The sequence below is a fragment of the Prunus avium genome, chromosome 1 (genome assembly GCF_965620075.1).
Source record: "Prunus avium chromosome 1, drPruAviu1.hap1.1, whole genome shotgun sequence".
NCBI lineage: Eukaryota > Viridiplantae > Streptophyta > Magnoliopsida > Rosales > Rosaceae > Prunus > Prunus avium.
The window spans coordinates 36,968,333-37,105,286 of NC_142284.1; the positions used below are offsets into that span (position 1 = coordinate 36,968,333).

The 136,954-nt window shown below is 37.3% G+C and overlaps 18 protein-coding genes, 3 long non-coding RNA genes, 1 other non-coding gene and 2 pseudogenes across 28 annotated transcripts; 9 read left to right on the plus strand and 15 right to left on the minus strand.

Annotated features, from left to right (window-relative positions):
• Nucleotides 1-18,024: 18,024 nt before the first annotated feature.
• Nucleotides 18,025-20,052, minus strand: LOC110769397 (uncharacterized). Of its 2 annotated transcripts, XM_021973366.2 has the most exons (4): nt 19,901-20,052; nt 19,349-19,450; nt 19,127-19,237; nt 18,025-19,021 (listed from the first exon to the last, which is right to left on the minus strand). In XM_021973366.2, the coding sequence occupies exons 2-4, from the start codon at nt 19,394-19,396 to the stop codon at nt 18,089-18,091; spliced, it is 1,092 nt and encodes a 363-aa protein (XP_021829058.1). In that variant the 5' UTR covers nt 19,397-19,450; nt 19,901-20,052; the 3' UTR covers nt 18,025-18,088. The 2 variants fall into 2 exon arrangements, with proteins under 2 accessions (XP_021829058.1, XP_021829051.1); XM_021973359.2 differs by lacking the exon at nt 19,901-20,052 and having other exon boundaries at nt 19,349-19,630.
• Nucleotides 20,053-21,273: 1,221 nt separating this feature from the next.
• Nucleotides 21,274-24,318, minus strand: LOC110769470 (phosphoribosylformylglycinamidine synthase). The gene is made up of 5 exons (XM_021973454.2): nt 23,981-24,318; nt 23,798-23,901; nt 23,540-23,653; nt 21,793-21,876; nt 21,274-21,618 (listed from the first exon to the last, which is right to left on the minus strand). The coding sequence occupies exons 1-5, from the start codon at nt 24,234-24,236 to the stop codon at nt 21,562-21,564; spliced, it is 615 nt and encodes a 204-aa protein (XP_021829146.1). The 5' UTR covers nt 24,237-24,318; the 3' UTR covers nt 21,274-21,561.
• A 775-nt stretch (nt 24,319-25,093) lies between these two features.
• On the plus strand, nt 25,094-28,022 carry LOC110769263 (oxidoreductase, 2OG-Fe(II) oxygenase family protein). The gene is made up of 7 exons (XM_021973203.2): nt 25,094-25,386; nt 25,479-25,630; nt 25,789-26,135; nt 26,387-26,525; nt 26,656-26,722; nt 26,842-26,963; nt 27,384-28,022. Exons 1-7 carry the CDS (start codon nt 25,274-25,276, stop codon nt 27,521-27,523), a joined length of 1,080 nt encoding a protein of 359 aa, XP_021828895.1. The 5' UTR covers nt 25,094-25,273; the 3' UTR covers nt 27,524-28,022.
• Nucleotides 28,023-28,216: 194 nt separating this feature from the next.
• On the minus strand, nt 28,217-28,297 carry TRNAL-AAG (transfer RNA leucine (anticodon AAG)). The gene has a single exon. It is a non-coding gene; the product is annotated as a tRNA-Leu (tRNA).
• A 751-nt stretch (nt 28,298-29,048) lies between these two features.
• On the plus strand, nt 29,049-29,713 carry LOC110769348 (chaperone protein dnaJ-like protein). Its single transcript, XM_021973300.2, has one exon. The coding sequence runs from the start codon at nt 29,185-29,187 to the stop codon at nt 29,479-29,481; it is 297 nt and encodes a 98-aa protein (XP_021828992.1). The 5' UTR covers nt 29,049-29,184; the 3' UTR covers nt 29,482-29,713.
• Nucleotides 29,714-30,815: 1,102 nt separating this feature from the next.
• Nucleotides 30,816-32,537, minus strand: LHCA2 (photosystem I light harvesting complex protein). The gene is made up of 5 exons (XM_021973746.2): nt 32,376-32,537; nt 32,060-32,248; nt 31,776-31,813; nt 31,181-31,695; nt 30,816-31,084 (listed from the first exon to the last, which is right to left on the minus strand). Exons 1-5 carry the CDS (start codon nt 32,432-32,434, stop codon nt 31,067-31,069), a joined length of 819 nt encoding a protein of 272 aa, XP_021829438.1. The 5' UTR covers nt 32,435-32,537; the 3' UTR covers nt 30,816-31,066.
• Nucleotides 32,538-47,101: 14,564 nt separating this feature from the next.
• On the plus strand, nt 47,102-49,345 carry LOC110769885 (HCP-like superfamily protein with MYND-type zinc finger). The gene is made up of 3 exons (XM_021973939.2): nt 47,102-47,768; nt 47,973-48,135; nt 48,273-49,345. The coding sequence occupies exons 1-3, from the start codon at nt 47,491-47,493 to the stop codon at nt 49,038-49,040; spliced, it is 1,209 nt and encodes a 402-aa protein (XP_021829631.1). The 5' UTR covers nt 47,102-47,490; the 3' UTR covers nt 49,041-49,345.
• A 2,311-nt stretch (nt 49,346-51,656) lies between these two features.
• LOC110769897 (NADH-ubiquinone oxidoreductase) lies at nt 51,657-53,229 on the plus strand. Its single transcript, XM_021973958.2, has 3 exons — nt 51,657-51,813; nt 52,126-52,437; nt 53,026-53,229. Exon 2 carries the CDS (start codon nt 52,139-52,141, stop codon nt 52,424-52,426), a length of 288 nt encoding a protein of 95 aa, XP_021829650.2. The 5' UTR covers nt 51,657-51,813; nt 52,126-52,138; the 3' UTR covers nt 52,427-52,437; nt 53,026-53,229.
• Nucleotides 53,230-53,841: 612 nt separating this feature from the next.
• On the minus strand, nt 53,842-55,673 carry LOC110769453 (Rubber elongation factor protein (REF)). The gene is made up of 3 exons (XM_021973434.2): nt 55,514-55,673; nt 55,161-55,394; nt 53,842-54,499 (listed from the first exon to the last, which is right to left on the minus strand). The coding sequence occupies exons 1-3, from the start codon at nt 55,532-55,534 to the stop codon at nt 54,044-54,046; spliced, it is 711 nt and encodes a 236-aa protein (XP_021829126.1). The 5' UTR covers nt 55,535-55,673; the 3' UTR covers nt 53,842-54,043.
• A 2,441-nt stretch (nt 55,674-58,114) lies between these two features.
• ASY1 (DNA-binding HORMA family protein) lies at nt 58,115-63,925 on the minus strand. Its single transcript, XM_021973382.2, has 22 exons — nt 63,506-63,925; nt 63,335-63,391; nt 62,691-62,787; nt 62,533-62,601; nt 62,312-62,404; nt 61,985-62,111; nt 61,822-61,891; nt 61,681-61,722; nt 61,451-61,579; nt 61,245-61,358; nt 61,058-61,103; nt 60,894-60,956; nt 60,601-60,725; nt 60,412-60,424; nt 60,230-60,306; nt 60,033-60,134; nt 59,706-59,856; nt 59,524-59,600; nt 59,351-59,405; nt 59,078-59,244; nt 58,829-58,969; nt 58,115-58,691 (listed from the first exon to the last, which is right to left on the minus strand). Exons 1-22 carry the CDS (start codon nt 63,506-63,508, stop codon nt 58,638-58,640), a joined length of 1,872 nt encoding a protein of 623 aa, XP_021829074.1. The 5' UTR covers nt 63,509-63,925; the 3' UTR covers nt 58,115-58,637.
• Nucleotides 63,926-64,592: 667 nt separating this feature from the next.
• Nucleotides 64,593-65,063, minus strand: LOC110769461 (ferredoxin, root R-B2 pseudogene; annotated as a pseudogene).
• A 381-nt stretch (nt 65,064-65,444) lies between these two features.
• On the minus strand, nt 65,445-70,204 carry SSP5 (SCP1-like small phosphatase 5). Of its 4 annotated transcripts, none has more exons than XM_021973392.2 (8): nt 69,719-70,204; nt 68,918-69,080; nt 68,417-68,550; nt 68,123-68,219; nt 67,786-67,965; nt 67,409-67,684; nt 66,420-66,757; nt 65,445-65,971 (listed from the first exon to the last, which is right to left on the minus strand). In XM_021973392.2, the coding sequence occupies exons 1-8, from the start codon at nt 69,836-69,838 to the stop codon at nt 65,756-65,758; spliced, it is 1,524 nt and encodes a 507-aa protein (XP_021829084.2). In that variant the 5' UTR covers nt 69,839-70,204; the 3' UTR covers nt 65,445-65,755. The 4 variants fall into 4 exon arrangements, with proteins under 4 accessions (XP_021829084.2, XP_021829099.2, XP_021829091.2 ...); XM_021973407.2 differs by having other exon boundaries at nt 68,918-69,131; XM_021973399.2 differs by having other exon boundaries at nt 68,918-69,110; nt 69,719-70,203.
• Nucleotides 70,205-75,853: 5,649 nt separating this feature from the next.
• On the minus strand, nt 75,854-78,898 carry LOC110769283 (cytochrome P450 78A5-like). The gene is made up of 2 exons (XM_021973230.2): nt 77,857-78,898; nt 75,854-77,010 (listed from the first exon to the last, which is right to left on the minus strand). Exons 1-2 carry the CDS (start codon nt 78,832-78,834, stop codon nt 76,402-76,404), a joined length of 1,587 nt encoding a protein of 528 aa, XP_021828922.1. The 5' UTR covers nt 78,835-78,898; the 3' UTR covers nt 75,854-76,401.
• A 1,961-nt stretch (nt 78,899-80,859) lies between these two features.
• Nucleotides 80,860-81,484, plus strand: LOC148297756 (uncharacterized). The gene is made up of 3 exons (XR_015836688.1): nt 80,860-80,985; nt 81,088-81,150; nt 81,250-81,484. It is a non-coding gene; the product is annotated as an uncharacterized LOC148297756 (long non-coding RNA).
• A 147-nt stretch (nt 81,485-81,631) lies between these two features.
• On the minus strand, nt 81,632-83,309 carry LOC110772002 (uncharacterized). The gene is made up of 3 exons (XR_002528965.2): nt 83,152-83,309; nt 82,652-82,823; nt 81,632-82,047 (listed from the first exon to the last, which is right to left on the minus strand). It is a non-coding gene; the product is annotated as an uncharacterized LOC110772002 (long non-coding RNA).
• Nucleotides 83,310-90,263: 6,954 nt separating this feature from the next.
• On the minus strand, nt 90,264-93,248 carry LOC110769814 (mitochondrial import receptor subunit TOM20). The gene is made up of 6 exons (XM_021973858.2): nt 93,004-93,248; nt 92,804-92,882; nt 92,505-92,674; nt 92,366-92,413; nt 91,539-91,628; nt 90,264-90,584 (listed from the first exon to the last, which is right to left on the minus strand). Exons 1-6 carry the CDS (start codon nt 93,100-93,102, stop codon nt 90,459-90,461), a joined length of 612 nt encoding a protein of 203 aa, XP_021829550.1. The 5' UTR covers nt 93,103-93,248; the 3' UTR covers nt 90,264-90,458.
• A 5,458-nt stretch (nt 93,249-98,706) lies between these two features.
• On the plus strand, nt 98,707-100,034 carry LOC110769621 (uncharacterized). Its single transcript, XM_088246899.1, has one exon. The coding sequence runs from the start codon at nt 98,871-98,873 to the stop codon at nt 99,885-99,887; it is 1,017 nt and encodes a 338-aa protein (XP_088103025.1). The 5' UTR covers nt 98,707-98,870; the 3' UTR covers nt 99,888-100,034.
• A 1,225-nt stretch (nt 100,035-101,259) lies between these two features.
• Nucleotides 101,260-104,814, minus strand: MAP65-8 (microtubule-associated protein 65-8). The gene is made up of 11 exons (XM_021973886.2): nt 104,675-104,814; nt 104,352-104,555; nt 103,844-104,107; nt 103,521-103,733; nt 103,203-103,358; nt 102,970-103,129; nt 102,722-102,873; nt 102,533-102,620; nt 102,185-102,258; nt 102,001-102,075; nt 101,260-101,804 (listed from the first exon to the last, which is right to left on the minus strand). The coding sequence occupies exons 1-11, from the start codon at nt 104,756-104,758 to the stop codon at nt 101,481-101,483; spliced, it is 1,794 nt and encodes a 597-aa protein (XP_021829578.1). The 5' UTR covers nt 104,759-104,814; the 3' UTR covers nt 101,260-101,480.
• Nucleotides 104,815-106,021: 1,207 nt separating this feature from the next.
• On the minus strand, nt 106,022-108,767 carry LOC110769774 (ELMO/CED-12 family protein). The gene is made up of 9 exons (XM_021973812.2): nt 108,203-108,767; nt 107,944-108,017; nt 107,665-107,733; nt 107,399-107,514; nt 107,238-107,292; nt 107,020-107,140; nt 106,819-106,866; nt 106,612-106,706; nt 106,022-106,439 (listed from the first exon to the last, which is right to left on the minus strand). Exons 1-9 carry the CDS (start codon nt 108,237-108,239, stop codon nt 106,341-106,343), a joined length of 714 nt encoding a protein of 237 aa, XP_021829504.1. The 5' UTR covers nt 108,240-108,767; the 3' UTR covers nt 106,022-106,340.
• Nucleotides 108,768-110,215: 1,448 nt separating this feature from the next.
• Nucleotides 110,216-113,404, minus strand: LOC110769740 (flavonoid 3',5'-methyltransferase). 2 transcript variants are annotated; one of them, XM_088247213.1, is made up of 5 exons: nt 113,148-113,404; nt 111,403-111,488; nt 111,112-111,256; nt 110,883-111,014; nt 110,216-110,668 (listed from the first exon to the last, which is right to left on the minus strand). In XM_088247213.1, exons 1-5 carry the CDS (start codon nt 113,196-113,198, stop codon nt 110,375-110,377), a joined length of 708 nt encoding a protein of 235 aa, XP_088103339.1. In that variant the 5' UTR covers nt 113,199-113,404; the 3' UTR covers nt 110,216-110,374. The 2 variants fall into 2 exon arrangements, with proteins under 2 accessions (XP_088103339.1, XP_021829461.1); XM_021973769.2 differs by having other exon boundaries at nt 110,216-110,665; nt 113,148-113,382.
• Nucleotides 112,075-112,507, plus strand: LOC148297757 (uncharacterized). Its single transcript, XR_015832961.1, has 2 exons — nt 112,075-112,209; nt 112,400-112,507. It is a non-coding gene; the product is annotated as an uncharacterized LOC148297757 (long non-coding RNA).
• Nucleotides 113,405-116,296: 2,892 nt separating the features above from the next.
• LOC110769834 (sulfite oxidase-like) lies at nt 116,297-119,346 on the plus strand (annotated as a pseudogene). The gene is made up of 12 exons (XR_015832985.1): nt 116,297-116,462; nt 116,660-116,775; nt 117,098-117,160; nt 117,239-117,275; nt 117,435-117,516; nt 117,606-117,724; nt 117,801-117,896; nt 118,008-118,118; nt 118,219-118,320; nt 118,449-118,496; nt 118,711-118,925; nt 118,994-119,346. The product of XR_015832985.1 is annotated as a sulfite oxidase-like (transcript).
• Nucleotides 119,347-119,756: 410 nt separating this feature from the next.
• LOC110769824 (Exostosin family protein) lies at nt 119,757-122,752 on the minus strand. Its single transcript, XM_021973868.2, has 4 exons — nt 122,118-122,752; nt 121,117-121,413; nt 120,921-121,016; nt 119,757-120,332 (listed from the first exon to the last, which is right to left on the minus strand). The coding sequence occupies exons 1-4, from the start codon at nt 122,619-122,621 to the stop codon at nt 119,907-119,909; spliced, it is 1,323 nt and encodes a 440-aa protein (XP_021829560.1). The 5' UTR covers nt 122,622-122,752; the 3' UTR covers nt 119,757-119,906.
• Nucleotides 122,753-123,677: 925 nt separating this feature from the next.
• On the plus strand, nt 123,678-131,704 carry LOC110769749 (Zn-dependent exopeptidases superfamily protein). Its single transcript, XM_021973779.2, has 21 exons — nt 123,678-124,108; nt 124,311-124,396; nt 124,505-124,606; nt 124,896-125,002; nt 125,099-125,199; nt 125,348-125,435; nt 125,557-125,645; nt 126,013-126,152; nt 126,254-126,419; nt 126,540-126,675; nt 126,874-126,970; nt 127,449-127,578; nt 128,050-128,109; nt 128,246-128,364; nt 128,511-128,635; nt 128,907-129,131; nt 129,845-130,005; nt 130,741-130,904; nt 131,036-131,118; nt 131,223-131,308; nt 131,451-131,704. The coding sequence occupies exons 1-21, from the start codon at nt 123,896-123,898 to the stop codon at nt 131,592-131,594; spliced, it is 2,622 nt and encodes an 873-aa protein (XP_021829471.1). The 5' UTR covers nt 123,678-123,895; the 3' UTR covers nt 131,595-131,704.
• The last annotated feature ends 5,250 nt before the right edge of the window (nt 131,705-136,954 follow it).

Consider the following 136,954-nt stretch of genomic DNA (forward strand, 5'->3'; position numbering starts at 1 on the left):
AAATAAATAAATAAATAAACTGAAATAAACACGCAATTCAAACAAGAATTTAAAAGAAGAGTTGGGATTCTTGCACCAGGTGTCCAAGACGCATCTTTAATTTTGTCTCTTCTTCCAACTACATTATTAAGAAACTTGTCAAACAAGAAGAAAATAATTGAAAATAAAATAAAATAAAAACTGAAAAAGCAAAAACACAAACATCAGAAAACAGGGAGGCAAAAGTAAGTGAAAGTGTAGACATGCTCCCTTTTAAAAAAAACGTGATCGCAATTTGCGCCAGAAATGAAGGGATCCGAGAGAAAAGAGCACAGGATAGCACCCTCGAGATCCGAAGTGCTTTCGGCTCCCTCGTCTGTATAAGTCTATTTAAACTCATCTCGGTGAAGTAGAAGAGTACCCCGCATTTCTTCCTGCAAATTCAGAGAAAAACATCAAAAATTCCAAAAACAAAACAATGGCATCCTCATGCACTCACCTTGATGATCTCAACCTTGAATTGTCCCTTGCGCCACCGAATGCGCAGATAAGGGCTCCTCAAAACCATGTCTTCCCAAACTCCACATATCATCATGGTACGGCCTCAAACTTTGCTGAGGTAATACCGAACTTTTCTGAGGCAGTGCCGAACAGAGCAGCGCTGCTGGAAGGCATGATTGGCAGCAAGCTCACATCGACAGATCATCTGCATGTGGCAAAGAGGTCTGACAAGGCAGCAGTGGAGGAGTCCCACAATTTAACTGTGCTCCACGCGGTCTCGGCTACCAATTTGGGCATGCGTTTACTGGCGAGAACACGGGAGTGTGCCGCGATGAGCGAGGAAATAGTTTCCTTGAAGGCTATGGTGGCGGACTTGCAGAAGCGGCTCTACTGTGCCAATCAGCACGTGGAAGCACTGCAAAGAAAAAATGAGGACCATGTGGAGCTGCTGCAGATTCTGCAAGTAAGAGATAATAGAGGCATGCCATGAAGATGAAGATGAAGACGAAGAAGAAGAAGAAGAAGTTGTTTTTATTTTTAATTTATTTGAATGTTCTTTTTTTTTTGTTTTTTTTTTTGTTTTTTTGTTTTTGTTTTTTTTTTAATTTTAAATTTTTTACTTTTTTTTTCTTTCTTTGTTTGTAATGCAGTGTTTGAGTGAAATAAAAATAATATGTTTTTAACACTTAGAAATAAACTAACTAACCACACCACGTAAATAAATACATAAACTAACTTAACAAAACAAAAAAAAGAAAACAAAGAAGTTCCAAATTGAATTTTTTTTTAAATTTATTATTATTTACAACTAACTGACCACACAAAGAAAAATAAAAAAATAAAAAAAAAGAAGTTCCAAATTTCAATTTACAAGGATAAAAAAAATAAAAACTCAAATTTCAATTTTTTTAAATTTTTTTTTTTTTTTATTTAATTTTTTTATAAAACACACAAATATACAAGCAACTCATGGATGACCAGTTAAGGGCCTCAGAAAACACAGCCAGGGGATCCGGGAAGGTTGGAGGGGTCACAAAGGTCCCACTTAAAACCCAAACTTCTTAGACACCGAAGGTGTCGCCTAAAGAACTCCTAGACACTGTATTGACGGAGACGCTCACTGGAGTTACCACGAGTCAGCTAATATAAAAAATCTTTTTAATTTTTTTTTAATAAAAGAAATAGAAAATTAAAATTACTAAAATAATAACAAAACAACTAAAGAGAAAAGATTGGAATACTCCCCCTTGAAGCGATTAGGTCGAGCATGGATGCATTTGGAGGTCGCGACTTCTCCCATTGCTCCACACTTCCCATTCTTATGATTGAGGTTCCCATCTCTCTCTATTTTTATTAAGCTATCATAAATTTCTCAAACAAACACACAAACTTGAAATGGAATTAAAAGGATTAGGAAATAAAAACTAAAATGAAAAGGAAAATTAACACACATCCAATTCCATGCTTCAAAGCAACAAGCACCAATGGGTTGTGTAAGCTGGGACTTAAACCCAGTTCTCTTGCTTGTTGGGCAATTGTCCTTTTCTGTTGGACTACAAACACAACTTGTCCATTAACGTCATTAACTTTAAAACAATAAATTGTCTAGTTAAGAAAAAAAAATAAAGTAGGAAAGCCAAATAGAATCAAACAATGTTACCGATCCCCGGCAACGGCGCCAAAAACTTGTTGCGTAGATACAGCTGCACCAAAATGGATTCAGTTGCATCCTCAACTTGTGATACTCGCAAGTGCACGAACCGTTGGTAGTTTAGCGTATGTAAGTGCGAGGTCGATTCCACAGGGATTGGTGATTGAATGATCCAATTTAGTTTCCCTACACAAAACAGAAATGAAAAAGAAAGGAAATAAATAAAACAAGGAAGAAAGAAATAACTAACTCAAGCAGATTAGTTCCCAAGTTCAATTAGATTAATGGATTGATTCTAGCTAAAGTATGATTAAGCCATGGTGTTTGGTCATAACCTTGTGTTCCTAATTCCCTAATTTGATCATTTGTTGTCTAACCTAAAATTAAGCATTAGGAACCCATTAAGCATAGAAGAACAATTTAAACAACCAAGTATGTATCTAATCCCTGTTGTCGAATGTCCATACATACTCTTCCTATTCATAGTTCAATTCGAATTAAAGCATGGTGTCTACTCTTAATTCAAACCAAGATAGCTAACATGCAAGCCCAAGTGGTGATCAATCATTCAAACAAGCATATTAACTTATAAGCATAATGAATAAGAACAAAAACCATAATTGAAACTTGGAAACTAATCAAACTTGAAACTAAAGAAAAGAATTTACATAACAATGAAAATTAAAGTAGAACTTGGAAAGACTTAAGGAGAATTTCAGCACAAATATTTCATTATAACAATTGAAAACTAGAAAATGAAACTAAGCGAATTTGAGGGAGAGAAGGGAAGGGAGCTCTAGAGAAGTGTTTGAGAGCTCCCCCCCTTGGGGTGTGTTTACAAGCTTGGGAAACCTCACTATATATAGGCCTAAGGAAGCTGAAAATCTGAATTAAGTATGGCTAATGCATACAACACTTGTTTTATAAAATCTGAAATGGTTGATGCACTTCACTAATGCATACAACACTTCCATTATAAAATCTGAAATGGTTGATGCACTTCACTAATAAATCCCACCAGCAGCCCTAGCTCATCTTCATGTCACCATGACCAAGCTTCCAACCAGAAATAATAGCTCATCCTGAGGTCAGCATGACCAGCAACTTCAAGGGCTTACGAATTGGGCTTCCCTTAAGCAAATTAAGACTTTAAGCACTCAAACTTTAAGTTCAGAATGTCTTCTTTCCAGCCATATATCATTTGGGCCAATCCAAGGTCGGAGGAGGAAGTTAAGGCCAAAACAAATTGCTAACTCATTTTGCGCGCTGATAAAATCCATCCTGAGCATGGTTCTGTGTTTGCTAGGTAACAGACTCCATATTTATCCAATGGGGCTGAATTTTGGATATGTTATAGTATACACCCATTGGAACAACTTTCATGAAGAATGTGGCCTCATCCGAGCTATGTAGGTTGCTGAAACAAAGCTTGCAATATGACCTACGAAACTGGGCTGGCAGGGGACTGTAGCCAAAATTGAGTTTGTCTTTAAGCTCTTCATCCATTCATCCAAATTAGGCCCTAACATGCATGGATTCCATCATTTACTATCCAAAGCCCTCATTATTAACTAAAGCTCAATGAACTGAAAGATAAACACAAAAAGGATTAAAAGCACAAGTTTAACTCAAAAACATAACCAAATCATAAGCTAGAAGGGTACAAAATGATATACAATTATGAACCGATCAGCTACTGCTTGGCTATGTGGTGGTTGTGTTGGTGTTTTGGGCTTGAAGTGGTATAAGCATGATGAAGGGAGGCTTGGGCTTTGTATATTCATGACAATGTGTTTTCTGGATTATGTTCATGGCTTGGAGTGGTTTACAGAAGAAGAGAAGCATGATGAAGGAAGGCTTGGGCTTTGTATATTCATGGCAGTGGGTTTTCTGGATGATGTTCATGGCTTGGAGTGGTTTACAGAAGAATAGAAGCTCTGGCTACTGCTTGGCTGTGTGGTGGTTGTGTTGGTGTTTTGGGCTTGAAGTGGTATAAGCATGAGGCAGAGGTTAAGGCTTGGTTTTGGGTATTTCCAACAACTAGAGGATGAGCTTGCCTCTGGCTACTGCTTGGCAGTGTTTGGGTTTTGCAATGGCTAAGGCTTGTTGGTGTTTTGTAGAGGGTGAGTGTTGCATTCCTAAAAGGACACAAATTAATGTGCAAACAACCAATTAAAAATACCCGCAAGTGCACGAATCTAATGAAGTATAGATTATGTAAGTACGGGGTCGATCCCACGAAGAACTTGTCGGTTTCCTATAAGTTCTAATTTGAGTACGTAAAGAACACTAATTTTACACAACACACAAACACAATACAAATTGGAAACTAAAAATGAAGTAAGGAAGATAAAAGAAATGAAACAACACAAGAAAACAAAGAAAAACACAAACAGCACTTTCTATCACCCGTTTATCACCATTTGGACAGATTCGTTTCTCTGTTTTTCAGTTTCGACCTCTGTCCAGTTTTTGACCTATAACTTTCCAACCGTTTATCCAAAATTCACGTTCTTTATACGGTTGGAATCAGCACAGAAAATTCAAGAACACAACGCGGACCAAAAGTCCAAAACAATTACGGAAACAAACAAAATTCAGTGACAAAGACACAAAACGTGTCAAACACGCAACTCACACACACATTGGGGGGGTTTTTTGATTTGGTTCAAGTGACCTATTTCTATTGCATGAAAGTAAATGGACTTTGAATTTAAATGTGAATGGCAGAGATGAATTATCAAAATGTGAAATTAAAATGTAACAAACACTAGGGTTTCGGAATCCACCCTAAACAATTCTACCCATGTTCATGGATACTCAAGTGATGAACTCTAAATGTATTGATGAAGATGTTCGCAATCAAGACCATGGGTCGTGGCTCAAGACGCATTGATTCTCTCTAATATACGTAAAGTGCATGGTTCGTGCTACAATACTTGTGCCCTCCTCATAACCGAACCTAGGTATGGTTCGTACTTCGATTCGATTGCAAGGAAAACCCATTAAGTTCAAAGAGAATATGAACATCACAAGAACCCTAATAGCATGGTGTTTACATTAGGTATTCAAGAAACCAATTCACATGGATGGTTCTTACTCCATCCATCTATTGCTTAGGAAAACATGAAGATACACATAATCCCAACAACCTCAAGAAGCATGCTTTCAAAGGTAATCAATCAAGGAAAACACACATCAAGGATAGATTAATTTGGTGAATTGGAATTCATCAATTGTTGTCAAGAAACCAATTCACATGATGCTCACTTAAACAAGTTCAATCATTTGTTGCTAATTAGAAATTGTGTTCTTGGTTATCTTACACAACTTCTCAACTTTAGCTACATGCATACAACCTAAGGTGATTAAGCAAAGGAAGCAAACACATATCATAAAATTCAATTAGTGAATGGGGTTCATCAACAACATCTAGAAATTCATACACTCAAGCATCAAAACAATAAGGTAATCATGTTTAGGGCTTCAACCTAAGCCCTAGCTATGGAGTTTAGTTGCTCATACTTATTCCAAATACAAACTCGAAATATAACTAGAAGGAGTTTACAGATTTGGAAATGATGAAAGCTTGAAGTCTTCAATGGTGGAAGTCTTCTCCTTTCTTCCTTGGCTGCACCTCCTTCTCCTTCCTTGCTCTTAGCTCCCCAAAAGCTGCTCTCCAGTTGTGTAGAATGTGGAATAGCCTGATTTCCCACGATCAAAAGGCTCCCAATATCAGATTGCAATTTTGACTTCTCCTCCCTCTCTCCTCCTTTCCAGCTTTTACCTTTTAATATAAAACTACCACCTTTGATAAAGCCTTAGCCCATTGTCCCCTTGCCATGATGGAGCTTTGACTTCACAAAGATGCCAAAAGCTCAGAAAATATCTATTTTACAAATGTAATTCCTTGTTACCAAGAGTTATGGTAACAAGAAGTTAAGATGACACAAGGGAGGTAAAAGCTGGCCAAATCCGGATTTCCAGAACTGTGGTAACATGATGGATTGGTTGGATAGGCAATACTTGTCCAATGGAGCTCAAATTTGGATATGTTGTAGTTAACATCCATTGGAACAAGTCTCATGAAGATCATGACCTCATCCGAGCACCAGAGCATGTTGATCCCAGGCCAAGAAGTTGACCTACGAAAATGAACAAAAACAGAATTTATAACTAATAATGCACTTTTAGCTCATTTTCATCCCAACCAAGGCAAAATCTAAGAAAACACAAAAAGGAAGTAAAAAGCTATAAAATGTCAAGAACTAACTCAAAATAGTGGGTGAATAACATGAAAAATCATGTGTAAAAATGAACCGAACAAACTTCCCAAACTTATCTTTTGCTAGTCCTCGAGCAAAACAGAAACTAAAACAAGACTCGAAACAAAACTTTTCGAACACTTTCCAAAGAGAGAGTGACTTATGCAAATGACTCAAAAAATTTCACAAGAAAAACTTAGTTTAGACATTAGTCACAAGGCGGCAAAGTTCAGAACACAACATGCTCAAGTGTAGTAGTGTGATGGCCAAATGAAACTCATTCTCCAATTTCAGTTTTCACACAACTTCAAAAAATCATACCAAGCACAAATGTAACTTCAAATCTCACCAAAGTTGTCCTCTCACAAATGAATCACTCGGGAGAGGGTTACAATGCATCACTCAATAATAGACATGAGAATAGAGTTAAACCATAAGGGACTTAACTCAAAATTAGCAAGCTGAAAAACATGCATGAATATGATCTCAAGAAGGATGCTAAACACTCAAAAGCTGAAAAATGTGTGCAAATCAACCACATGACATTTAGGATCAATTTAGGTCTTTATTATAGGTTGTAATGGGGCTAAGGGTGCAAGGTGAGTAAGAAATGAAGGATATGGATACGACAAAGTCCAAGGAACTCACAATGTAAGAGCATATAATCGTTGACTAAAAGACTTTGAAACATCACGCTTAAGATTTTCAATTTTTTTTTTTTTTTTTTTTTTTTAGGGGTGATCAAATAGACCACAAAGCCTTGTACCTCCACTAATTATGATTCACACTCCTTCCTTCCATTCGAACAACCAAGAAACATGGAATTGGATTTGAAACCATTGCCACTTAACCACAACTTTTCTCTTTTCTTTCACCCTTTGAGTGAAGTACTCTTTTTTTTTTTTGTTTTTTTTTTTTTTGAAATGTAATAACCCTTCCCAAACTTAGCATGAAAAACATATCTAAATTAAAGCTCATGAGTTCCTTAGAAAGGTATATTCTTGTTTTTCAGGCTAAGGCTAGAAGTAAAAATTGGTTACTTGAAAGAAAAGGCTTACATACATATAGGCTCAAGGTGGTTAACAATGGAAAATCATGCTTAAGCATGCATACGGTTAGCTTGAAAGGCACAAACGGTCCAAAGAGGGCCTCAATATCATTTCTCAAATGTCATGTAATCAAATTGCACAAGAATGAGTGACTTTTAAGTGCTCAACCAAATCAATGAATAATGAGATCAAACAACAACTCGGATGACAAGAAAATAAGAATATGTGTATAACACTCATGAATTGAAGCAAAAGGCTCAAAGCTCACATTATATGGTTATACAAGTCTAATTCATGCTTGATACAATTCTTTGGATCATGCAAATCCCTCAACTGGAGAATTATGAAACAAATGGCAAGTGCATAGAGGGTTTCAAACATATCATGCTAGAACGATGCCATTTAGTGAATAACAAATTTTTTTTTTTTTTTTTTATAGCATTTTCAATCAAGTCATGTAAACATTCATCACAATCTCATCGTATATGTCCGGAAAGTGACTTGAAAACAAAAAGACTCAAAACAGAAAAGAAAACAAAATAAAAGAAAGCAAGAGTTTAAGTGAAACGAAAAAGACTTGCTATCCCTTCCCAAACTTAAAAATAAACATTGTCCTCAATGTTAAAGAACTTAGGCATCAACAATGTTATAACAAGAAATAAAGGGAATAAAGCAAGTAAAAACAAGAACAAACAAGAAATACAACTACAACACGGCTGCAAAACAAAACGAAACAAAACAAAACAAAACCAAACTGAACCAAACAAAACAAAACAAAACAAGCAGAACAGTAAGCCCTAACAACAGTCCTACGCACGCAGAAATCCAACCCAAAGAAACGCACAAACCAAAATGAAAGCCCAACCCAAAGGAAAGCCCAAAAGCGAAGGAAGTATATAAAACAAAGAAACTGAGTCAGAAACACAAAGAGCGAGGACTCAGAAAAATAAAAAAAAGTGGGCCCTGATGTCTCGGCTCCTGTGAGTCACGGGATACAAAGTGAGAGACGTGCCGACAAGCAGAGGTCTCTCTCACGGTCTCAAGCCAGAATTATTGCCTTCATAGGAAGGCGTGACGACTTTCGTTTCTTGAAAGCGCTGAAAGGCGAAAATGCAATTAAAGGGGTTGGGGGACAGGTGAGGCGATAGAGGGGGATAGGCCGCAAGGGCCGCGCCAAACCAGAAGCGCAGTGGCTAGGGTTACGTAGAAACTAACTCTATAAAAGAAGAAGAGAAAGAGTTGGGGCAAAACACACAAAACTCAGAAACACACAAAAGAGAAAAGCAAGAACAAAAGAAAAGAAAGTTCAAATGGCCTCTTCCTACCCATTCTCGCTGGATCTCAACCTAGCTCAACCAACTCAGACTCAGGGCCAAGCAGTGGCACCAGTGTGGATGCCCTACTTTGCCTCAGCACGGGGGCACGTGACAGTGAATGACTCGATACTGCTGGACAACGATGTTGCCCTTGGAGTTGCTAGAAATCTAGTGACTCCCAAGGATATACGGGTGCTAGGATCAAGGGATGACAACCGGGTCGTGAGCGATGCTCTGGCACTAAGCGTGCAAAGCACAGCAACAGTCGCAAGTGTGGGTCATCGCCTAATTGCGAAGTCCCATGAGGTGGAGGTGCTAAGAGGTCAGTTGGCGGCAGAGCGAAGTATGGTTGAAGAGTGCCAGAGTATTATTAAAAGTTTAAAAACAGAAAGGGCAAGGATACTAGAGGTGAATCGACACCAGCTGGAGGCGTTGCGGGAAGAGAACAAAAATCTCTCAAAGATGGTAAGTGTTTACGCCCATGACATGAGAAAGCAGCTGGAGGACATAGACCGACCGGGAAAACGCAAGAAAACAGACCGCGAGAGTGGTTACGCTCAAGCTAAGAATGCAATCTTTGGGAGCTCGAGTGATGAGCCCCAAGAGGCTGTGCGTGAAGCCCCGGAAGTGGATAGCCAAAGGGCTAAACTCAAGGGTCCTATGGTCGAGACACCGAGCACTGGAAAAAAATGATTCTAGTGTATTATTGGTGTGCCTGTTTGTCTTTGCCTTTCGGTGAAATTTTTTTTTTTTTTTTTTTTTTTTTTTTCAATTTCTCGTTTTCGGAAATAAAAGAAAAGAAAGTTGCAAAAGACAAAGAAGAAAAACAAAACGCACTTCCCAAACTTGAATAAAGGGAATGCGACAAACTAAAAAGAAACAAAGCACACTTCCCCAACGGAAATAAAACAAAGACGACAAACTAAAAAGAAATCAAAACACAATGCACCAGAAAACAGGGAGGGAAAGAAAGTAAAGTGAAAGCAGAAATGCTTCCCTGTTTAACTTGACTCATCCGCAAATTGCTCCGGAAATACAAAGTGGTGTCGGCTCCCCTATGAGAATAAGTCTATTTAAACCACTTCTCGGTTGAAAGAAGGAGCATCCTGCATTTCAACCTGCAAACTCAAGAAAAACCATCAAAAAGCCCAGACAGAAAAATCAATGGCATCCCCAGATATGCTTGTTGATGACCTTAACCTTGAGTTGTCGCTTGCACCACCAAATGCCCAGATACGGGCTCCTCCAAACCCTATCTTCCCAAACTCCTCATACCATCATGGCTCGGCCTCAAACTTCTCTGAGGTGGTGCCGCGAAGGGCAGTAATGCCGGAGGGCATGACTGTCAGCAGACTTACAGTTGCAGATCATCTGCATGTGGCGCAGAGGTCTGACCAGATGGCAGTGGACGAGTCCCACAATCTAACCGTGCTCAACGCGGTCTCGGCCACAAATTTGGGCATGCGCCTACTGGCGAGAACACGAGAGTGCGGGGCACTGAGTGAGGAGGTGGCGGCCCTGAAAGCTCTGGTGGCGGACCTGCAGAAGCGGCTCTACAGTGCCAGCCAGCATGTAGAGATGCTGCAAAAGAGGAATGAAGATCATGTAGAGCTGTTGCAGGTTCTACAAGCAAGAACAGACAGAGGCAATTAGCAGAAGCCTCAGGTGGTGCAAAATGCAACAATGAACATGTGATTGAGAAATTTATGTTTTTTTTTTTTTTTTTTTTTTTTTTTTTTCAAGTTTGTGTTTGGAATCACATGTATGGAATGAAATAAACATTTGAGCCAAAGTTCATTGTGTGCAATCATGAAGCAATTTACTTCCCAAACTTAACAACAAAATAGAAACACAAACAAGTAAAGGAAAGTAAAAGTAAGAAAAACAAAGAGAAACAACAAGAAAATCGAAATTACCTTGGTTGGAGATTGAAATCCTAACTCAAAAGGAAAATAAATAAATAAAGTAAAATAAAAGTAAGTTTGAGTCTAGAGAAACTCCACTTTGAAGCGATTAGGACGACAACAAACTTCTTCTATTCACCTTGGGTTGCCTCCCAAGAAGCGCTAAGTTTAAAGTCTTTTGCCGGACTTCCAACATACTTGGGTCACTTGGGGGGTTTTGGCTCAATCGCCTCCTTGTGCCGAACATGAAGTTTCTTCAAATCCCTTTGCCATCTAATCAACCCATTTCGTATTCTTTTCTTTTTATGCACATGAGTAGGTTTCAAAAGCAATTTTAAGCGCTCTTCAATACGTGGATTAGATGGAGGAGGCACATATTTAGGGTCGGGTGGCCTTCTCATTTGAGTAGAAGGAGTGACATTGAACATATGATTGGTGCTTGGAACATGGATGTTCAGCTTGTCTTCCTTTAGTACTTCAAAAACAGAATATGGCATTAGATTAATTGAAGCACCGAAATCAATTAAAGGTTCCTCAAACAATTTATCACCAACTACACAAGGAATTGTGAAACTTCCTGGATCTTGCAAATTGGGAGGAAGCTTCCTTTGCAAAACAGCAGAAACCTCATCCGTTAATGCAACAGTTTCGCATTCCTTGAGCTTGTTTGCATCCAAGGAAGGAATATTGACTTGCACTTGCTTGAAAGTTTCCAATATGTCCTTGGCATGTTGATTTTTCCTAGAACTCATCAACCTGTGAGGAAAAGGAGCATGTAAGATATCTTCATCAGTAGGTTCACGACCTACCTTCTCCTTTCTTGCCCTTCTTGCAAGTTCATGCTTTGGGATCCACTCAGGTGAAGATGCTGCTTGTTTATCTTCCCCCTTGTTGATTTCATCCTTTTCCTTAGGCCCAATCACTTGCTCAACCTGCATTTCATCACCATTGTGAATCAAATTTTTAGAACCATCAATTTCACCAATTACCTTACCAGTTCTCAAGGTAACTGCTTGAACATGCTCACGCCCATTTTGTATCACTGTTTGGCTAGACATTATCCTAGCTTCCCTTTGACTCAAAGATGTGACAATTTGCCCCACTTGATTTTCTAGATTGGCAATGGCCTTAACCATTTTCTGCATGTGGGTATCATTCCTCTGCATATGGGTGTCATTCCTCTGCATGATGAAACTATCTGTGTGTCTAACCATTGAAGCAACAATTTCTTCCAAAGTTGGTCCTTGAGGTGGTTGGTGAGATTGACTAAGTGGTGGTGGATTATAATATTGGGGTTGACCATAAGGTGGACAAGTATTATGTTGGCCTTGATATGGTTGATATGACCCTTGTTGAAAATTTGGATTGTCGGTCCACCAGAAGTTTGAATTATTTCTCCACTCCGAATTGTATGTTTGTCGGAAATATTCATTCATAGGCAATTCATTATGAAATGAGCCAAAAACATTTGCTTCTTCCATCACAAATTTATTGGAGTATTCTTACATAGTAAGTTCCACAATTTCAGTTGCGGCTGCCATTGGAGATGGTGGAGGTGACTCCTCGGATGTTCCTGTAAGAAAAAGAAACAAAAACAAATCAAGATAAAATGAAACAACAATCAATAAACAAAAATAAAACTAAGTACTCTAAACATACTCAAACAAAACAAATAAGCAACCGTGCCAGTTCCCCGGCAACGGCGCCAAAAATTGTTGCATTCCTAAAAGGACACAAATTAATGTGCAAACAACCAATTAAAAATACCCGCAAGTGCACGAATCTAATGAAGTATAGATTATGTAAGTACGGGGTCGATCCCACGAAGAACTTGTCGGTTTCCTATAAGTTCTAATTTGAGTACGTAAAGAACACTAATTTTACACAACACACAAACACAATACAAATTGGAAACTAAAAATGAAGTAAGGAAGATAAAAGAAATGAAACAACACAAGAAAACAAAGAAAAACACAAACAGCACTTTCTATCACCCGTTTATCACCATTTGGACAGATTCGTTTCTCTGTTTTTCAGTTTCGACCTCTGTCCAGTTTTTGACCTATAACTTTCCAACCGTTTATCCAAAATTCACGTTCTTTATACGGTTGGAATCAGCACAGAAAATTCAAGAACACAACGCGGACCAAAAGTCCAAAACAATTACGGAAACAAACAAAATTCAGTGACAAAGACACAAAACGTGTCAAACACGCAACTCACACACACATTGGGGGGGTTTTTTGATTTGGTTCAAGTGACCTATTTCTATTGCATGAAAGTAAATGGACTTTGAATTTAAATGTGAATGGCAGAGATGAATTATCAAAATGTGAAATTAAAATGTAACAAACACTAGGGTTTCGGAATCCACCCTAAACAATTCTACCCATGTTCATGGATACTCAAGTGATGAACTCTAAATGTATTGATGAAGATGTTCGCAATCAAGACCATGGGTCGTGGCTCAAGACGCATTGATTCTCTCTAATATACGTAAAGTGCATGGTTCGTGCTACAATACTTGTGCCCTCCTCATAACCGAACCTAGGTATGGTTCGTACTTCGATTCGATTGCAAGGAAAACCCATTAAGTTCAAAGAGAATATGAACATCACAAGAACCCTAATAGCATGGTGTTTACATTAGGTATTCAAGAAACCAATTCACATGGATGGTTCTTACTCCATCCATCTATTGCTTAGGAAAACATGAAGATACACATAATCCCAACAACCTCAAGAAGCATGCTTTCAAAGGTAATCAATCAAGGAAAACACACATCAAGGATAGATTAATTTGGTGAATTGGAATTCATCAATTGTTGTCAAGAAACCAATTCACATGATGCTCACTTAAACAAGTTCAATCATTTGTTGCTAATTAGAAATTGTGTTCTTGGTTATCTTACACAACTTCTCAACTTTAGCTACATGCATACAACCTAAGGTGATTAAGCAAAGGAAGCAAACACATATCATAAAATTCAATTAGTGAATGGGGTTCATCAACAACATCTAGAAATTCATACACTCAAGCATCAAAACAATAAGGTAATCATGTTTAGGGCTTCAACCTAAGCCCTAGCTATGGAGTTTAGTTGCTCATACTTATTCCAAATACAAACTCGAAATATAACTAGAAGGAGTTTACAGATTTGGAAATGATGAAAGCTTGAAGTCTTCAATGGTGGAAGTCTTCTCCTTTCTTCCTTGGCTGCACCTCCTTCTCCTTCCTTGCTCTTAGCTCCCCAAAAGCTGCTCTCCAGTTGTGTAGAATGTGGAATAGCCTGATTTCCCACGATCAAAAGGCTCCCAATATCAGATTGCAATTTTGACTTCTCCTCCCTCTCTCCTCCTTTCCAGCTTTTACCTTTTAATATAAAACTACCACCTTTGATAAAGCCTTAGCCCATTGTCCCCTTGCCATGATGGAGCTTTGACTTCACAAAGATGCCAAAAGCTCAGAAAATATCTATTTTACAAATGTAATTCCTTGTTACCAAGAGTTATGGTAACAAGAAGTTAAGATGACACAAGGGAGGTAAAAGCTGGCCAAATCCGGATTTCCAGAACTGTGGTAACATGATGGATTGGTTGGATAGGCAATACTTGTCCAATGGAGCTCAAATTTGGATATGTTGTAGTTAACATCCATTGGAACAAGTCTCATGAAGATCATGACCTCATCCGAGCACCAGAGCATGTTGATCCCAGGCCAAGAAGTTGACCTACGAAAATGAACAAAAACAGAATTTATAACTAATAATGCACTTTTAGCTCATTTTCATCCCAACCAAGGCAAAATCTAAGAAAACACAAAAAGGAAGTAAAAAGCTATAAAATGTCAAGAACTAACTCAAAATAGTGGGTGAATAACATGAAAAATCATGTGTAAAAATGAACCGAACAGTGAGCTTGCCTATTGGTTGTTTCTAGATGATGTGCAGGGTTTTGGAATGGCCAAGGCTTGGTGTTTTCTAGCAGAGGGTAAGCTTGCCTTTGCCTCTCTTTCCCCATCCTCCTGGCAACCGATGCCACCCTTTTATAGGCTCTGGGAGTTCCTGGCAGTTGCGGAAGATTGGGTTTTTAATGCAGGAAGATGAGGTGTTGGTGGCTATGGCTTTTAATTGAGTTTGACTGGTTTTGCCGCTAAAAAGGTTGGGTAGTAGGCGCAACAACCTAGTTTTAAAGCTGCTAGAAGGGTTTAGTGCTTGAAGAAATTGGGAGTCAGGTAATAAATGCTCTAGCTTGACCATTGGTTACGGTGTGGGTTTTATTGCTGGGAGGTTAAGCTAGTAACTTTTATTGCTGGGAAGAAGATGCGTGATCTCTCTCTACTTACCCGTGTATTGGGCTCAGGAAAGTGGGCCTGAGTTTTGGTGCTCTCAAGCAGCCCAAAACTTCCACTCTCTGATCCCTCAACATGCCTTATGTACCCTTGTAACCATCTATACCACAACCCGCTCAGCAAGCCCCAAGCATGTATGTGGTTTTGGCCCACTTAAGCTTGTTAGGTGGTTTTAGCATAGGAAAATGTATTATTGGCTTAGCATGGCATGTATATTATTTATATATTTATTTAATTAATTAATTCCCAAAATACAATTTGGGTTAGCATGTGGCAATTATTGTATGTTATATTGGGCTTTAAATATCTTTAGGCTTCTCATAAAATTTTGGGCCTCAACACCTGGAGCGTCTTCTTCCACTTGAGTCACCTTCCCTATCAAATAACCTCTTTTTCCTTGGCCTGACACATGAAGCAACATCATATTCAAGCAAGTGCTATAGTTCTTTCCATTCAACCGTATGGTGAATCGGCCAACGGAAGTATCATTGCGAACTGTAATAATTGGTTGTGCCATGTCAAGATTTTTGTAGGTTTCTGAAGCACTGGAAGCACTGGATTTTGCGGCAATAGTGGGGGTATCTGGGGTATCTTTGAAAATCATGGAGGAGAGAGAAGAAGTTTGGATGGGTTGGAGTTGTAGGAGTCTTTTGTTGCACTAGGTTTGTGATGACAAGGGCTTGGGCACTGTTTTGCTGCAGTTGGGTTTTATTTTATTTTATGTATTCGGTGCTAGAAGATGCCGATGAGTAAGGTTTGTATTTTTGTTTGAGAGACCAGAGTTAGTCGGCTCTGATACCAACTCAAACTAAATACATAATTGAATAATTGTGATTGATATTATATTTCTCCAAGAGGAGGATATGTCTATGCAAGTACAAGTTGACCTTTCCTATAGGGAAAAGTAATTGGCTTATTACAAGGAATCCTAACTAGGTAGCTATTCTAATTAGGCCATCATTTGGCCCGCGGGCTCATGGGCCGATGGGGGCCTGCCCGACCCATTTTAAAAAAGCTCGGCCCGGCTCGTTATGGGCTTTGAGATGGCCCGGCCCACCTTGGGCTGGGCTAGGCTAGGCTTGGGCTTGGGTGTCTGAAGCCTAGCCCAGCCCGATTAAGCCCAAAAAAGCCCGGCCTGTTAGGCCCACATACATATATAATTATGTATAAATAAGAGTTTAGGATTATGATTATATCACTTAAATCACATATATAATTTGTTTCATTTCATTTACTTTTCTTTACTCATTCCTAGTTTATAATTGGATGATTAGCACATTAATTTGTGTCAATTATTAATACAACAATTATATATATATATATATATATATATATATATATAAGATGAATAACATATCATATCACCAAATATAATCATATCACGAAACATAATCGTACCACCAAATATAATCATGCTTTTCTTGAACACATCACCAAACATTTGCATATTTATTCATACCATCCTTTAAAAAATATATTTTTTTATACTTATTATTTTTAAAAATTATTTCTTAAAACGTATTACGGTCTAATTATGTAATAACCTCAAAAATAATACTTGATTTTATTATTTTTGTGGAAAATCTTATTAAGTTGTGTGACTTTATTGGGTGTTTTATGAATTTGGTTTGATGTGAAAATATTGGACTTAAGTGAGTTTAATCTCAAATTTGGGCTAAAATGCCCTTATGATTAAGTTTATAATTTTTTTCAATTGAAGTAGGCCCGTTTCAGCCCGGCCCGTTGGGCTTAGCCTGACTCGGCCCGATGGGCTTTCTCAAGCCCGGCCCATGGGTCGAGCTTGGGCTTTGAATTTTCTAAAAAAACTCGGCCCGGCTCATTGACGAGCCCTATAATTAGGTAACGTGAATTACACTAGGAAATCAAGAATCACGGGATCCTTGAATCATTTCTCACACCAACAAGATGATTCTTGTACAAGTTCCCTTGATAGTAGCTTCTAACATTTTGGTTAACTTAAGAATTGTTTGTATGCATTCGCTCCTCCTTAAGAATTGTCTCGTAACACCATTGATTTCTATCAAATTCGTTTCGGAGAAATATGTGTAGTTCTAGAGTTCGATTCTCTTTTATTGTAAAAAATAAAAAAAATAAAAGGGTCTCTAACCAAGAGATTAAATCTATTTCTCCCTACACTCATACCGAAACTTCAAGGTTTTTTTTTAAAACACTTATTTTCTGTTTTATTCTTTTATTCAAAATTTATTGAAATCGAAGATGATAGTTTCTAGCTATTGGATGGAAACAAAGGAGGCAAAGTAATCACAGCTGGATGGAAACAAACAATAGAGGTGATTAAGCTTGACAAGCAATTTCTAGTCACAACTGGCAATTTAAAACATGCCCTTTGTCTCTGTCAAGACTGTTAGGTTCTCAAAAACAGTAGGGATTAAAAAAAACAACTATGCTATGTGGGAGCAAATAATTTGACTTTCAATCACTAGACACCACGTGGATAAAAAGAATATCTCTTAGGTCAATTAATTGAGTCCATTTAATTTGACAAATTAATTGATACTAAAAATAGGGATATTATCTTTATTTAAAAAGATAATATCACCAATTAAGATATTATCCTAATTTGGAGATATCATAATCAATTAGTGATTTGATCCCAATCAAATCTTTAATTGACTCAATTTCTACAATTTGGGGAAATAATATCTTCCTTCCAAATAAGAAGATATTCTTTGAAAAACCCTAGATGACTAAAGCCCTATAAATACATGGCTACATTCAACACACAAGGTAATTCGAAATCCAATTTCTACCCGAAAAATCCTACACACTCTCTCTCTCCGGCCACCACATACGGCTCCGACCACCAACACCCCTAGATGTGGTCTTTTACTTCAGTTTAATTTTACGAGGACGAACGATCTTCAAGCTGATATTCTCCGGTGAGAATATTTGCACAAACATGCTCCATTTAGAACAGGAACAAATACAATCCCATAACCAGGAGTCAAATAGAGTTCACAGAAATAATAAGAAGAAAAAAAAAGTTCCACATTTATTATCAGTAAAGTAGAAGCAATATGAGGAAGCCAAGCTAGGCTGCATGTGCCATAGTATCAAATGTTTTTCTCCTAACCAAGAGACAAGTGATGCTGGATGGCTGGGTGTGTGTATTGTTAAGGGTGCATAGAACAAAATCAGGGCGGTACAGAGCAAGCGTCAACCGATCCTCCCCCAAAACCAAACCTGTTGCATCAAGCAAAACATGCCATGAGTTTCTGTGTGCTTCTGAGATCCAATGCATGGAGTATTTAGTCCCATTCACAGTGGCTGGATAGGAAAACAGTCCCTTTGGACTGTGCTTGCACTTTCTTCTGAAGTGCTGGCTAAGTTGTGATCCTTTGATCCTCAAATCCAACCAAGTTTCTGGTGCTGATATGATCCTTGATTCTTTGTTGGAGGCAAATTCCCTTATGGCATCAGTCTCTTCACTGACAATGGTCATATAGTAATTTCCTCTGAAGAAAGGGTAACTCTCACCAATCATCACCATAGCATCTTTGTAATTGGCCATGAACAGGACTAAATAGTCCTCCTCTTGCAACCCACATTGCTTCAAGGCTCTGTTGCTAGCTTGGACCTCAGGAATGGAGACAAAATTGCCTTGGAATGAAGATTTCTTGGTCAGGATATCAAGCAGTCTTGAAGGCTCCATTTGGGTCCTGTCAAGATCAGAGTGAGTGGTGCTAAATGGGGAAAGCTCTTTTGGTGTCATACTCTTGGGTGACTTGAGCTTATTTTGGGGTGTTGTTGCTGAAGATTCTTCATTGATGGAAAGATTATCAATTTCTAGTTTTTCCACCTCTTCCACTAGACCATTGCAGTATTGTGGGTACTTTGCAAAGATGTATTGCTGAACATAAAGCATCTCACTTGGTGTTATTGGACCTGACCATCTTAGATCAAGGCCTCTGAGTGAGGATATGGCTTCTGCTATCAAGTGAGCAGGAAACATAGTATGTGCCTTCTGTAAATCAAACAAGTTTTAACAGAAAACTAAATCAATATGAAAATTTGGTGGAAACCCATCAAAGATATTGTACCAATTAGTCTTAGAACTGGAATAACTGACCTTGATCACCATGCTGCTTGGCCTTCCATCTTTCTTTGGACTTCCATCTTGAGTTGGTGATTTTGGTAAAGAACCAGAAGCCAGTTCTTGGATTTCACCATTTACTATATCCTAAACAGTAGCAAAGTGGAAATTTACAGATCAAAAATTTCAGCAGTAAATTTAAAGTAAGTTACAGAGGAAACTTTTTCTTTCTGGGATCACAAACAGAAGATCATGTACCTTAAGTTTGCCATTCATGATGTCCTTTTCTTGTATGTTTCTGCCCATGCTGCCTCTTGGCCTTCCTTTGAAACCAGAAGGACTAAACTAGGGCCCAATATACTGCAAACCACAACTAGCAAAGAAATCAGAAGCAAGAGAAAAAGCAAGAGGGCAGAGGAAATAGAAATTGAGAACCGCAAGGGTAGTTGTGAAGACAAGTCTTTGTTATATGCACATTATATGCTGCAGGTTTGGGATCAAATTGAATATTAAAGTAAACCATATATATTCAAGACAAAGAGAGAAATGCCACCAAGTGATGAAAGCAACACCCACACACAACAATGGTATAATTTATTGGATTATAATCACCATGGTTAGCTCAGCATACTGTAATTATTATGGTTAAATTACACACACATGTCTAGAACTCCATGAAGATTCAAAATTTACTCCTTTCAGGGAAACAAAAAGTCCAGTTTTTTCAGTCAAACTAGAATTAACAAAGCAGGCATCTAATTGATGGTTGGGGTTTTGGATTTTAAACTTGTCTGTCAGTGAAAAACTGACCTTTAAAGATTTGGATTCACCGAAATGCCTGCGTGACTGCGTCTATCAATCTGAGTTGCAGCAAATAAAGATGATAAAAAGTTGGAGACTGCGAAATGGCAACAACCAGCGTATATATTATTATTTTAAAAAAGAAAAAGATGCTGCCATGCCATGTCTTAGGTCATCAAGGGTTTATTATATATGGAGAAGATGGTGACTTATGGAGGACTTGCATGCATTCAGACATACATAATGCTATCGAGGTGAGGGAGTTGGAATCTTTTCAAACTGATAGGGACTGGTTTTGAACAAAAAATAAACAAATGTTAAGGTGGGATTTGTGAAATAAGATTATGTGAGGGCCTTTGAATATTTCACACGTAGAGGGCAAGTAGTCTTAGGGTTTGTTTTCTTTTATGGGGAGGAGGAGGGGCGGGAAATCATGTGACAGTTTTCCAAAGCAAGGATTAGTTTATATGTCTAATGATGTGGGTTTAAGTATGATTATCAGTATAATGCTTTAATTTATTCCAAACCACTGTTAAGAAAAATTAAAAATAAAATGTCCCCAACGTCCACATCCAAGAACCATTACAAGCATATGCTTCATTCTGTAAATTAGTTGATCGTTTTAAGAACGGTAACCGTGTTCGATTAGTTTGATAATCATAATTATTCAAGTAAAAGTTTATGTATAATCCATGCCATTTCTCCGTTCAGCCTACTTTTGAAGCAAAGGCTTCATATGTTTGCATTAACCTAATTGGAGTTTTGCTCAAATGGGATGTCGGCAGCATCTCTAACTAAAACATTATTGCCCCCATGAATATGATTTTCTTTTTTTGGACAGACGTGATGAGCATGACGAAATAATGGTCTGCCTTGCATTATTGAGATTTTCTCAAATGGCATCTCAGAAGCATTTATAAGTAAAACATTAGCACTTGATTAGTAACTAAACCAGATGCTTGTATCCAAGACTTGTCTTAGCTGCTTCTCTTAAAACATAAACCCCTTTCAAAGCAAGGTTAACCTAAGATTACGATCCTCGATCCATTTAAGTTGGAGCAAAGTCATAGTTATGTGGACATTAGGGAACATACAAGCGGCAAACCAGATTTCCTAAACAAATATCATAGAACAGAAAATTACGACTAAAATTGACTCACATCTGTAGACTTCTGAAACCAACATTTAAAGAAGAAATGCCCCCTAGAGTTTAAAGATTCTATAATTAGAAGACACCTAAAATGTTCTGCGAGGGTCCCTAATAGCCAGCAAAAGAAGGTTATTGTAATTTTTTTTTTTTGGCCATGAAACAATCAATCACTTTAATGCCTGCTTAGTTACTAGCCCATGCTAACAAACCCAAAAGCATTTGTAACTCGGCCTTCCATAAAAATCAGTAACATATTATAATAAAAGCATAAAATTGACATTAGAATAATACAGACTGATAAATGCCTGCCTACTTTCTGAATTATACCTAAAACATTCCGAGCAAGCAGATGGATAGACTTTGAACCAGCATTGCCACAGACTGCTCAGCCCATTAACATCATGAATTAGCCGAAATCCAAAAGAGCACAAACCAGACTAAATTGGATGGCAACAGTGGGACTCTGGCTCTAGAAAATTGGCACTCTGTACAAAAGTACAAACAAAATGGGAGTATCAAGCTACAAAAAGTATTTCATCCGATCATCTCTTCTCATGGCGTTGTACACAGCTTGGACCTGGAAGTCACAACAAAACTCCATGTTAACAAATATTTTCTTCCAGTGTCACTGGATTGAAAAACATATTGTAAATTTTACCATCAACTACACGGAGATTTTTTCCATCATAGTTATAGGGAAATAATATTAGCAAATTCATTGTGGGAGAGTGCGAGGAGGGGAGAGGATGACCTGTTCACTAGAAATGACTTGAACAGGTCCAATGTTTACAGATACATATTTGCCCCTTGATGATACCTTCTGCCTCACATGACCCTGTCATAAAGCACAATAACAAATAGCAAACTCCATCAAACTTTTGCATTATTATTTGTGAGTTAATTGAACTCATAGACTTGAAAGATTAGACGTCTTCAGCAAATATATCAACAATCACAATTTCAAAAATGATTATAATTCAAAAGGGGCAACAAGAAAGATGGAAGCACAAAGATTGCCGTTAGATGTTGCATCATCCTGCCACTTTCTACAGCAGCCTTTGGGAGTAAATGAAATCATCATATGGTAGGTCTAGATTTAAAACAAATATCAACTCTTGATTACTACTGGAATCATGATTCATGACCAAGCCCAGAAGCAAAGATTCCCAGTACTTAGTGTTCAATGTCAAAAAAGTTTCTTAGATCGAAAATTATGTTAACAGTGAAAATACCCGTATGATGGGGCATTACAGCAAAGACAATAATTTGGCATTAATTGAACTCAATTTGCCGCTTTCAAATTAGGCTCAACAGTCTAAACTTCAAAGTGCATTCCCATAGGTCAGCATTTTGCTGTAGCCTAGAGTAGCTATTCCTGTTTCTGAATCATATTCAACCAGTGGGAACACTGAACTATGGTCAAATTCAACTATTAGTCGTTTCCATATGGTTGGTTCCATGCAACCCTAATAAGTTCACATCATGAGCCAATTTCCGTTATTAGCACCAAGGACAAGACCTAAACCCCATTTTTCTGGCCAAAAGTGCTATCCACCTCACTTAATACTTAATAGAGCATTGGCAAGTATCTACCACACTCAATATAGAAGTTCACTAGGTCCTTTTATCGCATATGCAGCCTACCCAACTCCTTGCAGTGCCAATTCAAATTCAAACCTAGAATTGGTTGAAGATTTTTCTTACACATTTCATGCTCTTATGCACCTTCTCACTCCTCTTCAGGAGGTTTGAACTTGCAGGATACTTCTGAGTGGCAACTCCATAAACCATTAGTTTTCCTTCATAATTACTGGTCAAAGCTACTCCTAATTTCATAACTGCTTCACATGTTTAGGATACCCTATTCCTCAGCCTATCCATCTATATCTCAAATATTTTGTCCCCAGCCAACAGTGCTACCTACTTTGGTTGGAAACATAATGTGTTGTACAAGAACAAAGGGCAGGAGGGCCATGGTAGAAGACATCACTATGAAGATCTCCCCTTGCCCCCAATGAATAACAAATTATCTTAAACCTACTACTATGTAATTTCAAGGACTTACACAGAGGTTTAAGAAACAACTCAAACGCACCACAATTTTGCTTATAAGGTATGAATTTAACATTGTAATGATTTGTCCCTACATACTTGAGAATTCAACCCTGAAATTAAATGGCGGTTGCCAATTTCTGTTCACCTCCTATTAAACTACTCTGCGTTCGTGAGCATCATCAACACATTCAATGAAATTCTATCTACAAAAATTCGACCTAGAATGAAAACAAAGCCCACACAAGAGTACGGGATTTGATGGTATGCTTTTGGCAAGGCTCAGCCACTGATCAATATGAAGCAAAACAGATCACGTAAAACATAATGCTTGCAAAAAAAATGCACTGGACCAATTCATAAATATATTTATTTATGAAGAAATTGAAAATGATGGGCAGCCACAACAAGGGATGTACACACACATTGTATGTAAGTATGTATACCTCAGGAACAGGTTGTTGAATTACGGATTCGACAGCAACAACCATAGCTTGCACAAAATCATCCCCTCCAGTTCCAATCGCTGTAAACCCTCTAACAGTTGGGTACGAATTTACCTTTAAAATACAAAATTTACATCATTTATAAACACAAGCTCGTCAAAAATATTAAATAACTTAATCCTTAACGTTAAAAATATAAAATGGGCTGTTAAATCAAACCTAAGGAAAGCAAAACAAATAAATGGCTTTATATTATACCTTCTGATCCAAGGCGAGCCATTCATTCGTAGAATCATCTGTCACCGTACCTCCAATCACCACATTCGTGGTTTGCCCAACTCTCCCTTCCGTTTTAGACACCTCTATATCCAATACCAATAACGAGTGAAAAAATATTATAAAAAATAAAAAATTTAAACAAAAAAGTTTCAGAGACGAAACCTGAAATTGCTTTCAAAACGGCCTCTTGGGGCGGGCCTTGTTCGTCCTCAGACAAAGACGACGCGTTTTCGTTGTGGGAGCAGTTGAGGTGAGTCCGTTTGGCGAAGTGGAAACCCCGGGTCCTGAACTGCCCACTCAGCCTGGGAGAGGGGAACCCGCGGGTCCTGAATGAAGCGGAGGCGGAGCTCCGAGTGAGATGAACGGGTCGACACGCTTCTATTAACAGAGCGGAACGCAACGCAGTCCTGCACGCCATTTCTGGTCCCTCTTTCTTGATTCCGAGAAGAAGTTTATGTTTCTTTTTCTTCTGTCCTCGACTCTCCTTTCTCTAAATTCGTTTCTTTTCTTCCCAAAAGATAAATACAGGAGATTTTTTTAATTATAAGGACAAAAGTACCCTTTTTCAGTGCCATTAGTCAGGCGCGTCAGTAAGGACTTAATCGTCTTTTAGGTGGAAATTGGTATTTGGACTTTGGAGCGCTAATTTCACTTCCCACCATATTCGGTTTACCGTTTACGAGGGAGAAAACCTTTTATAGGGTTTTTAGGCAATTTGACTCCTTCAAACATAATTTCATTTTACTTGAGGGAGCAGTATTCCATCATATTTCAAGTAAAACATTTTCATCTGGTTATTAATTACAACTCTCTCCAAATATAAAATAAGAGAACTACACATGTAAAATAAAATATAACGAAATGAATATATAAGTAAGTGATTGGTCGAGTTCAATTTAGGTTGATTTTCAAATGCTCAAAATCATGGTCGAACCAAAATTATTACGATACGGTTTGATTTGAAATTGTTTGACCATTTTTATGGTCAAAATCAAATCAAACTGATCATTATTAGGATAAAGCAATTTTATTAATTTCGGTCGGATTGACACCCACTCTTACTTTTATAAGTCACAAAAAGATATTGCATAAAACTTTTCTTTTTTTTTTTAGGGGAACTTTTTCTTTTGTTTTTACAAAAGAATTGTGTAGTGTACCAAAAATAATAGACTTATGTTGGCATTGGGATTTTGTATAATTTGGCGGTAAGATATAGTTTTGTTACAAAAGTAAATTATTTGTAGACTAAATTACAGAGAAAATTATTGCCGCGAAAGGGCAAAAGAGGAAAAAGAAAACCATTGCGGCGACGCGAAACCCAGAAGTGCGAGCCCAGCCCCCACCTCAGCTGTGAAATGAAAACGCGCGATAAAACCCTAGTGAAACCCCTCCGATAATTACGTCACTGTCTTTCGGGACTCGGAGTTAACTGACCGGCCGAGGCGACTCGCTGAAATGTACGGATCCGAATCTGGTACAGCCCCGGAGGATTTGGAACGAACCGCTTTCAGAAGAGCGGAGAAGAAGTACAAGCTGTATTACGAAGACACCTACAAATCATCCAAAAAGTAAAAACTTGTTCTTCGTTTTCCCAACTATTCCACGATTTTCGCTTCCAATTTCTGCTGTTAACCAAACATGCAATTTGACCATCTCTCAGGAAACGGAAACCCAAACCCGTGGATTTATCAGAGGTATTGGATTTCAATTCCATTCTAGAATCGTACTATCAAAACGTTGAGCTTCCACAGGGCGTCGTTCCTCTTCGATGTGGTTTCGATAGGCCCGTGTTCTCCTTAGAAAATCGCCCAGGTATCAACCTATTCTCATTGTAATTCAAATATTTGAATTTGAAGATCCTAGGGTTTTGAATTGGAATATTAGTTACTGTTGTTATTGTTTGTTTTCTTTGTTGATTGCAGAATATGTTAGTTTATACAAATATTTCCTTTTTTTTTTACACAACACAGGTTTTTATTTCATTCCTGGAGCACTGAGTGTGAAGGAACAATGCCAGTGGATAAAGGAGAGTTTAACCAGCTTCCCGCAGCCTCCTAACAGAACAAATCACAACGCATTTTACGGGCCTATAAATGACTTGTTTATTGCGGCAAATGAGAGGAAAGTTTTGGTTGCGGATGGGGGTTCAAATTCTGAATGTGATCCTTCTGTCAGCAATGGAGATGTTCACGGTTGGAAGTTCTTTGAAGAACATGAAGTGTCTTCGAAAGGGAGCACGTGCAAATCAGTTTCAGCTTCAGTTCTATTGCGGAAATTGCGTTGGAGCACCCTTGGCCTGCAATTTGACTGGTCTAAGGTTGTGCTGAGCTGATTCATTTTTCCAATTTTGAAAGCATATTAAGCAGTTTCACTAAATAAAAATTGCGTTGTCACTTAGATATTAACTGATTTGGGTGGGGAAACAATTTAAGGTTGCTCCACTGACATTACATTGAATGTATTTTCTTGTGCATTTGAGTGTTTTCTTCAATAAACAGAAAATATCATTTCCATGCATTAAAGTTACGTCACAACATGTATCTAACTAATGTCATGTTCACGATGTAGCGAAACTATGATGTCTCTCTCCCGCATAAGAAGATCCCTGATACACTCTGCCAACTGGCTAAAAGACTGGCAACACCTGCAATGCCTCTGGGTGAAGAATTCCAGCCTGAAGGTGCAATAGTGAACTACTTTGGCCCAGGTATTACTAAGAAAAAATTGCTTATATTAGCAGATTTTTAACCATCGGTTTATTTGTATTTCCTTTTTTGGTTTGAAAGTGTATACAAGTTAGAATTTACATTTGTTCTGTGTTCTGTTCTTTTGTTTAGGTGATATGCTTGGGGGCCACCTTGATGACATGGAAGCTGATTGGAGTAAGCCTATTGTAAGCATGAGGTATCTTGCCATGCCATTTCATTTTTGTTTTTTGATTCTGGTTGTTTGTCAAGAAAGAAGAATAGAAATTTGAGATTATACATCTCCTTGGGAGCTGAAATATCTTTCACTTCCCTCAGTTTAGGCTGCAAAGCAATATTCCTTTTGGGAGGAAAGCATAGGGAAGATCCTCCAATAGCAATGTTCCTTCGAAGCGGTGATGTTGTACTTATGGCAGGGGAAGCAAGGGAATGCTTTCATGGTAAGTGCAAATCTTCAGCTATCTTTCTTTTACTTGGTTTTGAGTGCCTAAGATAATAAATCGGTACTTAATGGCTAATCTCTATGTTTTTCCAATCGCGTAAATCGTCAGTGAAATGGTAAGACCAATCTACAAGTGAGAAAAGTGATGCTGGCAATTTTAGTTTGGTTTCTAATTTTTGCTTTGGCATATCTGTTGCTTGGGCTGCCTTTATGTCAAACTAACAGTGTTACTTTGCGCCTCAACTTAAGTAACTCTACTCAGCCTTAATCCCATGTGCTTTCTTCTGATAAATAGAGTAGTTTGACTTTTCCATGTTGCCAGAAACATGTTGTAATTGCATGCTATATCATAATTAATTCCTAGAGTCTTGTTTGAACAGCCTCATAAATAGCTCAGCTTTGCTTTCCCGAATTGCAGGTGTGCCTCGGATATTCACAGATGGAGAAAATAATGAAATTGTGACTCTTGAGAGGCAGTTCTCACAGGAGGATGATTTTAGTGTTTTAGAATACATCCGAAGTTCAAGAATCAACATCAACATCAGACAAGTATACTGAGATTGATTTTCTTTTTCATCGAAATTTTGGATTCATTCGGAAGGATTTTTTGGCAATAAAGAGTTGTTAGAGAATTGCTGCACAAGGACATGTGGGAGAGCTATGTAGTAACTACAATGGTACGGCACCCATGAATGTGCGGCTTGTTACAAGTTGGATGCAGCAACAAAAATAAAAAAACCATAAGAAAAGAAATAAGAATGCAAGTAGCATTGATTGTCCTAGAAGAACAGGGCAATGCAATTATGCAAGTAGCATTGGTTAGATAGCCTGTGATTTTGTTGAGGAATTGAATCTATCACAGGCAATAGATTTTCTTGATAGTCTGATTTAACTGGGGATTATATTTTTGTAAAATTCATAGCTGAAGCCCCTGCGGTGCAACTTTGTAGTTTTCTCGGATATCAACTTTGTAGTCTATTTCCAGGCTAAAGGAAAAAATTGTAGTTTCGTTTTGGGATATGAGTAGTTAAATGGATGCTTTGGCGGCGGTTAATTATCTTTTAAATAGCAAATTGTATTTAAATTTACATCATTCTCCCTTTGCGTGAGAAGAGAAACTAGTTAAACTGAGACAGCCCCTAAACAGAGTTCCAGGACTTAAGTATCAATCGTAGAGAGGAGAGAGAACCATGGCAGGCAGAGGAAAATTCGACCCCCCAAAAAAAAAAAGCAGAGAAAAAAAATGCTTTGTGTTGAGAGTGGGATTTGAACCCACGCCCTTTCGGACCAGAACCTTAATCTGGCGCCTTAGACCAACTCGGCCATCTCAACTTGTTGTTAAGTTTCACAATTTGTTAATAAATAATTCTAATCGGTCGCACACTGGGCAAATGCACGGACCTGTGAGGCTATTATTAGTAGTTGGGCCCGAGACTGTTGTGGTTTCCAATAGAATACCAAACTAACAAGTGAGAGCACTTGGGCGGCGCTGCAAATTTGTCTTCGCTAGGAGATCAGTCGGTGGACTTGGTACTGAAAGATTAATATATAAAAATAGTTGACTTTGACCGCTTCAAAGAGAGTTTTCAATAACTTCAAAATTATATACCAATGAGGTTTACTCCAAATTAGAAAAATTGTATCTTGGCTTAACTTATAGTTGTATGATTTTCACTCCACTAAACTTGTGTCCTTCTTCAAACATCAAACTCAACCTCTTACTTACTTCTAAAACTAGGTATAAAACTTGAAAGACTTAGTTTATTTACATTAATATTAATCATTTATAAAAGTGAGATCTTGTGTCAAACATTCATTAATAAGACTTTTTTTAAATAAAAAATAAAAAATAAATAAAAAGAGAATATTCTTTGTGCGTTATCCACTTCAAAGATATCACCCACAAGCCACAAACATGCTACATGTGACAAGAAATCAAATAGTAACAAGCAAGCATAGTAGAAGTAGCGTAGAAGCAAGAAAAATCAAAATAAAAAACCAACACGTCCGCAAAATTCCAAAATCCCCAGCCCCCTTTAAAATTCCAACCCAACACACACACGCGTCTACGTGTTCAACTTCAAGCCCATAACCATTTATATTTCTCAGAAATTCACAATAAAACCCACCAACAAAAAATATTAAAAAATCCTCCTACTCTCTACCCCTTTCGCTTCTTTTCTTCCCTCTCTCTGCTCTCTCCTCGCTCCTTATCAACAATGGGTGGTCCGATTGTGTTGACCCAGCTGGCTACGGGTCTCGGCGTCTTGGCCGGGGCGGTCCTCGTCAAATCGTTCATGGACCAGAAGCCCATGGCCGGCCCGTTTCCCAGGTGCCCCAGTTGCAATGGCACGGGTCGGGTCTCCTGCTTCTGCTCGCGCTGGTCCGATGGCGATGTAGGGTGCCGGAGCTGTGCCGGGTCCGGTCGCACGTTCTGCAGAAGCTGTGGTGGTTCGGGTACAGGTCGACCCCTTCCGGTTCAAATATCCGTACGGCCTCCCACCCCTCCCTCGTAGTCGGTGTTTCCGGTTTTGCTTGTTATTAGAAAGTTATAGCATATCTCTCCTTCCTCTCAATTTTTTTTTCCAAAAAAATTGAAAATTGAAAAAATTACATCCTGTATTATAGTAAGCTGCTGATACTTTGAGAGAAGGAGAGAGAGGAGGTGAGAGAGAGTTCATCATTAGGCTGTAATGAGGTGACTTTCCTAATATCCTGATGAAATGGAATATATTTTTTATAACTAAATTTGTCTGCTTATTGACAAATTTCTTACTTTTAATTGTAATTTGTTTGTAAATTGTATTGGGTTCATAATATTTCTTAGTTTATTAAGTGTATGATTAGTAGTTGCTTTAATCTTTGCTTGTTGCCGCCAAGTAGTTTGTGTTTTTTTTTTAAATACCAGAAATTTGCTTGTTTGTTGCTCAATTTAACTCAAGCAGCAAACCTTTGTACAAAGCAAATACTTAGAAATTGAAATCACCAACCGGTATAGCGTGGTGGAAAAGGGTCTTGACTTGCAGACCGTCCGTTAAATCATACGTTTAATTAATCCATGAATCTGGTGTTGAAGTTTTAGGATTTTATGTTCAAACAGTTCATCTCTTTCATTTGGAATTCATGTAACTTAATAAAGATTAGTCTTTAAAATTGTAAATGGCAATGGATAAGTAGTTTACCCTTTTTCATTGTCTTGCAATCCAACTATTATCTACTTGGCTTCCATTAACTTAAGCTTCATAAAAGCTGATTGCTTTAACATGCAAATGATAAGGTAGTTTTTTTTTTTTTTTTTCCCTCTGTTTTGTCCTTTTGTTTTCAACTTGGAGAATGATAAATTATATTCTGAATGCTGTTTGAATATAACATGCAATATCATATGATAAAATATGTGAACGCCTTCATCACAACTTCCTAATTAAATTATTTTTTGGAGCTTAGTCAGCTGGAATCCAAGTGGATGATCAAGTGACCTTACAACTCTCATATAAAAGAGAAAAAGATTTGGTCAAAACATTAGAAAAATATGAAAGCTACTTTGATAAGAACACCAGTTTATAAAGTAAGATTGCTCTCTGTTTTTACGCAAGCGAGGATTTGGGCCTTTTGATGTTTATTCATGTTTGGGATTTTTCTCTGTTTTCCATGTTTTAAAATTTTGATTTTTGTGTGTCAATACAGAAAAACTTGTATGAAACGGGAATATCACTGTTTTGCCACATAGAATAGCAAAATAATGTTATTCCCGTTTCATGTTAGTGTTTCTCGTGTCAATGATCATGAAATTGTACATTGACATGCTCTGCAGCTCCATGTTAATCATTGGAGATTTTCTATGACAATAATATAATATGGATGCGTCACCAGCTGATTTGATACATATGGAATCAAAGTCCGAAGAGATTTTTGTACACACAGAAGATCATTCTGTGAAAAAGTAAAACACATCGAGACTGTGACATTACAAGTTTTAGTCCTACAAATTTTCCTTGGAAGAACACACATCTCTCTAAGACGGATTAATAAAAGAGTATGTGATCACCAATGTTGCCCCTTCTCCCACACTCAAATCCTAATTAGAAATCCCTCACTTTCCTCTCACTTGGGAGTAAAAGCCTGTTGCAAACACAACCAAAACAATCAAATGTTAGCCTCTAATTAAGCACCTGTAAATAGGTTTAACTCTAATTGAGTTGTACTAATTGCACTTACAGCAAAGATGGTGGCATGGCCAGGATCAGCAAGGTGAGCAAAGAGGTTGTCAATTGGGCCAGTGCCAGTGTAAATGTGTTGGAACCAAGCCCCCATCACAGCCAACATAGCCAGCCTCCCATTCTTAATCTCCTTTGTCCTCAGCTCCTTGATCTTTTCAGGTGAACCACTTCCCCATCCAAGTGGGTCAAACCAAAGCCCGCCTGGGTACCCAACATCCGTCCCGGTGAGCTTGTTGTTGGGGAAGATCGGGTCGGTGTTAACAGACCCGGGCTTGAGGATGTCGGCCCATCTCCTGCCCTCGGCCCACCCAATCAAAAGCAGCTCAACAACAAACAGAGTGGTGGTGTCTGTGAAGTACTCTTGTTCTCCAGCTGTGTACCATGAAGGGGTGTTTAGAATGCCAATTTTGGTCAAGAATTCTGGGATGAAGATGCCAGCTGCACCTAACATAGCCCATCTGCAGTGTACAAGTTCTGCTTGCTGGTTCCATCTCAAGCTGTCAGGGTCAGATGCTGTTACAATACAACAAAGATTAGTCACAATTGAAGATTATGTGTTCATAAGGTTTATTAATATTTGATGTTTGACTTACAAAGACCAAGGGGATCAAAACCAAAGTCTCCTGGGAGGCTGCATTATCATAGCATAAACACTTGATCAGAAACTAGCAAATCAAAGGATATAAACTACAGGGAGAAGAGTATATATGGAGTAACAGACATGTACTTATGTTGCGCGACTGTGAATATAGACCACATATTTAGACAAACGTCAACCTGATTGATGGTCTAGATTCACATACTCGCAACATAAATATGTTATGTTGATCGACAATTTAATCAGAGAACATGATATTACTAAATATTTCGAACTGACCTTCCATCGAGCCATGGAGGAGGGGTGCTGCCTGGGAACCACAAGGGTCTATCAGGGTCAGCTGCAGCAGCACGTACCGTGAAAGATGTTGATGATCCAGAGGATGCTGTCAAGTTCCTCACTCTGAGCTTCCTCCCACCAAAGAAAGAAGCCCTTGTTGCTGCCAAAGTAGACCCAGCCTTCTGGGAGCTGCAGTATGATTTATGTCTTTCTTGTATTAATTAATTAAACAATGCAAACTAAAACAGTCCAAATTCCACTAAACCCTAATATTATATTATTAAAGTTTGCATGTAGCACTGCTTTGAGAACTTGCCTGGGAGAGGATATGGCAACGGCTGCAATGGCAGAAGAAGAAGCCCAAGCGGAAGCCATTCGGAACTTGAGGCTTTGTAACCAAATTTGCTTTGTTTGTTTGATCAGTGAAATTGTATGTGGCAATGGCCTAGAGATGTGAATGTGTTGCTAATGTAAGAATTGAAGGGGCTTATCTTAAAGGATAGGAGAGAGGTATCCGATTGGCTTTTGGGCTGCCATGTGGCATGTAGAATCTGATACTGGGCCCCAGTGAACCCTCCTCCTCCAGTTGTTGAGCTTACCTGGAATAATCACAGACTGGTGGTTCACATTACAAGTCAGAATGACCCATATATCTAACAACTGATTGCAACCAATGAGGCCATGTTATAAGGGGACCCTATAGATTTCTGATATACTCATACAAGGTAAGGATTTTTTATCCAATGGAATATGTGTGAATACAATTCTTCTTCAAGTTTCATATTATTCTCATCCAAACCTAAAAGCCTAAATATGCTCTTAATCATACACTTTTCTACTGATTCTTTTAATCCAAGTTTCGTATAGATGTCACATTAGTGTCTCATTATTAACTTTTAGAACTCATTTGGTAACCGTATTGGACCGTACTAGACCGCGTAGTTGTCTTAAAACGAATTCGCTTGTATTGTAATGTACAAGAGTTTGTAATGCTTTTTAGTACATTAACATTTTCGGAGTTTAGAATTTGATATATGGAGTTCTAGGTTTGAATTTTAACTTCTTCTTTTTTTTTTCACATAGGACATGTCATGGTCAGTTACATTACATATAGGTTTCACTTACATATAGGTCTCAGCCGAAAAGAAGAAAAAGAACATGATATTGCTGTGTGGGCTTATTTAAGAAAACCCAAAAACAAACTTCTCAGATGGATTTCAGACCTTCCATCACAAGAAGCTCAGTTGAGATTCGTTGGGCCAGGACCAAGTGTTCAACCAAGCTTACAAAATCAAAGGAAGGGATGGTAGGACCTGAAGTTGAAGTAGCTTTAAAATGGACTTGAAGAATAATGCAAACAGCTGAGCCCAAGCAAAAAGGGTAAAAGCCGCTTTAAAATGAATCACTTTTATTCCCTGTCCTTTTGGCACTTTGGGGAAAGAGTGTTGGTTACTCAAGTAATCAACACAAACCAACTGTAAAAAATCATTAGGGAAGAAAGGGAAAGAACCCAAATGATCCAACTGCAGCTAGATCAAACCCAAAACATTCAATAATTTCAGTGGAGAAGTCAAATTATGTGGATTAAAGCACAAAAGTTTTGACTTTTGACAGCATATGGCAACTCACACCCAGATATGCAATGGAAGAGTAAATCTGTAAATGGCTTCTCTTCTCCACCCAAAATGATGAAAACTTTTCAATGATGCAAGGATAAAAAGTTTTTTTTTAAAATAAAAAAAAACCCATGTATCAATCAAGGTTTACTGAGACATAATTATCCAAAAATTCACCCCATCAGATAAAGCAACCGACCAGGAAATCTAGTTTGGTGGAAATAAGCCTTTTAAGGAAGCAAATGGTGGTTAGCAGATTTGGGTTAACGTAATTAGTGATTGTTTTGAGGTCTGCCAACAACATCAAAGCATGTTTGATATAAAAAAAGGATTTATCGTCCAATCCAGTTTAAGAGCTTAAGCCAAATCTTTATGTTCTCCTTCACTTTGGATTCCTTCTCTATGATTTTTCCATGCAACCATGTGCTGGCTATTACCAATGCAATTATGTCTCTCAAGAAATTATAGCATATAAAAACGGTGTCGTAATTATGTCCCGTAGAATAATTATATAACATTACAAAACCACAAATAATTATAAACTTTGATTGGCATACAATTCTACTTATATATATCTCTCTCTCTCATCCTTTTTTTCATATTGTTTTGTTAATTGCGGGGTCAACAAGCGAAGACGCAGTCCTATGAATCATTGTATTTGGTTGACGAGTGTGAATTAGAAAGTAAATAATTCAAAAAAAACCAAGTCTCAGAGAGAGTTATTGTTCTGAAAGTACTAAAATGATGCACCTGCGAAAAGCTAATTATATTATTGTGTCGGATTTTATATCTGAATTGGACCCAAATAATATCATGCTGCTTCACAATTTATGTTCACACCAGTCATCATGCAGTCACATGCATTTGCTATCGGTGATGAATTTAGTTTCAAGGATTGTGATTAATGGTGGGGGCAAATCCGACGCCAATAATGACCCTGTTTTTTAGCTGGATAGTGCATTGCAAGGTAGTATAATTCATGGTGGTAATTAAACTGGTAATCACCACATAATTGTGTTTTGGCAGATCAAAAACCTTTTCCCATAGCCAAAACACAAAATGGAAAATTTACAGGAGAAAATCTTGCGTGTAACTAGTTATATGTAACCAAGAAATCTATTCTTGTGAGAGGACTAAAAATGTATCGCTTACCGATTGTATAAATTTGATCAGAAGCAAACATCATAATTTTTGAAAATTATAACCCATATATTTATTTAGTACCCTTGGCGGCGCCATTGACACATTCTAATTATATAATTGATTGAAAATTATACTATACAATCGAAATTGACTTAGATTTGGTTTGAAAGTGCAACAGTTTGCTTACCACCTTCTCCTACGTGCAAGCAAACGATACAAAGAAGGGAGATGATATGATGTGGCACCATAACATTTATTACGTACCCAATTGTTTGTTTTCCAAGTAGTACCAGAGTTAGGGTTCATGTCAAGTAGGTAGTTCATTTTAACCCTACCATAGCAAAGTAGGTAGTTCATATTACCCAATTGTTTGTTTTCCAAGTAGTACCAGTTAGGGTTCATGTCAATTTTAACCCTAGCAACGTAGCCTCCCATAAGCCTAGAAACTACAAGGACGACTGAGAGAGAAGTGCGACTTGTAAATCGGGTCGATGAATCGAAAAGAAAATATGTGGAGGATGAAGGAAAGGAGTATTTGGTAAGGTCATAATGTTTGGTTATTGCAACATGGTGGTGAAGTTTAATTAGTTAAGTTAAGATTAGATGCCGACCAAACATCAGGGTTTTGTATGCTTTATCTGTAATGACGCAACCATTGCTTCTTGTACCACCTAATCTGCCCCTCTTTCTATCTCGATGTAGATGAGAACAACATACGACCCCTTGTCGGCTCTTTGGACGGCTGGTTACTTTCATCATGTTACATGTATGTTGTTCCCATTAGTCAAGAGTCAACCTTATATTATAACAAATTAAAAACCATCAGCGAGTAATAATACAGAGATTAATTATTGGCGATAGCGAATCGGCATGAGTTTTATCTGTAAGTCAATTATAGAAAAATTGAAGCCAACAAATAGGTTAGATAAAATGGAGCTCTCAAGCATGACGAACAACCTGAAATCCGTGAAGATGCATGCATATGTTAAGAGCCAAAGGGCCGCCATATATATATATATAGCAGCATTATCACAATTTTCTTCTGAATTTTTTTATATGGGATTTGTGTATTTTAGGTGCATGCCATATGTTTGGGCTTGGAAGTTGGAGGTTTAACTATTTTCTATTCTTGCTTTCGAGTTTGGATATGAAAGTCTGCGTTTTTAATTTATTTTTTTGGAAGGAATGTTACTTGCTAATTAATTCACTTCTAGAAGCTGTTACATCAAAATCAAAATCATATATATATATATATATATGAAACTCACAACTACCATAGCTAAATCCTCCAAGAAGTTAACATTTATTGGATCGGAGATTCCTCAGCTGCTATAGAATGGTAATTTAATGATGACCAACTTTTCGGTAGGATCGATTGAACAACAACAACAAAAGGTTTTGAGAAATTGCTGTGCATATGATAACTTCTTTCTAATTATGTTTTTTTCTTCTTCTTCAAGTTATTAAAGATTTCCTGGTTTGTAGAAGAAGCTAAGGGAATACATAGTACGTACGACAAGAGGGAAGACAAGAGTACTTGATGTATCTCCAACAAAATGTTGGAATTGAAAAATGAATTAAGATTACCCATATCATAACTACAAATGATAATGTTGGGAAAATTTTAGTAACGCTCCTGAATTTTGGACCATATTTCACTTAATTTGCACTATATATGAACCTTCAATTTAGTTTTGAGACCCCCCCGATAGTCAATTATGTCACAATTGTCAGCCATTTTCCATCATGTGTGGGGTTGTGTGAGAATGTAAAAGTGAAAATGTCCCACATTGGAAAGTTGAGAAACTTAGCAATGACTTATAAGGAGTTGGGCTATAATTGATTTTGTGGTGAAACCTCAACTTCCTTCTGTTTAGAGTTTAAAATGTAACACGGCCTATAATTTAGAGGGCATTGTGGCTCATTAAGGGGCAAGGACCTAAATATTTTTTATCATCGACATATAAATTGGTTGTAGCAATCTTTAAAAAGTTAGCTGTTGTAAACTCTGATTCAACGAAAGATTAGCCTCTTTGAATCCGATGACTTGAGTGGAGGTCAACTTCTTTAATTTTCATTCATATAAAGGGTGTCCAAGGAACGGCCAACAACAAGCAATGTTACCGCATCATCACCTTAACCCTTTGTTTTTCGCATTTCAAACTTTGAAATTTTAATTTCTAGTTCCTCATGTTACGCCGCAAGCAATCATGCCAAAAAAAAATGAGAAAAGTGGGGCATGTTCCTTAGTAAAACTCTTCACTAGTACCACATAATGTCACATCCGAAACTGCGTTGTTCCCTTTTCGTATTGAATCATAAATACGTCGCGGTCTGATGCATTTTTCCACAAAACAACATCAAGAAATAAGAAAAGAGAAGAGAAAAAGAAAGAAATAGGGTTAATGTACCAATAATTGTTGTCGCTCCCCATGTGAATGATTTGAAATAAGATTATTGAGTCGTTGTTATGTAGAAACTGAGGAAATTTTAGTGACCTAGTGTGATTAAAAATTTAAACTTGAAAGGGGCCGGTTTGAAAAGTTAATGGCGTTGTAAATTGTATAAACTTAAATTAGTGGGTGTTGTTGGCCAAAAAGCCCCCACAATCTAGTTTTGTCTGCTTCAGTTTGACCAAACTAGTGAGTGTTATTGATACTAATAAAGTAATTTAATCTTTTTTTAACTCCAAGAATAAGCCCTTAATTAATTAATTAAACAAAGGAACAGAGAATGTTACATGCCTTAATAAAGACTCAAAAAAACAAATAAATTAGGGCATGCAGCACGTGTGGTCTCTCAGTGAGATATTGCGCAGCAAACGAGGCACGAGGGAGGGAGGGTGGATGGAATCATGGAAGGAAAGGAATTAAGGGACCCCAAAATCAAAGCAGCAGCAGTTGCAGAGAGAGAGAGATGAAGGAGAAGAAGAGAGGTAGACGCCAAATGCGTCAAGTAACATCCTTAGTTTCCTCTCCCTAATCCCATTTATAGTTCGTTACGCTAAATTCTCACAAATCCCTATGTTTTAATTATCATTTTCTGTCACAATATTAATTAACTTAAGAATGAGAATGATGGAATTTTACGCTACCTTGAGCTGCCATCTTGTTTTTATTTATTTATGAAATCCCTTTTTTAATTCATAATCGTAAATTATAATTTATAATTTATAATTGCATGCATGGGGTTTTTGTCGTTGCTGTCACATGCACGCAGCTAACCCTCTCCACTTTAATCCTTTTTTTTTGGGTCTCCTTTTAATTTGGTTATAAGGGTTGTTAAAGCCTCTCGTCAAAAGGGTTATAATGGAAAACTTGAAATTCAATTTTTTTGTTTGGTTATTTTGGCAAGTTTCTTAGTTGGAAATGTACTTAGAGCTCAAGAGAGTAAAAACGTGAACACTCAGATAACACTTGTGAGGAGGGTGGAATGTCATCGTGGTCTTATTGACATAACGTTAATGTTTTCCCTTGTGGTGCTTCTGTTTGGGTTAGCAACCCTCCACACATGATATGTAAGCTGTAAAAGCAATGTAAAAAAGTAGTAAAACTTTAACCCTCAAGTCAAAGAGATGGCAAAATTAACGAAATGTGATGGAAGGACTCGCACAATTGAGAGAATTGAATGATCAAATTGATTCCAAAATAAAATCGACAACCAGGTATAAATTCTAGGACTATTAAAGTTAAAAGATGTAAAGAAATGGATAGATTTGTTGTTCCACCCACTCCACACATGCTCCTCAACCTTATCTGATCCACAATCAAACCAAATAGAAACAGTATAGAAAACTCTGGAAGTGCAAGGGTGAAAAAGCTTTGTAGCTAATTCCAATATCTCACCACCACGCGGGGTTCTCCGATTGGCTGATCTAAGAATCAAAAGGTCGCTTATAGATATAGCTAGGGTGAGGCCAGGAGACAGTAATATAATTACTATACTTAAGAAATAAGAATAGCCATAAAATGGATGTGTTGGGGAGCATTATGACTATAGTTTCCCATCTTTTTCTTTTCTTTTTTTTTCTTTTTTGTTGGGTTTTTGAAGTTCACTTACCATGCACGTAAAGGCGAAATTGTACTTGTCCCGGGACTAGGAAGCATAAAGCAACCCCCAGTACTCCTTGCTTGCACGGCGAAGCAGTGTATGAAACGGATGGATGGATATGGAAGCATGAAAATTTCAATTATACCCCTGGTCCCTCAACTGCAGAGATCAAATATCCATTCGAGGGATGTTTCTGTCTTTTCAGCCTCTTCCATTTTCTGTCACACAAAGTTCCCCAAAATGGAGACTGAGCCTAGTCGTGACTGGTGATGAATTGTCACACGAAGTGGCAGGAGGAGGAAGCAACGTCAAAAGACTTCCACCTCACCTCTCTCTCTCTCTCTCTCTCTCTCAGAGAGACAGAAGAGGCGTGAGTGAGGTGGCGTGTGAATTCATATAATTTTTTAAATTTCTAGCTCCACTTGTGGGAGAAGAAGAATAAAAAGCAAAAGACTATGCAAATCTACGTCCTCTACTCATCACATGGTCTAAAAGTCCCAGTCAAAACCTGTCAGTCTTGACTTTTGTGGAAAATATATGATATATCCATTGACGTGTGATCAACTGTAGCATCTGCATCTACGGCTCAGATTACACGTGCATGGCAAATCCAATAGCTATTATTAGGGTAGGTTTTTGTCGACATGCAAATTCAAGATCAAGACACATAAAAACGCTGAGTTAGTCGACACTAGTTAGGTCAATTGATCAGGATAGTAAATTCGTATTATCTATAAGATTAATAGGAGTGTTTTAGTATTTTTAGCAAGCAAGAGAGAGACTTTTTCCATTATGAGTAATGATAAGCTTGGGATATTCAAAGACTAAGGTGAATGAAACCCGACCAACCCACGATCAAGGACTTGATCACCACAATGTGACTCTGGTTCAAAACTAGTATATCTTATTAGTCTCTTCAATCATAGTCATCGCTCGTAGCTATAAAGATTTTTATTTTACTTTTTTTGTTAGGAAGTTTTTCAAGGCCAGCACCACGTACACATGTTAAGCAAACAAGCAAAGGAAAAATGAAAAGAAAAATATGGGTTGGCTTGGTACATACTCAACCGTGGCACAACAAGTCACGTGCGCATGCCTTGCAATTCATTTGATTTTCCACACCATTTACGATTACGAGGGTCCCTAAAGAACTGGCAAATGCGTTAAGCAACATCCTTCAAATTCCTCTATTTATATAAATAAATAAATCAATAAATAAAATAAGATGTGTCTTTCTTTTTTATTTTCCAATGTACGGAACTAAGAATAAGATTGACATCTCTCTACGTCAAACCCTCGTGTAAAATATCGCCAAGTAACCAAGTTCATATATAGTTCATTTTAGATTTCTTTCTACTTTGTCTCTAGCTATATATATACATACACATATATTCTTTTCTTAGTCCAGCCAATTTAGAATTTGTTGTCTCTTTTGTACACCAACATCCACAACCCACTTTCCCTCTACGTGTACAAAACTTTGCCACAACACTTGTTTTTGGTGGTACCAAAAGTGAGGCGCAATTGGCAAAAGATATGGACAATATATACTTGAAGGGGAGGAAAAATTAGAAGCAGAGGATCACACACAAATGGATAACATGGAAATGCTCCAATTTTATTTTGCAGCTGAAAGTTCATGCTTCTATCTCTACAATGGGTTTGTTTAAGCCACATATATTCTTACATAAAAGTGTGGTGTATTATGAGCCACCAAGTATACTTATTGGTTTCTCTCATATACTCGTGAAGTTAGTCTAAGGTGTCATGGGGGTTCACACACACACTTACCAAGATGTCATGGGGGTTCGAACTTGAGACAATTGATTTATAGATTAAAGCCATTTTTCACTGGACGACACTTGTTAACTAACCACGAGCTTTTTGTATGTGGTCCATACAAAAGAAAAAACATTGGCATAAAACAATGCATTCATTTTAATGAATGAATTAATCAGTATTTGTCTACAATACTTGAACCTCGCCGGTGGGGAATCAAAAAGTTGTTAAATATCATTGTCTCGAATTAATTAAGCTCCCTATCATTTCATCTCTAATTGAAAATACAAATATAAAAGCTAGATGCTTATAGTTTTGAAAAATCCAAATTTTATTTTTAAAAATTTGAGTTTTTGGGTATTAATAATGATCACAATCTGTTTTTGAGTGAAGAAGTGGAAAGTGAGAAACGTATCACCGGACCGGAACCAAGGTGGTGAGATACCCCAAGGGCCTGGGCGGCCTGCATGCCGTGCCTTGACAAAGATTCAACGTCACAGCCCAATACAAACGGCTGTTACATAACGTGCCGTTAAACGCGTTGACTTGTAGACTTTCATTTTGTAAGTTTTTCTTTATTTATTGTACTACTGTTGGGATCGAATTGCGACACTCATGCGGGTTTGAGCTTCAAATTTTGTCTTCCGTGGCAAGTGAACTAGGTGCCACCACTTTGCCACCGATACCCAAAAGCGCTGCCACGTGTCGATTGGAGAAAAGAGGCGTGCATCAGCTAGAGGGAACTACTCACCTGTCTCATAACCCCCAGCAAAAGTGGGTCCTGCCGTAACAGCTCCCCACCCCTGTAACAGATTCTGTCCAAATTTAACAGAAAGGTATGCTCTTCTCCTTGGCCTTTCTTGGACCCTACCTTATGAAACGGTAGCTTCCCCGTTCATCTTGCTACATATAATATTGGCTTATGTGGCATGCATGCACACTCGCCACCATCATCATCTTACCATCGATTTAATATAATATCGTATAATACAATTGGAAAATTAATCAAACTAGGATCCCAACGAAACTATCCGAACATACGACTCTTTATCACTAACACTGATATTGTCCTAAACATAACTACATGCATTAGTCCGATAGTTGGGAGGGAGGTTTTATACAAAAAAAACCTAAATGTTGTTAGCACTGGGACTTTACATGAGTGACGAAGGTGTACTTACTCTTAATTATAATATGATTTGGATTACCATGGCCGAGATATTTATAGCTAGGTGATCGATGATCGGCTTATTCAGTAAAATCAAGGATCACTGTGGTGCCACGTGGAGTTACACTTGAAATGCACTCCAAGATAAAGTAACATGAACACGTGAACGTGAATTAGGAGTGAAAACTAAATCACCGGATTGAGTGCTAATTTGTTGTGTGATTAAATTAATTTACACGGCAGCTAAGTGTGCTTTGCGTTGGTTTACTTACTTCATCATATACTGCGAGACAAAGCTATCACGTGACCCTTTGCTTTTGCCTTTTGCATGTCTTGTTGTAAATTTTATTTTACTGCTTCAAATCTTTTTATTTACTTGCTTCTCAAACCACCTCAATACATACCCCACAAAAGGGTTTAATTAACTAATAAAATATTTATAAAAATAAAAATAATTAAAAAAGAAAGTGGGTTAGCCTTTTTTTTTTAAATTTTCTGACACGAGAGGAAAAAAAAGAAAAAAAGAAAAAATAATATTCATTGGCTCTTTATCCCTATAGTGGAAAAGGTATCCGAAAGCATGGAGGAGCGAGGAGGCCAGCTCTCCACCTTTGCTTCCAAATCCAAATTACTTTGTGTTATCTTAGCTAAAAGCGAGAGGAATTTCTCACTGTGAGCCCACCACGTGTCGCTTGCCCAAAAACCCTAATCGAAATCCAGAGTCTAGGAATGAAAATATCTCAAATTAGGTGTCAGCGTCAAACAACTTGCATGCAACCAAGTATTTTGCAACTAATATATAAATATTAATATTACCCTGACGTGTCCTGTGGGAATATATTTTAAGGTAACTCCCAGCCGATCATGATACATCACTAAATCAGGCAGCGTCTGGATTAAGACAAGCGATGAATTTGTAAAGGATAATGTCGCAATACAATCCTAGTATTCAAATTGAACAACAATGACATACGCCCATATTCTTATCGCATATACGAATGTTTCTAAAATTTAACAATAATAAATTAAAACATGTATACGTACCTCTCGGATATACATCAATCCTTCAAATTCCAATACCAATATTTTGATTCATTTTGATTGGTGCCCTGCTTAACTCAACTCATTATAAGCTCATATAAGTTGCGTTCACTTTTCGATTCATTATAAGCTCATATAAGTTGCGTTAACTTTTCGATATGAGAACTTTTTACATCCTCAAATTTAGTTAGTCTTGCTTTCGCTCTTAATTAAAGAGTACCATGTGATTTTATTTAGTTAAACAATGACTAAAACCTCTCCTAATAAAAGGGTTATCAAATTGTAAAGGTAAAGGTGAAATGCCTTGTAAAATCGGACTCACTGTTTCTCAAAAATAAATAACTCTAGAAAACTCTGTTAGTCAAGCCGCTTCTTCATTTAAAATGATTGATTAGGAATCTAACACTTGCCAATTATGTATGAGAGAGAGAGAGAGGGAGAGGTGGCAAAGTAAGATACGAGATGGAAAATAATTGAGAAATCATCGAACAGGGTCCTGAGCTATCCCATCGAAGGGACAAAAAACAAGAACAAAATCCGCAGATGAATCTTGTTTAAGGACTCAAAGATAAAGACTCCACGAGAAAAATTGGAAACACAAGTGGCTGGTGTCTTTGACTCCTTCAAGTTGAAGACATTGAATATTTGTGGAGTAAAATAATTTAGCGTACTAGAACTCCCCTTCTTGTAAGTTAAGGAACCAACTAATCCCATTCCCAACATAAATTTGGAGATCATGCTTATCACCTACAGGGCTAAAAGCCTACAACTGTTCAGCTAGCTTGGTCAACCACTTAAATACCTTACTGCCTGCCCACATAACTCCTTAACTATACTCCAATAATTAACGTCAAATCATTTTGCTAAGTAATCCTATCAATCAAGCCGCCTAACTACAAACTCATTAATTTCCCTGGAATTAATATTTTATAAATATATACTATAAATATCTTCAAGATATTAAAAAAAACCATGCTGGTTTAGATAGAATTGTATAATTATCTTGGATTGGATGCCTTGGAATTTTGAAATCAAATAATCTAGTGGGAGAATAGTCGCTCATTGTTTGTTTGTTTTGGATGTTTTCTGTTGTTTTAAGTCGTCTATCCCTCTCCCGTACACATTTTTATAATACATGAACCCCCCTCAACCCAATCTCCTCCGGGGAAAAATATTGTTATTTACTTGCGTTGGGTGGTACTAGGTTTTTTGTTATTACGTTAAATAACACTGCTCGATTGATCCACTTTTATAATTTCTTGGTAACGACCTCGAGTTGAAATTTGGGAAAAATTATTTGGTAACCACGTCTAAGATTGCTCTCACCAATTTGGAGCACTCATGGAATCATAATACCAATGAAACCGAACCCTCCTTATGATCAAGTGAGTGCTCCAAATTAGTGTGTCATCTTTCATTATAACTTAGGAGAGGTAACTCTCAGTGAATTTGGGTTGCTTTCTTAAGTTATTAAACTCCTAAGGGCTTGCCGGAATGAGAAAATAAGAAATTATGGATCCGAATTCACGCAATAATTGGGGAAAGTGAAAGAGCAGAGAAGTAAAAGTGACTCAGTTTCTTTATTCCTTCCATTTCATGAATATTTTGAATTTCTACTTTTGATCGACATGTAGTTCTATAGTTGGATATAGATGGGAACTTACAAGTGGGGCATAGAGTGTAAGACTATAGATGGATAAATTGAACTCAATTGGTCTTTGAGTCTTGACCAATATTCCCAAGTTAACCTAACCACACGCATATATTTTTGGTCTTTTTGGGAACCAAATCGGCTTCGTTGATCGCGGGTGCCATTTTGACATGATGGATGATGGATGATGGCTTAGGAAGGAGGAGCAGAGGAGGTTGGCAACAACAACACGGCCCATTCTTTGTCCCTACGATGTACGGACCCCACCCCCTTCTACCGATGCTTCATAGATAGGGCCCCACGCCCCACCTAGCTAGGGCACGGAAGGAGAGACACGTGGGCCCCATAGCATGACATGAGTGGTCGACATCACTTCTTGAGATCCACGTCATTTCCCAACTTAATCCACCTTTTTAAAATTTTAATTAGTTGCATGACAACGTCCTCTTTGCTTAAACTGCCATTCTTCTTCCCGTTAATCTGTCATTACAAGTTTATTAATTAAGATTAGACACCCGCCCTCCTTTAGAAATCTAGAAAGAAAGGTTTATTTGGTGCCATCATAACGATGAGGCAACAGGATATTAGCTAATAATACATTATATTTATTAATCGAGAATAATAATATCCTCATTACAAGTAATTTTACACCATTACGCCACATACGAAGTCTTACAACTACAACAACAGATCCTATTTATTTTGTACTAGTTGCTACATACAAACTATTGCCTGTTTGAAGAGTCAACTTCAGGAAAATGTCACGCCTGCCAAGACTTTCTCGCATTTTCATTTTCAATTTTTTTTATTTTTAAAGTTGGTTCTTTTTCATATAGTACAATCAACCTAGTTAATTATAAAATTAAAAAAAATTTGATAAAATTCAATTAGGGCATGATTCATGTTCACCCATTATTTGATACGAATTAAAACTGGGGCAAAGCTGAGAAGACTACTTATCATCAACGTCACTAATCGAGATTAAGAGAAATAATTAATGCTTAATTATAGTGCGATGTAACAGCAATGGGGGACCTTGCCGAGGTTCTTACGTTTTATTTTTTGGTTTGTTTTATTTTTTCTGTTTTGATCTAGACGTTTCTACGTTCCTTATGCTGACCACAAATCTCCGTTTCTTCACAAGATTCTTTCCATAGTGTTTTTTTCAAAAGAGTTATGATTAAGTTCTGGGCGTTTTAATCAGTTTTTAAGGAGAGGGCGTCTAATGATTTGGTCAAAACCTAAACGTCCAAAAGAGAGCGCCAAATTTTTGACTTTGGAAACGATAACTACACCACACCACACTCTCTGTGTGCAGCCAGCCCCGCCTGCTGATAATTAACAAGTTGCCAAAGCTGGCTTTATTCTATCTAATTAAGCTACGTGTCACTGAGCAAATAATGAACCACTGAGCAAAATTACGACTCCAATTTTAAACCCCAAATAAATAAATAAACAGAGTGACATTGTTATAAAAACTAGGGTAAAAGTGAAAGCGTGAACAGAGGCATTGACTTGGTTTAATTTTGCTTCTCATTATGGCTATGGCTTCTGTTCACGGAGGAACGGGGATCGTGTCTCTAACTGTTGCCGTAAGGGTTTAGCTTTTTCACAGTTTTACGGCGCCGTTACTGTTACATAGCTTGCGATCTAAGATTTCCTTTCTATTCACCCCTTTACTGGTCTGGCTACAATTTTACAGGCTGACCTAAAATTGTTAAAAAATCATGTTGAAAATAAAAAGAAATAATAGATCCAATTCGTAGATCAATTACCTGTAATTTCTCATCTACAATTATATTTACCAGTCATTTCTCCAAAATTCACCATAATAAGCTGGTATAATTTAGCACCATGTCAGCAAGCTGGTATAATCCCAACAGAATGAGGAAAAAAAAAAGAAAAAAACACACGTCAACCAAAAAAAGAAAAAAGAAAAAAAAAAGACAAAGATATAAATCGTGAAAAAAAAGAAAAAGGGAAAAAGACAAGTAAAACAAAGAAGAGTAACTGAACCTGTGTAAGTGCTGATTCATACGTTTGACCTTCATTTGGCTGGGTCTTCTACGAGTGCGCAGATTTTGCTACCTGAAGTTTGTTAAAAAGACCGCGATTTCCCCACCCTCAAACAAAACGCGTATTTCCCACGCTCCAACAGACGAAGTGCGCGAGTGGATTGACACGCGAGTTCAAGTGTTTTTACCGTGTGTGAAATTTGAAAATAACAGGGGAGTAACCCCAAGTTTAGGTTTTTTACCGGTAACAAAATTAACTGCCTTTGACACGAATTAGAGATAAAATTATTGAGATATATTTTTAGGGGAAGAAAGAAGAGAAAAAGGAGTGACAAAAAAGACAGCCACCTGACCTGTACCAACAACAACAAACAATTAAAAAGGAACCAGAGCAGATAGAGGGGGAAAAAGCCTCTCCCTCTCTCCCTCTCTCTTCATCTTCATCTTCATCTTCATCTTCATCTTCTTCTTCTTCTTCTTCTTCTTCATCTTCAAAAGAAAAAAGAAAAAAGAAGAAAAGAAAAAGAGTGTGTGTATTTGTGTGTTTGTGTGGGGGTGGGTTTGGGTTCAAACTTCAAAAGCGTGCAGACAAGGGAGAAGGATTTTTATTTCTTTCTCTCTCCCTCTCTTTAAATTTATTTATTTATTTTCTTTAAGTACAGGGGAGAGTGAAAAGCCAAAACAAACCGACGAGAGACAGACGAACGGATCTGGGTCAACTCCGTTTGACCGTAAATACAAACAACTCCAGGGGCTGAAGTTGTGAATAGGGACGTTATGTTTATTAAATGTGTGTTTTAGTAGTCGCTTCAAATATATTTATATTTATTTGTTAAGAAAGGAAGAGGAGAGAGAGAGAGAGCATTCGGCTGTGTGTCGTTGCTGCTTTTGGTTTTGTTCTTGGCTTTTCGTATATAAGGCCCTCACTTGTCTTTCTCCATTTCGTAATCTCTCTCTAAGCCATAAACATGAGAACAAGGGGTGGGGTTTGCTATCCTAGAGTCGGAGGAGCAGGAGACGTGTGCTTTCAGAAGAAGAGGAAGAAGGACTTCACCGGAGAACGTTGTGTCTGCCGGAAACGGAATAAACTCTCGCCGGAGACAAGCTCCTCCTCCTCCTCCTCCTCTTCGTCGTCGGCGTCGGTCGATTTGTTCGACTCTTTACCCGACGACCTACTCATTCTAATTCTCTCCAAACTCAGCTCCACCGCCAATTCCCCTTCCGATTTCATCAGCGCCTCCATAACGTACGTTTTCAATCCTGGAATTTTCCTGATTTCCTTTTTGTTTTGTATTTTGAGGAAATTGTTTTTCAGTTGGGAGGTTCGGGTGGTTAGAGATACGTGGTGTGTGGTGTGGAGTGTGTCTTTTAATTTCTTCTTTTTCTTTTTCAAAAAATCTAACGGAAGTAACTGATAATTCGATTGGATTGTGTGAATTGTTGTTAACAGATGCAAGAGATTATACGGTTTAGCTCTCCATTCCCTGGTGGTCTCCAAAGCTTCACCCAAGACGTTCGTCCTCAAAGCCAAGAACTGGTCCGAGTCGGCTCACCGATTCTTAAAGCTCTGCGCCGATGCCGGCAACGTCGAGGCCTGCTACACTCTCGGCATGGTCAGTTCACTCTCAGAAAATCCCCCCAAAAAAAATCTCATTAATTTGATTGATTAATTTTAATTCAATCCAGTTTTATGAACATTCCTTCCCATTATTATTTGTTATTAATTTATTAATATTCCTCATCTCTGCAGATTCGCTTCTATTGTTTGCAAAACCGAGGGAGCGGAGCCTCGCTCATGGCCAAGGCGGCGATTGGCTCTCACGCGCCGGCACTTTACTCGCTTGCTGTCATTCAGTTCAACGGCAGCGGCGGCTCCAAAAACGACAAGGACCTCCGTGCTGGGGTAGCGCTGTGCGCGCGTGCAGCGTTTCTTGGCCACATCGACGCGCTGCGCGAGCTCGGCCACTGCCTGCAGGACGGTTACGGAGTCCGTCAGAACATAACGGAAGGGAGACGGTTTCTCGTCCAGGCCAACGCGCGTGAGCTGGCAGCGGTTTTGTCGTCTGCGGCAGCTTCGGGAGTACACATGCGGCAGCTGCTGACGTGGACCCCACTCCCGCACCCACATCCTCACCCACATCCTCAGCTGGGGCACCTGACCGGGTCGGGCTGTCCGCTGCTTAGCGACTTCGGGTGCAACGTGCCCGCACCGGAGGTGCACCCGGCGAACCGGTTTTTGGGAGAGTGGTTCGCCGCTCGGGACGGTTCGCCTGGACCGGGTTTGAGGCTCTGCTCACACGTGGGGTGTGGGAGGCCGGAGACTAGGAGACACGAATTTCGTCGGTGTTCGGTGTGTGGGGCCGTGAACTACTGCTCACGTGCCTGTCAGGCGCTGGATTGGAAGCTGCGCCACAAGGCTGAGTGCGCCGCCGTGGAGAGGTGGGTGGATGAGGAGGGTGATGGTGCCGACGGTGACGGACCTGTCAACGGGGGTGATGACGAAATGGTTGAGAGTTAAAAGAATGGACGACCGTAACCGTAACGGTAACGGCAGGAAAATGTGAATTAAGACCAAGCGGAAAAAAGGAAAAAGGGAACGAGGCCGTTTTTGTGGAAATATATATGTTAAGTTAATTATGGCCGTTGGAAATTTTGTTCACCCTTTGTTGTACAGAGGGGGATCTTTGAGGGGAAGCAAGGGGCTTTTTTCTTTTTCCTGTGGTTTTTTTTTCCTTTTTCTCTTTTTTTTTTTTTGGGGTACAATAGAGCAACTCTAGCCTTAATTTCGGTTAAACAAATATCCAAAATTCATGAAAATTCAAATGTTCTTTCTTCTCTTGTTCATTTGGGGTTACATTTGTTTTTACAAAAATTGCTCAACTGTAATTTTGGTAGTTGTGAGTTTGGTCACTGGGTCTTGGGAATGTGAAATTTCCAAACTTTCCCAGAAAATCCGATTTCCAAATATTTGATTTGGATGCATGACACACCAAAGCTTACCATAGCTGAACTTTCCCATTTAAAAAATGTTAATTTGTATTTGGATGCAAATGTAAGTCTGAGAAATTGGGGTTAACTTTAGGGTAAAGTTATGGTGCGTTATGTTGGATGCAAAAGAAGGGAAAATTAGATTCGAAATTCGGATTTACAGCTCATGGAGTAATTACTTTGCATGAGTGCATGAAAGAAAGAATGACGGAGAGAGAGAGAGAGAGAGAGAGCAGCAATGCCAACGAGGCAACGAGGCAATGAGCAAGTTGTTGTTATTGTGCTTCTGAGGCAGACCCCAAATGAGCAAAGTTTAATTATCGCCTTCTTCTTCTGCTGTCCTCCTTTAGCTTTTTCACTTGCTTTTAGGTGGTCAAAAGGAGTCAGAAACATTTAAGTGATTGACCAAGAACAAGAAAGAAAAAAGTGAAAAAGAAACCAATTTAAAATTTAAAAAAACAAAATGAAAAGGAAAGGGGAGTTGAAGTTAGTGGCAGTGGGGAAAAAGATATGCAATTTGCAAGTGGTGGGTATATGGCTGTTTTTGGGGTGAGTCATTTGGGTTCACAAAACCAATTCAAGTGGGAGAAAAATTAAAATAGCATCAACTCCTCCTCCTCCTCCTTGTGGGAGCGCACTTGTTATATATCTTTTTCCTGTTTTCTTTTTCCAAAATGTCCCTATTTTTAACTACTCTAATGTACGAGAAATGGATCGAACTTGAGTGCTGTATACACACTACTTTGGCCAACTGACCTAACTCACATTGCCTTTTTTTCTTTTTCTTTATGCTAAAATAAAACCTTTGATATTGAATGGGTGGTCCAATTCCAAGCCCCAGTTGAAATCAGATGGGTTTCAAATTTATATCAAGCAAATAGATTGCAGATATAAAACCTTTAATTGCAAGTCATGGTCACATGGCAAAGTTAAGTGTTTGCTATGTTTTTAAGAATAGCAGGTGAAAAACCAAAGGGTATTAGACTACAGAGCTGAGCAGGTGACCCATCTTTGCTGCTTTGCAAAGTCTGAATTTTGGTCTAAAGCCAAGTACAAAATGACGTTCACTGCTCTCAAAACCCTTTTGTCTGATTGTCTGAGAGTTTCCAAAGACGAAACAGATCTTATTTGAATATATAGAATCTTATTACCACTCTAAGGAGCATTGGAAATTTAAAAACCAAAACAAAAGAAAACAAAGTTTGATGTAACTGAAACTTTTATCTCCATGTATGTAGTGGATGTCAGCCTCGAAAATATATTTGTCTCAACTGGATGATACATGAACGTCACTCTGTTTTTGCTGTTGCTGTTTGCTTCTCTTTGATCTGTTTTTAAATACTTTAAATTTATTCGTTGGTTGGAGTTAATTGTATGCTTTTTTTAGGCATTTGACATGGAAGTTTTCTGATGCAGAGGCTAACAGTTTCTTCAAAAGATGATGCTCATTCAATGCCTTTCCGCCTACTCGAACTCCTCTTTTTGAGTTTCGACTGCCTAAATAAGCAAATAACAGACACTGTTTTTGAGGGCATGTTGTTGGCTAAATCAGTGCTTCTTGTATGGTAGGGGTGGGGGTGGCAGCTAAAAACTTGTGGGTATAGTTTGGGAAGCTCTGCTCAAATTCTTGAATGTGTTTAGTTAGAAATGGGAATGGCCAGCTGTATCAACAATACCAAAAGAAAAAAAAAATTAAATCATAAGCTGTGGACCGATCTTACCTTAATCACTAAGCTGTGGACAATGTAATCATTGGTGAGTATCATAACAATCGCTATGTGACGGATGATTTCAATAGTAATTTTACTTACTCATTTATGACAAGAATTTGACTCTCGTTCTTTCTCTGTTTATACCGATAAAAAAAGAAAAGAAAAAAAAGGGTTCATAATTTGAGCTCTAACACTTGTAGTGCAAAAGAAAGAGATACTAGTTGATTAGGTTATCAGTCTTAAACAAGAGTAACAAGTTTTCAACTTAAGATCCGATTATGGCTTCTTGCTGATTAAAGAAGAAAATAAATCACAAAAATGCATGGATACTAATGTTCAATTTTTAAATTCACTCAAAGTTCTTGGCCCGATTGAAGTCTTTGCTTGAAACAAAACTATCGAAATTGTGCATCGGCCCAAAGAAAAAAGAAAAGACGAGGGTAAGCCTTGGCCCAAGAAAATACAACCCAGAAATAAAAGAGACTAAAAAGAAAAAAGAAAAAGTTTTATATCTGCTGCTTTGATTTGACCCCCAAAAAATCGTTGCCAAACACGGTGAGCTGCGTCGGAAATTTGTAAATCAAGCACCAGGTAAGCTCCCCAATCGATTCTTATTTTCAATTCTGTTATAATTTTTGCTTGATTTTCATTTTATTTAGTTTAATCACAGCTTAGATCGGTTTCTGAATCAGTTTCTTACAGTACGCATCTGGAAATTTCCATTTCGCGAGTTTTCGATCAGTTTGGTTGCCTAGAAAATGTTAGAGAAGAAAAGAAAGTACCAGAACCCTAATAGAATCTAATAGCTAAATCGGCTTTCCTGCGAATAGTTTGAATTGTATAAAATTAGGGCTTGTGGAAACACTGAGCAGAGCTAAGTGTTTTTAGGTTAACGTTTTTCAGGGAGAGTGAGAAGATGGGTTTTGTAATGGAGTTTGCTGAGAATCTGATACTGAAGCTAATGGAGGACCCTAAGGAGAGGGATAGGAAATTCAGAGAGCATGTGTATGCGGTGAAGGACCAGTGCAACAAGACCAAGGAGATGTGGGCCCTACCTCTCCGTCCCTACGGCTTTTGGACCTTCGAGCGCCACAATTCGCAGCTCCGTTGGGATGCCCAAATTAGCCAGGTTGCCGGACGGAGGGACCCCTACGATGATCTCCTCCAACACAGCACTGACCCTGTCACCTCCAGAACTAAATGAGTGCATATAAGGTTTGTTTCCTTGACAGTTTCAGGGGCATTGTGGGTTTCTATTGCATGGTTGGGATTGTGTTGAAGCTCTTTGAAATGTTGTTGTGGCCTCTGATAGAATTTTGCCCAATTGTGTCTTTGGAGGTTTCTTCATCCAAAGGCAATGCTAAATGCTCCAAAGCTTGTGCTTAGGAGAGTGCATTTTGGCATTGCACTTGTCATTGAAGCATGCGCTATATGATTGTTTTGTTGTTGTTAGTTCTAAATTTCCCATTTCAAAATTCTTATTTGTTATTGATATGACCCTTCTCCTAGGTAAGGATCTGGTTCTTTTGGACGGAAAGGATAGGAACCGCCATTTTCCCTAACAGTTTTTGCGTAATTAGAGAAACTGTCGGTTTCATTTGCATTATAATCAATTTTATGCACTATATACATTATGTAAAAGAGAGTAAAAGATTACATTTCCTTGCATTTGCGTTCTAATCACTGTAATATGATTTCTTCAGGCTTTCCCAACCTTGAAAATATTAGTGTTTTGAGATCTCAAGTTTTGTTTGATATGTTATGGAATGAATGATGCTCAAGCGTTTTCTTTCCTTGTTGCAGTTGCATAATCACTTGGAGGTTTCTGTTGCAGTTGGAATTCAGTGTTGCTGCAAAAGTGTTGTTCGGTTTTATTGCTTTCGTCTAGACTGGTCTCTGTTTGAATAAGAGTCCGTGTAACTGTTGTGTTGTGGATGAACTCTTTTTCACTTCATGTGAATTCTATAATTTTTAATATATTTTGCACCAATCTAGGAGCAATGTCAAGTGCAGCCTTCCCAACTTACCTAACAACTGATTTTTTCCCAACTTCCCAACTAACATGACAATTGAGTATCTACTGACATTCTTCTTGTAATTGGATAGTTTGGACTTCAATCCATGTATCGAGCTCAAAAGAAAAATTTAGTCATGCATGCTTTCAAAATCAATAGAGATTGTAATTTGCCTGTGGGGTATTACAACTCTCTTCTTGTCATGAATTTTCGTCTAGACCCAAATTTTTGATTAAGAACATTTTGACATTCTTGATTTCCTCGCAGTGCAAAAATACCAGATTATCAACAGTGAAGAATATGATTTTGCTCAGACTCGAGATCGATAATTTATTTCAATTCTGATTTTCACACTCCCCTTTTATTTGGTAAAATCAGCATCCTTAAAGAATACTGAACAACTCAAAGCCATTACGTAAAAAATACTGCTTGTCATTTTGGTTCCACAGGCCACTCATTCACACATGCAAATGCACTCATTTTTCATCACATTAAACCCAGTGCAACAGGGCAAAATCTACCTTGTCGAAGAAACTTCCAACAGATATTGAAGAACCTATCCAAGGAGGTCTTTAGTATGCACCGGAACTAGAGAGCCGATATCTAGATACTTGCATGCCATAGTTGGCTAAACCATTTCATAATTCGAAAAAAGTTTAGAGGGTCTAGAAATCATTTACAAAGTCGCTAGCTAAGCTAAGTAGATCAACATTTCTTCACCCACGAACCCTATATTAGATTTCTTAAATACCAGACGACTTGTAGAAGCCAACGATAGATTGTAACAACCTGAGGCAGAGACTAATTCAATCTGAATCAGAGGAATCAGGGGAATGCTCAACATGCACTGCCGCATCTTCTTTCTTCTTTGCCTCACCCTTCTCAACTGCTTTGGATATCTCATCAATCGGAACCAAGGGTAAATAGCCGAAGATGGCATAACCCTTCCGAGTGAAGTCCTTTACGGTGTGGTTGTATTTGTCGGACCAGTGAGCAGCAGTTGGTGCAGCCTTCTCTGCCACTTTGTGGATGGAAGGATACTGGTTCAGTCCAACCCACAACTTCACTGATTGGTTTAGGACAAACTGCTTATATTCTGTAGCTGCATAATGAATTGCTGAGCGCGGACCCCCAGTTTGAGCCTCTTTTACAAACTTCTGGCCTTTTTCCACTGTTTTTTGGATCAAAACATGTGTTTGGCTCGCAACCTGCTTAGCCAATGGAGGAGCATGCTTATCAAACTTGCCTGCGGCTTGATCTACCTGTGAAAATAAATAAACAAAACGATTAATATTTTCAGAATATGTCAATTGCTTTAAAAAAAACACTTACCCATACCTATGACTCCTTAACCAAAGGTACTAGGATCATTACGTGTTTGTTACCAAAAAGAGAATGGGTCAGAAGCTTCAATTATCCACGAAAGTTTGGCAATGGTCCTTGAATGATCTTACTCTATCAGTCTCATTACAATAGATACCACGGGGCTAGTCAGAATCAGGGCACAAATCCAGACACAAAACACAACACCACAAGTAAAAACCGCGGGCACAAGCAAAAGCACAAACATGTGTTCAAACCAGCCAGATATCACTCTTAACATCGATTCATAAAGGATATCAGGAGGACCATAACTTTTACTTTGATCCGACACAAACATCCATTTCCCAAAAACACATCATCTTTTTAATCTAATCCGAGGGCAACAAGTAGAGGAATTTGAAAGCTCACTTGACAGATTAACCTATCAATTCACCGCAACAGGAAAAAAAAAACCAAAAAATTTGTAAAGAATTACCGATTATCATCATGATGAATACATCATTTACAATACAAATCAATTGCTCGTTTCCATCTAAATAATTCAAATCTCAACAATTTTATTACATTTCATTTTAATTAGAAAGGAAAATAACAGAGTACCTTGGTGTCGAGAAAAGCAAGGACATCGTCAGGGACGCCCTTGAATTTCCGGTAAACAGGACCAACAACGGCGGTGACAGCACCCTCCACAGTCCCAACCGTCGATCTCAGAGGCCCAGAGTTCTGCTTCGCGTAATCGTACAGATTCGACACGCACACCAGAGTGTGAATCGCCACAACCCTAAAAATCCCTAGGTGCTTCAACTCTTTCTCCTTGTTGATCTCTATCCCTTTCTGCAACAACAAAAATTCAGAAAAACAAAAAGTTGCTTAAGATCCAAGCAAACAAACACAGAGTTGTCCCAAACAAGAAATCCAAAAATCAAGAAGTAGGAGACTCGAAACTGAATTACCTCGCTGCTGGCGGTGGCCATTGTTTTCTCTTTGCAAGTGAGATCACGAATAACAAGGGCTTTTCAAGATCGGGAATTTTTTTGTTTGGTTCAATCGGAAATAAGAAGCGGTTGATGGTGCGAGGGATTATTTATAGCGGCAGAGTTACGAAATAATCTTATACGTTCGTGCGATCGACGGTGGATATGGAATCTGCTTGCTTAAGTGGGCCCTCATATTTGATCCGCTCAGAATAAAAAACAGGGAGGTTTGTGGAAGTTTCGGGAAAAGACCTGACGACTCGATACGATACGAGTTTGTCGACACCAGCAAAGCAGCAGCTTAGTGCCATTCAGTCAGTGTGAAGCGTGAAATGCTTCTGTGGGGCCCACGATAATGCATGTGGGCCCTCATCTCTGTTTCGGATAGATTCCCCGCTCCAATGGGCTTGGCTTTAACTCTGTTGCCCCCGCCCGCGCCAATTGATCTAATTTTTTTATGAAAGAGAATTAGATAAACTTCAGCATGTGACATACCAACTTCTAGAGGGCAACAAACTAATATTTTAAAAACAAAATTAAAATAGACAAAAACTGCACCATAACTACTAAGGCTCAGTTTGGTATTGCTGTGCTTTTAAAAAAAACTGCTTCTGCTGTGCTGTGAAAATAAACAGCTGTGAAGTGAAGCAGCAAAGTGTTTGGTAATCTATATTTGTAAAAGTGATGTGAGTATAAAAAGCAGTCTTATAATGTTTGATAAACTTTTTTATAGAAGTGCTGTGAGATTGTATAATGACAATAAAGGGCACCATGATGATTTTTTTATTTAAAACCTAAAATTATCATAAAAAATAAAAAATGTATAGTTTTTTCTCCCTTTTTTCGGTTACAATAGTTTTTTCTCCCTTTTGTTTCTTCATTTCTTCTTCCTTTCCAGGCCCCATTCCCCTTTTTTTTTCTTTCTCTTTCTCTTTTCTTCTTCCTTCACGGGCCCCAATTTTTTTTTTCCTCTGTTTCTTCCTTTCCAGGCTCCATTCCCCTTTTTTTCTTCTTTCTCCCTCCTCTGCTTTCTCTTTTCTTCTTCCTTCACGGGCCCCATTTTTTTTTTCCTCTCCCTCTTCTCTCCTTCTCTCCTTTCTTCTTCCTTCCCACCCCCCCCCCCCCTCTTTTTTTCTTTCGTCATCTTCCTCATCCAAAATATTCAAGACAAAACTTGTTTTTGTTGTGATTTCATACAAATTCGTGTTTGTGGAAGTATATCTATATATACGCCATGAAGTCGAGCATCTGCAATTTTGATTTTGCTTTCTCTCCCTAGTTCTCTATCCTTGTTTCTCTCTTCCTTCCGATCTCTCTTTATTTTCCCCATCAAAGTTGCATATCTTCATTCCCTTCCAAGTCGCAGATCTTCTAGGTTTGTAAAATAGGAAGCTGGGTTGGTGGGGTTTTGGGTTGAGTTGGTAGCTTTGAGGGATTGAGGAAGGGAAAAAGTTGCAGAGAGAGGATGAGGTGAGCAAGTTGCAGAGAGAAAACAAAACAACTACAAAAAATCCAAGAGGAACAACTACTGGGAGGCTCGAACCGGGATAACGAGGATAAAAGCCTGTAATTGTTTGAAACAAATAAGGGCAGTATGGGTAATATGAAAATTTCATTAAACCCTCCGCATGCTTCTCCGCGCAGCAGTTTTTAGAAGCAGGTTGTGAGCTGCTTCTGTTTTTTAGCTTTGAATGACAGCAACTTATTAAATAAGCAGCTTGAATTTGTTTTACCAAACACCCAAATCTCCAAAACTTTTTTTCAAAGCTGCTTATTTTTTAAGTTAAGCAACCCCAAACTAAGCCTAACTCACATCACCACAATTAACTATAAGCCCACAAACCCAACATAACTATAAGTCCAATCCAAACAAAGGCCACAATTGATCTATTTGTCATGCACGTCGACATGAGTTAAGGGGGTTGTATCCAATTCATACTTATAAAGATTTTTTTTAAGTGAGTGACTTTCATAGAGTTGATAAATTCTTAAATACTTTAATAGAGTTGATAAAGTCACTAGTAAATTGGCAAGACTTTTGCTCTTAACAATTAGTCTTAAAAGTATGGAAAAGTCATTCATTTAATAAGCTTTTTAAAAGTCATTAACTTTTTGGATACCACCAAACTTTTAAATACTCTTTAAAAGTCATAACTGGATACCACCAAACTTTTAAATACTTTTTAAAAGTCACAATTGAATACCACTAGACTTTTATATACTCTTTAAAAGTTTAAATTGAATACCTCTAGACTTTTAAACTCTATAAAAGTCATTAAAAGTTTGAATTGGATACACCCCTGTATTTTTCGTACTATGAAGAAAATCATCGCTTATTATATTAACTTTTTTGTTTTGGATCTATATGTTTTAGTCTTGATGTGTGGGTATCATCGTCCACAAAATCCAAACAAAGGCCGCAATTGATCTATTTGTCATGCACGTCGACGTGAGTTAATATTTTTCGTACTATGAAGAAAATCACCTCGCTTATTATATCAACTTTTTTGTTTTGGATCTATATGTTTTAGTCTTGATGTGTGATATCATCGTCCTTCGTGGCAGAGCCGGCGAGGAAAGTATATGCCCAAAATGAGTATGTTCAACGTCAACTTATCTTAAATTCCCCATCAACTTCCTTACTGGAGAGCCATTTCTTTCAGCAGATGGAGACAGAATCAAAGAAAAGTGTGTTGTTCAACCACGCCACGCACCCTAGGTAGCCATTGTTTAAACTTTAAAGCATAAAGCAAGTGCATTATGCATACATACAAAAAATGATGAAAGCAATAACTTGTATTCAGAACTGATGATGCCCTTCCTAAAATCATATCCTATCCTTTTTGCTGTTGATGATAACATAATAATAAAAAAGACTAACGCCAAAACGCACAGCACCACTATGATGCCATCCCATCTACTCAATCATCATCATCATCCTTAAACCTTGGTTTATAAAATGCACAGTATATGGGCGAAAGCATTCCCCAGTCCAGTATGCCACATTAGACACTTCGAACAGTTGTCCCCATTAAAATTTACATCTTAAAATTCCACAAGTATGGGAAAATCCAGTCCAGCAGACAGAAAATGCTGCAAATTTTCAGACGGCTTGGGATTTCTGGCGCTTCGTGTACTGGAGAATAGGCTCCTTGACCTGCGCAGAAGAGGGAAGAGATAGGTACAAGATATTAGAAACATGGCATTGGTTTTTATTAGCCGTTGTGCTGATGATGAAATTTACAGCAAACCGCATTCTACGGTGAGTGGGGTTCGAATCATAATCATACACACCGTGCTTGTTTTCCTGGAACGCTTGTCTTGGGTGGACCTGCTACTGCATATCACTCTCTCCCCTTCATCACAGTAATCGGAGTTGCCATTTGCTCTGATGTTCTCATTGCCTGGCACAAAGCTCTCTCTTGAAGTCACAGGCTGCAAAGTTTAGAAACAAAATTCAATTTTAAACGGTTAAAAATTTCAAGAGAAAAATAACATGAATTGGAAATTTGGAAGGGTGGAAAGCTTCACTACTAGACTAACCTGAGCCCTGCTTGTTGGAGTGTTTGCATGGTCCTTTGCCTTTGAAGTAGTCTGCTCACTCCTCATGGGACTATTTTGATGACCGTTAGATCTTATTCTCATGCGTGTGAGATCTGATCCAATGGAATGGAGGGCACCGCATGTGGACGTGTCCCGGTAATTGCTTCCTGATAACAAAAGCAGTTTCAAGGTGTAACGAGCTAAATCCCAAGAAAGAAACTAGAGCCTTAAATTCATTTTTATGCATGGAAAAAAAATCTAATGTTCTTTTACCCATAGTATGGTCTAGATGTTTGGACTTGTTATTTGGTTCAATATTGTCCACATCCTGTCAATGTAAAGAATCAAAGAAATAATGTAAACAGAAATAGAAAAAAAAAAAAATTGTCAAGGAAATAAATAGACTGTATCTGAAAAAAGAAGCAGAGACATGTTTACAAATATACCATTGCATCAATATTCAGAGCTTTCTTGACTTCAGTCAGCTTTTTCTGGGTAGTATCAGAATGGATCACACGCTTTCCTGGTTTAGAAAACAAATGACAATGGTAAGCCGGACATAATTTTATCATGCATAAGTATATGCTAAGTACAAAGCTTTTAAGCTGGCAGCAACTACAGCACGCACCTAGCCTTCGGTTGCCTTTGGCTTCAACAAAACCTTCCCGTGTCATTTTATCAATGAACTTGCGGACAGTAGTCTGATTTGCTTCCCCTCCAAGCTTGTTCTGAAGCTTCGCAACTGTCACGTACTGCATCGGAAGAGCATGATACAGCGCCTGAGATAGACAAATGACAATAGAGTCAGGTAACATAAAATTGAGAACCCTGCACAATCTTGGTTTAATGAGCTTAGGACCACAGGAAAGTTGTTGGGTGTTACAAATAATTTTATGAATTAGCAGCAGTTTTTCAAAATCCTAATACGTTATGTCAAGACAAGAATTGGAATTACCTTCATGTACATGAGATCATTAACCTTTGGTGTCTTGTCAGCAACTGGGACTATTTGACCATCCATTTCTTCTTTCACCAGAGTGAACTCATAATCAGACTTCTGCAATGTAAAATTGCCACCAGGAAAAAGACTTTGACTTAAAAGCAAGAAAATATGGACTTTAAACTGAAATAAGGAGAAAAAACTAAAGCAACCTTCTGCCCGTTAATAGTGTAAGTGTCCCCTCCAGTTTTTGATAGAACACCTTCCTTAACAAGATTGTCCATAATGTCTGTAATCCAGCCAAAAAGGATTGAAAAGTAGTTAATATTGTTATAAACCTCCTAAAATAAGTGAGAACGCAAACCGGCAGCTCTAAGTGCATTCTTGAGTTTACCTTCAGTCAGAACCTGCAGCATATAATAATGCAGAGATTGAGTCAGTGGATTATATGCTAACAATATATAATACTAAGAGGGTAAGGAGCATGCAAAAGTAACACTTCTGCTGTCTTTCCAATTGTACCAACAGTCATTTTTGGCACAGTTGTTCTTCAAGCAGATAATTGAACTGTTGAAATACTTACCACTGAAATGTCCGGAAAATTCGAGAGAACATCAGTAAGTTCAACAGTGTCAGTGTGGCGGCTACTGATCCAGTCCTTTATCCGGGAAGATTGTTGTTCATCTTCCACTGAATCCTGAGTGTCATCTACAGAGCATAAAAAAGATGATTAGCCTAATATAGCTGTACAGGAAATAGCCTCAGCCAGAAATAGCTAATCAGTCCGCTCAGTTTTCAAGTTCAAATTCAACTCTCACTCTCATTGTTATGTGAAAATTGGTCTGCTAACTTGGAAAAGTGTCATTGTCTTATTACCTTCATCAACCATGCTGTTATCTTCTTGTGGTGCACTGCTATCTTCCTGTGGTTGTTGCTTATCTGACAAAAGAACCATTGTTACTTCCACTAACTCAGACCAACAGCTAAGCAAGTGGAATTACAGTAAAAAGCTATACTATGCAAAAGATGCAGACCCTCACCACCTACAGGCGCAACTATATATCGATCCTCTTGTGACTGGTTAACCTGAAAGTGGTAACAACATATATCATGTTTCCTGTGCAAATTATTTTCTGAAGGAAATACTGAAATCAATTACCATCTTTAAGCTCATTTGAAGCTCTGAATCCAAAGAAGATATAAAATGTGTTAATAAGATCAGGTTACCTCACTGTCAGATTCAGAGTAATCATCCCTTTGCATGGAATCAGCTCCTAAACTCACTTCATCATCTTGAATATCATCATTTTCATCCTCACAAGGATCAAGGACGCTCTTTACCTGTATAAATAATAAGTAAAACTAACCTACTCTGCCATATGAATCGTACATTTTAATATCCAGCAATTGCAAAGAAAATCACAATTCCTTACCTTCAAAGCTAATACAAGATGCTTACTGTTTACATTCCCAACCTCCATTTTCAAAGGATTTTTGGTCCACGAATTACGAGCTTCTTCCTCTGAGCAGGTTCTGAAGAATGGAGGCTCATACTCTGCTGGCTGCAATGCCAGATAATTGTGGTAATCTTTTTGCAAACAAAAAGAAAGTAATAAACAGCAGATGAAACTGAATTAGGAGAAAGCAATTTAAAAGGGTGTACCGTCACATCATCATAGTACAGGAGTTTCATCAGTATGGTCCGCTGGAACAGAAACAAAATCAAACAGTTTGTTGTCAAACCAATACAGATAAAGTCTCCAGAACATTGCATAATGGCTAAAAAAACCAATTTTTTCTTTACCTCTTCGGGCATCCTATCCAGAGTTCTCATCAGTTGAACCAGTGTGCGGACCATTTTACAAGCAGAACTCCTGGACATTATTAACGTGGTCCACAAATTCAGAAATTGGCCAAACAAGAACAGGATGAGAATAAAATCTGGAACTAGTTTTCATCGTAGTAACCTCATCTGGTTGGGAGTAATTTCTGCAGTGGAGTTACACTTGAATGTTCTGCCCTCTTTCTTGTTCCCAGAGCGACTGATATTCATCGAAACCTCCTGACTTTCAGAATTTGAATAACTGAAAGAAACTGCAGGTGAAGACCAATTAGAATAAATCAATTTTTTGAAAATGAGGAGGGAAAAAAAATGTATAGACGCAAAAAATTCCCACTCTAAATTCAACCAGCATTGAACATTATCACATTTTACCATCTACGTTTCTGGCTTAGGTTTAATTAATCAGATTTTATCAAGTGACTTTGATGATTAACTTTCGTTATAGCCTTACACGTATATTCCTCAATCATTGGCCCTTCAATTGTTTCGCACACGCAGAACAAAAGCGTTTTCAGGTACTTCTTCTGCAATGCATCGTATACACCTACAAAAAGAAACATAAATTCATAACCAAACAAGAAAATTAAAACCGAAACCTCATTCAAAATTTCAAACCAGTGAGCTAAGATAAAAATTAAGAAATTAATAATCAGTGAGTTCAAGAATCTGTACCTTTCTCCATCCAATCAATAAGTCTGCGAGACTCTGCGTCCATTGGCATTAGCTTTTTGATCTTCATCTCTGATGAAGATGTCAACATTTCAAAGAAAATCACCAACCGACAATTACAATTATAGCAAAATAAATTCTGATTATCAAACAAAATTTACCTAAAGCTGGAACAGACTTATCATTGAAATACTTCTCCGGGAAGAGGCCTCTGATGTAACTGATATTGAATATAGCAATCCGAAGCAGGTTCCTCGTCTGAGCTCAAATCAAATGAAATAGAATAATCAGAATCAATTCATATAACTACTGTGAATTTCGTCATCACAGTCGCACAAAGTTTAATTCATAGTAATACGATTGAGATTATATAATTTTAACGCGTTTCTAAAATTCAATATGCTATGCTACGACATAAGACTATGTGCTTAAAATTTCTGGAACAAGAACAGTTAGCTTCAGATCCATTTACGAATCATCAAGTATTCGTCAAAGCTTACATCATCAGAGTCTGTTTCAGATACGATTTATATTTGAACGATTCGAACTGAAATTTTTCAAAATTTAGCAAAAATTCATATCAAACTTCAACAGGAGAGAGAGAGAGAGAGAGAGAGAGAGAGACAGAGACAGAGAGACAGAGAGAGACAGAGAGATTTAAACGAAGGTAAACGAAAATTGAACGAAAACAGATCAGATTTACATAAATGAAATAGTATCAGCTCGAAACTTCAGAAGAATTTCAAACAATTCAGATTTCTATCACTGCGATCTTTTTCCTAATTGATTAGCGATCGAAGGTTACCAGAAGAAGCGAGTCCTGCTCGGTAATCTCCGCTTCCTTCACTTTCTGTGCGACAACCTGAGGAAAACGAAGATGTTGCAGGGAGATTAAGCGTGATTGTAACAATCGGTAAGAGCATATTGACGAAGATCATCAAGTAGAAAATGTATAGCTCAGAGAGCTTTCTCTCACCATTGTTTCAGCGTTCTCAGAGAAAATTGAAAATCAGAGAGAGAGAGAGAGAGAGGGAGAGGGAGTGAGGGAGTGAGGGAGTGAGGGAGTGAGAGCTATGCGTTTGCTTATATAAGGGGCTTACTTGACGAAAATTTGAAATGAAACAAATGAGGAAAGAGGCGGGAGGCTGTGAAAATTTACAAGTTACTTGCGATAGGGGTTTACGGAGAGCATGCGAAATGCGTTGAGCTTGAGAGAGTCGGTTGGAGTTCTACATGTGCCCCAAAACCAAAATCGGAGTTGTTACGGTTCGTCACTAATTAGTTGCAATCTGACAATTAGGGCGCCAATTCCAACGGTAACACCTGTTTAGTTGCCTCCGCAATCACACATATTAATTTAATTCCATCTTAACTGGGCCTCGCAATTTTTTCCTTGTTGGATTCGAATTTTAATGAAATAAATAAGTTCATTTTAATTGAAAATAATTTGCTTGTTGCAATTTTTTCTAGTTTGAAAAAAATAATCATACATGGAAATACAAATAAAATACACGAATAATGTGTATGATTTCAAAATATTCGGAAAAAATGTGTATTACTCGTGACATACGTATGGAAAATTCAGAAGGGTATGGAGGAAGTATTTTTCATTAGTGACAACAATTGATTATTTATTGAATTTAATAAATGAATTGGCTGTAAAATCAACATCAAGTTTAAATTTTCAAAGATTTTTTTGAGTTCCAGAACATGAACAAGTAAGAATTCATTTAGAGGATCAATTAAAAAATTTAACTTTTTTATTCGATGCAATTAGAACTGTTCCGAACGATAAAACAATAATAAAAAAAATCTATCAAAAATACTTCCTTACGTATATGATAAGCGAGCCTACCAACTAGGTTTTTGTTCAATGACTTAGTTAAAGATAAAATCAAAACACATAAAGAGGAGAGAGCATCAACTTTGTGTCAAATTAAACTTACCATTTTTTTTATGGTAACTAGTAACTACAATCTTTTTGTTGTTGTTGCTCTAATCATTTGAAATATGCGGAGAGAAAAAGATACTCTACTCTTCTTCCTCTGCTCATTGTAGTTCAGTCAGTGGAGATCGCTTTCTTTGTGGGTGTGAATAACACAATCTGATGTTGGGTATGAGACGCAGGTGGCCACGTACCCTTTCTCCATCTGCATCTCATCGAGGAACACTCCTTCCGATTGATCCACCGACCCTGAAACCATGAGCCCGGTACAAGTAGAGCATGCCCCTGACCTGCACAAGTGAGGCAACTTCAGCCCTGCGCTTTCAGCTGACTCAAGAATGTGAACATCTTCAGGGGCATCAAACTCAGCCCCCTCACCATTTGGCCCCAACAGCTTCACTTTGTAAACTGCCATTGCTGATACACAGAAAGAGGAAGAAGCTTTCAGCCCTAATGCTTTAGAACTGCTCCTCGATACAGAGCCATGCAAACGAGGACCCATAACAAAGGATGAGGATCTGCACGGTTTTGCAGTTCTCATGGAACATACGGTTGAAAGTCTTGCTGTCAAGACATTCAACTTCGTCATTTTAACTCCGGTATAGGGTGGCTTTTCCGAGCAAAGTTCGAAGAGAAATGTTGCTCTTCACTTGGGTTTATTCGCGTGTGAATGTTGTATATAAAGTACTGTAGAGGAAACTGAAGTTGTTGGAGGCCAGTGTTGTGGCACTTGAAATCGGGAACATGGCAGCATCACGAAATGTTCATGATCTAATGTCACTTACGGCTCTTAATTTCCATTAACAACTAACTAGACCATCAACTGAATAACACTTTTCGCAAATTTTCCCTTCTTTTTTGTTTAATTAAATATCTCAACTCAACAAAAACACACGTGTTTTTGTTGTTGCTAGGGAAGCTTGGCTTCATCCATTAACATTCAACAATGAATACTAACAAAAGATACTGATAACAACAAAGCCTTCAATTCTTTTGACAAAATGAGATTTCTTCAACAAAGAACAATATTCCACCTCTTAACACTTCAAATTTGTATATAACTTTTAAATTATCCGGAATCTTTATTTGTAGGCTAATTTTTTATCAAGAGTTTATGTGTCTTCCTTGTATTTGACCCATGTTACACCCAGATCAGATCGTCTTTCTCAATGAAAGCACATAATTCACAACAGAACATTGTTTCCAGTAGCAAATCTAAAAATACAGGAAAACACTCAGAATAGCTTTCACACTGTAAAACCGGTCATTCACATCGAAGGCTCACCTTTCAAAAGGATCACCTCTGCATGAGTTCAGGGGATAAACAGCAGCAGCTACTCTCTCCCTAAGGTTGAATTTGTTTGCAATTAGTGGCCGAACGTCTTCTACTCCAACCAAGCTCTCCAAAAATGGAAGTAATAAAAGTAATTCTTTATCAGAACGATCATCAAACCAGCTCTCAATTGGTATTCCATTGTCTACTTGGAATCCAAATGCCTGAAAGAAAGCCAGTGTACAAAATTGTTATATCTAAAGAGAACAGAGTCAATACTTCTGAAGAAAGGACAAACTCTCAGCTATCTCATTAACACTGGTCTAAGCATGCATTAATCAAGATCTTAGAAAGGACTGACTGTACTTCAATTCCAAAGCAGGCAAAGGAACATATTAATGATACACGTGAATGGTTGAAAGATAAGCCATTGACTCGAAAAATCTTGCTCCTATGAATTTCAACATAACACTACAAAGAGCTTCCGTCAACTCACTTTTATCCAGAAGCTCACTGATCTAAGGACAACCAAAGATACTCAAAGAACTATGCCAAATGCCAAAATACCCACTTAGACACATTATATTAAATTGATCACCTTAAGGGTAAGGGTAAGTGCACACAAGTCATGACAGCTATTTGGGGAGTGCAGGAAAGTTGGGAATAGTATACCTGTGGAGAGTTGTCGACTATGATAACACGTGACAAATCACGACCAAGAACTGACAAATCTTTGAGGTAATTCCCCTCCACAAAAACACAGGAATCACGAAAAACACGATGGCGAAATATCTTCCTTTTTGGGTCCAGCACATTTAGAAGCTGCTCTGCATAAATACTTTGACTAGCCGTAAAGATTATGATCTCAAAAAGAGTGGAAACTCTGTCCAGAAAATCTCTGAGATGAGGACGGCATCGAACGTATACTGTGTGCTGCTGGAGATTAAAATTTACAGGAAAAGTGAAGTCTGCGTCATCACAAGGTTCTAGTGTGGAGTGTACCAAAGTTTCTGCCAGATCAAAACCAGTCTCAGCATACAAGTCTAACCAAAGGTTCAATCAATACCTCAGAAAACAAGAGCAGATAGTAACCAAGGACTGAATGTTGTACCATATAAAGAATTTAATGAGATAAAACCAATGCATGCAAATCTCCCAAAAAAACATGCACATTTGGCACCCTTTACAAGGAAAAAATGAAAAGAAAAATATTTGACTACAGTTTAATTAGATATTTTGTCAGAATACAAAAGGCTAGGAGAAGATGCTCCTGCACTGATCCTAATTCCAACCAATATAGCTACAATTATTATGCAACGACAGTTCAAATGGAGAAGACTAATGGCTCATGTTCACTCCATTAGTAAATTTATCAAAAAGACAGGTGAAAAATGGAAAATTACTGAAATATGTTTAATTTTGATTCTCATCATCATGATGACCAAAGCAAAACATGCTACAAGGAAATTACTGTCTCCGGACACATCCAGGCTATTTTGGCAAAACAAAAGGAACAAAGAACGAGCTTAATGCACATCCTATCACATATCAACAGTTAGTTTCATGAACAATGAGAGGTGTAGTTCAAAAGCTTTCCTATGTCGAGAGTTATGCAAATAATAATATAGAAACCTGATACTACAATTTTCCATTACTCTCACCATCCAAGTCCAAAACAAGACTAGTAGGAGGGCAACTCCGTGTCTGTTTAGGCAGAAGCGTCGGCCGAAAAGTTGGGACAAGAGAGGACAAATCAGGTAAGTTCTTGATGAATAAGTAAGGATCAAAGTCATCAATCTCGTCAAACTCGTCATCATCTGTGTATAAATCAGTTGACATGGGCTGTTGACCATGCTCATCTACACATTCCAACTTAGAATTTTTCATAGCAAGATATATGGCTGAGACTTCAGAAGAAATACTGGCTGCTTCCACAACTGCATTACAACGAGAGTACATGTTATTTATGCCACATATCACAAGGGTTTGTGCATTCTATTTTGCTACATAGATTTGTGTTTGATTTCATTTGTATTACCAGGATATGTTATATTTACTGAAGATAATGTGTTCTCATAGTAACTCTTCTCATCTCTAACCAAGGATTCGGAAGTCTCTTGAACAACATGACCATTCAGCACATCAACTCTCAAGTACTTTATTTCACATTCTTGATGGAAATTGTGGTCTTCATTTCTAAAGAATTTAACAAAATCAACTAGGAAAAAGAAAAAAGGTAAAGATCATATACAATCTTGAAAATCCAAAACACTACTAGATGACATATTTCTAACCATTAATAGAGGAGAAGGAAAGAAACACAATTACATCACCATCAATGTAAAATAAATAAATAAAAATATTGTTTCATCTACCTTCATTAGCAGGTTCCCCATCGGTGTGCTTAGATATGTGAAAGGAAGGAGAAAATATAGTTCCCAGCATGCAATCAGCAGTTTCCTCTTTACAACCCTGCAGTAGGATTTGTACAACTTGAGAAATCTTTCAACACTAAATGCTCAGGCAACGTTCTGTTTCTTTTCTGTTTTTTTTTTCTTCTTAATTTTTATTCTAGGAGGAGGGCGAGGTGTGAAACATATTGCATATAACACGTTATTGGTTTTATAGACAACATAACTAAGCTGAGCATGGCATAGCTAGTTAATTACCTTATTCTCTATGCAATCATCACTTAAAGCATCATGCTCCAAACAAGTCTCAGCAGTCACATCACGCATCGAGTCATAATTCATAGTTGAAATGGTTGCTGTAACAGGCTCCCCATTCTTTTTATGAGTGCCACCTGAAAGTTGTGATAGGAAGATGACAGTTAAAGTCAGTAACTGGACATGTTCTAAAAATATAAGGTTAGAAGGTCTAAACAAAAATTTCTTAATGTTTAGTATATCACCTTGTAAGTGTTGATGCAAAATTCAATATTATTAGAAGCATAACTAAGTAAATCACACATGATAAAAGAAAATAATCATACGGGTAGAATCTTAAAAACAAAAATATAAAGACAAGAAAGAGTTTCAGACTTGACATAATGATACTAATAGAACCAGACATGAATAACACAAGAAGTCAATACTACAGTAAGGTACTCTATACAAGCATGAGGAACTTTTCTCGACATTATTGTTTAAACCAGTAAGAAGGTACCGTACCAACTCTCTGCTTTCTTGTTGAAGATGTAATTAGATCTGCAACCTTCTTTTCCACAAGTTGCACATTGTCATAGGCTTTCTTCTGAGCTCTTGTAACCTTGGGACTAGCATGCTCTCTAGCAGCAGTTCTTCCAGAACTTTTCTTCTTTGTTTGCATTTTGACCTTGGATTAAACTACTTAATTTTGAGAAGGCTGCAAGTACCGATTTGGCTTCTTTATAAAAAAATAATAATAATAAATTCAGAAATCAGCTAAAGAATGAATCTTCCTATAGTGTATAGGCCAATCAACTTCTATTTATAATTTTAATAGATCACATTTGCAAACTTGGGACAAATGAAAAAAGTAGCCTTCCAAAGTCTGTACATCTAGTGCAACATACATACATACATTATTAAAATAAAACTTCAACGGTGTTGGACAGCACTTGGAGAAACCGAATAATTAATCAGCAACCAGAATGCCCCCAAACTAAGCTCAATTACATAGGGGAACAGGTAAGCCATTAATTATCAGTTCCAACTCCAAGTAAAACTTAAACCCTAGAAAGCCATTATCAAAATCACTAGCTGAAGCATAAAACCATCCATAACTACATCAAATCAATTAACTCACTTCAATTATCAAGCACAAACACAACTTTGGCTTCGAGCATGCAAAACATCAAGTCCATAAATAACACCCACGCTCGCCAAAATAATCAACCAAACCCTAAAATTTGGTTCCAAAAATGCACCTCAACAACCAAAAGCTACAACTCAAGCTAAAACAAAAGCATAGTTGAACTCAACTATCCATACCTGAGTTAAAATCAAGCTGGAAGATGAGAAACCAGCAATGGAAATCACTATTCCTGTACCCAAATAGTGAGTCGGGAAAGAGAAAAATGAGAAAGATCGTGGTGATTGAAGCTTGAGCATATATGAAAACCCTAAGTTTGTTTCACCGGCTGAAACAGGAGCTTTTGGATTTGGAAGGTTTTCCCTCCAAGGGCGTACTGAAAAGAGAGGGAAAATTCGGAGGGATCGAAAATTTTATTTTGTCTGAACAGAAGGATGAGAAGATAAATTACTATCCCCAAATTTTCTCTGAATTTTTGAAATTTTTTGATCTTTCGATGACTTTCTTACGAGGGTGTCTAATAGAGACTTCTGGACTCGTCGATGAGGGTGTTGGTTCATACTCGCTCTACGATCATTGACACGTGCTATGTTTTTTGTTCTGAACGGTGAGGATCAAGCTTGTGGCTCACTTTGTTTCGTAAAGACGGATGTGAAGGTAGGGAAAGTGTATTTTTCGCTTTCTTGCTGAAATTTTGAAGAGGGAGCCATTTTCTTTCCAGATATATTTGTCTTAATTTCATTTACAGAGACACATCATGTTCCGGAATTTCTAAACTTGACCCACAGTCTTTGGATATTCAATTGTGGCCCTACCTTTCCCACAAAGAATTTTATTTTTTCTTTTTTATTCTAAATTATTCTAAATAATCTAATTTACAGAATGAGGGATTCGAACTTAAATACAAATGAACGAATTCATTAACATGACCAATTAGCCTACTACATATGCAAATTTGGATCATCTTTAATTGCCTTTAGTTTAAACAAATTTTTGTTCTTTATTATTTACCAAACTCATTCCCCAAAAAGAAATCATATGACTTTTCATATAAGTTAATAGTAGTATAATTTCATTGGTGAAGAGTACGTGGCTAGAGGCTCGTATTCAGAGGCAACCAAATTAGTCATAGCTATCAATTAAGGAATACTTTTTCTAATTGATTTTAGGGAAATTTGTATAAATATCATCTGAGCTTTTAAGTATGTGCATTATTACCACTTGAATTTTAATTTTTTTTTTTTAACCACTTGAACTTTCTAGAGTGTTGCAATTCACTATTTATGTATAACTCTGTTAAAATTTCTGTTAAGTATAAGGGTATTTTCGTTCATTCACTATAACTAAAAATAATTTAAAGATAACATAATTTTAAAAAGTAAAAACAAAAAGAAAGTTAACTTAATTATCAAGAATTTAATTTGAAACTCATCACTAACCAAGAATGTTCTTGGTCGTATCATACTGCACAACCCCCAGAATTGGTCCTTGATTGTGTCTCAATTTTACTAATTTGGGTCCCTTGATATTGTGAAATAGCCTATTTCAAATCCCTCAATATTAAGTCATGATATAATTCTATAAATATAAATTGCAGAACTTGGTAATAATGTATGCGGTGAGTTTGCTCTTCAATTTCGACACTCCATGAATAGCTACGATTCCAACACACCTGCAAATATAGTGAGAGAATGGTTGTAGAGAGGGTTCTAAGTGATGGTATAGAAGAAAAAGAGGGGAGATTGAGGTTCTACATATGTTGATATTAAATGGAGGTAGGAGAAAGTGTGGTATAATTAGGTTAACTTTCTTTTTCTCTTTTGTCAATTTTGTTTGTTTAAATAATTCTTTTTAGGTACATGGAATTTACAAAAATATCCTTAAAGTTAACGAAAACTTTAACAGAGTTAGACATAGATGGTGAATTGCAATACTTTACAAAGTTTAGGTGGTTAAAAATAAAAATTAAAAGTTTAGGGTTGTAATAACGCACATGTCTAAAAGTTCAAATGGTATTTATGCAAATTTTTCTTAATTTTAATTACAATATAATATTATTATTATTGCTACTCGCACATGTCTAAAAGTTCAAGTAATTACAATATAATATTATTATTATTGCTACATGTAACAAATATCACGTATTATTTCTTAATCAAACATACCGTATGTATTTTATATTTATTATAAACATTTTTTTTCATTTCATAACAACATTTATAGAAAATATCACAACTAAATTAAGAGCAAGATTGTATGATTAGGCCAATTGGCCAAAAGGAAAAGAAAGAACAATAACTAGAGCTATAACAGAATGCAGCCGTAATTTTTCGGTGGCTTGTATAAATTTCAAAAGTTAGAGGACTGTTGAAAAAAAAAGTTTTATAAAGTTTCCTCGTGGAGAGAATCTTTTTGAAATTTTGAAAGTTTAACCTCATATCGCGAGGAGCACGGATGCTCCACCCACCCCTCAAAATACAATGAAGCATTGCACGTGTCTGCCACGGCTGGCAATAAAGGGGCCCATGAAACAGCGACCTACTTTCATCTTTGGGCCAACGGATTGAGGCCTAAATTAATTTGGGTTGGGTTCAGTAATAAAGAATACAAATACCAGATTTAATTAAGTTCTGCTCAAGTATTGAGCCGGCCCATTAAGGCTTCGGCAACAAGGATGGACCAAAGAGGCGCTGACCTATGCTGCAGCCCACCTCATTCCATATCAATAAAATGAATTTTTCTTATAAAAAAAAAATACAAGGATTTTCAGATAAAATTCACACGGATACTTCTTCTGGCATTCCTACTTTCTGGAAATCACAGTCTAACATGTATGCAAAAATAATTCATAAACAACACAAAAAGATAAATTCTCTAAACACATGTCAAACTGTGATTGGCAAAAAAGTAAGAGTTTCCACTTCTATGGAAGAAGGCAAATAGGAGCGGTCCTATAACAAGGGCAAGGTAGGCAGCCACCAACTCCATTTTTTTCCAAAAAAAAAAAATTCTATATATAATCATACCTATTCCTACCCAGCCCATATGATGATATGAAACATACAAACCTCATGCATACCCAAACACATAAATAAATAAAAAATAATTTAAAGCAACCCACATATCAAAGCCCAGTCCACTCAAACTTTTTTTTTGAAAAAAAGGAAAACAATAGAAGAAATACAAGCAGCGAGCCCTTTTGGCTGGCATAGCCGACAGTCCCCATCTCTTCTTTTCCTTGGCAGCTTTGGCAGTAACTTCTCTCTTTGGGCTGATTATGACTTCTCTCTTGGCAACATCTTCTCCAATCTAGGCAAACAAGTATCATTCTCATTCTCTCCTCTTTAATTATCTTCTCATATTGGATTTTTCTTAAAATAAATGTATATATCTTAATTTTAATTTGAAATTAAGTATTTTAGGGTTTAATTAGGAATGAATTATAATTTGGGGATTTTGTTGAAATTAATTAGGTTTTTTATTTTAGAAATTTTGTTGAGATGTTTGATTTGATGTTGGTATTGTTGAGATGTTTGATTTGTTGTTAGTATGTTAATATTTGATTAGAGACATTGATGCTATTATGAGAATGTTTGATTAAATACTTATCTTTTAATAAAAAGAATGACGGGTCATCATCTAGTACAACGCCTCTCATTTGTAATGAGTAAAATTTTGCCGACTCTCCCATTGTTGAGTCTCAAGTTGAAAGAGTTGAGATCCAAAGAGTCGATAGTGATCAAGATTTTTTTTTGTTAAGTTTTTATTTATGTATAGAGATGTATATTTGAGAATAAAACTCATTACGTCCCTCTGACTAGCTTTGCGTACTTGACTTTTGAATTCTGGATCCGCCATTAAAGGCAAGTATTTTCCTATTCGGACTCCAGCTCACCTCACTTCTTCATCAATGGTTTTTCTTCAGCGCAATGTTGTACTTTGACATCGTTCGACTAGTACGTTAAACTAGTACGTGGTACTTTACCACTTCAAGAAGCATAGACATTACTACTGTCCGCACATAGAAGTTTGGCAGGCCTTGAAGAAGATATAATATTGAAAGAGTACGTACAATCTTATAAATTACTGTATAAGTTGGGGACTGTATAAATAGCACTACCCTAAGATATATATACTATTCTTTCCCATTTTATTGTAGGACCACAAACAAACTCGTGCATGCAGATATATATATAGTGATGAACTTTTTTCTTCAATTATTTTTGTCTTTCTCTTAATGTATGAAAAAAAAAACACCCCACGTACGCACTCAGATACTGCTAGTAATTTCTCACAAGATTTGTCAATAAATAAATTAAACAAAATTTCATGTTTAATGGATGGATCAGTATGCCTGCAATCTGTTCGATAAAATGTACCAGATAAGTTTCTCTTTCTCTCCGTTTATAATATTGTACAATAAGTCATTATTGAAGCGCATATTGGCCACTTGCTTAGCCTTTATTTTCCCGCTGGTGCCATGCGCGCATGCATGCATGGTTTGTTTTCACCCTTAATTAATTTAGTATTCCCTTACGCATTGGAAATCAACTCAACTCGGCGAATGAGGAAACATATGCTATAGAAAAGTGTATCCAAGTTCAACATTCTTCTACATCTTCTTATTATGGATGGATCAGTAAAAGCATCTATTCATGAGCATAAACGTACTCATCTCAATCATATGACTATTTAGAATCCTAGGGCTATATTGGACATGATTAATTATATATAAAGACGGTCTAGGATAGGCTTTGTCTTGAACTAGGTCATGTCCTATGCTGATAGGATACTGAACTAAGAGGGGTGGATAGTGCTAAGTAGGAGGAGATATATGTCGGTTATCGTTCGATCTCTCTTTTTCTTTTTCTTTTATTTCTTTTTTAGGTAAACACTCTCTTTTATGTCTATCATGATGATGGATTGATAGTGAATCAACTTGATCATAAATTTCAATTAGCAACGTACGTACCAAAATTCTTTACAACAATCTCAGCTTTTGTTTTCATCTTAAATTACGTGACTTGCACGATAGTGAATCCTTTTAATTAACATCAAATCATAGAGACAACTCAAAACATCCAATAACTCTACCATCTTCACAAAGCAAGAGCTCTTAAATAATAAAAATGCTATATAAATGGGGATGGGGGGGCCAGTTCAATTTGTGGAGCATCAACATGCCAATTATAAGTTATACATATACAATATGTGCGAAGGAAAGGTGGGTTAAAGCGATTTGCCTTTGAAGAAAAGCTAAAGATTGGGATCTAAAAAAGCCAAAACTTTAGGATATGCCTTAAAATATCTTAGCCATTGTGTATCGTGGGGTTTCCAATATTTCTCTCATCATATGAACGAGAAGAAGAGACATTTTGTTTCGTCATCGATCCGTACCAATGATGCAAAACCTCAAAACGCTTTGATGAATTTGCAAAAAATAGAATGCCTTTGGGGTTAAGCTTGGAGATAGTGACATAAACCCATAATTTTCTTTCTGTTTTTGGAAACTATACTAATAATAATAATTCATCATTTCCTTGCACAAACAAACTGCACCATTAGGCATATATAATTATAGTGCTATATTAATAAAATAAATAACTTTAACAATATTATTTCAGGTTAAAGTATATAATTAATGATCATGAGAATAAACAAGTGCTTGCTTCCAATTGCAAATTCATTGACAAGGACAAGCAAAATGAGCACGTTCAGTATTATGGTGATGCTATTGTTGTGCATTAATTATAATTATTCACTAAATTAGCTTTGGCTTAATGGTGGTGGTGGGGCAAATTAATTCTTATAGCAGCACAACTCAACTCAATATATATACTAGGTGCTGCTTTATTTCTAGGTAATGACTAGGTGCTTTCTTTAGTTTTTGATGGATTTTAATGACTCTTTCTTTACTCCACTATAACTATATTTTGGAAAGCGATTTTGATGTAATATAATCCTCTTAACCATATAACTTCCTCCTTATTTTCTTTTGTTTATGAATTTCTATAAAATATTATGTACTAGATGCATTTTGAGGGCTACCGTTCATTATTTTTCTATGATTAGGTCTATTATATTTTGTTCTCAATGAAACTGTCGAGTTTGTTTGTAAGGTAAATCCAGCCCAGTCTATTTTTTAACAATATATAGCATCAACGTTGATATTTATGTGCGTGGGAACTAATAATGGATGGATATTTGAAAGAAAATATGACATGAAGCTCTATGAATTAATATACAGGTGAAGTTGAAACTTTGATAGATGGAATTATAGATTATTATAAATAAACCTAATCCTAGGCATGTATTTATAAAAAAACCCACACACTATTTAAACATAGAAACACACCCAAAATCAACCCCAAAATCAACAATTGTATATTTTTTGGGTGTGTTTATAAATGAGTTTTGAGTGTGTGTAATGATGGGTTTTGGGTGTGTTTATAAAGTGTTTTGGGTGTTGGATTTTTTTATAATTTCAGCCCCCATTTTGGGTGTTTTAGTGAAACCCCCATAGAATTACAGAAATTCAACCCGCTATAGCTTTTATAAATAGTCAAAACATTATATATATATATATATATATATATATATATATATATATATCTTACAGTTTTCATGAGCCAAAGATTACGTATACACTTTCTGATGAGGTTTGAGATCACTTGAGTCTTTTCCTAACCCCACTTCCTGCCCACAAATACATTATGCAAACCAAGCCCCACATCCTTAGTCACACCATATTAATTAATGTACAATTTTCGCAAATCTTAATTAATCACTGCATGCATATTATATTATATTATATTATAGCACCCTTATTGATCATAGGCAGACTAGCTTAGCTAGCTTTGCATCATTGGCTCATCATGCCACGAGGGACGACACGACATGCGAGTGGCTCCTTCATCTCCAGAGACAGCCTCAAACACTCCGAAAGGTCCACCGCCTCTGCCGGAAACCACTTGAATTGGTGCAAAAGCCTAGCAAGCCACAAGTGGACGGTGGCTAAGCCCAACGCTTTGCCCGGGCACACTCTCCGGCCAGACCCGAATGGGGCAAGCCTAAGATCCGAGCCCATTATAGACACGTCCTCCTCGATGAACCTCTCGGGCCTGAACTCCGAGGGATCCTTCCAGATAGACGGATCGTGGGTTATGGCCCACATGTTAACCATTGCGGTTGTGCCAGCTGGGATGAAGACCTTGTCTACGTGGACATCATGGACCGCGAGGCGGGCCCATGATAGCAATGGGCCTGGAGGGTGCATTCGGAGAACTTCCTTGACTATGGCCTGTAGATAAGGCAGGTTCGGAAGGTCTGAATCTCGCACGTGCCTGTTATTCCCCACGTGCGTGTCCAGCTCCTGGTGTGCTTTGGCTTGTATGTCTGGGTGCAAAACTATCCTCGCCATAATCCACTCCAGAAGTATAGCAACCGTGTCCGTTCCTCGAAATATCATTTCCTGGATAATGTCAAAAGAAAATGGAAAAAAAGGTAAAGACAATGAAGATATCAAAAACATTATTATATTGTGCATGTCCACCACCAAGAATCTTAAGTTCCATGAAAAAATGGTAAATAGAAGGAGATCAACGTGGAGAGCACAAAGGAGAAAATATAATATGGTGTTAGTGATCCGAGGTGTATGGATCATGGATTCCCAGAAACTCGTACTCGATATGATTTAATGAAAGTGGATGATAAACTAATAACCAATAATAATTAATTAATCCCAAAAGAATAATATTAGCTAGCCTGAGCAGGTCTCCATGATATTACTGTGGTCACGTCTGAGTTGAAGTTAATTACTGGAAAATAATTGAGAATCTTGTGGTCAAATACCAAGTTACAGTCTTACAGACAAGCTTAGCTAATAGCTATGGTGTTATGTCATGAGGATTCTATACATCCAAATCTTGGAAAGTTTATGTAAACTCCTTTTCCCTGTTGCTGAGAGTGACTGAATGAGTCGGCATGTTTTGGGTTGTCAAAAAATCATATGAACTATTGGGAAAAATATCCCAGCTAAAGGTTGAAGATTACAGAGGCATCTGTCAAACAACATCTGTCAAACAAAATGAAAAAACTATATAAAAAAAACAAAGAGAATAATAAATATTTATATGTATATGTATGTGAATTCCCAAAGAGAAAACTTATATATAATAACTTATTTGTACCACATTATCATTTGTAACCCTAACCCTTTGAGGCTCAAAATCTGAGAAAGAATTAAAGAATTAGGAAGTTGAGAGAGAGAAAGAGAGAGAGAGAGAGAGAGAGAGAGAGAGAGAGAGAGATTGCTCACCCACAAAACAGCAACCATGTCTGAATCAGTTAATTTATCCTCTTGGGGCAAAGCAAGTAAGGCACTCAGAAAGTCATTGCCAGCACTGAAATCCCCTGCTCTTTTTCTCTCCCTCACAATTTGGCCCACGACACAGTTAACCTCAGCCGCCAATTTGTGACACTTTCTCCTCACACCATAAAAGTCTAAAAACCTCAGAGGAAAATAATCCTCCAAATTAGACCTAGAAATCAACTCATAACCTTGTTTCACCATATCATGCAACATTAACGTTAGATTAGAAGTTGAACTACCCTCCTTTTCTTCTAACCCAAAATAATTAGTGCCAAAAACACTCTCTATTATGTTACTCAAAGAACCCTTTTGCAATATTGCTTTCAATCCCACAACCCTATTTTCTTTCATCTCATCCCAAATTTCCACTATCATTTCATTGGCCACTTTCTGCCTCAGGGCTTCTAGGCCTCCGATTCTCCTTGGTGAGAACATATGGACCGCTGCTATCCTGCGCAGGTGGCGCCAGTATGTCCCAGAAGGAGCAAACCCAATGGCACGCTCAAACATTAGCAACTTAGCCGACTGCTTAATCGGACGGTCAGAAAAAGAAGACCCTCCTAGGATTTCCCTAGCAGTGTCCGGATGGCTGCTGATGATGACACGTGTTGTGCCTAGGCTGAATGCCATGAGCCTGGTTGCCTTGAGTGAAGTTGCCATAGTGGACAGTTTCTGATGGGCAAGAGAGCCCATTTGATGGGGCAAGAACCCCAGCACAGGCCACCCAACAGGACCTCTGAGCTTTGACCCTTTTGGGGAGTTTTGGTAATTTGACCATGCAAAGCCTCCAGGGACAAGCCAGTGGTTGAGGAAGAAGAATAGAGGGAGAGTGAGAGCAGTTGAGAATAGGGTTTGGTGTAAAATTGTTGTTGCTCCAAACCAAAAGACTAAGATGGAAAGGTTGGCGACCATGAAGAGTTTCATTATTTGAAGTGATGGGGGGACTAGGTAGGAAACAATAGAGGAATAAAAAAGCCAATGGAATTGCCTAGAAATGGAAATTTGGCGTGAGGATGGCATGTGGGTTCATTAGTATATATAGTACCGTGTAAAGTTATCTGGGTTAAGGGTTTGTTAACCATGGTTAAGGCATACGCACGCCAAGCACCCCTTGTGATCCTTTTGAAGATTTTTATTGTGCAAAATGTTAAATTTATATGATTCATTTTTCAAAATTGTCACTCTTTAGAATTTTGTGTAGAATTTTGGTGGTGTTCTTGTTTGTGTGGCATATGGCTGTTGTACACGATCTTGAAATTAAAATAAAACTCGCCAAATATTTTTATTTTTATTTGTTTATACAAGCAATATCAAGAAAGGAGGAATCAAACCTAGAACTTTGAATTTGTGAATAAATACTCTTAACCATTAGAGCTACATGCCCCTTAATTGAGTCCGGTTTTCTTGTTACCAAAGTTCCTGTGCCCCCATGTTTCCTCCTTAGTTTTGTGACATGTGGCACACAACTTAATAGGAGTTTAACTCTGTTAACTCTCTTTTAGTAATTTTTTTCTTTGATTAAAACAATTAAAATATATTATATTAGAATACATGTTTGATAAAAACACTGTAGGTAGTTTCATCATCTACGCTACACTTCAACCCCTACAGACGTAAAAACACTGCAAAAATCAGCCACTTCATCTTCTCCACTCCACGAAACTCAGCCCTGCATATGGTTTGTTTTTCTAGTTCGCTTGTTGGCTCTTGGTTCATCAGGTAAGCACACTCTACTCTTCATGTTTTTTTCTTCTGCTTTTTGATTGCTGGTTTTTCAACATCTTATGAAAAACTTATAAATATATAACTTGCGACAATCATATACCCAATATGCCATTCATTTGAATCAAATTCATTTGGTTTCAATTGTGATGACTTTTCATTTTCATCTACAGTAACAACTAATATAAAATATATTAATTTTTCTTGAAACACTGTTTTTCCGATGTTTTGGTTTTCATCTATGTCCATTTTCTAGTTTCATCAATAACTAATATGAACATATGATTGTACAATACTTAGCTCTGTTTAATTTTTATTGAATCAATTGTAATTTTTTATTGTTATGGAAGATATTTTAGATGTATAAATTTTGTTTGATTCAATTTTTGAAGGATATGAATATGGAAAATAATTGCATGGAAGGTGGAGAAGGTGAAACAAGCCCTGGCTTGAACATTTCAGAAGGTGAAAGCAACGAAAAGTCATCACAAGCTATGAAAGGTAATGAAAAAATAGATTTGGTTCATTCTAGCATTCAAAAACAACTAATTCCTGTGATTGGGATGGAGTTTGAGACAGAAGACTTAGCATTTAAATTTTACAATGCATATGCATACAATATTGGTTTTAGTATTAGAAGAAGTAGCTGTCACAAATTCAAAAGTGGCCAGTTGAGAGACAGGCTTTTTGTTTGCTTCGCTGAAGGTAAGCGTAAAATTGATAAGCGTGTTTCTAATGTGAAATATCATCGTGCTGAGACAAGATGTGGATGCTTAGCAAGGATGAAAATTAGTTGTCATTTGAATGAGAAGTATCGTGTCATAGAATTTGTTTCTGAGCATAACCATGTGACTACAAGTCCGTCTAAGACTCATTTGTTTAGGTCTCATAGGAAGATCACTCTTGCACAAATAGCTGAAGTTGATATGGCTGATAGTTCAGGAATTGCTCCCAAAGCAACTCTTGAATTTTTAAGTAGACAAGCTGGTGGTCGGGAAAGTCTTGGATTTATTCCTGATGATTACAAGAACTACTTACATTCAAAACGAACAAGAGAAATGAAGTTAGGAGATACAGGTGGTGTGTTAGAGTATCTGCAACAAATGCAATTGAATGATCCTAATTTTTTTTATGCTATACAAGTGGATGAAGATGATTTGATCACTAATATTTTTTGGGCTGATACGAGGATGATGGTAGATTATGATTATTTTGGTGATGTAGTATGTTTTGGAGAAGCTGACAAAGAAGAGAAGAACTCAAAAAACAGAATTGCAACATTCAAGCAGTGTTGATTCAATATGTGTTCCTACTACGAAAGTTGTTCCAACACCTCTATCAGAATTTTCACAGGTATTGTATAAATTCGTTATTAATTTCATCTTTTTTTTGTTTATTACCCTGTAGCTTCATTGTATTTTTCTTACTGTATTGGTTGAACCCAAAAAATTGTAGGAACTTGTTGCTGTCAATAATTTAAGCATGGAATTTCCAGTTAGCATGGTCAACTTGTTGCAGGTACTTCATTGCATTTAGTTAAAACTTTTCTTAATCATAATTATTTACTTGATTGAGTATATTTCGCTCTTTTGACATATATATATTGTATGAGTGTAGGCACAATCACCATTGGAAGGAGAATGTGGGTTGTTTAGCTCTCAATTCACAAGTGCCGGGGCCAAGAGTTATAATGTTGAAGTAGATCCACCTTTTTCAATTGACAAGAGTCACCAAGCGTCATAATGTTGAATTTGGGTTGTTCAGCTCTCAATTAACAAGGGTTCCATAATTTGTTACAACTCTGTTTTGATTTAGAACGTTTGTTATGTTTGTCCTGTCTTGGTATTTGAACTTATTCTGATATTTGGCATCTCTGCCCTCTTATGGTGTTGAAGTATTATATTCAATGAAAATATTACTTGCATTTCAAGCCACGAAGGCATTAATCATGCTGCATACTTTCAAATAAGCTCTCTCCATGTCAGAACATGATGAAGAATGCACAATGATGTTAATAATGCAGAACCTCATACAAACTTCATAGAATTTTGGGTCATATAGAAAAGATTTTAGAGGAAAAATAATACATAATGTTTATTGTACAGGATTTCCTTCCCATCACTATGAACCTCAGCAATGGTTGCTTCTCAATGTTCACTTCCTGCCTACCATGCCCACCTTCACTACTTTGACTACCACTAGAACCTTTTTCACCAGAATTTGATCCCTTCTTCTTTGCACCTTTTTCACTAGAACATCATCTGGGCTGTGAGCTTCCTCTTTGTTAACTTTTGGCCTGTAGTGGTTCATGTAATAGTATTGACATGAAGCTATACCTAAGTGCTGTCCCTCAATATCAATATCCAGGTATACTCTGTGGGTAATTTCAGGTACCTCTTCTAGTTTCTCTTCCTCCTACAAATCAAGTTAGAGACTCTAATCAATTTTTTTTGTAGATACTGATTTTAGATGCAGGGCACTGTACTCTTACAGAAGTTGCAAGCATCATTACTCAAAGAATAAACCACTTCAAATAGAAGCCAAATGTCAACCACCAAAGATCCCCCACTACCCACACCCACCTACACTTACATTCTCGTATCTATTTTAAGCAAACCTGCACATTGTATCTGGAAATTACAGATCACACATTGGGCTAGAGAACAGAACCCACAACTAGTAATAATGTTTCAAGAAACAAAATGCTTAAATCTGAAATGTATTATGACAACGAAAATAGCTAGACTCATAGACATGAGCTACATAGGCAAGCACTCTAGATATATAACATAATAATAACATTTACACAGTTTGACCAACATACAAGGCTCCATTCATAAGCAGTTGTTCAACATTAAGGACAGCATCCCCATCTAATCACCACTCTTAACCATTTCACCATTTAACAAATTCCAAATTATTAGTACCCAATAAAGCATTCATTAAATAGTGTATCTGTGGACACCCAATAAAGCATTCATCCCTACGTATATAAGGGTGATTAGCTTTTGATACACACCCCAAAAACATCTCTGGACACCCAAAAATTCCCAGAATTGCCTTTGTAGCCAAGTGTCCAGAGACATAGCTTGAAAATATGATCAATTTAAAAGGCAGGATGGGAATTAACTTCCAATGAACCAAAATGCTGGAGGTATGCTTCAGTGATCAACCTTCTTCCTTCTCTTTTTCTGAAAAAAAGTATTGAAACCAAATGAATTGCATAATGGGTATATAAGTATAGCAAATTAATCGTTTAAAAGCTTCTTGTGCGATGGCTCTAACACCAGCAACCAAAAAGGGGGAAAAAATTATGAAGTAGAGCCTGGCTTACCTCACGAACCAGTGGTCAACGAGTGAAATATATGCAGGGGCTGAGTTTTGATAATTATATACCCATTACGCAATTCATTTGATAATTATATACCCAAGATGAAGCGGCTGAGTTTTGCATACGATGCTCAAAAACCAGCAATCAAAAAAGAAAAGAAAAAAACATGAAGAGCATAGCGTGCTTACCTGATGAACCAGCAGCCGATGAGTGAACTAGAAAAACAAATCATATGCAGGGGCTGAGTTTTGTAGAGCGGAGAAGATGAAGTGGCTGAGTTTTGCAGTGCAGAGAAGACGTAGGGGTTGAAGTGTAGCGTAGAAGATGAAGAGGCCTGCAAAATGTTTTTGTCAAACGTGTATTCTAATATAATATATTTTAATTGTTTTAAATAAAGAAAAAAAAAACTAAAAGAGAGTTAACAGAGTTAAACTCCTGTTAAGTTGTGTGCCACATGTCACAAAACTAAGGAGGAAACATGGGGGCACAGGAACTTTGGTAACAGGAAAACCGGACTCCCCTTAATTAGGTATACACGCCAAATGTTAAGTTCATAGAACCTATATTTCAAAATGATGGGAGGAGGGAACATCTAGTATATATTTTGTTGTCTGCATGAGGGCATAAATTCCGCATGGGGTTCACGTCGAAAACAACAGTTTTGGAAGCACTCCACCTCAAAATCAAGATCAGAATCATGAATCAAAGAAGAAGACCATCAAACCATGAGATGTGGTGTTGTGATAGCTCACTTCATTCCTTAACCATGAGGTTGGGGGTTCGATCCCCACCCATGGGAATGGAGCGCATTTTGTGGCCAGCCGTTTACCTCCATTGGGAGAGCTCCCACGACGAAAGGGATTAGTCACTATTATCGGCGGTGGATACCCTTGGGTTTCACCTATAAAAAAAAAGGAGACCATCAACGACGGTTGCCTGTTCAATTGTATATTTCCCTACGAGCATGTATGCACATGTTACATGTAACAACATAACATGTGTTTTGAAGATATATATCATAATATTTGTCCTGTTTTGGGGTTCATTAGATTCATTTACTTACCACAAAAGAACAAGGGAAAAAAATTAAAAAAGCAGCTGGAAGGCAATAACTGCAACATGTTTATTAACCCGCACTACACACACACACACAATTGTGGGTGGGTAACAATTTTCTGCTTTGTTTAAGCAGAGCCAAAATGGTCAATTCAAAGCTCGGATAGGAATGTGTGTTGTGTGGTGGGAGATTGGCCACTACACTCAGATTCATCTTCTTCTTCTTCTTTTGTTGGCCGTACAAACTTTTATGATAATTTGGGTTTGTTTAATGTTGTCGAGGGCAGCTGCTGACTAGCCTTTCTGATTCCGGATGCTTCTTCTCTGGGACCAAATCTGCAAATCCTACACTTGGACTCAAGACTGCCCTACCCACTGACTCTGTGCTTTGGTTATGCACTCCACGTGTCGCCAACAGCAGCTCATTTTCATGCCTTTATTATTGTTTTTAGCCTCATCATCTCCGATGGGAGAAACACTTACATGAAACAGAAATAACACTATTTCGCTATTTTCGGCCAATCACAGTATGTTACGTGTGATAATTTTTTCACGTGACAGACTATGATTGGCCAAAATAGCAAAACAGTGCTATCTCTGTTTCATACAAGTTTTTTTCCTCCAAAGGAAATGTCAAATATCAAATATTAAAATTGAAATTAATGACTTACGTGGCAATTTAACATATAATATAATTTTACAATCCACCTAATATATGTCAAATTAAAATATTATTTTATTACATATTGTTTATTAATTTATTGCAATATAATCACATTAATTGAAAAATAATAATAAAATAATGATATAATATCACAAAGTCAAACGACCACAAATAAAAGTAAGGGAGAGAAATGTTATTCCACGTAGGATTTAACATTTCCGTTGGAGTAAGTCTCAACTATTTTTTCTACCTACTAAAAGTGCTACGTTAGATTAACATCTCCATTGAGAGAAAGACTTCCATGAAATGGGGATAACACTATTTTGCTATCCCTTGCCAATTATGCTATGACACGTATCATAACACTTCCACATAATATAATATTATTGACTAGAAATAGCAAAAAATTGATATTTTGCAATTAAGTTTTTCTCCTCCCTTAGAGATGAGCTCTTTTGATGTTTTACTTGGAAAGTGACATCATCCGTCCTCATCTCTGAAGGCAGGGTACAATTGAAAATTACAAGTTGGGCCGAATCTAAATTGGGCAATGAAACATGTTGGGGGAGGCTGATTGGAAATTGAAGATGGCTTTAACCCTTTATCATCTTGGCCCAGCATTTAACCCCATTTAACCTCACCTGATAATGTACGCCTTATGCAAGTGGTGATTGAGGTCACATTTGGCGGAAATGCTATAATGAGGGGTTGTGGGTGGGATTAAAATAGTATGGCGATGGATGCAATGCAAGTAATCCAACCGTAGCATATATGTATCTATGTATATAATGTTATCTTGTTAGTATGTTATTTTGTTTAGACTAATCAATAGGTAAACAGTTTTCTCACTTCCATTTTATCCATTTATACCTCTCTAATTCCCAAGGGACAAAACGAAAGTGAGAAAATCACTAGTCAATTGTTAAATCTAACTCACATATCGAAACAAGAATTCACCTACTTATCGTGGAACACATATCAGAAATATTATCGTTTTTTGGGGAGGGGGATATTTTGGAACACAAACGTGTCTCTAAAATTTCAATCAAAATTTCCAAGGTTTTCTTACAATTTTCATAGTTTTTATTCAATTTTTATCAATATCGATAATTTCCCAACATTTCTGTGTTTTTGGACCCATGATATTTCCAAAACCCTAGATATTTTAGATCTTGGATATCACACACCTGTCGGCAGTGACATGATTTCCATTGTGTTCTCTATGAGACGATAAAAATGTCGATACAGTTTCAATTCAAGTGCAGAGCAGGCCATCAATTCAATTCAATTCAATCGCCCTCTGGTCCTAAAACCATTCACTAAAAGCAAGATATTCCTATAGACTACGCGTGGGAAAGGACCAAGTGTTCTTTGATCATTTTGTGGAGAGATTCAGAGAGTACATAAAAAAAGACCCTTCCCTTAATTTAATTCAAAAATTCATCCATGCGCAATATAAGGGCTTCCAAAGTTGTTTTTATATATAAATAAATCAGAACTTGGAAGGCGATAACCTATCCAGCAAGATGTCTACTGTGCAAAGATCCACTGGCAACTAATAAACAACTGTGAGACTGTGACACTTTGATTTCATCATATTTACCAGACCCCACCACCACATACTTTAAATAAATAAACTATTTAACAAATTAAAACCTCTTTTTAAGTCTTTAATCTGCAAAGAGAGAAAGACTCCTTCCTTTGCCAACCAAATAAACACAACCCAATTGCTAACAAAACATATAAAACATATTTATGCATTTACCTTGATTTCAAGAGCAGATTGAGCCGACGCTAGCATCCAATAGTTCATCTATCAAGCAATATACAAGTTGCTCTCATCCAAAGGCACCCAATATAATTGGGGCCTATAGCCAATGCTGCGTTGCACAAGCGCGCGCGCACACACACACACACACAAGGAAGACACGTGGATGCCTCCTCCCCCAGCAAAGTCTCACAGCACACTAAGAAATTATTAAAGATGATGAGGGCTCTCTGCTTTGCTCAAAGTATTAAAGGGAGAGTGACACTAAACAAACAATAAGCCCTGCATTACTTGGCCAACCTAATAGCTCCCCCATTGGTGAAGGAGAGCCATTATAATGGCCTATGAGGAAGTGTTAAAAAATTAATCTAGGAAAAAGACCACCAATTGGTAGTCTGGCCAACAGGGATGCATCAAAGAGGACCTCTTCTTTCAAAAGAGAAAAAATAAAAACACAGAAAGTAGGCAGTCTTTGCGGCAAAATAAATATTATATATATATATTCCATGTTCCAGTTTCTTCTAAGGCTATTCTAGCACAACTTGCAGACCACCCTTCACCCTTCACCCTTGAAGGAGGATCTCTTACACTTAGAATAAAACCCAAAAAGGCAACCAAAGTGGAATGCTTTGTTAACTATTGATGCTTTAACAATATCCTAAATATTTCCTAAACTCCACCTACACAGCCTTAATTAGTTATATTATGGTGTAGAGAGCATCTTTTTTTTCTTTCCACTAATGGCAAGGTGTCCAACAAGAATATGCCATCTTTCCATACCAATAATAGAAAATGGGGGAGGGCCTACGGATGAATTAAACAACCTTGACAAGGGAAAGGAGAGGAGGTTGTTCAATAATTAAACATGATGAGGCATTCTAAGATTCTCTACGTATTATTCCTGTTGGCAACTTGGCACCGCCCTATCAATTCCTGAACAGAGAGCTCTCTTTCAACAAAAACTTTTTATCAATCAATCTACCAGGCTTGCCGACAGGGTTCGTCTTTGGCTAAACAGCAAACTATAGCTTGGTTAATATGCTTGGTTCAGATGTTAGTTCATCTCCATCAGTAATGACTTATGCTGAGACAACTTCAAGGCAACAAAATACATTCCAAAGAAGGGGAACAAACCAGAAAAAAGGAAAAATGAATGCTTGGATCACTTGCTATGACAAGAAAATAAAGCTCACTCACCAAGTCTAAAGAGTGGTGTTAGGTTTACAAAGAGTTTTATAACGAGTCTAACAAAAACTTAACATTTTCCAAGTCTAAAACATTGCAGGAGAAATGCAAACTTATGAGTACAAACACCATCAAAGTTTCAATAAAGAAAAATCTCAAACTAAGAAAAATCATTACATTGATGATTGTGATTAATTTGAGCGTCAATGTTGATGCATGAAAATCTGATCATTACTAAAACAGGAAAAATCTGATATTTACTAAAAGACGAAATAATCTGCGTTGCCTAAAAAATTGTTCTAGCACTGACCAGACCAAGAGCCAAAAGAAAGAAAGGGAGCACCCCACCAGAATAAAGTAGGCCTCAACAGTTTAGCCACTGCTTTATTTCTTTCCAAGGATTGTGCATTACTACTTTTCAAGACACGGTCTCCTGTACTAGATATGCTATGAAAAATCTTAGGCCAAGTAGGAGATATTAGCTCTGTCCCAATGTAGTCAACTTAACATATTCACAGATCAGAAATTGATATTCTACCAACAATTTAGCTTCCAGGGGTTGGTCTTCTAAATAATGAAGGAGGTTGAGAAATAAATGGTAAGAAAACAACAAGGACCTTATACTACATCATATTTCCATGGAAGTGTGACATCTATAGGCAAAATGGTCAAAGGGAACATGCTGGTATGTCCATGTGCCGGAGTAAAACATGACACACATACCCTCTTGAAGGAGGGTCAGACTAAATAATGGCCTTCAGATAACATCTTTGACCAATACTCTACTTATTTTTAACAACTCAACATACAAATTAAAAATTCACCACTTGTGAGTGGAGACTTGTGTTTGCGTGCTCCCAATCATGGAGAAATACCTGGCTTGGTGTGATGGTCACACTACTGTACATAGTAGTGTTACTAATCCACAATATGGTGGATGACAATGTTGATATTTTATGAACCTAGAGTATAGCATCACACGGCTGTGTGATCCTCGCACCAAAAAATTACTCACAAACACAAACATGGATGAGAACATGTTCATCTGTGCAGTCCTAAGTACCTTCTAAAAGAATAATAAGAGATCTTTTCTACATGTTTATTTTCTTATCGGAAAAATTTTCTGATAGACATTTCAGAAATCATACACACAAATGAACATTTCAGTTTGAATGGTTACTATGAATATGGAAAAGTCTATTACAGTTTTATCTGACATAAATTCAAGAAGACAGCTCTCTTGGTCTAGTAGTACGTATGTTCTAAATGTTGGAAGAGGTAGCAAGTTTGAAACCCTCCCACCTCCATTAATCAGAAAAAAAGAAAAAAAAAGAAAAAAAAAAAGAAGGAAGAATAATGAACCCCATTAATTTCCAATTTCAACTACAGTCGTATACTTGGAATCCACTTAGATCTAGCATGAGTAAGATACGCTCATCATAAGAATGCTTTAGGTACTTAATAAAGCTGTTATTATAATTATTAGTTTCAGGCTAATAATTGATCAATTAGTGGAAATCCAAAATGTCATAACATTATGTTAGCTCCAGAAAATTCAATTACAGTTGTTTATATTATAAATGCTCAGATCATTATGAAATGAATTTCTCTATGAGAGAGGCTACTCTGCATTCCCCATGTTTCCCTCCACTTTTCTGCATGCGTGAACCTAAAAACAGGATTTGAAGCACCAAACAATAACTTGACCAATATAGATCTCTTCTTCCCTTATTAACTCTGGAGTGAAACATTAACACAAGATAAACCAAAGAGATCTTCCTGAAAAATGGCCGGAATCCAACTAATCTAAAGACAAAATAGCCACGTTTGTTAAAAGTTTGAACAACCAACTTTTAGCAATCTCGGACTAAAATAACCCTGATTACCAAAGAGTCTAAGAATCCCACCATCTCTTAAAGGACCAAACCACAACCCAACTTATCTCCTCGTTCATCTCTGGTCTTCAAAAAAGAAGGGGGAATAAAAAAAAAGACATCATTCACAAACTGCTTCAGAGCTTTTTGCTGGACAGATCGCCAGAGAGAGTAGAGACCAGAGGAAACTCCAACAACACCGTTCACTTTGGTGATGTTTCCACTAGTTCTGTCACCGCTACAGTAATGACAAAAACATAGAGAGATGGAGGGAGGAGAAGGCAGCTGATAGAGGAAAATTCATTATAGTTGAAAGACCCCTTTTTTTCATAGAACCTCAACTCAAATTTTTAGACACAGATTGTGAGTTGAGGACTTTGGGCGCACATTCCAAAGATTGAGGAATACTTTTCTTCTTTTGTCTTTCGCGTGTAGGTTATGAGATTAAGGGTATTCAGGTATCTTTCAGTGAAGTTGGCCACAATTAAATCCTTTCAGAAAGTTGGCTACAATTATATCTTTTTAGAAAGCTGGCTAGTTTCCATTATGCCACTTAGAAAGTGGTTTAAAATATGATAATACAAGAAAACATTCTAGACCGAACCCCCAGACATATTATACCACCAAAAAATGATAAATTCTGGGAAAACCTCTAAAGAGTACTGAAGAGCAAGGCAATAAGTAGCTCGATGGGAACATACGCAAACCAACCAACACAGATCACTATCCATTATTTTGTAAGAGAACAAGCAATTAACTCATATAAAAATGATATTCCTAATTAGAATAGCAACACAGAAAAATTTATGGTCAAAATCAACATGTAGTTAGCATACCACATGATTTACTTGAATTACTACAACTCAACCAGATGAGTATCTTAAAGAAAATATTAACCTTCAACCAAATGCACTGGAAGGGTTACTTCAGTCATAAGATATATAAAGCTTATCTTGGGGGTGGTGGTGGTGGCATGTTGGATTTCGCCATTCCAACCCATGCAACAATGCCAACTGCAAGGATAACCCATCCAAATATGTCATACTTCAGATCACTGCTCTTCTTGGTCTTGGTCTGGAATAAAACAAACAATTTAATTAGAAATTCCTCCTACGAATACAAAATGAAGCTTTCTATCATCTAAACAATGAAAAGCTTAAACTATCCTAAAGAAACATATACTTATGTACCCATATTTGCACATAAACAGGACTTCAAATTAGTTCAAAATATGGAAAAGATTCTACAAGTAATCGAAGGTCAGTACAAAAACTAGTATTCATTGTAATCTAGTGCACTTGTGCATTTATCTATATATTCCCTTTGTGGGGGTGGGGGTGGGGGTCGGGGTACTTCACACTTTGGACAACCTCTTACTTTAGATCCTAACCGCCACATCTTACTCAAATTAGAAAGCTATATTCCATGATCCACAATTCTTATCCTTCTTTTATTGTAGCTGTAACCAAACAACACCAATGAATTAACCAAAAAATAAAAATTCCAACTACAGTTTTGGATATGTATGACTTCTCAACCAATCGTGACAAGGCAAATCAAGTTGTAATTTGATACTACAAAAGAGTAATTTACTTATCAAATCAAACTTATAAAATGGGGCAGCAGTGTCAGCCCATAGGCATTATTGCATCAGCATCGTTAGGTCCTTATGATTTACAAAATTATCAGATAACTATTACTTCAATCATTAATTTGTGCTAAGGATGTAGACTTCAAAAACTCCATATCATATACAATCAGGTACATGTTTTAACCTTTAAATAGAATTGGAAAGGTAACTGAGCATGCGGGTCCCTACTTAATTATATAACCAAATAATATGTTGAATGGATAACATAAGAGAAAGTTGTTAAACATCTCAATCCAATACAATGTAATTTAATGTCGATAAGAATTACAAACAGCCAGCTGACAACCAATACAGGAACATTTGTGGCCAAGGAAACAACAAAGAAACACACTGGAACAGGATGCACTTAGAATAAAGTAATAATTTGAGAGTCTAACCTTTGTACTGGATGATGGAGCAGCAGGTCCCCCACCCAGAATTTGCTGACCCATCCCTTGCTTATGGATCTCCATATGTAATTCAGGTGCCTAGGAAGACATGAACAACAATTACCTATGTTGCACTTGTAAAGTAGAATCAAACTAATATAATTACATAGGTATTAAACCAACTCCAAAGTAAGCAAATTTTTCGATCCTAAGCTGGACAGTAGGAAGGCCTAGCCTTTACAGAACAAGATTGCTTCTTATTACAAACAACAGCCACATGCCATGGTCCTATAAATGATAATGCCCTTCAACACTCGCCCTCTTACCTTCACCACAGTTAGTCAGGACTTCAATCCTTCCCGACCTATTATCCAGCTCATATGGGATGAGGTAACTTGGGTCCACAGACCCAGGGCTGTTTGTGCTTTGTTTGGTTCTTTAAGCCTTTGTCCCCATGGTACCAAAAATCATGTTATAAAAGAAAACCTCTTGAGCCCACCAATACCTATACCCAACTATATAATAATGTATGGCTGCAATTTAGGATCTGTACCCTTCGATCTGAAGGTTGCCATAGCCCAGGCAATACCAGTTCTGAATTTGCTTCACCTTTTAACTTTATTACTTATGAACTTCCTCATCCCATTGTATTACATCCTAGGCCTCTGAACTAAAGTTAATTCGAACATTCCAATCAACCACATTAAAAAAACTCAGTTCTAGTCAATAGCTAAGATTGGCAAGAGAACTCCTGGGTCGAATCTACAAAAAATTTCATAATACAATAACATATCACTAACAGAATAGCTTTCCAAGGGAAATAACAGTAAAAATACCTTAGATGTGACTTCTAAGGACTTCTGATAAAGCTCGTTACCAGGATCCTGCAAAATCAAACCCACTGTTAATCCTCTCTTCAATTCTAGGATATTCAAATACAACAAATATTGAGAATTCAGATAGGCAAAAAATAACCTCATCCGCAGCCTTTTGGAAAAATTCAGACGCCTTATCAAAATAAGGCCTTGCCTCGTCGAGGTCAGGGGTCAGAAATGCGAAAGAGGTGTGGGCATTTCCTAGGCACCATAGTGCATCATGCTTCGCGGGGTTTATTTGCAAAGCCTCCTCCAACTTCGAAATCGAATCTAAACAAATTTCGTGTTCAATTGCATTCTTATTACAGAAATTAAATTCCAATTAAAAATTAAAATAAAACACTAACACAGCTTCTAATTAGGGTTTAAAGAAGCAACAAAAAAATTGATCAAAATTACCATTAATCATGCCCTTCGAATCTGCAAGGCTTTGAAACTGCGATAGTTCGAGCAACGCTCCTCCCCATTTAGTTAAATTCTGCACCAAAATAACAACCGGGTGAGTTTACCATTAAGCAGATGTAAATTGAAAATCACTGAAAAACGAAAGCAGATAAGAACAGGGAAAGAGAGAGAGAGAGAGAGAGAGAGGCACGAACATCGGCATCGAGAGGGTTCTTGGCGTAGTTAACTTCGGCAGTTTTGCGAGTGTGCTCGAAGAGCAAAAGGCGATCGAAGTCGTCCTGAGAGAATTGCATGGCTTTGGATTCAGGTGAGTGACGGCGATTTTGGGGCCAAAGGGGTTTGTGGCTCACTGTCTGGAACTTATTAGGGTTTGCAGTTTTTGTTTTTGGTTTTTGTTTTTTTGTAGGGGCAGGCAGACAAGTAGAAAACTTCACCTTGCGCGACACACCACGGCAATGCCTATAACCGCCTTCTTAGGATTTTCGCGGTTCACACGTGTGCAATCTGTCACTCGCCCGCGCGGTCCCGGGTCCAATTTTCTTCCTTGTTTAGAAACTTTCGGAGATTTATGAACAAAAATTCTTTTGTTTTTTTTTTCTTATAAGGATTATTTTTTTATTTTCAGGATTTGAACAAAAATATCATTAAACTTATGGTGTGTTTACTAATTAGGAATTGAAATTTTCATTAGGAATTAAATTCTACTTATGGAGGATTCCTGCCTTTATTTTACATTAAGGAATTAAAAAGTCAGTAGGAATTCCTAATTTTGGAGAAATTCAATTCTTGGGTGAGAGTTGATATTCTAATTCCTGGATAACTAACTCATTATGAATTCATTTTTTTATATCCATTATATCCTCACACAATTTTAAAAATTCCAAATTTTACATCTACTTTAACTCTACAACGAGGATATTTTAGTAATTAGTACCACTCCTGCCCCAATTTCATATGGTTTAGTAAATAACTTCAATATGAATCCATAATCTAACTCTCCTCAATCCATATGGTTTAGTAAACAATTTCAATAGGAATTCGGAATCTAATTCTCCTCAATCCAACTTCTCCTTAATTCAATTCCTCATATGGTGTGTTTATTAATCAACAATTGGAATTCGAATAAGGAATTGAATTTTACCTACAGAGGATTCCTGCCTTTATTTCACATCAAGGAAGAAAAAAGTAAGTGTGGCCACACAAAATTAGGAATTGAATTCTTGGGTGAGAGGTGATATTCTAATTCATGGATAACTAACCCATTAGGAAATCATATTTTTTACCCATTATATCCTCACACAATTTTTTAAAATTTCAAATTTGCCATCTACTTTAACCCAACAATGAGGACATTTTAGTAATTAGCACCACTCATACCCCAATTCCATATGGTTTAGTAAACAACTTCAATAGGAATTCGGAGTCTAACTCTTCTAAATTCATATGGTTTAGTAAACAACTTCAATAGGAATCCGGAATCTAATTCTCCTTAATCCAACTTCTCTTCAATTCAATTCCTCATAATCCGATTATGGATTAGTAAACATGTCACAAATTCAATTACAGATTAGTAAACATGCCATTAATATTTATAAAAAAAATTAAATAATTTGCAATAATTTTTTAAGAACTAAAATCAACATGAAAACTAACATTTTATATGATAAAGGGTAAACTTTCCAACTTTTAAAAAACTAACATTTTATATGATAATTATAATGGTCATTAATGTAGGATAGATTAATCAGCAAATCAACATACCATACCAAATTGGTCAATTTGACTTCATTTGATTTATAAAATAGTGCTGTTATTTCCACCCATGTCCTATTTCCTCTCCCATCTTATCTTCCTACTCACTATTATTCCTAAAATACCCTTGAATTATTGACACATTCCCATTCACTTAACACTTTTAACCCTATTGATTGAGTCCGAAAAAATTAAAAAATGAAAATGAAAAGTTTTCGAAAGCCACTCGCCGCACACTCTACCAAATCTAACAAGAACTACATGTACCTTCCACCTCCGGCCAAACCTCCCCTCCTTCCTCCTTCTCCTATCTCTTTCATCATTATTTCAATTGTATTAAACAACATCTTCAAACCCCAATCTAACCTTCTTCTCCTTTCTCTATTTCAATCAACTCACGAATAAACAAACCCACGAGAAATATTACATCAAAAGGTTATCATGAAACCGACACTGAGATTTTGTCAAGCAATGTCATAAGTGCAACAAAGTCTAACATTTAATAGAAGCTGCAATCGTATGAAGATCTATGGCCTACTCAAATTGAGTTGCATCCTACCTAAACATTAATTTAATAGGTCAGTAAATAACAAAACAATTTAATGAAATCATAAAACTCGCTTTGATACCGACTTGCCACGGCCTAACCCACAGATTTACTTAATTTTGGATTAAGACGTGATTCACACCTTAACTATAGAATTTAAAATATAAACTATAACTAAAGTGTAAAGAACATTAAAGTAAATAAATAAATATTTCACAAAGAATATTCAGCAAAAACGACTGTTAGCGACATCCTAGTTTAATTAGGATATTTATTTCCTAGTCTATTAGGACTCTATTTCTTTCCTTTTTGTACAGATATTGTGTAATTATGATTTTATGTTATTTTCTTGTATGACCCTACTAGGGTTACAACCTTGTATTATAAATACCTCCTTTTAGAGAATGAAATATATCTGAAAATATTATACCCATATTGTTTGACTTGAAATCAGAGCCAACTTTTCTGGTGACCTGTGTGTTGTGCCCACCCTTGTTCTAGCCCCATATATATATTTTTTCTACCTGTGCCGTGTGTGCCCTCCTGGGCTTATGTATTCTATTGTCGTGTTTGTGCCTCCACTATGTTCCTTCCTGTCTTTGTGCATCTGCTGTATTTGTGTCTATGTTGTGTTTTGTTGCGTACGTTGTCGTGATCTATTGAGGTTCTGCTGCAATCATGGGTGATAACTTTATTGTTGGTGCTGTTGCTGCTACTTCTGCAAATTTGTGTGTTTCTAACTCTATTTCAGGTACTGGCTCCAATTCTTGGATAATTGACATAGGTGATTCTGATCATATGACTTATGATGCTAAATTTTTTTATGATCACCCCCGAATTGTCACCCCTGCCTCCTGAGGGTTGTATTTCCATCGACCACCCTCGACGGACGAACTGATTATCATATCAGCTCGGGAACTGACCAGAGCACTCATACAAAGAGTAGACGGTCGTGAAGGAGCCACATTGATGACAAGACCTCTCCTGACAGAATAACAGTACGCCACCTCCAGAACCACCGCTTCTGTCACCTCTGATCCCACGTGTAAATATGCAATTCGGCCCCAAACAAGATGTGATTGAGGACATGATACTATGTACACCAGCTCCTCCCTACTAAAACGGTGCGAAGTCATCATGACTAAATCGTGGCAAGCTCCGATTACTCCACCATTATGATGGGATAGGTGCTTAGACATGACGTGGTCGGCTCGGTGCCAAGCCGTATGACGACTTAGAAATATCTTGTAATAAAAACCCTATAAATAGAAGGGATTTGCATAGGCCAATAACACGCCACTTCCTAGGAACGAAAGGCCAGGAGTCCCCTCCCTATCATCATCTTTGTAACTGGGTCACTATCAACTTTCAATCAAGAGAATATTCATATACTTATCCCTTCCTGTTTGTGTTCTTTATTTTAGAAGTCTTAATCTTCCATATCCTCACACCCTGGGGTGGAAAAGGTTCTTAGGTTGACTACTGGGAATTTGAGGTTCAACAAATTCAAGATCGTCACTATCATCCGATGGCGGTAATGCTATTGTGGGTGGTGGCACTGGCGGTAATGCCATTTCTACATTATCGAACGTATCTTCAGAGTCTTGGCTACCTCGTCCTCATCGGAAAGATGCCATCTTTCAATTCGCAACAAACAATTCTAAATTCTCAAGTGTGGGAGAGGGACGAAGAATGAGACGTGAGAGCGGGACATAGGCTTCTTGTTTTTTTGGCAGAGGGTCATAGACTATGTATGAAATTTTGAGAGCCATATCCGCTGGTTTAATAGGGGTAATTCCTAAAAGTTATGCTTGAAATAGGCCCAAAAATTCATTAGTACGCTACTAATGGGGCCAAACTAAATATTGCTAAAATTAACTAGAGGTCTAGTTCACTATGAGAGGGAGGAAGTCCAATTCAAATAACATTCTTTTATTTTAAAGAGAACGTCATGTCGAATTTTAGTTGGACCCATCCACTTAATGTGAAAAAAAAGGAGCGTGGTGCTAAGTTAGAAATTCTAGAGGTTTAAATTTTTTTTTTTTGGATTTATTCAAAGTTTGTTTAATTTTTTTGGAATTGTTAGAAAAATCTTGGGCATTATTTTTAAGTCATTGGATAAAAAAAAGTCACACTGAAAAAAAGGAGGTGAATATGAGTCCATAATAAATTTTGGCAAGTTTTTTGAAGTATTAAGGTTTTATTAGTGAAATTTTGAAGCTTCGGAAAATAAAAATTAAAAATTGGAATGGACACGTAGCACCATCTGGACGGCCCATGTAATGCTAATGAAGCAGATCGACGGACGAGATGCGCTGACTAAAAGGTTCTCATTTTATAAAAGAGATATTTAGTCATATACCCATTTTTAACACTAAAACTATAAATAAACCATACACCATTTAATTTCTATAAACAAACCCAAAAAAAAAACCCAAAAAATAGCAGCTGACCCTATTGAATTTAATTTTGATTATTAAATTACTTTGATACCCTATTGAGTGTTTTGAGTTTTTTTTATGAGGTTTTGGGGTTGGGTTTGTTAAGAAATCAATGATAGTTTTGTAATTTAAAAAAAATTAAAAGCCTTTTTGTTATGTTGTAAATGGGCTTTGGGTGTGTTTCTAAAGTTTATTTCATATAAATTTTTTTATATAAATAATTTAGGCTCTATATTAGGTATAATAATGAATCTTCCTTTATAAAAACCATAATCGCTCATCTCTTTCTTTAAGAGACTCAACTTTTGCCTTTGCCATTTCTTGCATCTCCTTCCTCTCACCCTCTCATTTTTCTCACATTCTTCCTTTTGCTCACACCTATTCACAACACTCTTTTTTGTCGCATCATGTCTCTTCCCAACACAACATTCCTTACCCTCCCCACATATCAAAGTGCTCGCCCCCACTACCATTTTCAAAATTAGATGAAACCAACGACTTGAACCGTTTGTCCAATATATAAGTGTGAGTTTGTTCAATTAACACTATCATTTTCATTGAGGTAACTGTTGTTGGGTTGGCAAATTTGGAGTGGAATCAGACTAAGTGACCGTTTGGTATTGCTTATTTAGGGCGATAAGTGATTTTTTAAAAATGTTGTGAAACCCAACCTGTTTGGTAAACTATGAGAAAATCACTTATTGTTTAAAATTGTTGTGGGAGAAAGCTATAAAGGAAAGCAGCTAATAAGGTGCTTTCATTTTATGATTATGCAGGAATCAATTTCGAAGAGGCGCTAGGTTTAATGATTATGCGGCAATTATTTTTTGATTATATGGGAATCCGTACCAACAACACTTTTAACAAAAAGTTTACCAAACGCCAAACTGCTTTCTCTCATAACTGATTTCTCTCACAGCAAATCTGACATTGATTATTTTCACAGCACAGCAATGCCAAACTGGCCCTAAACCAACTAATAATCAGATTTGGGCTTTCACTACTTAGATTTGATGGGCCATTTACTTTTTTTAGCCATTACTATTTCATAAAATAAAATAGAAAAAAAAATTATCTTCTTGGCGGGAATGATATTTCACCTGGCGGGTGTACAAGCGTTGTGCCGAAAGCACCCTCGATTAAAATTCCAAACACCTCTGAACTTGATATGGCAAACAAAGTAATATAACCTCTAATACAAGTGCAATGTCATCCTTCGAAAACATGATAACAGGGAATATTTCCCGCCATTTCAAAACCCTAACACAACATTTTCATTTTTCGATTACTCATTCCTGACCAGAGAGCGTCGCAACCATCAATGGCAGAAGAGCAGAACGCGGCACGAGAAGAAGATAACATAGCACCAGAAGAGAACGCAGAACAAGGAGAAGAGAACGCAGAGCAAGAAGAGGAGAACGCAGAGCAAGAAGAGGAGAACGCAGAGCAAGAAGAAGAGAACGCAGAACAAGGAGAAGAGAAGGCAGAGCAAGAAGAAGAGGACGCAGAGAAAGCAGAAGAGAACGCAGAGCAAGAAGAAGAGAACGCAGAGCAAGAAGAAGACGACGCAGAACAAGAAGAAGACGACGCAGAACAAGAAGAAGACAACGCAGAACAAGAAGAAGATAACCCAGAAAAAGCAGTAGAGAAGGCAGCAGTAAAGGAAAAAGCGAAGGTAGCACAAGAAGAAGAGAACGCAGAACCGATCCGATCCGAAAATTCACAGATCCGAGCCGAATTTCCGAATACTCGGGTGAAGAGGATAATGAAGCTGGACAGGGGCATCAACAAGGTAAATTCAGAAGCCTTACTCCTTGTATCGTGCTCCGCCCAGCTCTTCCTGGAGTTCCTGGCGGAGAGGTCGGCTGAGATTGCGATGGAGAAGAAGCGCAAGATCGTGAAGCTCGAACACATGCGAGTCGCCGTCAAGAGGCATCGCCCGACCAGCGATTTCCTTTTGGATGAGCTTCCCGTGCCCTCTCAGCCGTCCGATCATCAGCCTACTGATCGAAGCGGCTCGCGCACCGTTTCCCATGCTCCAGCTCCGGCTAGAGAAGATCGGAGGCGCTCTAGCGCCGTTTCCGATAAACCAGCTCCAGCTGGCACTCGCCGGATCGATCACTTCTTTCGGGCAAAAGAAATCCCGATTCAGACCGAAAAATCGCTAATTGAGACCGACGAAGCTTCAATTGAGATCGATGAAGCCCCCATTGAGACCGACGAAGGTCCAATTGAGACCGATGAAGCTGCTTCAATTGAGATGGACGAAGCCCCAATTGTGACCGACGAAGGTCCAATTGAGACCGGTGAAGGGTCAATTGAGACCAACAAGTCCTAGATCTTCGTTCGTTCTTTGCCTGTCGTAAAGAATCAAAATCATTTTGTTTGGTCAAGTTGTAATTGTGAGAAACCAATGGAAAATATCTGATGGACACAAGGAGATTATTTCTAATTTTTCTTTATAATCAATTTTCTATTTTTCCTATGGATTTGATATTTATGATTGACCTAAGCGCTGCAGTGAAGCTCCACAGCAATGGGGGAAAATCTCCACCGTTCTGCTCCCAGCCCATGTATGTTTATGTGTTGTTTATTTAATGCAAACTTTCTTTACTTTCTTTCTGGCTTCTGTTCATATCTCAAATGTTGCTCTCTTTCTAGTGCTCTAAATTTTTAATCCCTGCCCTGATTTCTCTTTTCCTTTTCTCTGTATTTTCCGTTTAGATTTGTCTTCTGATGCCATGTTCTTCTAACCCTGTTGAGATAAGACATCGCATGTTTTGGAAGTCTTAATTGAATAGCATAATGAGAAATATATCAGTTATAACATCATTGTTCAATCCATAATTTGGACAAAAGCTAACATGCTTAATATTTTTTTACTTTTGCTAACTGCAGTATTTGGTAGAAATAAGGAAACAACAATCCTAGAACTTATTTATTTGCATTTCCAATTACAATTGTCTAAAAGCTCTAGACGCTTCTGCCGGTACAGGGGTAATTCATAAATGCGTAGGCTCTTTAGCTGAAATGATAGCTGAACTTATTCTTCTGCATTGATCTATTAGCTGAAAGGATTATGAAATCAAAAACTAAAAGTGATAGCATACCATATTAATTAATATGAGTGAGGGAGTCCTGTTTTAATATGAACTTGCCTCTTGGCACGCAGAGCGTGTGCCAATTGGCCTTTTCTTTTCTTCTTCTTATCTTTTGTATTTATATTCTATTTTAAAAAGGACTTTTTACAGTTTTTAGTTTTATTTTATTTATTTTTATTATAGGCTTAATTACTGTTTTACCCCTAGGAACGGACGATTGGTCACAAGGATCACATGAGCAGCAGGAATGAACCTTTTTGGAAGACTGTTGAAGAGATGAGAAAAGTAGAAGGGCATGGTCTTGCATTGCTTACATTTCACTGATATTATATGCACTAAACCTGAAAACTAGATGAGTCATTTGTAGTATCAACTCCTAATGCATTCTGCTCCCATGTATGTTTATGTGTTGTTTAATTTAATGCAGAATTTGTTTACTTTCTTTCTAGCTTGTGTTCATATCCCAAATCAAATGTTGTTTTATAGTGCTCTAAATTTGTAATTACCCCTTGCTTTGGAAGTCTTATCAGTCTGTATATCACTTATAACATTCCTTGCAATATTACAGTGTCCAATCCATGATTTGGACAAAAGCTAACATGCTTAATATCAAACAACAATCCTAGAACTTATTTATTCACCTTTGCAATTACAATTGCCTAAAATTCTAGACACTTCTGCCAGTACAGGGGTAATTCATAAATACATAGGCTCTTTAGCTGATATGATAGCTGAACTTATTCTTCTGCATGATTCATTATGTCTTTCCGCACACACTTTCTGCCCCATGTTTCCCCACAGCACATGAAGGGTGACGAATCGGAGAGCATTCAGGGAGATTGTGGGCCGGAAAATGTTGATACCACTGAAGCTGTTTCATCTTTAAGATGAGAAACAAGGCCAGGTCGAGCAAACATCTTTTGTCCCCGTGCCTTCTTACCTTCCTTTATAAAGGATATGCCTTGAGTGCCTGAGTTTATGCTGTTTGGTCCCAATTGCTGAAGGCCTAGTGAAAGCCTTCTGTTTAGAGGCATGGCATTGCTAAAACCTCCATTCACACTTCTGGTTGAAGTTCGCCTTGCACTGGAGCTTGGCCTGGTAATAAACAAGTTTTCTTGCTCAACTGCTACTTGGCTTTGGACCTTCTTCATTTCCTGGAAGGAAAACTTGCCTCATCATGTTGGTAAGAATACACAGGCCAATGGGCCATTGTGGAATGAGGTGTGATTCTGTTGAGTTTGTTGCAAATATCTGGGATGTCTTACCAGAAACAGACATAAAAATAAAAATGCAACACTTTCATTTCTGATGAACTGTGAACCTTTCATTTCATTGTCAAATAAAACTAACCCTTTGTCTTTGCTTATCCTCCTCCTTTTCCTGCCTTAGCACATTATACTCTTCCAACATTGCTAGGAGAGGTACCTGCATGTGTTATATTAATGTCTTCATCAGATGCTCTACACAAATCAGCAATTAAGAATCAAATAAGAGAAGATTGTTTTACAGTATCACAGAACAATAAGTTATGTACCTCATCATACAAGAAAGTTTTCTTTCTTTCGTCTTCCCAACTCTTAGTATTTGCTATTAGCAAATCCACCAAAGCTGCATTTTTGTGGCATTGTGAGCAAACTTACTTATCTTTATTGGTTGTCATTAAACCATATGATGTGAAAACATTGCACCTGCATTTACATTTTTCTTTTTTCTTTGATTGATGTTTAAGGAGAATACTTCTACTCATCTAGCCAATGATATTCTTTATTAGCATTACATAGTGTTTGTATATAATCTTTGAGTTGTACACCTCTTATGCATGACAATCCTGCTACATGTTGGGTGTGAATGCTTATAGCTAAGAAACAGTTCTTAATTTTACCTGGGATTTTGTTGACTAATACTCGGGCACGTTCTGCGCGCCTCAGGTTCTTGTGTGCACCTCTGCTGACCGAGTACCGATTCTCGTCCTAAAAAAGGTACTTTTGATTAGTAACTGTGAAGTGTATGTGTGTAATTATAAATGTAGGAGCCTAGTACAAATGTAGATCCATGCATGTGAAATACTGACTCTGCTGTATTCTTCCAACCAACGCTCCTCATCACGTGCTAGCATCCACTTTTCCACCTTTTCCATGATAGTCATTCTGCTAGAAGCTTCTTCTTTTGCTCTTGATATCTGTTGATCCATGCTCATGAGAAGATCTGCATGGTCAATCTCCCCTGTCGTACATTTAGGTCAATGTACAGGCTACTTTATCTTTAAACAAGGAAAATCATCTCACTTATTACAAATAAACGCAAATCACTGAACCACACCAGAGTTAATGAGGTTAATTAGATTATCAATCTCTGACTGCAAAGGAATCTCCATGTGTGATTTATTGCATATCTCCTTGAGCTCATTCTGTTTCTTGAAAAATAGTTCTTTCATCTTGCTTGCTTTTAAGTGATCCAATCTCTTGACTTCAGCTTCGGCCTATAAAAAGACTTTGAAAATTGTTATTTCTCTTTTCTGATAAAATGAAGTGCCATTAAAATTTTATACTTACCTGCTGGATTATGTTTAGGGTTAGGCTTCCTGGATCCGATACTTCTGCTGATGAGAGTGATAATAAGCCAGTAACATGGGAAAACGATTGACGATCTTTATAGGGTGTGTCCATGAGATTCCATAAGTTTGTCAATGCTTTGCCAAGATGGTGAAGCTGAAAAAGTATATGTAGAAATATATCATACTGATGCTTTATCTAAAGCAAGTATAACTAAGACATGGTGAGTATATCTGTTTTGCAGAAACCTAGGTGGCAGGCCTTGACAATTAATTTTACTCAAATGAATACTGATACCACCGCATAGCTAATTATCACCTTATCAAGTCGTTTTTGCTTTTCTTCATCCAGAGATTCCACCGTGCTGTTAAGCTTAGCCAAAATACTGTTGCTTATGTTTTTGGTTATCCCACATAAGTCATTTAAGCTTGGATGAACCTTGGTGATGACCATGGAGGAGTCTGTTCCTAATATTGAAGACAATTTGTGGACTGCATCTATATATTGTTCCACCCTCATGAGCCTTTCATTCTGCAAGACCAACAAAATAACTTAAAAAGGGATTTGGATGATCATCATTTAGAAGGACAGACCTTTGATTGATTCTCCACAAAACAATTTCTGAAGTACAGTTATGGTACCTTCTCGTTGCGGAGTCTTTGTAGCTCTGTCTGATACTCCTCTAGTTTCTTCAAGGATAGATCATTCTCATTCACCATGATATCTGATGATAAGTCATCATATTCTGATTCTGATTGGCCTGCTATTTCTGCAGAAATTTTCTGAATTTGCCCTTGCACAGTTCGGAACTGATTCACCCTTTCTTCTTTCCTCAATCTCATTTCCCTCAAAGCCGGCGTGATTGAATCTAGCTGCTCTTTCAGTGTTCCCGCCATTTTTTCTGGCTGATGTTGTTAATATAAGAATCAGTTCATGCGAGTAAGAATTTTTTTTATGTTTATAGTTAAGACCTCGCGTGAAAATTCGAATATATATGCATTTCAAATCTAACTAGAAGACTGCCAAATGATTCTAGAAGTAAATCCTCACTATCAACATATGAATTTGGCTTCTGCTTTAACATGCATGCTATGTTTATGGCCATTCTAATTTACTGAGTTTACAGGGATTGATAAAGAAGCAACCTACCCGTCCAGGGAGAGATCGTTCACCAAGGGACAAAAGAAGATGGGTAAATTCAGCCTCAGCTTCTGCCAACTCCTGGTGCAGGCGAGCTCTGGAAGTATTTGCAGCATCAACCTTCTTCCTATAAACCTCTAGGCATTCCTGTTCTAGGTCCAGCAGTACCTTCTCCCTTTCAAAGTGATCTTGTCCAACTTCATTCCAAATCATCTGTCCATTCACATTGAAGAACAGAAAAACAAAAAAAAACAAAACAAAACAAAAGAAGTTCCAGAATGAGAACGATTCAAAGCCATTAGTTATCTGATAAAACTAGAAGAAAATCTTGCCTGCAGTTCTTGAAGCAGGTATCCACATGAAGTTTCGAGAAGATTGGAGCTTCGCATTCCTATCGGTGTTTGAAATGAACCCATCTGAATATGGTTCCTTCAGAGAAACTCAGGCTGCTGATAAGGTTAGTTCCTTGACATGCAGCAAGCTAAGTTGAGGGGGCAGTGTTGAAAGAGTGGAAAGAGAAAGAGTGGGAAGTTCCTTGTTAAGCACCCAATGACTCAGAGAGGGAGGCAGAGTGTGTATGTGTTCTGGTGGACCTCTGGGTGTGAGTTTTGCTTGAAAGACAAGGGTGGCAAAGGTAGGTAATGCCCAAGCTTTGGGTTCAAGGATCAGCAGTTCTTTTAGAACCTTGAGCTTTTTGTGACTTTCCCTTTCCCTTTCCCTCTACCATTATTTGAATTTAAACATGGAATTCTTTTAGTTAGGGTCTCGTATTCAGAGATTTGTGTACACCTATTTTGCACCACACTGACCAGCCTTTGACTTCGTTCTTAAGCAATATATCATATGGTTCTGCCTTCATTTTTAGAATGTGGATTTCATGCTCTATTTCGGCTTCAAACTTGTATAGTAATTAATAATATTTGATTAACTTCTTCTGGAAAACTTGGATAATCTGATGTGCTAATCTAACTAATCTTTCACTTGTTGGGGTGGGCCCATTAGGGTTTTCATTAGTAAATTATTTAATTATACTAATGTTTGATTAACTCTGAGTTTATGGTTGAGGGTCGGTATACCTAGAGACAAATTAGCAGGTAACATTTTTCTCTCCGTCCGTATGGATGAGAAAATTGAACTTTACTAACCCGCATTAGGTTTGGGATTAAATTCTTAATAGGATCATTACCATCTGACTTAGAGCTTAATTGCAAAATCATCTACAATAAAGGGTTCTACCTTGTTCACGTTTGCGATAGGCATTATAAAGCCTATCTTATCAGAGTCTGCCAAATCTTTGTCTTGCAAAGAGGATAAGATACCAAGAGTGGCTGTGACCCAAACGCCAAAGGTGGCATAAAGTAAGCAACCCAATCTCTCTCTCTCTCTCTCTCTCTCTCTCCGTCTCTCTCATTAGGCAAAACTGGAGTTGCCAGCTGTCAGTCAAGAATTTGGGAAATCAAATTGAGGAGTATTTTGTTCTACTCCACATGAAATTTTGAAAATGGTAGAAAAATTACAGGAAAAAACCTACAAATTGCAGACATGGGTCACATGGATCTCTTAAAGAAAAACTCAAATAGGTATCTGTCCCAGACAGATCTAAACAATGAATGACAATTTTTTGAAGACGTCATATTCATTTTGATATCCTAAGATGGCTATGCAAGGAGAGAAGGATCATAAAAAATAGGGCAAAATGCAAAGCCCCAAGGGGAAGAAGAAAGAAACCATTGATTTGGTATTCGCAGGTGAAACTCAAATTTAAATGGGATTAACTTTCCATATATACTCTAACTTAGAATGAATTCATATGAAGTTATGAACACCTATAATATAAGCTTTCAATCGTGAATACTATAATGAAATAATCAATGAATTAATTTCCTTTCCTCAACCCTTGAACACAATTCTCATAAGCTCCTCAAAGTGAAAATGATTGTACAATTTTTAGGTCGGTCATTTCATTTATGTGTGTGCTTCTAGCTTTGGTTACCGTCGTCAACAAAGAAGGCTGTAAGATGGCATGTCTTCGATCCGGAAGACATCATCCATTAGAAGTTCCCTCTCCAACTGAGCTCGAGTGGATTTCAAAACATCCTGTAATGTAACACACACACACATACACACTTGAATCAGATTGATTCAAAACCCTTTTGAATTGATCACTCAGCAGCAGAAGATGTCTCAGCCTCAAGCATAAAGCTTGAACCAAAACTACATGATGATAATAAAATTCTTGACATATATAAAGACGAAGGATTCTTCTCACATTGAACTCCATGTATGTAGCATTTCTCTCAAGCCACTGCTTGTCCATAACCATGAAAGCCACGCAATAAAGCAAGTCGAAGGACCACTCATTTTCTGAAATCACATCAAAAAATAACAAGAAAGCCATAAAAAACTTACGGTACAATTAATTTGTATGCTTCAATTCAAAGCAGTAACTTAATTGGATGCGATTTCGGGCTCTTACCTAACAACATTTGTAAGAAAACTGCTCTGATGTAAGTCCTGGGTTTTGCTGCCAAACAAACAAGGATGATGAGCTATCTCTCCAAAGAAGAAAACAACTTTAGAGCTTGCAGATTGGCCTATTCTAGAGGAACAGAAAGACTTTAAGTTGTCATTTGTAAAATGGACAAGATTTGATCTAATATCCTAAGTTTTAACTTACTGGCTTCAAGGTCAAGCATTTGCATGATCATGAATGTGATATTTACACCAGCAACAGCAAACGGATATTCCCAAGCAGCCGGCTTTCCTCCCTGCTTTTGCAATAGGCACTGGAAAGATGTCTGCAACAATCTCCATTTTTTGATTATATGGGAAGAGGAGAAAAGCTACTTCTTAATGTTTGTAACTTTCTATTTAGACATCAAAGTAATGTCTTACCGAAAACGTCTTTGCAAAGAACAACAGGTTCTCCAAAGAAATGAAACCAGCACCTCTGTCAGGTAGAGAATCCGAACTAACCAAGTAAGAGCCAGCACAAATTGACAGAACAAGTTTGACCACAAAATCTGGAACAACAGATGAGTTTTAAAGAAGACAACCTGAAATCAGTAGATGGATCTCTTCCCTGCCATCCCATCTCTTTCCATTGATCCGATATCAAGCCTTGAAGCTCTTGACCAGGATATGTAGCATACCAAAGAGCTCTCAATGCTTCCTGTCCTCATCAAATATTTTTTTTTCTTAACAACAAAGTTTAAGAAAACAAAAAGGCAAACAATTACCAGAGAACCATTTGAACATGTCATTTGAGAACATTTTATTTGTAAATGCTCAAGCATACAAAGATTTCAAATGAAAATTGCACCTGGTGATCTGGACTAGCAGCATCAAAGTAAACCTTCATTCGGCGCTTCAACCGCCGCGTTCTTTCTTCCTGCAAGTTTCCAAATACATCTGTAATATTATAGGGTGAAATGAAATAACATCATGAAAGAGCTAGAGTAACAGAAGGATCTCAAACCAGCAAAAAACAAACTCTACTGAATTACTACCAAGAAAATAATTCTAAGTGGCCTATTGCTACAATTTGAGGTGATACAAATTATGCACAATGGAGACAGCAAAAAGAACATGTAATACTTGCCTGAAGGGGTGTCAAGTTCATGCAGATCCGTTGATAATTTCCCTTTCGCTTGAAGCAAACACAAGTTGCATCAGCTGCATAAAAACAAGCAGCCGAGTTCCTAGCTAGTTTAAACTTTAACTTTGAATCAATTGATTTCACAGTAAATTGATTGATCACCATGTGTACTCGTTCTATCTCTCTTACACCAGAAATTACACAAAGCAAAAGATTGACACAAACAGAGCAGAGCAGGGCAGACAAAATCTTAGCAACCTACCTGGCAGTAGCACACGATCCACAAGAAAGCATTTCATAACAGCAATGCGGTCTTCCACCAGTTTTCCTTGTTCCAGTGAATTCCAGTTTCAATGATTAAGACCAGTTTAATGTCTGGGATTTCGTGAAAACAACTCCTTGATTATTATTATTATAACCAACTATTAAAAACACTAGTTTCTTTTTCAAACTCTCACAGACCCCATCTACCGAAAACTGAGTCAAAGTGACAGTCCAAATAAATGTCCACCTTACTAGTATAATAATATAGTTGTAATATTTGTCTGTACATGCATGCACATCTTTCATCTACTTATTTTCTTCAGGAAGATAGTCTAAACTAGTTCCAGTTATTCTAATCTTTGGAATTAAAAGATCGAACTCGGTGCAAAGAAACGGAAATACTAACTGGCATAACCCACAACTGCACACATCTTTGATATTCATATTCAGAGAGTGCGTATGTGTAGAAGAGTGTGTGCGGTGTCGTGTGACGGCCGACAAATATACTAACAGGCGCTGAGATGGAACACGAAACCGCATCGGGCCACGTGGGCGACATATGGTGTTCATGTGATCCGACATCAATATGGTCGGAAACCTATAGAAGTGGATAGAGAGCCATAGGCCCAACAAATATAACACAAACAAGAAACACAATTTGTAGTATACTTACTAGTATCAAAGTATTACGCATATTATACAATTTGCAGTATACTTACTAGATGTGGTGTGGTGGTAGCTCACTTCATTCCTTAACCATGTGGTTGGGGGTTCGATCCCCGCCCATGGGAATGGAGCGCATTTCGTGGCCAGCTGTTTACCTCCTTTGGAGAGCTCCCGCGGCGAAAGGGATTAGTCATTACTGTCGGCGGTGGACACCCTTGGATCTCATCCAAAAAAAAAGTATTACGCATATTATACTATTTGCTTTGGTTCTGTGTACCTGCTACTTCCACGTATTTTACTTCGTGCCAATGGACCACAAGAGATGGGCCCTACACAATGTGGACCCACCTGAGTTGGATGGCCAATGATTTCTTCCATGACTAATGAAATTACTTGTCTAATGGGAAACATTGTGGGCAATTTTTTCACACTGAATTAGTTTCTTTTGGTGTGTAGTGTTGAGTTAGATTGGTTAACTTTTTATATTTAAAGCATGTTAAAGGAAGAAATATGAATTTTTTTTATCCAAGTTGCAAGTAGAAGACGAATTATTCATGAAAAAAACTTACTCACCTAATCCTCGCAAAATAGTAGGATAACAACATCTTATAACTCATTTCTCCTAATCCCCCCAAAATGGAGATCATTTACCTATACTTTCATTTTCTCTTTCAATATACTTTAAATTTGGTTACTTGTCCAATCCAATTCTATGCACAGAACGAGAAGAGCACTGCCCATATGTTGGCTATAAAAGGCAGACATGACAAATGCTAAGATGAACTTTGATTTGATGTCTTTGGAAGGTAGCAAGCATTGAACCCACTTTTTCTTTTATGTTTTTCTTTTGGGTATAAAAAGGCAACCCAAAGGACATTGGTCCAAATTAATTAGCTATTACCTACTTTGGATTCAAATAGGTTCATCGGGCTCATGTCAAATAGGCCTAATCTCTACTAAACGAGATATTGAGTAATTCTCACCTAACTCGTCTCTTTGGACACCCATCATTTTATTATTTTTCTTAATTGGTTTGAAGTTTAGAAACTTAGAATGTGTACGAGAATGCAGGCTCATGTTCAACAAGTACATTCTTATGCATTCTCATGATTAACAAGTGCATTATTAGTCTGACGCTTAGACATGAACTTTCTATGTAGAGGTTAATCATACTTTGGCTCTTTAAACAATTTCCAAATATTAGACATAGGAGTTTCATTTCCGAGAAATTCATTTTGGATACCAAACGAGCCATGAGGAGGAAACATACTATGAACACTTAGCTCATCAAATCCCAAAAGGCAAGGCAACCACATAGATCTCCTCCACACCAACACATCATAAATAAGCAAAACCTACTTTTTAAGATAAGATGATGTTCACCATTTTAATTACCACAGATGGGTAAATCAAACTGTTTATTTATTAGATAAACAACAACAACAACAACAACAACAACAACAACATGATTCGAGTTTGTTTCACGGTAGTTAACACTATTATCCTAATAGAGACGCCTGCAGAGGGTGAGTCCATCTCCGATGGAAACAAGAGCTAACTCGATGCGATCGTCGGCGGCAAGAAAGCTGTTGATTGGCAGCAAATGCTTTCTGTCTTCCCTTGCAAATTCATCCACATTCTCCTCAGCTTCTGCCACTGTCCCAAACCACAATGTGTTGTCATAAGCTATTATTCCTCCAACCTTCACAAGCTTTAGCAGCAGCTCGTGATATTTGATGTATGCGTCCTTGTTCGCGTCCACAAATGCAAAATCAAAGCTCCCTTCTTCCTTCCCCTGCTTTAATTAATTATTTACATATGTTTAAAATTAAAATCTCCAATGCAAATAAATAAACAAGTTAAACCATAGACAATTGTTATTCACGCTCTCAGTTTGTCATCCGTCGCTCAGTAGATAAGACGGCAATTTGGAAGTACGAATAACATTTCCTTTTTCGAAATTAGGTATGTTGGGTAATTGATTTTTGTGAAATCACAGATTTTTAACTTACATTGGCAATGAGATCATTTAGGGCAGTGAGGGCATCCGAGTGACAGAAATTAATCTTATGGTCCACCCCAGCCTTCTGAAAGTATGGCAATCCAAACTCATAGGCTTCTTTATCTGGATCGATTGCCGTTATCTGAAAAGAATTAATGAAACTCATAATTTTGTGCTGTCCTTAATTACCACATAATCTAAGTAATTAATATTATTTTAATGAAATTAAAAAATTATACTTTGCCGTCATGAGGTAGTGCAAGAGCAGTGGTAAGAAGAGAGTAACCAGTAAATACACCAAGTTCCAGTGTCTTGTTTGCATTCATGAGCTTTAGAAGCATCGAGAGAAGCAGGCCTTCATCTACAGGCACATTCATGACACTCCTATACGAGTTCAAAATTTAATTATTCATCAGGGTCAGTCAAGTAACTTCATATATTTCAAATTAATTTTATTTTAATTACTATTACATCCTTAATCAATAGTACTACTTTCTTCTAAGTTAAATACAAATGTTAATTAAACCTACCAAAATTGGTATTTCTCGATAGTGGCTTCCCTGAGTTGCTTCAATTGCTCGTGTTCTCTTGGGAAGCAGCTTGTTTCGAAGATATACTGTAATACATACAAGAAAAATTAAGACTATTAATTTACTAATTTTGTTAGGGTCGGATATATCAACATAAAATATAATTAGAATATCTGCAATAGAGTCTCACTTGTATCGGTTGCATACACGGTTTTTCCCTATGTAACCATCACGTGTTACATGACAAGTAACGAGAGATGAAACAAAAAAGGAAGAACGGGTGTACATAACCGGGGTTGCAAATTTTGTCTCCTATTTTCAACTTGGTGATCAACAACTAAAGAAAGGAAATACTGACTTGCTGAAATTAATAAAATCTTCAAAGCCCTAATTAATATAATATAGAGGGAAATCCCACAAGCTTCTGTCCTTTTGGATTGAAAGCATACCGGCAGTGGCAGATTTAGAAATTTTTTAGGGAAGGGGTGATAAAAAAAAGATTAAAAGCTCAAAAATAATAAAATAATTGGACAACCAAATACCTTTAGAATCTAATGAAGATTAACCTAAAAAAAATCAATTTCAACCGGTCTAATTGAAATGCATATCAAATTATCAATTAAACAAATAAATCATAATTGATCGTAGATTCATTTGCTATTGTATTGATCATACAAAATACAGAGAGAGCAAAATCAGTAATAATAATAACAATTATTATTATTGTAATAATAAACATATTATAAATAAATAAAAAACAAAAAAATTTAAAAATTAAATTAAAAAAAAGAAGAAACACTGACACTGGTGGTGAAGAAGGAAAAAAAAATACCAGACCTTAAGAAAATATAAAACGACTAAAAATGACTTTTTTTTTATACAATATATATATTTTGTGGTCATAAATTGTGATTTCATTAAATGACCTCTGGAAAGGTTCCAAACATTAAAATACAGGCTAAGTGTAGTGCTTCTATTGGATGAATGAAAATGATAGAGGTTATATTGAATTAAATCAAAAGGCAGAGTTTTGGTAAAATAGGGATTTTACAAACCAAACGGTGGTGTCTTTATTGTATGAAACCAGACTACACGAAACACATCGTTTCATTAAGAAAAACCCACACATCTCAATCCAACGTCGTTCACTTAAAACCTAGAGGAAAACAAAAGTTGAGTCAGGGTTGGGTCTTCTTCTTCGCGAGGAATAAGCCATTGACGGCGCCTCATAGAGCTTACATCCCATGGCAACCATAGCTGTTTTGGGCATTAGCAGAGGGGCGTTATCAAGCACCTCCAAAGCTTTTTCCGGCGAAGGGAGGTGCAGCGGCACCTCCTTGCGCCTCTGTAGATCTGCCAGTACAGGTGCATCATGCACGATATATGACACTTGTACATCATCCATGCATGATATATGACACTCGTGCATCATGCATCCATCTCATATATACTAAAAAAGTTAATAAAAAAAATATTAATTATTGATAAAAACAAGTATCTGCCTTCTTGTAAAAGATTGGAAAATCCAACCCAAAGATGAATTTATATAAAATTAAATAAATTTTTTTAAAACCAGGGAAATAAGAAAAAAATTCAGGATCATTCCTAGCTAGAATTTTTTTTAAGTTAACACTAAGCCCAAAGGGGCCTCCAGGATCGATGCTTCATTACAAGAAACAGCTGAGAGAGAGAGAGAGTTGAGTTTATGGCATTGACGAAGGGAAGAAATGAAGGAAAATGAGTACCTTTAGAAGTGCCGGGCTTTTGAGGATGATCTTCTCTACCTTGTCTCCCATGGTGAACAGAGGTTCTCTACTGCCAAAATATCAGAACTTGGATAGTTTTTTTATATTGTGAATTTGGGAGGCTTCTTTAACAATTTTTTAATATAAAATATATATATTTTATAAAGAAAGGAAGTGGAGATGCATTATTTGCCAATTCCTTCCCTGCACATTCACATGTTGGAGACTGCACATCCACGGGAAGCTATCAACTTTGACTATAAATAAGAGCACTTTTAGCGGTAGGTTTTGCCCCGGGCAAGAGGGGGCCCAAGCCCCAGACAGAGGTTCCAGTGCGCAAATGTAGCCCGGGCAGGATAGAAAGAGAGTCAGACAGAGAGGAAGGAAACAAGAGAAAGATAGAAAGGGAGAGTGAAAGGAGAGGAAAACGAGAGCAGAAAGAAATTGAATTAAAAATTGAATGTTGCTTTTTGTGTCTACACTTTATTTAAAGTATTTATTTAAAACAACTATTTTTTAATGTTGCTTTTGTATCTGCACTTTATTCAAAAATTGAATTAAAAATATTAAAAATATTTATGACTCTTTAAATTAAGGAGTATGGTTGGAGTTGAAATTTTATAGAGAGCTCGTAAAATAGCTTTTTAGTGTTTATAGCTAAATTTTAACTAAAAAATAGAGACTGTGACTGTGGATACTCTAAGATGCCGATGTGAGAGGGAATGACAACCGAAAGAAATGGGGTGATTGATATGCTATTAATAAGGAGTATTAATTACAATTATGGCAGTTAATGAAATGCTTGAAATAAATTATAAATAAAATATGAAGTTTGGTGGTAAAGATGTAAAAACATAGGAATACTATGACCTCTTATATCCTACTGGTCGTTTAAATTTGAAATTGGGTTTTACACATAGATTTATAGAATGATGGGTATATGTCTAGGAAATATAAAATGTAGGGATCTATATTAGACAAGCCCTAAAAATAACTGATATATGGCACTTGTGCATCATGCATCCATCTCATATATACTAAAAAAAGGAAAAAAAAACTAATAATTATTGATAAAAACAAGTATCTGCATTCTTGTAAAAGATTGAAAAATCCAACCCAAAGGTGAATTTACAAGGAACAGCTGGCTGAGAGAGAGAGAGAGAGAGAGAGTTGAGTTGATGGCATTGAGGAAAGAAAGAAACGAAGGAAAATGAGTACCTTTAGAAGTGCTGGGCTTTTGAGGATGGTCTTCTGTTATCCCATGCTGAATAGAGACAATTCTTAATTCTTAATGAGTGCTGCTAAATGAACCCTAAAATTAATTGAGTACACTCTATGGTTTAAGTATATCCTAATATTTTAATCAAAATATAAAATTAACTAAGTACACCTTATTTAACTACCAAAAATACCCTTGGTACACCCTAATCCTAAACTTTTATATACATTCGTATCATCTTTTCAGATTTTGGATTTGCATCAAAATCTTTAATTTTGATACGTCCAATGATATGCTGGTCTATTTGGTGGTGTTGCACTTTTATTTAAATCTTCTCTTTGATTGATATAGCCAGCTGTCTTCTAATGTCATCATTTGTTTCCTGCACTAACTTTGTATCTATCCTAGGTTTTCTTCCCTTTAATTTGTGTGGGTCTCTACTGGGACCAGGAAGTTGTTTCAACATCTTTTCTACAAATCTCTGATATTTCGATGGAGGTTGATAAGTGTTTGTCTGCATTTTTTCATCATGGCTTCGCCATTTCGTTCTCCACTTCTTTCTTTCGGTGGCCTTTTTTTATATTTAAAATTAGAGTCTATTTATTAAAATTATATTTATTTCATAATTTAATACATATTTTTTTGGTAATTTAATATTATGATACATTAGTAATTCAATAAATAATTTGGTAATTGGGTGTACTCAGTTAATTTTAGGGTTTGTTTAGCGGCACTTTTCTTAATTTCTTAATTCTCTATTGCCAAAAATATCAGAACCTGGATAATTTTTTTATATTGTGAATTTGGGAGGCTTCTTTAACAATATATATATATATATATAAGAGCAACTCCACCCATTTGCCCTTTGCCATGGCAAGAGGGGGGCTAGGGCAGCCACTATTCATGTGAATAGTTGCTGTCCTTGCAAAAGGTTGTGGTGTTTCCACCAATTGCCATAGCAACAACTATTCACATGAGATATGAGGAGAGAAATTTGTATAGAGTTTTGTTATGTGAAGTGAAAACTACAACTAAGTATTTATTTTTAAAAAAATCTGATTTTTTTGGTATTTTTTGTAGATTTTTTTCAATTTTTTTTGTTGCTGGCGTCATCAATGATGTCAGCAAACTAGGGTTGGAACTAAGGCAGATCTTGCCTGAGGGCTAGCCTGGGTTCGTGGGCCCCATCTCCTGCCAGGGCTAGCCCTTGCTGCTGGAAACAACATTTTGGCTCAAACCCCCCCAGCCCTCCCCTTAGGCGCATCGCTGGAGTTGCTCTAAGCAGGACTGAAAGGATAAGGGGCGTGGCCGACTTTTATGTAGACTTGGCCTGACTTTGTTTTTGACAGGTGTGGCTGGTGGGAATTGACACAAATTAACATACGTGGAATTACTTAATTTGTCGAACTGAGTTAGAGTAAAACTAGTTCATTAACTTTGTTTTCTTCTTCTTATATAGTACAAGAGACACTCTAAATCAGTCCAATTAAATTTATGTCAGGAGTTTCAAATTTGAATGCATTAAATCAATCCAATCCAATTTATGCAGGGACCTCAAACTTGAGTGTAAAATGACGAATTCACTGTTATTATCAACTCGCGTAACTCACTTCTACCTTCTTTTTTTTTTTTTTTAAATCCTTATAATGCATTAAACTAGTTCATTGTATGTTTGGTTTGGACAAGGATTTTGTACATTTCAGTTCTGGAACTTTAGTGTTAGTGGTACACCTAAACACTCACTAAGATTATCCCAGAAAATGTCTAGGTACTCTTTGTCCGATAATGAAAATGAAAAATGTCACCAAAAAAATCCCTAATATGAAAGAAGTTCCCACCTGCATATGATACGTGGCATAAAAGAATTTGAACATAAAAAAGCTGATAAAGCAATTTGGTAACAAATAATGTAGTATGTACCCCTATAAATGTATACCACACATGAATTTGGTTGCTTTTATTCTCAGCCTCTGGTTCCTCTGTTGTCTCTGTTTCTCATTGCTGCAGGTAACGTTTGTAAAATGTCAGGCCTAAGAGCTCCATCTAATTATGCTGAGGAACCACCTCGTCATCCAAGTCTCATTGTAAATTCCCAGGTTGGGTTTTCGTCATATATTCTTAAATCATAATTATCCAATTTTATTTTCCTTTTTTGGGTAAATTCTGTTACCTTTCAAAGAGATGGACAAGCGGTTCACTTCCGTTTTTGTTCTTAAAATTGTAGCTGTTTTCGTTTTCATGCTTGGTAGCTTGAAATGAATGTGTATGGTTGCACTGTGTTTGTGTGAAACAGGAACCTTTCAACGCAGAACCACCACGTTCAGCCTTAATCGCATCCTATGTGACGCCAGTAGATTTGTTCTACAAGCGAAACCATGGCCCAATCCCTGTCCTTGATGACATTGAAAGGTTAACAGCAGTTTGCCATTTTTTTCTTCATCTTTTTGTAGCTATTCTATAAATGCCAAATTGTTAGCATATGTTGAGGTAGGTGTTAAGGTTTTAGCTGACGGAGTAGATGAATTTAAGGTTAGAAAGAGTTGTGTCTGTTGGGAAAACTTGGGAACTATGTTGAAATTTAATCTCTTGCTATTATTGCATCCATAAATGAAAAATTCAGAGGAAAGTTTACGAATTCTAAGCAATGTTTTATTCTTTTTCCAATTTCATCATTTTGCAATTACTTCGTCCAAATCCAAGGTTATAACATTTTACTTCTTTGTTTGAGCAGATATCGAGTTTCTATATGCGGTTTGGTGGAAAAGCCCTTGGAACTATCAATGGCTGATATTAGGTAACTACTGTAATGTCTTTTGTAGTTGGTTCATCTTAATCAATTAAGAGAGTAAAACTTTTTGGTTACTTGAAACAGGAAGCTACCAAAGCACATTGTGACAGCCACTTTACAAGTAAGTTGGTTAACTGTCATGCTATCAACGTTTGGCTTTACTGAGTTGGTTAGAAAAGGCATTGCCACCTCCTCAGATTAATGCTTTAATGTGGGGAAGACTGTATATTTTCGTTACAGCTCCATAGTAATTTGATTCGGTTCGTTTCGAGCTAACCAGTGTGCAGGTAATAGAAGGACTGCAATGAGCAAAGTAAAAGCAGTGAAAGGTGTTGGCTGGGATGTTTCTGCCATTGGAAATGGTTAATTTGCTACTATGCTTATTAATTTCCGTCACAGATAAATTGCACATAGAAAAGTAAAATCATTTTTGTCTTATGTCTCCTTTCAGCCATTTGGGGTGGGGCTAAACTTGCTGATGTTCTTGAACTTGTGGGGATCTCTAAGTTAACATCAGTGTCCCCATTAGGAGGAAAGCATGTTGAGTTCGTAAGTGTTGACAGGTGCAAGGTGAGCTTCAGTTTTGTACTACACGTTCTTCTCTTTACTTGGGAATGTTTTATATTGTATGATGACTGTGTTTTAGGAGGAAAAAGGAGGACCGTACAAGGGATCAATTCCATTAATTCAGGCAACAAACTCAGATGCTGAGGTTTTACTTGCATATGAGATGAATGGCGAGGTAAATAAACAGCTGGTGTAGTTTTCAGATCAGATTTCTTCTAATTGCTTCTTATAGTTGTGAGGTGAAAGTATGTGTCCACGTTCGCTGACCTATTTTACTATGCCAAAGCCTCTAAACAGGGATCACGGGTATCCGCTGCGCGTAATTGTTCCTGGTGTTATAGGTGCTCGTTCTGTTAAATGGCTGAGTTCCATCAATATTATTGAAAATGAGTGTCAGGTTGGTTTTTACTGATCTTACTAATCGTGTCGCATTATCTGTTCTTGTATTATATGACTCTTACAATGGATAGAATAATTGAGTTATTATAGTGGAACAGGGATTCTTTATGCAAAGGGACTACAAAATGTTTCCTCCTACTGTGAACTGGGAAAATATTGATTGGTCAACCCGGAGGCCTCAAATGGATTTTCCTGTTCAGGTATTTCTATCGATAATCAATAGCTTTGAGCTCTTTGCGCATAGTTCTTGTTTATTTAGATATATCTGTACCTTCACTGACATGATTTTCAATGAACTCATGGACATTGTCTTTGATGGATTTTGCAGTCTGTTATTTGTTCTTTGGAGGAAGAAAATACAGTGAAGCCTGGAAAGGTATGTCATCTGTTTAAGCACAGTTTTCATTAAGCACAATGGGAATAGGGCCAACTTTGCAAGTAGTCATGAGTTGCAAACTCCAATTTGAAAGTCATTATGTTGTGTCACACAGCATTGCACTATTGACTTACATTACTAGTCACCAACACAACATTTGGTCAACTTTGAAAAGCTTCTCCACCTCCTTACATCATCATCAATTTCTTTGCAGATAGTAGTTCATGGATATGCAGCGTCTGGAGGTGGGCGGGGGATCGAAAGAGTTGATGTATCTTTGGTGGTGGCAAGACATGGGTGGAAGCAATCAGATACCAAAAGAGTGGAATTCCATATGTTGCAGATGATACAAGTAGTGACAAGTGGGCATGGGTGCTGTTTAAGGCTGAGGCAGATGTCTCTCACACTACTGAAATTGTCGCTAAAGCAGTGAGTAATCGTCACTATGTTGTCACTTAATGGTTATAAATCTTAAACATTGAAATCTTGTTGAACAGGTTGATATATCTGCGAACGTCCAACCCGAAAATGTGGAGGTCATCTGGAACCTGAGAGGAATTCTCAACACTTCCTGGCACAGGGTCCATATTCACGTCCAACACCCTGATTTGTGATTCCATATGCGCATCACACATTCTTTGAGGGTTGTTTGGTGTCATCTAACCAAGCCAAGGCAACCACTTCCACTGTGTGTGCAATTGAAGCACCAGGAAAGCCTACCACAAACAGGGGCAACTTAAAGTCCGCCTCGCTTCTTCGTTACTGTGTTTGTGCATAGTGATGCAATAATTCTGTGCAAGGATATGTAAGATTCAGACTGATGTATCAATCAGAGTGTTGTCTAGAATAAGCAATTCGAGTTTGTATAGAAAATTTTCAATCTGCCACCATATGCTGCTGGCTACAACTATGCATAAACATCAATTTTAATAACCTAATTAGCAGCCACATTCTTGGGAAGGGGCCATAAATTGGATTAGCCTTAGTGGCTATACAAGCTTAAATTCTTTTACATGGGCAACCTCAAAATATCCCACAATGTAATTACAATGAAAACGAAAAACCACCAAATTCCAATGTGAAAGGCCGTATGGTATTGCATTATTAAGAACTCAGGAATTGTGAGACAAATGGGTAACCGGATCATCATCACGAGAAATTACCCCTTACAGTATGTCATTTGATACGACACTGAACAAGGGGGAACTATGCTCAATTGACACTAAAAAAGTGTGAGAGTCAAAGAATAGACAAGCCGTAAGCTGCAAAAAGCACTATTGAACCTCTAAAACATTACCCTGCAAAATCTGGGTGTTGTGATACCTATGGTATTTCTTTACTATTTTAAGGGTTGTCACTATGATGGGAAAAAAAAGATCATGAATATACAACAAATGTATGCTCCTGAAATCACTTTCTTCTCCGCCACCAGTCTGGGATTTTCAACCTCCGGTTTCTATGTAGAGCAAGTTTGACTGCAGGAAGCTTGTGCTTCACCTGTCTCCACAGCATATTGACTGCATCCTCTTTCTCTGGGGGGTAATGAAATTCAAAATGGTGGGAAATAGCATTAAGTTGCCTCCACATTTCAACCCATCTGTCCTTTGGAAATTTCCGGAGCTGATCAACCATGTAACCAGGTTCCAAAGCCTCTTTGAATGAGAAGAATAGTGAGAATTTGGTGTAGTCAATTTCATCCTCAAATGGGAGCTCAATTTCATCACTCACAATGACAGGAACGCAGTGGCTCACAATAGCATCAAATAGGCGACAAGACGAAGGAGTGTCTCCAGCAGGATGCAGACAGAACTTTGATGAACGCATCCGTTGCGAAGACTGGTATAACAGAAGGAAAAAAAATAATGAGATACACAAAAAGTTATACTTAATAATATATGATTTATTACTCAAACTTGAGATGGCTGACTACAAAAACCTCCTATGCAAGGGGAAAATTATCCTTCTGAAGGAAAATCCAGATGACAGAAAATGAATGTAGGTTTCCATGGGCCCTCTTCAATTGAGAGTGAAACATACCAACTAAGAGCATATATTAGAAATCTATCTGCTTGGTGTCCCCTCGAATGATTAGTCTCCCCGAAATTTTTTCTTTAATATAATGAAAGTAAGAAACTGTGGGTTGCCACATTGTATGTAATGTAATTTGAGTTTCTCATGAAAAAGATGCATGCATATATTTAGATAGAAATTACAAGTAGAGAAAATTAGAAGTGGCACTCATGGATGATTCTGAGACACCATAAAAGTTTTGAGAAGATGGCTAACGATCATTAAGAAATTAAAATGACACTGAGGATGACTATAATCATTTCCAGTGACTAATGTGTAAAATCCATACTTTCCAGGACCAAGATATGCACAAAACAATATAATTTATGGACCACTATAAGACTCCATACATACCGCTTTTATGTTATCTCCTGTTGCAACACTTCGCTCATAGTGAACATCATCATAACCAGCTAAAATTTTTGCCAGTTTAACACGGACGATGCCTTCCTGCATATAACAAGACCAAAGATAATCAATTATAGCTCAGAGTAGAAGGTTTTAAGACAGGATGCATCTTTTATTTCAAACAACTCTTAAACTAACATACATCTTTCCTGAATGTCCTGCCCTGGAAGAAAAGAAGTGTAGTGCGGGACTCATATGGATTTGAATGATTATCATCTGTAAAGGAATCCACGACATGCACATATGGGGAGACCACATCTTTGCTCAGATTTGACATGACATGAGGGTACCGGCCAAAATCTACAACAATCTGAATTGATGCATTGATCTGTGGTCTAAGAAATCTGAAAGCATTGGGATGTGTCAAAGGGATAACATGGTCTCTGCCTCTGGATCTTTGCCAATACTTGGATTCCCCCAAGATTTTCAATACATCTATCTGAAATCAGAAGAAACTCAAAGTTTAGTCATAACAAAAATATGAAAGTCCACCAGAAAAAAGGACATTTGGAAACAATACTACGACCTGGACGACAGTGATTTTGAAAATTGGAAAATATTGGAGGCATGACTCATAACTTGGAAAGCTGATTGACAAAAACCAAGTAAAGATAAAAACAGTTGATGGTAAAACAAGTATCAATCTACGGAAAGGCTCAAGAATGAACAAAGCAGCACTGCAATTAGTGAAACCATCATCCAATGCAATTCCTCTCTAAATACCACCTAACTTTGCAAAAACCGTTCTACATTTTCTTGTGTAAGTGTCACAAATCAAACTGAATGACAGCAAAGGTGTTTGAGTTTCAATTAACATACAAGTCCCAAGCCTCGAATTCAATATGCCAGCCACAGAAGAAATCCCAGTTTTTTTAATATCTCATCTGTATTCAGAAAACCACATAATTCTTAGTTTGCAGCAGAAGACTCTGTTTAATTTCCTATAAAGATAAAACACAGAATCGAAACTGTCATTTCCAAATATGTATACAGAAGGGAAAATGAGACAAGCAAGCTCAATCGAAGGCATCCAATTCACTGTTTTCGACGACCCAATTCGACACAAAATTATCAAAGTTCTCCATAACAAGCGACCAATATTCACAGATAAAGAACGCCAGCAATCGAAACCTAATTAATTACCTGCAATTGGTGATCAATCTCAGTAGCCGGGTCGGTCATGTGGTGCCCGTGAGTATTGAAACTCAAGGAAGAGAAAAACGGCACGAAGAACGCATCGGCCAATTCCGGATCAGAAACCCTAACGGCCGCTCTCCCATCACCGCCATCGCCGTCGAACAGAAGCGAGCCCATCATCCAGTACTCAACACTGTGCTGCCTTTTGAGCCCAGAGTTCCTGGGCCACGTGGGCCATGTCCGGGCCGTGACCGGAGCCTGCTCCGTGCTCTTCCGGTTCAGCATGCCGACGTTGAACCGGCGCGGGAGATCGTACATGTAGACTTTAAGAGGCGGGCCGGTTGCACAGAGGGGCTGTGCACCTGGGGGTGGCGATGGCAGAAGCGGGAGGAAGTAGGATCGTATATCGACAGTGCCGATGAAGATTGAGTAGGTGATGAGGACTATGAGGATAGCGAAGACGAGAGCGAATGCTGCTTTTCCGTACATTTTCTGAGATCTGTTTGACATTACTGACCGGCCATTTGCTGCCGAGTGTAGAGTGAGGGAGACTAAAACTCAACTATCCGTTTGATTTGGTTAAGGAGGCAAAAAAACAAATGGGAGAAAAAAAAAAAGCTTTGGGCCTTGCTTCAAGGATTGGTCATCCACAAAAGCCTTCTCCTCTTTAGTTCTTTATTTTTATTTGTTAATTTATAAATCATTTTTATCTTCATCTTTGGTGGAACAAAAATAAATAATGGTAAAGTGTACTTAATTTGTGATCAACACTCGACCAATCAACTTTAGCTTAAAAATAATAATGCGCATCACACATCAATTGTATTGTTGTGACAGTTTCCATAAATAAAAGTAATGAGCACCAAAATGAGTCTAATGTGTTTGATATTCCATGACATCATGATAAAGATCAAAATGAAAACAACTTGACATGCTTTTAATAATAAAAGAAGTGAGAAAATAAATGTGTACATCAACATGCTTCAAACACACATGGTGCATCCACTAGTAACCATCACCTCTAACTTTGTTTTGTAGATTTGACATAGTTTGGAAAAAAGGAAAGCAAATAATGCATATGTTCCAAACAAGATATGAAATCATTTATATCATGAGAATGAACAATTGATCGTTAGTAGTTACACACATAAAAAGAAAGGTATATATAGACATAGTGGCATCGGTCCCCTCAACTTTCAAGATCAAACCTAATATGTGGATAACACATGTTGGGTGACGAGGGAGCATGTATGGCCGTTGCTCTAATACTATGAAGAAAGTTAAAGTTCCATCTCAAAACCAATCAACAATGCCCAACCCCTTATAAATTCAAACTACAACCACATATTGAGAATAAAATTATTTCTAATAAAAACGCTTATAACTAGAAAATTTCCCTATTAAAACATTCTCAAATTAGCCTAATAATATGACACAATTGAAATAAGCCCAAAACGTCCCAAAACCCATTCCTAGTCTAACGCAGCTCGTATTAAAAGGCCAATCACTTTGACCGACCGAGCAGCCCAATTTACCAAATTTACATCACATGCTTTGTAGTATCCGCTCGCACGCTAAGGAGCCAAAGACACAACGAATCACAACGATCACAAACGTCCCGTAGCGGGAGGTGGTTTGGAAATTTCTTACGCATTTCTCCACTCACACCGACCCTCACTCTCTTTCCCACAAAACAAAAACCACAGCATCTTCTTCACCACATTCGCAAACCGACCTTTATTGGCCTCGTTCCTTGTCTTTAGGTTTTGAGAGGGATCGAGAAAATGGCGTTGAGGTTCAGCTCCGATGACGTCTCCGGGTTCAAGTTCTTGCTCATTCTGGCGGTGACGTACGGCCTCATTGCGATGCTGGTCGACTCTATTATCCACATGCGCTTCATTAAGCCGCTCGAGATCGACGCTCCTCTCGATCGCTTCTCGGAAGCTAGAGCCGTCGAGCATGTTCGAGTCTTGGCCCAAGAAATCGATGGCCGCCAAGTGAGCTCGCTCGCTCTTCAATAGCCTCACTATTTTTTTTCTTTCTTCTTTTTGTTTTTGGAGTCCAAATTAAAAACCTTTATTTAGGATTTTTCTGTGTTTGATTTGAATTCGCTAGTGTAATTTCTACTGGAGAGATTGGTTACTATTTTTGTTTCCGGGTCGAGTTACTTATTAGCAATTTTGTACGGTTTTTTGATAGGAAGGGCGCCCTGGTTTAAGAGAAGCCGCGCAGTATATTACAGCTCAATTGGAAATGATAAGGGAGCGAGCTGGGTCCAATTTTAGGTCTGTATGTAGAATTTTCTTTTCTGACGTGATGATTAGTTTCTAGGAATTTATTATTTATCTGTTTTTTTATAACAGACAGTGATGCCTAAATTTTGATATTTGCAGAATTGAGATAGATGAGACCGTTGTTAATGGCACCTTTAATATGATGTTTTTGGGCCATAGCATATCTCTTGGGTACCGAAACCACACAAATATTGTGATGAGGTACTTTACACATTTCTGATAGCTTATTTATTGAAATTTTGTTTGTGCCAATCAATTAAACTTTTCGTTTGTTGCCTTTATTTTCTGTACTTACTATCTAGTTATATTTGAATACACTGCTGGTCCTATTTTTGGTATTATTTATTGCCATAATTATAGTTTATATGTATCTTATGAGTAATGTAGAATTGATGTTTTGTTACAAAAAAGAAAAGAATGTAGCATTGATGTTTTCATCATGCTGCAGTTTAGAGAATTTCACTGCACATTAAGTTTTATTTAATGGCAGGATATCATCCGAAGATTCACAAGACTCTGACCCGTCAGTTTTGGTAAATGGCCATTTTGACAGTCCACTTGGTTCCCCAGGTGCTGGTGATTGTGGTTCATGTGTAGGTGGGTAGAAAGAAAATCTTACCTGATTGGAGATACTATAATCACCATGTCTTGCATGTTCATATAATTTTTTATTTTTTTTCTATTCCTTCGCAGCATCAATGCTGGAAATAGCAAGACTTATTGTGGATTCTGGATGGATACCTCCTCGGCCTGTGCTTCTTCTTTTTAATGGGGCAGAAGAGCTTTTTATGTTGGTAATTTGTCTTAACAATGGTTTTTTTGTCTGGGAGCAAAATCTTGCATTATCTGTTACTATTCAAAATTTAGTTGTTTGATAATTCATATAGTATGCACCTTCTGATGCATTTAAGCTCATTAGAGGTGTTTTTCTATGCTACTTAGGGTTCTCACGGCTTCATGAAGACACATAAATGGCGTGACACAATTGGGGCTTTTATAAACGTGGAAGCATCAGGGACAGGCGGTCCTGGTAGGATATCATCGCCCACTAATATTATTTTCTGGAATACATTTGAAATTGTCATCTTTAGTTTGTAGTATCCTTTGTTGATTTATGTACTCTTTATAATTTGTATTTATTTATTTTTCAGATTTAGTTTGTCAATCAGGACCCGGTTCTTGGCCCTCTCAGGTCTATGCTCAATCAGCAATATATCCCATGGCACATAGTGCAGCTCAGGTTAATGGTTTGCCTTTTCATAGAGTACTAAATATTAATTTCATTTCGATGAGGGTAGCTCATTTGGGCTTGCTCTTTCATTTGATATCTTACGATCTTGTGTTTCATATACATTTACTATTTTGCAGCTGGTAAATACATCAGTTAAATTTCTTTTTAACTGAAATTTCATATTAATAATGGGAATGGTGAAGAGTGATGCTTTTACACTCTTGATTCTACTCGTAATTATGTTATGATTTTCTATTAGCTTTAGAATTTTTAAATGATAACACTAATTCGAGATAGTATGTAGTCTTTTTTATTTTGCTTGCCTTCTCATTTTATAAGCTGACTTACTTCTGAATGACTTATGTGCCATCTGCAGGATGTTTTTCCTATTATTCCTGGAGATACAGATTTTCGGATATTTTCTCAAGATTACGGTGACATTCCTGGCTTGGATATTATCTTTCTCCTTGGTGGTTATTTTTACCATACATCCTATGATACAATGGAGAGACTATTGTATGCATTACATCTGCTATTTTGGTACAGATTTACTTAATTTGAATTTTCAAATCACTTCGTCCCTAAGCACTTCCTCTGATACATTCCAATGCCTCCAGACCTGGAAGTATGCAAGCACGCGGAGAGAATTTGTTTAGCATAATTAAGGCCTTCACCAAGTCTTCTAAGCTACAAATAACACATGAAAGAGAGTCTAATATATCTACTGCCAATCAGTATGAGGAAGGACATGCTGTTTTCTTTGATTATTTAACATTGTTTATGGTATGCTACAAAGCTCATGATTTGTGTCTTTCATGACACTGTTGATTTGACATATATATACTCTTAGCTGATGTCTGATATTGCTTGTCCTCTCTTTCTCTCTCTTGATGAATATTGCAGATATACTATACACGGAAGGTAGCTATGCTACTTCACAGTATTCCTATTGCCATCTTCCTAGCTGCGCCAGTTTTCTCAAAAAAGCAGACTCCTGGTCTCCTTTCTTGGTTTTCTACTTTCTGTGATTTTGTGAAAGGTAAATCAGCTGCTTCTTATGTAAACGCATTCATGCAACCCTGTTGCTGTGATTGGGGTCCCAGTTTCTGCACCCGAAAGTTCTGGTTCTCTACTCACGGGGTAGAGTTAATTATTTTACTTTGACATTTGTCTTATCAAAAAATTTGGTATATGTCAACAATTTCCAACATTGTTGTCCGATTTGTCAAATTTTCAGGACTGATATTCCATGCTACTGGGATTTTTCTGGCAATTGTTTTTCCAATAATCTTTTCCATCCTGAGATTGCTGTTCACTAGTCATGCAATGCACTGGTGGGTTCATTTTGTTGAGTTGTATTCTTATAAATTATAGTCCTATTATCTGTAGAAATAGCATTGTGCTTTTTAATAAGGATATTCTTATGAGTCTAGCTGATATGAATTAGAGATTTTTTTGAAAAATATTTTCAGTAGTATTTCATTACATTCATTGACCAGACACTTTATTTCAGCAGTTAAGCCTCTTATAGTTGATGAAAGAGCTACCCCTTTTAGTTTCTATGGTTTATAGTGGCTAATAATGGCTATGGATAAAGTCATGCCCGTCTCTATTGAATTAGTATGTCATGCTTTATTGAAGTTCTAGATCATATATATTCATAAATGAAGTTGAAATGTAAAATTTCTAGTCTACAAGATATAATTCTAGCTCCTACAAAACAAAAATGTATGCAAGCTCTTGAAAAGTATCATTTTAAGTTGGAGCTTTATAGCTTGACAACTGTCACTGAAATTTTGGATTAAAATGCAGGTTTGCTCATCCATATTTGGCTTACTTGATGTTCGTTCCCTGCTCTCTTGTTGGTATGTTGATTCCCAGAATTATTTGGAGTAGCTTTCCGCTCTCTCAAGATGCATCAGGTCTCAAGTCTTTAAAGGAGGTACAGTTATGCACCAGACAAGAATTAACTTTTTTTTCCCCAAAATATACATGGCCTTAGTTTGAAGTTTTAACATAGAAGTGGCTTCAATATATGTTTACAAGTTACTTTTATAGTTGAACATGAAAGCACCATTTGCCAATAGAAGACTCAAGAGAGACAATTATGGAGAAATATACATTTTTTCATGTATTGGTTGAAAAATTACAGATTTCTTTCAATCTCATTGGTTGCATTCTCTGTTATGTAAAAAATCTCATTGGTTATATTGTATTCATGTATGTCAAAAAGATTTTGCAACTATGACCTATAAGTATTTTGCATGCACTTATTCCGCCTTAAAAATTCCTTTTGGTGGCATCATGTTTCTGTTTTAGTTTGCAGACCTATATTGTCTAATGTCTATAGATATTTCAATAATCCCAGTATGTTTAGTTAGCAAATAGATTATCATACGCATGAATCTTGCAGGCTTTATCTGATGAAGCGAGGTTCTGGGGAGCTTTTGGATTATACGCTATGTTAACTTTGGTAAGCGGCATGGTTACTTTTTTCATGAGATAGTTTTCACTTAACAATTGTCATGATATGAATATGAACTTAAGATGCATAACTTATATTTGTTTAATTAAATTTGAGATTGCTAAAACTACTTTAGTGAACGCAGGGTTACCTTTTTGCTGGGCTCAGTGGAGGCTTCTTGACTTTTTCACTGTCTGCTTCTATGCTTCCTGGATGGGTTTCGTACTGCTTATCCGTCAAATCATTTGGTCGCCAATCACTCAGGTACTGGTTTAAACTGTTTTGCTTATAAAGTTATAATGTAATTGGTACGTTTGTGTTTCCTTTCTTATAGTTGTCACTTTTAGTCCTGTTCTCACAGTTTCTGAGAAGGAATTACAGTCTTTAACATAATTTTTAAAATCTCTCAGGTCAACATTGTTTTACATGTTACCTATACTTCCATGCCTTGCATACTCTGTATATTTTGGTGGATTTCTTATACAATTTATGGTTGAAAAGATGGGTATGATGGGTGCTTTGCCACCTCCATATGGTTAGTGCTTTGAACTTTCTATCTTTACAGCTGGTATGTGTTACCTTTGCATCTAAAGTCATTATATCATTCAAGTCAGTTTTCTGTGCTGGAATTATTTTAAGGTCTTCCTTTTTTCTCATAATTGGGAAATTCAGTTTTCTATGAATGTTATGTGCTTACAATAGAACAAGATTTTCTAAAGCTTTTAATAATGCTGTAAAATATTTTGAATTCCCAGTATTCATAAATTCAGAAAAGCATTGTTTAATCATCAGAAATTTTCTTGCAGGTTTTTTTATTCCTGATGTTGTAATGGCAGCAATAATTGGAGTTGTGACTGGTTGGTGTGTAGGCCCTCTGATACCTATTTGTGGTCGCTGGTTAGCTAGGTCGTCCATTTTGCAAGTTTTGCTTCATCTTAGTGTGCTAGGCTTGGCTCTGTCATCTCAGTTCTTTCCATATAGTGCGGACGCGCCTAAGAGGGTTGTTTTCCAGCATTCGTTTCTTACTGCAGGTATTCAAGCTAGCAAAAGTAAATCTTTGAAATGAGAGGCATGCGTTCCAAATCTTTTTTTTTTTTTTTGTCTTTTGTTCAAGTATAATTCCAAAATCCTTCTAAAATCTGATGGTTAAAATAGATCAAGCAGGCTATTGTTTTTAATATGATTGCAAATCCGTTCAACTAATTTTTTGCCATCGTATTTGTTAGAATGTGAACATCCAACCCAAAACCAATTGGCAATGGATGAAGAGACCTGTAATCATTTAAACTATTTTGCAAGGCTTTAACTCCCTGATGTGGGATTCACACTGTCACCACATCCCCTCACGTGTGGCGTCACTCAAGCCAAACACGTGGACAGCATATATGGGGCGACGTGGGAGCATGTGTGGCTTTTGGTTCCAACTCTAAATTAATCTTCATTTTGTATTTCAATATTTATAGATATTGCCAAACCAATGCATATGAGTAGAAGTTCAGAACACGTTTGAAGGGTGTGTTGAGATAACCATAGAAAGGTCTCTTGCATGTACTTTATTTACTTTAAGACTAGGAATTCTTTTGTGCTTTCCTATTGTTTCCTTGGGCTGTACAGAATTTCCTCTAGTTGAGAAGAAACATCCAGAAATTCTCTGTCTTCCAATACTGTTTCTTTATTTTTCTTTATGCATTTCTTTTTATTGGGGTTTTCCTAGTTTGTCAATAGTTTTTCTTCTGTATGACAGATGCAAATCAGGTTGTGGACTCCAGCTATGATTTTTCGGTGTTAGATTCCAATTCTTTACTTTTTCTTTTCAAACATGCACCTGACGTCGCAAAGGAATTGCACATTAATTCAGAGTCATCTTTTGAAACTGCAAAGACATCTCACCGAGGGAATTGGATGGTATGCTAGTTTGTAATGATTTTATGCCAATTTATGATTAAACATGCCCTTCTGTGACTCTTTCAAACTCTAACGTGCTTGTCCTTGAGATTAGATCACTCATCCTAAGGTATTGGACATGGTCCTTGTGTCCTGCAGTTAATCATTTTCTCTTTGTCTATAATTACATGAATGATCTTCTTCACTTATGTAAATCTCACCAAAGCTGTGTCTATATTGTTTCTCCTGCATTGGTGGGCTTCTCTCCAAAAACTAACACTTGCGTTTAAATAGGGATTTGGCTTTTTATTGTAAATTGCTTAGTCCTACTTTGAAATATTGATTTCTTTCTTTTTTGGTCGTATATTAATTTCTTATGTTCATAAGCATTTGATTATTTAGGAAAAATGAAGGATTTCAAGTACTCAAGAAAAAATTGTCATGTCAAATCTACCCTTTTTCATCATATTTTATTAAGATAAGAAATTAATACTTCTAAAGTTCAAGTAAGCAATTTACACCAAAAATTCAAAACAGACCCTGGATACTTCTAAAGTTGAAGAAGAACCCTTCTCTTTAGTCCTTATCACTTGAGTTATGTTGGCTAAGTAATACTCGAGCTTGTTAGTTTGAGTGGAAGATGCTGTTTATATGTTCAACACGGATAAGTTGTTTGCATTAATCGTTCAACATTAAATTGAAACATGGGAACCATGGATGAAAAATTATGTGAGGGCCTTTTGTGTGTATATGCAGGGACTTTTTCCTGTGTCTTTTTTGTTCTCAAGAACTTTGAAGTTCCCTGCCCAAAGTGATGGTATATTGAAGCAGTACAGGCAGTTTCCCCATCTGTCCACTTATGAGCCACATACAGTTTTTAGTGGGGGATCGAGGAGAATATACTTGGAACTTTCTTTAGGGTGAGTAGAACAAAATGACGGCGCATGGCCTGCAAATTGGATACAGAAAAAGGCTTTCTATACAGTTTTCTAGATTAATTGTTTAAATTCAGTTGTAAGTTCTAAAGCTTTTTGTGCTACCTTCCTGCCAGTTCCTTAGAGGAGGTTTGGGTTTCTGCCCTCAACATAACCGGTCCTTTATCTAGTTGGTCATTTGCAGACAATACACTTCCAGGTATTATGAGAAATGATTTGTTCGTGTTTTTTGATAGATGCTCTAAATACATTTTGGTTTTACTTTGTAACATGGTACTCTTATGCTTTGAGAAATTGGTACAGCTACTGAGACAGCTGATGGAGGTCCACCATCGTACATATGCCGACTTAGCGGAGCCAGCCCTGAGAATTGGACCTTCTGGTTAGAGGTATAAAGCTCTTGACTTAGCCTGTGTTTATTTGGTTTCAGCTGTTCACATGTCAAAGCTCTCTCTCTCTCTCTCTCTCTCTCTCTCTCTCTCTCTCTCTCTCTCTCTTCATGGCGTAATTCTGTTTCTGTGAATATTGCAGACTAGCAGTTCTGAAGATTTGAGGGTGGAAGTTGCTGTCATAGACCAATATATGGTTGATGAAGCGAAACAGCTGAAAGGCCTTTTCCCGGAGTGGGTGGATGTCGTTGCTTATTCTGGCTTTTTGTCTAGTTATATCTTCTAGGTTTTCTTTGACAGCAAAGAATTATAACAAAATTGTGGGAACCTGCATGCATCGATTTAGAAAGAATTCTATTTGAACTTATTTAATAAAAGCAATAGTTTTAGTTTTTATATTCATCTTTCATTTTTTGCTTTTGCTGTTGTTTTTTTTTTTGGGGGGTTCAAAGAATTTTGTACTCTCCGGACCAGAATTCAAGGTCTTACTAATTTACCCACCACCCCACTCTCTCCCTCTTCCTCCTTCTCATCTCCTTCTCATGTACTTTGTGGTAGTGAAATTGAACGTAGATATAAAGCAGTCCAAATCAATGGGAGTTGGATTCTTTCTTTGTTTGTAGTAATAAATTCCAATCCCTCAAATATTCATTCATGCATTTTGTAATATAATTCTTTTTACGATGTGCTCAAAACCACAGAGAAAAAGCCAAAAGAAAAGAGAAGAAAGTTTCGCATGTACAACAAAATAAATTAAACCACAAATTAGTGCTACAGGTTAGTAAAAGAAAACATATTACAAGCACACATTAGATAGATAGCAGGCATTCCGATATCGCCATGGTAGGAACAACCCAAAAGAATGGTGAACGAGCTTTGCCCCAATTCTTTCCGGATTTCAGACATGGTCTAACATCTTCGTCTTCTAAGTTGTAGACATTAACTCTACCCAAACGATTAGGTTTTTTCGTCTCGCGCTACATTCTCTTGTGAAGTAAATTGAGTGTTTTTTGAATTCTTGAAAATCTAAAGTGGATACTGCCATTGCCCTGCCTTGCTGATAGAATGCTACTCTTGTCCCTTTGAGGCGATGATAAATCACCACGACAACAAAGTTGTTGAGTTGTCTTGCCGATCTTCAACCTGGGCTTGACATGGTGATCCTGTTTTCATGGTTGCGACATTGGTGACTCTACTTTCTGTCATCTCAGTTGGTTTTGCAGTTTTTTTGAGTTGTAATAATTACATCAACTTTTTTATGAGTTGGGTGTTCTGTTTGTAGTAGAGTCTCTACTTGTATTTTCACTTGTGAGAGTTTAAAAGTTGTAGTTGTATTGGTAGTTTTGGGCACTGCGGTCTATGTCTGATTTGTTTAGACTTGCGGCTTTCATGCCAAAATTTCTTTGGCTTTATGCCACTATTAGTGGAGATACATCTTGTGGTGTATTTCTCTGTTTCTGGAATAACCCTGCGTGGTTAATGTGGTTCCACATTTGTATAAACCCTTTTTGGATAGTTTATGCTCTTGTGGCTGATAATCTTGGTGCCTAAGTTATGAATACACTTACTCTAAAAAAGAAATTTTTTTATTTATCATAAGCCTACCTGTTACATGTTAAACAGAAACAAAAATATAGTTGATATAACAACATCACCAGGGACTAGGCACAATGAATACTCCTCCAACATAATTCCCATGCGGCTTCTGCTCATTTGGATCATACTCGCTATAATTATCTGCGAAGAAAATCAAGTTTTCTTCCAATCCTGGCAATTCCAAGGTGGATAATGCCATTGCCGATTGATTTGGGACCAAAAATAAAGCACAATCACTCAATTCCACCTTCTCCAACGTTTTGTCAGCAATGTTTAACTTGTAGACATAAATTTTTCTTTTAAAAAATATATATATATATTTTTTAGCAGAGTGGTGGCTGGCCTAGAACAGCCACAAGGGGATCATGATACAGCTCTCCTGGAATTGTCAAGGTTTGGGGAATCCCTTGACAATTCTTTATTTGAAGGAGCTCCTTCATTAAAAAAAATCCCTCTGTGGTTTTTCTTATGGAAACAAAACAGAGCAGCCACAGTATCAAGAACCTGAGGAGACAGTGTGGCTTTCATAAGGGCTTGACTGTTGATCTTATTGGAAGAGCAGGTGGTCTCTGCATTTGGTGAAAACCATCAGTGGATTCCGGTTGATTCCTGGCCAAAAATCAAGCACAATCATGCAAACATTCCACCTTCTCCCACGTTTTGGCAGCAATGTTTAACTTGTAGACATAAAGGTTCACTGCTCCTTTGAAGGACTCATCATTAGTCCCCGATCATTGCCGCCACTCCACAAACAAAAGCTCACCCATTAACTCCACCAACCATTGTTTATCCCTCGTCATACTGCCAACATTTCGATCCATGGAAGGTCGAAAATTTATGATCTTCGGGGGATTATTATTATTATAGGTGTCCCTCAAGTCCCAAACTTGAATTGAGTGGTCTCTGCACAGTGCAAATAAATGGCCATTGTTGTGGAGTACAATATCAGAATAGAGACGATCATGTGAACCCTCTAATTCAGTCCATTCAGCAGCGTTGTCTCCTCCTCTGCCATGCTGATAGAATGCTAGCCTTGTTGGTACGTTCAAGGTCTCATGAATTACCACAACGACAAAGTTGTTGTTGCGAGAGGGGTCCGAGGAAAGCAAAAATTTACTTATTAAAGATATGCGGCGACTCAAGGGAAGTGTCAATCATTAGATTGAAAAGATGAACGATTTCGTGTAATGTCTCCACTGGCACTAGTTTCGCTTCCCGAATCACTAGCTAGTAGCCACCTATGCGATGAACCCAAACAGGAAACAGCATCACCATGAAAGCCTTGAGACGCTTCCTAGTCCATCTCGTAAACCTTATTCTCCACAAGGCTAAAGTAGTCTTTGCCCTTCTCATCACGATCCATAGGGGGATTGGTGGTCCGCCAATTCCATTGGGTGCTGCGGAGCATGAGCCATGAAGAACAGGCGGCTTCAAAGCGAATGATGTTGTCGAAATTCAAAGTGAGCTTTTTCAAGATCCAGCCTAACAGTTCAAGTAGGAGCTCATCAGCCCACCTGTTTGGTGGTGGTGTTGTGCTTGAATAATTAAGCCTCCTCCTTTTCTTTTCATGGTGAAAGCCATAGCCATTGATAATGATATTGGAATTTCATCAAGTATTTATTTACATGTATTTATATGCGATGTTGTGGTGTGCTCATGATAAGACCCTAATGATTTTTTTTTTCTTTTGCCAGAGCCCTAATGAATTAGGTTCTAAAATCGTACTCACTTTTTTCACAAGATTGGGCATGTAGCCTAGTTGCCTGTTAATCATTTTGTGTTATTTTTGTTGGGCTTTCAGAAATTTCTAGGACGAAAATCTTTTTATTGAGATGGAAAAAATGGTTGAAAATAAAATAGTGGATGCTTTCTCAGCATTCAGAGATCGAGAGTTCCAAACCGTTTTGTGCTCTCTAGAAAACAACAATTGAAACACAACCCCCACAGTAGATTAACTCTCCAGTCAAGCCTACACACAATAATCTCACACACCAATTAAAGAGAAAACAAGGAAGAGATGAATTGGAGCAAAAAAGAAGTGATAGTTTTCATTAATTTTTTTTATTTTTTTTTAGGTGGTCAAAATACAAAGAGGTAGCAGCACCTATATGAGAAGGGTTGTGACAGGACCCGCCCCGAATTCCCTCTTGAAATTCGTGACGAAGCTTGTTGCCCGTTCGGCATCTGGCTGATGTCGGACCCACTTTACTAAAAAGCCCATTAGCCCTAATTTCAACTTATAGACAATTCGACTTCTACGGAAATTTTGGCAAAGTCTCCCCTATAATTGGAACATTTCCCAATTTACAGTACCTGCAAACAAGCATCCGAACAAACCCCAACTTCCAGCATGCACAAGGTAAAGACACGCACAACAATTAAGACTATTTAAATGGGCCTTAGGCTCTCTACCCAAACTTTAAAACGAGTAGCTAAGGGCAACAAAAGATTTAGTTTGCAACCTAGGAAAAATAAAAGGTAGAGAGTGATAGTAGCACACTCCTATGGAGTGGACAACGATGATGCCTCGACGTGGTGGTCTCGAGCTCATATGCCTAGAACCTGGGGGGCGCAAAACAAAAAATGTGAGTGGACTAAAACAAAGCGTTAGACATAATTTATATTCAATATAAATAACCCCATCCATTTTAGAAAATAATGCCCAAAACACCATGCAATAGATTTCTTCGGTAAATGTACGGAAATATCATCCAATACTATAAAATATTTCAGTTTAGTAAAATTTCATATCATAACATACGATAAGGAAAACCATTTAATTAATACTTCTCAAATTCTTGAAAAACAATGTAAACTTGTTAATTTAATCCTCATTGTAAAACCGTAAATTCAACACCACCAAAGTAAACCCGTTAATATAAAATATAATCATTAAAACCCAAAATTTTTTTTCCCACAACCATACCCTGGCAAAAATACAATATACAAACGGTAACCAACTTCAAATCCGAGCATATCGTCGTGCTCGAGACGACATGGGTAGTATTTCAGAACATAATGGGTTGCCACAATGGGTCCCATGCTCCGTCACCCACCATCGGCAACAGAAGGTGTCTTGAGAAAATTCCGGTAATGGAAAATTCTCAAAACTCCGGTCAAGCCATATACCAACACGATCAGACTAACAAGGGGAATATCTTTGGTTCATGGACCTCGGCCAAAAAGTGATCCTAACCACAAACATAAACAGATATAACACGAATAGTAGATGAAATTTCATACCTCGATCAACGAAATTGGTGGTCGAAGTTGCTGGAAAAGCTATGAAGCCGCCGACACTTCCAGTCATTCCAGCTGCCAATCCTTGGGTTTTCGAGTTGGGAAATGGCATGGGTTAGGTAGAGGACATCGATACGAAACTTTTGGGACCAATCTTGCTTAAAACGGCTGTTGGACGATGACAAAATCACCGGTCAAAATTCGGCATCGCGGAGAGAGAGAAGAGAGAAGTCACGCGAAAGAGAGAGAAAATGATGTGCAAATATCTGACCCTTGGGTATTTAAATTTTGACTTCTCCAAAATTACGATTGTGCTTCTACACTTTTGTAGATCATAACTTATTCGTTACAAATCGCAATTAGGCTTGTCGCCAGTCTACGAACTCGTATCGACAAGCTCCACGTAACAATGCTGCTCAATTCCCCAAAATCATTCCAAAACAAAAAGTAACTAAAGGGTCCTTACCCCCAAGGGCAAAAATGTAATTTCACAATTTCAATAATTAAATAAACTACTTAATTGGGTCGGGGTGTTACAGGCTATGCAGCAAAAGACGAGAAAGAAGCCTAGAAGCTTCAGAATTTCAATCGACAACTTATCTCCTTGAAAACCCAAAAATAACTGATTAAGCCTATAGGTTTTACAACAATAATTAAAATTATTAAAGTGGGATTGGGCTTAAAGTGGGCTTGGTTTAACTTCCAACACCCTCCCTTAAACCAAGCTCATCATAGCTCTCCATCCCCATCATCTTCTTCAGCTTCATAAACACATCTGTCTTAAGACCCTTTGTAAATATGTGTGCAATA

What these genes read in the sequence shown, in the direction of transcription:
- MAP65-8 (XM_021973886.2), bottom strand. Translation starts at nt 104,758, where the DNA reads ATGGGTTCATTTCAAACACCGATAGGAATGCGAAGCTCCAATCTTCTC. An exon ending in AAAGACTCCGCAACGAGAAG is followed by an intron (nt 103,734 to 103,843) that starts GTACCATAACTG and finishes TTGGTCTTGCAG; the next exon opens with AATGAAAGGCTCATGAGGGT. An exon ending in CCCTAAACATAATCCAGCAG is followed by an intron (nt 103,130 to 103,202) that starts GTAAGTATAAAA and finishes GTCTTTTTATAG; the next exon opens with GCCGAAGCTGAAGTCAAGAG.
- LOC110769348 (XM_021973300.2), top strand. Translation starts at nt 29,185, where the DNA reads ATGGGTGGTCCGATTGTGTTGACCCAGCTGGCTACGGGTCTCGGCGTC.
- LOC110769621 (XM_088246899.1), top strand. Translation starts at nt 98,871, where the DNA reads ATGGCAGAAGAGCAGAACGCGGCACGAGAAGAAGATAACATAGCACCA.
- LOC110769774 (XM_021973812.2), bottom strand. Translation starts at nt 108,239, where the DNA reads ATGAAATGCTTTCTTGTGGATCGTGTGCTACTGCCAG. An exon ending in GGATCGTGTGCTACTGCCAG is followed by an intron (nt 108,018 to 108,202) that starts GTAGGTTGCTAA and finishes GTTTTTATGCAG; the next exon opens with CTGATGCAACTTGTGTTTGC. An exon ending in TGAACTTGACACCCCTTCAG is followed by an intron (nt 107,734 to 107,943) that starts GCAAGTATTACA and finishes GGAAACTTGCAG; the next exon opens with GAAGAAAGAACGCGGCGGTT.
- LOC110769885 (XM_021973939.2), top strand. Translation starts at nt 47,491, where the DNA reads ATGAGAACAAGGGGTGGGGTTTGCTATCCTAGAGTCGGAGGAGCAGGA. An exon ending in TTCATCAGCGCCTCCATAAC is followed by an intron (nt 47,769 to 47,972) that starts GTACGTTTTCAA and finishes TGTTGTTAACAG; the next exon opens with ATGCAAGAGATTATACGGTT. An exon ending in CCTGCTACACTCTCGGCATG is followed by an intron (nt 48,136 to 48,272) that starts GTCAGTTCACTC and finishes TCATCTCTGCAG; the next exon opens with ATTCGCTTCTATTGTTTGCA.
- LOC110769453 (XM_021973434.2), bottom strand. Translation starts at nt 55,534, where the DNA reads ATGGCCACCGCCAGCAGCGAG. An exon ending in TGGCCACCGCCAGCAGCGAG is followed by an intron (nt 55,395 to 55,513) that starts GTAATTCAGTTT and finishes TTGTTGTTGCAG; the next exon opens with AAAGGGATAGAGATCAACAA. An exon ending in TTGCTTTTCTCGACACCAAG is followed by an intron (nt 54,500 to 55,160) that starts GTACTCTGTTAT and finishes TTATTTTCACAG; the next exon opens with GTAGATCAAGCCGCAGGCAA.
- LOC110769897 (XM_021973958.2), top strand. Translation starts at nt 52,139, where the DNA reads ATGGGTTTTGTAATGGAGTTTGCTGAGAATCTGATACTGAAGCTAATG.
- LOC110769263 (XM_021973203.2), top strand. Translation starts at nt 25,274, where the DNA reads ATGTACGGATCCGAATCTGGTACAGCCCCGGAGGATTTGGAACGAACC. An exon ending in AGTGAACTACTTTGGCCCAG is followed by an intron (nt 26,526 to 26,655) that starts GTATTACTAAGA and finishes TCTTTTGTTTAG; the next exon opens with GTGATATGCTTGGGGGCCAC. An exon ending in AGCAAGGGAATGCTTTCATG is followed by an intron (nt 26,964 to 27,383) that starts GTAAGTGCAAAT and finishes CCCGAATTGCAG; the next exon opens with GTGTGCCTCGGATATTCACA.
- LOC110769470 (XM_021973454.2), bottom strand. Translation starts at nt 24,236, where the DNA reads ATGGCGTGCAGGACTGCGTTGCGTTCCGCTCTGTTAATAGAAGCGTGT. An exon ending in GGCTCGCCTTGGATCAGAAG is followed by an intron (nt 23,654 to 23,797) that starts GTATAATATAAA and finishes TGTATTTTAAAG; the next exon opens with GTAAATTCGTACCCAACTGT. An exon ending in AAGTCATTTCTAGTGAACAG is followed by an intron (nt 21,619 to 21,792) that starts GTCATCCTCTCC and finishes TGTGACTTCCAG; the next exon opens with GTCCAAGCTGTGTACAACGC.
- LHCA2 (XM_021973746.2), bottom strand. Translation starts at nt 32,434, where the DNA reads ATGGCTTCCGCTTGGGCTTCTTCTTCTGCCATTGCAGCCGTTGCCATA. An exon ending in GTTGCCATATCCTCTCCCAG is followed by an intron (nt 32,249 to 32,375) that starts GCAAGTTCTCAA and finishes ATCATACTGCAG; the next exon opens with CTCCCAGAAGGCTGGGTCTA. An exon ending in CCTCCATGGCTCGATGGAAG is followed by an intron (nt 31,814 to 32,059) that starts GTCAGTTCGAAA and finishes ATGATAATGCAG; the next exon opens with CCTCCCAGGAGACTTTGGTT.
- SSP5 (XM_021973392.2), bottom strand. Translation starts at nt 69,838, where the DNA reads ATGCTCAAGCTTCAATCACCACGATCTTTCTCATTTTTCTCTTTCCCG. An exon ending in AACAAGAAAGCAGAGAGTTG is followed by an intron (nt 68,551 to 68,917) that starts GTACGGTACCTT and finishes CACAACTTTCAG; the next exon opens with GTGGCACTCATAAAAAGAAT. An exon ending in AGTAAATATAACATATCCTG is followed by an intron (nt 67,685 to 67,785) that starts GTAATACAAATG and finishes GTTGTAATGCAG; the next exon opens with TTGTGGAAGCAGCCAGTATT.
- LOC110769397 (XM_021973366.2), bottom strand. Translation starts at nt 19,396, where the DNA reads ATGGGCAGAAACATACAAGAAAAGGACATCATGAATGGCAAACTTAAG. An exon ending in TCATGAATGGCAAACTTAAG is followed by an intron (nt 19,238 to 19,348) that starts GTACATGATCTT and finishes GCTACTGTTTAG; the next exon opens with GATATAGTAAATGGTGAAAT. An exon ending in CAAGCAGCATGGTGATCAAG is followed by an intron (nt 19,022 to 19,126) that starts GTCAGTTATTCC and finishes TTTGATTTACAG; the next exon opens with AAGGCACATACTATGTTTCC.
- LOC110769283 (XM_021973230.2), bottom strand. Translation starts at nt 78,834, where the DNA reads ATGAAACTCTTCATGGTCGCCAACCTTTCCATCTTAGTCTTTTGGTTT. An exon ending in ACATGGTTGCTGTTTTGTGG is followed by an intron (nt 77,011 to 77,856) that starts GTGAGCAATCTC and finishes GACATTATCCAG; the next exon opens with GAAATGATATTTCGAGGAAC.
- LOC110769824 (XM_021973868.2), bottom strand. Translation starts at nt 122,621, where the DNA reads ATGTCAAACAGATCTCAGAAAATGTACGGAAAAGCAGCATTCGCTCTC. An exon ending in GCAGGACATTCAGGAAAGAT is followed by an intron (nt 121,017 to 121,116) that starts GTATGTTAGTTT and finishes TGTTATATGCAG; the next exon opens with GAAGGCATCGTCCGTGTTAA. An exon ending in CAGGAGATAACATAAAAGCG is followed by an intron (nt 120,333 to 120,920) that starts GTATGTATGGAG and finishes CTGTTATACCAG; the next exon opens with TCTTCGCAACGGATGCGTTC.
- ASY1 (XM_021973382.2), bottom strand. An exon ending in TGGATAGGATGCCCGAAGAG is followed by an intron (nt 61,723 to 61,821) that starts GTAAAGAAAAAA and finishes TTTCTGTTCCAG; the next exon opens with CGGACCATACTGATGAAACT. An exon ending in ACATCTAGACCATACTATGG is followed by an intron (nt 59,245 to 59,350) that starts GTAAAAGAACAT and finishes TTTTGTTATCAG; the next exon opens with GAAGCAATTACCGGGACACG.
- LOC110769740 (XM_088247213.1), bottom strand. Translation starts at nt 113,198, where the DNA reads ATGGGAGACAAGGTAGAGAAGATCATCCTCAAAAGCCCGGCACTTCTA. An exon ending in ATCGAGAAATACCAATTTTG is followed by an intron (nt 111,257 to 111,402) that starts GTAGGTTTAATT and finishes GAACTCGTATAG; the next exon opens with GAGTGTCATGAATGTGCCTG. An exon ending in TAAATGATCTCATTGCCAAT is followed by an intron (nt 110,669 to 110,882) that starts GTAAGTTAAAAA and finishes AATTAATTAAAG; the next exon opens with CAGGGGAAGGAAGAAGGGAG.
- LOC110769749 (XM_021973779.2), top strand. Translation starts at nt 123,896, where the DNA reads ATGGCGTTGAGGTTCAGCTCCGATGACGTCTCCGGGTTCAAGTTCTTG. An exon ending in ATTATTTAACATTGTTTATG is followed by an intron (nt 126,420 to 126,539) that starts GTATGCTACAAA and finishes TGAATATTGCAG; the next exon opens with ATATACTATACACGGAAGGT. An exon ending in TTTCTGTGATTTTGTGAAAG is followed by an intron (nt 126,676 to 126,873) that starts GTAAATCAGCTG and finishes TCAAATTTTCAG; the next exon opens with GACTGATATTCCATGCTACT.
- LOC110769814 (XM_021973858.2), bottom strand. Translation starts at nt 93,102, where the DNA reads ATGCAATTCTCTCAGGACGACTTCGATCGCCTTTTGCTCTTCGAGCAC. An exon ending in AGAACCCTCTCGATGCCGAT is followed by an intron (nt 92,883 to 93,003) that starts GTTCGTGCCTCT and finishes ATTTTGGTGCAG; the next exon opens with AATTTAACTAAATGGGGAGG. An exon ending in TCCAAAAGGCTGCGGATGAG is followed by an intron (nt 92,414 to 92,504) that starts GTTATTTTTTGC and finishes TTGATTTTGCAG; the next exon opens with GATCCTGGTAACGAGCTTTA.